At 42.8% G+C, this 144,179-nt stretch overlaps 1 protein-coding gene across 1 annotated transcript; it reads right to left on the bottom strand.

Annotated features, from left to right (window-relative positions):
* Window positions 1-51,633: 51,633 nt before the first annotated feature.
* Window positions 51,634-135,180, bottom strand: CCDC170 (coiled-coil domain containing 170). Its single transcript, XM_077811794.1, is given in 14 exon segments — window positions 51,634-51,834; window positions 67,627-67,863; window positions 71,714-71,956; window positions 72,815-72,988; window positions 80,648-80,848; window positions 98,709-99,026; window positions 105,284-105,469; window positions 107,572-107,716; window positions 114,655-114,911; window positions 117,756-117,884; window positions 123,850-123,877; window positions 131,231-131,307; window positions 134,966-135,147; window positions 135,150-135,180. Coding segments are annotated over 14 exon segments (2,409 nt in total).
* Between the last annotated feature and the right edge of the window lie 8,999 nt (window positions 135,181-144,179).

Genomic DNA, 144,179 nt, shown 5'->3' with positions numbered 1-144,179 from the left:
TAAGTGATTAATATTAATATTAATTAATTAACCCAGAGTAAGTGGGGGAGCAAACAGCTGTGCATATCTATCAGTGTTATAGAGGGCAGACAATTTATGAGTTTACCCTGTATAAGCTTTATACAGAGTAAAACGGATTTATTTGTGGTTTGGATCTCATTGGGAGTGGGTTTCTGGGTGCTGGAGATAGGTGACCTGCTGAGCAGTTTTTGGTTAAAGCCTGCAGTTTTGGGGGTGTGGACCAGACCTGGGTCTGTGTTGCAGCAGGCTAGCATGTGTGGCTCAACAAGACAGGGTTCTGAAATCCCAAGCTGGCAGGGAAAATGGGCTCAGAGGTAATTCCAACACGTCACGTGATAGTTGGGGGTCTCTATGACCGAACCCATCACATTAATAATGGCTCAAAAATAGCCAAGATACTTAATTCCCCTTTAAAAAATGTTTTTCAACAAAATATTGTGGCAAAATGGCTGATGTTGGTATGGTGGATCCCACGCTTTTCTTTGTAGGGGGGCTAGGACGCCACCTCTTGCCCCTAATCTTGGGGCACCAAAGTCCCGCTAGTAGCCCGGGAAGGTGGTAGAGGAGGGAAGCAGGGAAGGGGTCTGGGTTTGCTCCTCACTCTGAGCCCCAGCCCCTCGCAACCCCTGAAGGTTTCTTACCCTCTTCCCCCTTGGGTAGGGTTACCCTCGGTCCTTGACGCTGAGGGAAGGAGTCTCCCTGCCCTGTTGGGGAAGGGTCTCCCATCCTCTGGTTCACTGATCTTTCAATTCTCTGTAATGCACCTCCAAATTCCAGTCCTCTCTCCTTTCTCACACCACCCTGTCCACCTGACGCAGGGGGTTTTATTTGATTGGTAACAGGGCCTTAATTGACTACAGGTGCACCAATTAACCTGTAGTAACCTTCCCTAGTCTACAGTAACCATGCCTTAATTAGCCAAGGGGTTATATATCTCCCCTCTCCCATTGCTCCCTGGCCCTGCTGTATCACAATATATAGAAAGTTGGAACAATTAGAAAGGAAGTCCTTGTGAAAAGTATCTCTGGGAAAAGATAAAGTTTAGGGAATATATGGAAAATTTGGACATCAGCTGAATGAGATAATATGCATCATAACATATTACATCTGTTACACTTACTGAACCATTGTAAATTCTTTTTGAAAAGTTATGAGCATCTGGAGAAGTAACAGAAGAAAGGAGAAAAGCATCCTATAAATTTAATCTCTATTGTTAATAAAATAATGGAAAAACTATTCAGAAATATATCCACTAAAGATCTGGATGGTGACAGATTCAAGAGAATTAGACAGTACTGGATTATTAAGAATAAAAGTCTTGCCAGACATACCTGATTCTTTCCAAAAATGCAATGCAAATGCAAAATTAGTTGAAAAGGTGATGCATTAGAAGCAATATATTTGGAATTTAGTAAAATATTCGATACAGTGTCTGACACAGATCTTATATATCATGTTAGAAATGATACATGTTAACACTTTTGTCACTGAACATGTTAATTAAATGATTTGTAAGAGCACATAAGATATATTAAGGCTCTGTCTACACTACAAATACCTGTTTGTTTTTTTAACAAGTTTGAGACTACTCTCATCCAAGCTGGTTATAACGTACTATGTGCACAGTTGAGTTGTGTCCACCAAGTAGCATTTTTCACATCTGTGCTCATGTCTACATTAGAGAGATTTGGCACACTGATGACCTTTTTGTTCCCCCTACTAGTATACCTATAACACACCTCACAGAAAATTGCTTCAAATAGTGCAAAGACAGCACACTGCCCTTGGATAACAGATGCTTTAACGTTGCTTGCACATCCGCACTTACCACACGCTCCACCTGGGCTTGTAACACTGCATTCTGGGGAAAACTGGGCAGCGTCTATAGTGCCTCAGCAAGGGAATAGGCGAGCAGAGCAACACCAGCAGCACACAGGTCAGTGCACTCCAGGCTGTCCTCGCACACACACAGCTGGGAGGATAAAAGAGCTGGCAAACTGGCTAAACAGGTATGATTAGAGGGGCCAGCATGTATTGCAAAAAAAAAAAAAAAAGTGACACACAAGTTTCAGGAGAACAAATACAGCTTTGTTTTTTTAACCTTGTTGAGACCACTCCCATCTGATAAAACAAACAGTTGAGTTGTGGCCACTGAGAACAGTCATGTGTCAACCTAGACCTCTAAACAGGGTGGAACGCTATTAGATGCCATAATTCATCATGTTGTGTATGGGCATGAACTATGTTTAGGACTAATCTCATCACTAACTAGTTACAGACTCAGTCATTAGCATGGAAGGGCCTTAATTGGGAGGAGTTACCCACACCATTCAGACCCGGGATATAATTCAAACATCTCATCCTCACCTGGGCCCTTCACAATTCTGCCTCTATCTACTGGTCTGCTCTGTCTTGTCGCATTCTTCCAGCCTCCAGCTCCCTCTGCTTCACCAGTTACGCCAGCCCTTCCATTTCTCCCACAGTCATCTTAGAGCAGTTTTCCATGTGTCCCTTCACATTTGGGACACACTCTCTGAACTGGTCTACAAGGCCACTACTATCTCCTATTCATGATGACTCATTTCTACTACTACACATGTAAGAAATAAGCCAAACTATTAATGGCTAGATAGAGAGGCAGTTGGTGGAAAGAAACTTTCATTACATGTTTTATCTCTTTTCTCTACCAATCATCTGTTGCTTGTCTTCTGTAAGATCTTAGGAGATGGGCCTGAGGATTTTTAATACATTTGAACAACATTTCACAATACAAATAAATAATCATAACCAAAAAAGGCATCAGGTCACAGAGCAGAAAAGTGAATGGCCCTCTCTGAATGTCTGTCACACAACTGCACAAATTTTGAGGCACCTTTTTACCAGAAAGATATTGATATGTTGGCGGGAGTTCAGAGAGGAGAAGGAAAAATCAACATGTAGCTGTAGAGTCTGACCTATGAGGAAAGATTAAAAGAACTGCATAAGTATAGCTTGGCTAAGTGATGACTAAGAGTCAACAGTTTAAATATAGAAAGTGTACCAAGGAGGGAAACGAATTATTTTGTGTAGCGTACAGAAGCATAAGTAGGAATAATTGTATGAAATTTAAATAAAGAAAAAAGCTATGATAAAGCCATATCTTGAATGAAAATCTTCCTGACTGTGAGATCTATTAGGTTGGGAATAGTATTCTAGAAGATGTGGTGAAAAGCTTAGGGCTTTTAAAATGACTGGGCAAGACACTAAAAATTGTACTCAAAGGAACAATCCTACACTTGCCTGGAGAGGGACTCAATGGTCTAATAAGTCTATCTATCTTTAACTTCTATGGTGCTGTTCCCTAAAGTACTATTTTAACCCCTGCTGCAGAAATCAGCCTTAATACTAGTGTTATTAGGATCCAAAGTATATTAAAATCCATACTTCATGGATTATTAAAACATAACTTGTATTTCCTCCCCCCTCCCCCCCCCCCCGTTTTTATGAAGCACGAGATTGCTTATACAGTGGACAAATAATTTGAGTTCTATTGTGTATCCTTTACTACTTCCAAAGTTCAGTGGTGTATGCTTGAAAGCTCCCACATCCTCCATCTTGAATTCTGTCTTGAGTCCAGAATTCAAGGATTGTAACCTGCTGCCCAAATTCTGTCCAGATGTTCCACCTGATGAACACTTATTCTTTCATCTTTGCCATGTAAATAGTCCCTTCTGATAATTCTTGATGTCTGATAGGGCAGAAAGAAGCTGTTCCTCTGAATGATTTGAACTCCTCCATCTGTGGTATTGCAGATGGAGGCAACGTATCCCTTTGCAATTGCTTTTTTAAGAATTTCTCTATGTAACTCCTCTCTACCTGCCACCGATCTCAGCTAAAGACAAGCATTTCAAAATGCTGTCTACTTTCCAAGGCCTAACCACAGATGTCACACTGGATGCTTTCAGAGTAACAGCCGTGTTAGTCTGTATTCGCAAAAAGAAAAGGAGTCCTTGTGGCACCTTAGAGACTAACCAATTTATTTGCGCATGAGCTTTCGTGAGCTACAGCTCACTTCATCAGATGCATACCGTGGAAACTGCAGCAGACTTTATATATACACAGAGAAATTCACTCTCCTGCTGGTGATAGCCCATCCAAAGTGACAACTCTTTACACAATGTGCATGATAATGAAGTTAGGCCATTTCCTGCACAAATCCAGGTTCTCTCACTCCCTCACCCCCCTCCTATTGCCCTGACTAGAGTTCTTCCATTGGTATACCACCCATAAATGTACCTGCTAAAGAAGATTTGTTAATGACTGGCTTGAATTCCCCAATCTTATTCAGAAAATTGATCTGAATATTGTCACATTCTTCCAGCATACCAAAATATATTTAAGATACTGTTGATTGTCAAGATACAGAAAATTCTACGTTGTTTATTTTTAAATTAAGGTCGCCTTTCTCTATTCACTTTTGTTTTTTCAGTCTTCTTGATTTAGTAAGAACAGTTTCCTTTACCACCCTCTTGTTCATTGCATCTATCTAATCTAGGGGAATAGACTGGTATACATGCATGTATATAATAGACTGAGCCAGCTGACTCTGGTTTAGAATTTTTGCCCTTTCTTTGAAAAAAAATTGCAGAGTGTACTGGAGCAGGAATTTTTTCTTTCTGGCTTCTTTTTATCTTCTGTATATTTCTCTGATTTCTTATTACTGTTTTTTTAACAACTCAAAATGAACTCTGATTTTTGCACCTGAGCTAAACTTTTCAGCTTCCTGGATCACAGATATGGTTTTCACTAAATCACTGTGACTATGTTCACTGTGTTATATTTCAGTTAATGACTATCCATGATTAGCTGACAACTGTGTGTTCCGGCATATCTGCTTAGAGTGGGTTTAAATAAAATCTGATAATAAAGTAGTCAATTGAAAGGGCACAGGAAGTAAAATACCTGTTTCCCTCACAAATGAAAAAGTAATCTGATTCGGAACCTCCTATGGAATTGCAGTACAGGTAGAGTACTGCCTTGGTATTCGTACCACATAAGATAAAATATGCACTTAGCTCTGGTTTGTAAGGTTTCAGAATTGCCACTCACCATATGCTTCCCTGCTGGGGCATTAGTAAATTAACATTAGTCACACTTTGCAGTTCCATGTTGCCTTTCATTGAGAACTCATCTGAGAGGTAGTTATTAAACTTAGTTGACGTATAGGGAAACTGAAGTAACTAGCCTGAGGACCCCTAGCATAGACGTGGCAGAGCTGGAAATAAAAGCCAGAAGTCATGATTCCTAGTCATGTGCTTTTACCACTAGGAAACACTCCTTTCCTGTGTTCTTTTGCTTGAAAAGCTGGAATTTTGCCTGTTTGTTTCTTTGCTGATTCAGTCTGTTCCTGGAGTACAAAGGGGGAGAATAACCTCTTTCTGCAGCTCCTGTTCTGAATCCAAAATTTCTAAATTGCTAGCTGTGCTAAGTGGAGCTTAGCACATAGCCGACAGAATTTGCTCTCAGGAGTGGGCATCATAATTGCAAATTTGTTTCAATTTTAACAACATTTTCGGTTGCTTTTGGCTTTTTTTCCTTTCTCTATCGTTATAATAAGCATGTGGGAACACCAGCTGCTGAGTGTGCTTTCAAAATAATAACAATTCCCCTTCCTCCCCAAATCATACACTTTCAGTGCTCTCATTTCAGGATTTACATTAATTGTGCAAGCAGGAAAAAATAAACAACAACTGTTGTCTCTTATGGAGGCAAAACCTATGGTAGGGCCTTAACTATGACAGGTGTGGACTACATCTCTGTTGCAAACTGGTGGATTTTATGATGAGTGAGATTATCTTCCTCTTTGTGTCCAAGCTGTAAACCCAAGGTAAAAAGATACTATTTGTTAGAACTTCTCTCCTCTGTGTGGCTCTTTTTGTGCTGGGTGAGCAATGGTAGAAATTTCTAGCCTCAGCTGACACAAACTGTCCATCAAAGATTTACTTTTTGACAAAGCATTTGGCTCCCCAGAGGCGTTTCTTCCTGGCCCTGTCATAGTAAAAACAGCAGTGACACAAAAAATGCTGAAGAAGTGTGGTAGTTTGTGAAATGGAAATGGAAGTTTTCCCATTTGGGACATGTCTACCTCTCATTCTGTGCTCAGGAAATGAGGAGAAGACATTGGTAGAAGCAAACTAGAATGGTTACTCAGCCTCAGTACAGTTCGGTCTCTAGACTAACTGAAAAACTACCCAAATTCACTATCCTTCATCCAGCAGACTCAGCATGGAAAACAAGCCAGATAGCTACCAATACATTATAATTTACATTTGGCGTGAGAGATCAGCCAGGGAGAAAGGAAAACTTTGCGAACCCTGAATAGAAATACCATATTTAAGTATTCATTTTGAAGTAGCGAGAATGGGGAGATCTATCCACTTGCCTTTCTTGAAGTTCCTGTTCAGCTTGTACTTGCATGGATAAAATTTTAAATGTTACAGATTCCACCCACAAGAGTGTATTCAGAGTACTATCTGCATTTTTGTCTCTTCAGTGGTCTTTTTTCTGTTTCCTTGTGTTTGACATGGAAAATGAGCCCTGCTGCTTCCAACTTGTGGTTTGTGCATGTTGCCTAGGGGAGATGCAACTTCACTTTAGAACACTGGAAAAGAAAACTGCGTGGAAATATTGCAGTGGCAAGGTAGTTTCTGATGAAGCAAAGTGAACTCCTGTTAGGGTGGCTTAAATGTGTTTGCCTTTTTCTAGTACCCGCAGCAAAGCTATTTATTGCAATGAAGTATTCAGTCCTCTTTGCCATGGTTGCTGCAACTGTTTGAAACAGCCCCTACTTGGCACCTGGCCAGCGTGCAAACATGAAGCCGAGAGAGTCTTAGGATGTTATAGTGAGCTAGCACTCTTACTGGAGACTACAGAGTGAGGCTCACCATCACCAATCCTGCAGTCCTCCCACTTCATTCTAAATGACAAACCTATGAACAAATGATGTGTGTCAATGTAACTGTATGAATAAGGTTTAGGGTGAGGTACAGTATGTAGAATGTATGAATAAAGATTTAGGTAAATATTTAGAACCAGTTGTTTAGACACCCAGAAATGTTTACTCCCTCAAACAGATGTTAGAAAACAAAATAAAACTGTATACAGACACCCTAATTCTAGGGGGAAAAGTTCTCATTTAAAAGTGCTTTAGTTTAATGCTGATCCTGTGCTTACAATCCAAAGCCTCCCTTCTCTTACTGAAAAGCAGGATAATACATTTTAAAAGGGGTGGTCTATCCCTGCATCTCTGTCATTCTGTCTGGCAGTTACACACTGTATACAACCATACAAAACATACAAAACCATAAAAAAAACACCACAGTCTTCATGGGATCATCTGTTAAGTAACCTCCTTCCCAGAGTTATCCTGCAAATCCAGTAACTCCCACATTTGAAGCTATTTGAATTTTGGCGGCCCAGCAAATAAGTTCCACAACATTCCAAGCTAAAATTTGTGAGCTTGGATGCGTGAAGCTACGGTGATGATCTGTTTGCTGCTGCACAAAATTTTCTAAGTCAACAAACATTTTCTGAAAGACACCTCTCTAAACCTAAAGGCAACTGTATTTACTTTGTAGCTGACAAACATTTACTTGAACTCACATGAATGTACTCAATATGTGCACTGTGAATCCATATACTAGTTACCACAAATTTAATAGGGTACAGGATCCTCTTTAGCTCAAATATTCTCCTTCAAGCCCATGCATAATAAACTGAACTAAGACCTGTGTGATGCCAACAGGTATTCCTACATTGTGGCACTTCATACGCAGGAAGCTGGGTGCAATATATATTGCCTGACGTGCAGAGGACAGGCTGTCATCACTGCTCTGCGAAAAGGACACCCTTTTAACACTACAGCTCAGCTCATTACTGTCCCAGATGTCAGTTTCCACTGCAGCAGGTTTAGTCAGAATCCCTTCGATCGGCTCTCATAAACCCACATTGTAAAATGCACAGCGGATGCATGTACTAACATGGAAGAAGATACACCTAGCCACTGTATATATACACAAACGCGTGGGCTAAAGTTACCATAAATATAAATCAAGACATAAATGACCAAGAAACAAATAAGGTTACCTACTTTCACAGGAGCGTACGACTTGCAATCCGCCTTCTTATTTTAAAGCAAAAATGAAGCGGATGAAATATTACAATTTCATGCCCATTGAATGGCTTCTGTGCATGTGTGCCTGTATTTTCAGCTGTGACAAGATCCGTTTACTGGCAGTAACCAGGAGGCTGATATGACCATGAAATGAGGAAACTCAGTGACTGAAAAATAAAGTACTAGCACCACCATTCGCCTAGGGATGGAAAAACTATCATAAACCTTACAGGCCCCTTTGGATCATGTCTCTACACTGTAAGCATGATTTTAACTTACTTACCATTGCTGTTATTGGAGATGTTTGATGAAGATACATTGTCAGCATTATTAATTTGCCAGGAAAATCTTAATGGAGTCCAGATGATTTTCTCTCCCTGTGCTATAAATCTTGGAGATGTTTTAAACCATTTTGAGCTGGGTTTCTTAGAAACATATTAGTTGGACAAAAAAATAATAAAATATACGGGGGTAAGCATACGTTGGAAAAGAAACATATGCAAAATGCTGGTAAATATGTGCAGAACCGGAACAGGAGATTCATGTGCTCCATTAAGGAACAGGGTTTTTATTGCCCATTCATTGCCCTCCGCCCTTTTACCGCTAAGTAGTTGGGTACTTCTCTGAAGTGGCCCTGGAAGGGATTAGTTTCCCACTGACTCTTAAGCCCTTCACCTCTGTCACATGATCTTTCCATTTCTGCCTGGTGTTTGCTGGAGCAATTTAAGTTTGCCTCTGACTCTGAGGTAGAAAATGAGCTAAAAATATAATTTAAAGGGACATTCTCCAGTTAAAAATCATATTTGTTAAAAAATAAATTTGATATCTGTGTTACAAACTGCAACTTAAGACTTTCAGCATTGAAATACTTTGTTAAAATCTAACTTTTGGCAATCTATGCTGTTTGCTGACTTACTGCATTTCACTCAGCTTGAGGAATGAAAAACAACAAACCAGTCACTTTAACATTTGTTTATAGCCAATTTCAAATCAACTTTGCTTTCTGGTTCTCATGAAATCCAACAGTACTGCAACTGTTAGGCTGCAAAAACTGCAGAGGAATGTTTAAATGCATAAAACTGTCTAAATGATTTTTTTTTAATCCATGAAAGCATTTCTATTGAGCTTATGTCTTGTTCAAAGTTTTTGTTACCAAAACCTAGTATGGGGGCCTAAATTACCTAACAAAATCTATTTCATAGTATTATTAAAAATGAATTTGTAATTTCCTTGCTAGGCCCTGTCCTCCCTGCAAAAAACCCATAATATAGAGGTGTTGAAAACATTCATTACTTTCACCAGATTTTGATTTTGAAAGGGGAAGGCTGAGCTTGGTCCTATGTTGATGGCCACATTAGAAAAGCATAAACAGATAATATACAGTGGATATAAACATGATGAAAAAGAAGAAAAGGAGGGTCCAAATTTTTACAAAGACAGGCACTTTGGGCTGGATGGCCTTTTCCAGCTCCTAACATTTTCTAACCGTTTAGCCAACGTTTATGGTTTCACAGACTCAGAAGTCTTAGAAATGGCACAGAATGCCACTGGCTCATCTAATCTATCTCTCTACTACTGCCAGACTGCTGCCTATTGTATATTTACTAGTGCTTTCTCCACTGCCATTTTAAAAGTTCCTAAAAAACAGAGTTTCCACTATTTGCCTTGGGAGATTATTCCACATTCTAATTGACCTCAATGTCCAGAACTTTGTCCTGAAATTTAGCCTATATTTTCTATTTTTCATCCTATCCTATTACTTCTAGTTCTATGCACTAAACATTGATTCTTCCTCCTTGGGATTTGTGGCTTTCAGAATACACTCAGACCACATTCTTCAGCTATTTACACAAATTCACAACCTTGCCGGCGCTATGCTGACTGAACTATGCATGTGTGAACTCTTAAACTTTCCCTAATCTCTGTAGTCCCTTCATCATTTTTATCAGCATTTCTCTGCCCAAAACTCAGTGCAGTACATTTCAGGTGTGGCCCCATGTCTAGAAAGGATTTATTACCCCCCACTCATACAGCACACATTTGAATTGACCTTTTTGGTGCCATAATGCATTTTTTGCTCATGTTTCTTTTTTTTAATTTTACAAGGCCCCACTGAATCACTTTCCAAATGCTACTTCTTTCCCACTTTGTAGAAGAAAACCAGTCCTAACAGACTGTTATGACTCCATCTACCGCGGAAGGGACAAGGATGAAGAAAGCTAAGAGTCAGAATAAAATGCACAGGACCCCTCTTAAAATACTCTTCACGCCTCAGTCCTCTCATCTTCCTATTCCATCGCCAACCCAGACAGGGATATGAGGATAGAGGAGAACTGAATGGTGAATTATATTAAGTCAGAGGAAGGCAACAAGTTAAATTCTCTGCTCAGAGATGGGGAAGATCTGTGAGTCAGGGGTCTGCACATTATTGCCTTCCCTCTAAGAATCTGGCTTCTGGCTCTGTCCTGAATCAATCCTCTTTAGAACAGGGAGAAACATAGTCCTGCAATGTTGACTTGAAGGGCAGCATGCCTGTCATTTGGACCAAGCAACAGCCCTTCTCTTGCCTAATTTGTATCATGTGGAGTATTGCAATGAGTAAGTGGAGCCAGAATGAGTTGGACCAGCCAGTACCCATGCAGCCTTCATAGGCTGGGTTGTGCTGGGTGCCATGGTGAAAGAGGAGGAGCCATGTAGACCAGCCAGATATGTTTCTCCAGCCTCTGGATGAGCCCTGCAGGAAGCTGCGGTGTGTGAGATGGAGCCTGCACACCAACCTGAAGCCCTTTTCCCTCAGCTGAGAGGGGCAGTGGAAGTTGGAGCCCACAGTCCAGCCCTTTTTGCTCCGCCTGTACAACCCTGATAAGCAGCAGAGCCTCTGGACAAACATGCAGCAAAGAGCCTTCCACTGGGCTCTGTGGAAGGGCATGGTAAGAGGTAGATTCCAATCCCTCCAAAATTCTCCCTCCCTCACCTAGCTGTGTGGTTTAAAGAGAGCTTGTGCTTTAGCTTACTGTTCTCTAGAGAGAGCCTCCAGCTTGCTGGGCCATCCACCCAACTTTGTTGGGGTTTAGAGCTTATCCCAAATTAACATCCCACTCCTCCTGCAGGAGGGCAGCAGGTGAGAAGAGACAGAAGCTGGTGGTGAACAAAGCAGAGGCTTCTGTCTCCAGTGTTGTTAATCTGGCATCTTTCAAAGCACTTTAAATGAAAAAATACATTTTCCTCCAGTAGACTTTAGCTCCATAGATTCTATTCTTTCAGTGCTCCTGTAAAATATCACTGTGCATTAAACATAGAAAAGAACAATATTGTTGGTATGAATCGTGTCTTTGCACCTTTGGCTAGTACTCCACAAACAGTAAAACTATATTCCCAGAATAATTCTCTCTCTTCCTGGCTTCTGCAGGCACAACAGAAACACCCTTCTGATTTATGGATTTTTCATCAGCATTGAAACAGATCATTTCCCAGCTGAGTCCATTTGCCATCCCCACAGTGACTCTTCCCACAGCTTATGTCTCAGCTCCCTCTGCTACTAGCCCTACAGAGTCTGCACCCTGAGCCAACAATTGCCCCTCATTTGATTCCAGTGACCCTTCAGGGGGTTTGGATGGTCCAAATGCTCCTGATTTGCCTAGGTTCTCGGGGTACTACTATTAACTAGTGCCTGTTTTTGAACCTTCTGTAGGATTCCTGGCCTTGGACCTCCCATTTTCTGACCCTCTTTCCCTAGGACTCAGGGCTTCTAATGCTGAATAAGATTGGATGGCTTTTGTCAGACCCATCCGTAAGATCTCAGGTGCTTTCTCCTCTCTTTGGTATCTGGGAAGCAACTAACAGGGATGGCAGTATGCCAGCCGCGGCAAGGAAAGCAATTCTAGCCCCCTGATGGAGCCAATCCGGCCATGATGGGAGAAGCTCCTGCCCTCATACAAATTTCAACCCCGCCTACTGCAGGAAACCCCTCTCTGATTGGCTGCTTTCCCCACTTCCCTACTTCCTGGAGAAGAGCAGCCAGTCAGAACTGCTGTAGGAAGCAGGCAGAGCCCCCTCTCCTCAGGAGCTGGCACCATTCTCCCAGGAGGGGCAGGGGAAGGAGGAATGAGCCCAGCCACTCAGGGCAACTGTAGCTCCTTAACCTCTACACCTTCCCAGTCAGGCAACACCAGGCCTGGGAAGGGAGAGAGTGAGTAAATAATCCCTGGAATGGCAGGAGGAGCAGAGGTGCAGCTCTGAGGCAGGGACAGATCTGGGGCTGGCAGGCAGAATTAATTGCAGGGCTCTGGAGTGGCAGATGTGGAGATGGGATGTGCATAATTAATTAATTATAATTTTGAGGTTTGGGGTCCACACCCTCAAGCAGCCAGCAAGAGTGGCAGGAGTCACATCACCTGACTATAAATGTGGCAAACACATACACACACTGTGGATGGGCAGGGACAGTTCAAAAATCCAAAGACAGCCCAAAAAGCATGATGTAATCTTTAAAATAAAAGAGTTTCCTGATTTTTCAGGGGGGTCTGATCCATGATTTTTGAACTTCTGAGCCTGGCAATACTGGTGTAGGTCGATAGAAAAATTAATGTCCCTACGGTCACCACCTACGATAATTTAGTTTTGTCTGAAACGTAACTGGGTGCATAGCGCTCAACTCTCTCTACCCTAGTGCTCGAGTCCCAGAGTTCATAGGGCACAGCAAGAGCTGCCCACATTAAGGGAAAGAGAAGCCAACATGAACATCCTTCCTTTTGCTGACTTGGACTTTTAGGGAGAAGGTGGGAGATGAGGAAAGAGAGGGCAGGATTATATTAACTCCTGACTCATCCTGCAGGAAGGCAGCAGGGAGCAGAGATAAAAAGCAGGTGGTGACTAAACAAGAGACTTCCAGCGTTGCCAGAGTGGAGCCTTTGAAAGCACTTTAAAGAGAAAAATCTATTTTTCTGCAATGGATGCCAGTTCCAGGCACATTATTCTTCTAGCACCACAGAAAAATATCAGTACACATTAAACACAAAAAGGAAAATACTGTCAGTTTATACCAGCTTGTGTTCCTTTGGGTGACACCCTAGAAACAGTTAAATCTTTTCCTAAAATAATCCTGACAATTGCTGGGGATGCTGCTGCACAAACAAGAACATAAACAAAAAAAATCCATACTCATTTCCAATTTCATAAGTAGCACAGTTAGAAATCGAAACAAACAAAAAGGCAACATTTACCAAGTGAAAAAGAATCTCCATGGTCAAGTTTCTCTAACCGGTACTGTGTCTGTAATTGTACAATTAATAATTATTTACAGCAGGCTTTTTACTTACCATATACTCTTGCTTTAAGTGATTACTGTACCACTGAGTTTCTTTGGACTCTACTTTTTCCATCATATCACTCTAGATTTCTTTCGACTAATATTTCTTTAGTCTATTTCTATAGACTCTCCTGGGTTTCTTAGTCTATTCTACTGTTGATGCACATATGTAATTCCCAATACAGGGAGTAATGTGTATTGACCAGCGGTAGAATAAGCCTCTGAGTTTTATAACCTTACAGAAAACAGAGGGTTTGGGGGAAGAGAAGTAGTTTGCATTCGTTTTAAGGGGAGAATACTCTGTTCCAGTTCCTTTGCTCTGCATAACTTCCATTTATTATAATAGAATTTACGTGCACATACCAAGAAGGAACTAAATGACCCTACATGTGCTTCACAGACCATAACATCATTTCAAGGTGTTTCAGATAAATGTATGTTTCTGTTACCTTGGATGAAATATTTGTAAAGGGAATATGTATATTAAAAGGCAAATCCAATAATAAAGGATTAATATATCATAGAATTATAGAATATCAGGGTTGGAAGGGACCTCAGGAGGTCATCTAGTCCAACCCCCTGCTCAAAGAAGGACCAATCCCCAACTAAATAATCCCAGCCATGGTTTTGTCAAGCCTGACCTTAAAAACTTCAAAGGAAGGAGATTCCACCACCTCCCTAGGTAACACATTCCAGTGCTTCACCATGCTCCCAGTGGAAAAGTTTTTCCTAATATCCAACCGAAACCTCCCCCACTGCAACTTGAGACCATTACTCCTTGTTCTGTCATCTCCTACCACTGAGAACAATCTAGATTCATCCTCTTTGGAACCCCCTTTCAGGTAGTTGAAAGCAGCTATCAAATCCCCCCTCATTCTTCTCTTCCGCAGACTAAACAATCCCAGTACCCTCAGCCTCTCCTCATAAGTCATGTGTTCCAGTCCCCTAATTACTTTTGTTGCCCTCCGCTGGATGCTTTCCAATTTTTTCACATCCTTCTTGTAGTGTGGGGCCCAAAACTGGACACAGTACTCCAGATGAGGCCTCACCAATGTCTAATAGAGGGGAACAATCACATCCCTCAGTCTGCTGGCAATGCCCCTACCTATACATCCCAAAATGCCATTGGCCTTCTTGGCAACAAGGGCACACTGTTGACTCATATCCAGCTTCTCATCCACTGGAGCCCCTAGGTCCTTTTCTGCAGAACTGCTGCCGAGCCATTCAGTCCCTAGTCTGTAGCGGTGCATGGGATTCTTCCGTCCTAAGTGCAGGACTCTGGACTTGTCCTTGTTGAACCTCATCAGATTTCTTTTGGCCCAATCCTCTAATTTGTCTAGGTCCCTCTGTATCCTATCCCTACCTTCCAGTGTATCTACTTCTCCTCCCAGTTTAGTGTCATCTACAAACTTGCTGAGGGTGCAATCCGCGCCATCCTCCAGATCATTAATGAAGATATTGAACAAAACCGGCCACAGGACCGACCCTTGGGGCACTCCGCTTGATACCGGCTGCCAACTAGACATGGAGCCATTGATCACTACCCGCTGAGCCCGACAATCTAGCCAGCTTTCTATCCACCTTAGCGTCCATTCATCCAGCCCATACTTCTTTAACTTGCTGGCAAGAATACTGTGGGAGACCGTGTCAAAAGCTTTGCTAAAGTCAAGGAATAACACGTCCACTGCTTTCCCCTCATCCACAGAGCCAGTTATCTCATCATAGAAGGCAATTAGATTAGTCAGGCATGACTTGCCCTTGGTGAATCCATGCTGACTGTTCCTGATCACTTTCCTCTCCTCTAAGTGCTTCAGAATTGATTCCTTGAGGACCTGCTCCATGATTTTTCCAGGCACTGAGGTGAGGCTGACTGGCCTGTAATTCCCCAGATGCTCCTTCTTCCCTTTTTTAAAGATGAGCACTACATTAGCCTTTTTCCACTCGTCTGGGACCTCCCCCGATCACCATGAGTTTTCAAAGATAATGGCCAATGGCTCTGCAATGACATCCATCAACTCCTTCAGCACTCTCGGATGCAACATATCTGGTCCCATGGACTTGTGCTTGTCCAGCTTTTCTAAATAGTCCCGAACCACTTCTTTCTCCACAGAGGGCTGGTCACCTCCTCCCCATGCTGTGCTGCCCAGTGCAGTAGTCTGGGAGCTGACCTTGTTCGTGAAGACAGAGGCAAAAAAAGCATTGAGTGCATTAGCTTTTTCCACATCCTCTGTCACTAGGTTGCCTCCCTCATTCAGTAAGGGGCCCACACTTTCCTTGACTTTCTTCTTGTTGCTAACATTCCTGAAGAAACCCTTCTTGTTACTCTTAACATCTCTTGCTAGCTGCAACTCCAGGTGTGATTTGGCCTTCCTGATTTCACTCCTGCATGCCTGAGCAATATTTTTGTACTCCTCCCTGGTCATTTGTCCAGTCTTCCACTTGTTGTAAGCTTCTTTTTTGTGGTTAAGGTCAGCAAGGATTTCACTGTTAAGCCAAGCTGATTGCCTGCCATATTTACTATTCTTTCTACACATCGAGATGGTTTGTCCCTGTAACCTCAATAAGGATTCTTTAAAACACAGCCAGCTCTCCTGCACTCCTTTCCCCCCCATGTTATTCTCCCAGGGGATCCTGCCCATCAATTCCCTGAGGGAGTCAAAGTCTGCTTTTCTGAAGTCCAGGGTCCGTATTCTGCTGCTCTCCTTTCTTCTTTTTGTCAGGATCCTGAACTTGACCATCTCATGGTCACTGCCTCCCAGGTTCCCATCCACTTTTGCTTCCCCTACTAATTCTTCCCGGTTTGTGAGCAGCAGGTCAAGAAGAGCTCTGCCCCTAGTTGGTTCCTCCAGCATTTGCACCAGGAAATTGTCCCCTACACTTTCCAAAAACTTCCTGGATTGTCTGTGCTCCCGTGTATTGCTCTCCCAGCAGATATCAGGATGATTGAAGTCTCCCATGAGAACCAGGGCCTGCGATCTAGTAACTTCCATGAGTTGCTGGAAGAAAGCCTTTTCACTTCATCCCCGTAGTCCAGTGGTCTATAGCAGACTCCCACCACGACATCACCCTTGTGCCTCACACTTCTAAACTTAATCCAGAGACACTCAGGTTTTTCTGCAGTTTCATACTGGAGCTCTGAGCAGTCATACTGCTCTCTTACATACAGTGCAACTCCCCCATCTTTTCTGCCCTGTCTGTCCTTCCCAAACAGCTTATATCCATCCATGACAGTACTCTAGTCATGTGAGTTATCCCACCAAGTCTCTGTTATTCCAATCACATCATAAGTCCTTGACTGTGCTAGGACTTCCAGTTCTCCCTGATTGTTTCTCAGGCTTCTTGCATTTTTGTATAGGCACTTGAGATAACTCGTTGATCATCCCTCTTTCTCAGTATGAGGCAGGAGCCCTCCCCTCTCGCGCTCTCCTGCTTGTGCTTCCTCCCGGTTTCCCACTTCCCCGCTTACCTCAAGGCTTTGGTCTCCTTCCCCTGGTGAACCTAGTTTAAAGCCCTCCTCACTAGGTTAGCCAGCCTGCTTGCAAAGATGCTCTTCCCTCTCTTCGTTAGGTGGAGCCCATCCCTGCCTAGCACTCCTCCTTCTTGGAACACCATCCCATGGTCAAAGAATCCAAAGCTGTCTCTCTGACACCACCTGCGTAGCTATTTGTTGACTTCCACGATTCGACGGTCTCTACCCATGTAGTAACATATTCAGCTTGATGTTCACACTGACTTTACTTGGAATTGAGAGTGCTCAGCTATTTGCATCATGGAAGATATTTGTTCACTGCTATGAGATATGCAATAAGAGCCACATAGAAAAAAAAGATGGTGATGTAAACAGTTACCTGACTTCACATAAATAGACAATTATCTGTACCGTGAGATCATCCAAAGTTACAGTAGACAGTGTACATTATTATTGTTATTCATTTTAGAAGGGATATAAACTCTCATGCTTCAGGGTACAAGCCAACCACTAACTGATGGGGGTTAGAAAGAAACTCCCCTTGTGGACAGGTTAATCCATAGTTGTCCACTACAGTTTTTTGTACCTTCCCTCTCAAGTATTCTACATTGTCCACTGCCTGATATAGGATATTGAACTTCAGGCAGTACTGGTCTGATCCAGTATGGCAAATCTTATGTCTAGAGGACTAGACAAATTAGGTAGGGATATGACCTATGTGAGATTCTCAGAAAAACAAGAGCATAGAAGCAAAAGCAAACTGCTGACATATTTCTCATGCATTATACTAAGGTCAAAATTTGGCCAGCACATGTGCAACTCCCACTGACCTTATCATGGCTTTTGAATGTGTATACAAGGGCAGAATTTGACCTGATTAAAAAAGAGAGAGATTAAGCAACTAACAGATTTGAATGATCCTTCATCCAACATATAGCAGGGTTATGTAGTAATTGTTATATCCCCCTTTTCTCTCTTTCCTTTTGATTTTATTTTCTTAAGATTACCCCCATGTTTGGGCGGTCACAAAATCCAAACATATAACATATCCAAAATCTACTCTTTCCTCTCCATTCCCACTGCTAACCCTCATAAAAACAACATATGGACAAAGTACAGCTAATCCCCTTCATCAGTATATTGGTCCTCTCTTGTCTTGACTACTCCCATCAGCAGGGAGTAGGCCCTTTAAACAGCGGAAAGTAGATGTTACTGGTTTTCTGACTTCTGTGGTATTGTGACATAGGAAGAGTTATGTTATGTTTTAGGATATCTCTACACAGAATGTGTATGTGTTAGCCAAGCCCACTTCTGAGCATCCACCCTGCAGAGCCACATGTGCCCAATAGCAATGTACCCACATCCACAATGGCATTGCAGTTACATTTGTTTGGCACTGGGATTTCTAGCATCTTGCCAAATGGAGCTATTCCAGGAATTGGCTTGCAGTGTATTGTGGGAGAACTCATCTGTCCTTCCTAGACCACTGTGTGGAAGTGGTTTTAGCCTGCCAAAGCCTGCCTATACATTTAGCTTAAGCACTTCTGGCTCTACGCTTTCCTCATTTCTGTTCTTTCCATCTGGTACCAAGGCATGGATCCATTGGACGAGCTGCTCCTGCTTGTGGCTCAAGTGTTTATATAGCAAGGTAGACATTCATCCATGAGACTCTGGATGACATTTCAGCAGCAGTGTCTGAACCACGGAAGGAGGTGGCAGGACTACACAAGGGTTTCTTCCATGTCAGACTGGAGAGACCTGATGCTTGCGGTAATCACTGTGGAGTCCCCATCTGTAGAGCAGCACTTCTAGTAGAGGACAACTAGCACAGTGTGGTTGGGTCACATCGTCATGAAGCCCTGGGATGACCAACAACAGCTCCAGAACTTCCACATGAGGAAGGCCACCATTGTGGAGCTATGTAAGAAGCTTGCCCCAATCATCAAGCTCCAGAACACTTGGTTGAGGGAGACCATACCTATCCAGAAGCAAATTGCAATTGGCATCTGGAAGCTGGCTACCCCAGACTGCTGCAGGTTTGATATTTTATTAAAAGCTTTAGATACAACTTCCTGACTCTTTGTTCTTTTCCAGGTTCTCACACACCAACAGGTTGTGCAACCAAATCAATGTATTAACAAAGCCAAAAGTATGAAAAGAAAAAAATATTAATAAAGCCACTGCAGGCACAGCGGCTGCCTGTTCACAAGTAACTATTTACAAATGTGCAAAGTGAAATGAATGCCAATGTGTACAAAACAGTGAAAAACAGTGCAGATCAGTACAATTAACTGATGTCCAAGTTCCATGGACAGTCTCACCAGTAAGGAAGCTGGATCTCAGAAGTGTTCTTTCTGTTTTCCTTCCTCTGGGCCTAGTGCACTGACAGTTGCACAGTTGGCTGTACAGTTGTGTGGGTTGGAATGCAGAGGATACATCTGCCCATTCCATTCCATAGAGTTGCTCATTGTCCAATCCACTCCAGAGTTGAAGTGGACGACCTTTCTTTCCTCATGTTCCTCCTTTGCTTTTTGATACACCCAGTGGTCTCCATCTCACACCTCACATTACTGAACATCTCCTTTCAGACCCTCTTCCTTTTCCCACGCTGGGTCAGGGTCTTGTCCCCACAAGTCCTGGGTGCAAGTGATGGTGCAGCTGAGGTGGAAGTGCCTGCCAAGAGCATAATCTATTTTTTCATTGAAAAAAAAGGAAAGAATCCCTCTACCTTACACAGTGCATCAAGACAAGGGCACAGTCTGAAACTTTTAGCAACCTAGTATGCTTTTATTTCATCTTTCATACACTAGGCTATTCAGAAGCCCCTTCTACCAACATATCCAGACCAAAGACAAAACCAAGATAAGAACTTCAGATTTATGTAATTAATTAATTAAACATACAAACAAATAAAGTTTTAGGATCTGGTTTGGAGCAGGGGGCTAGAGCAATGAGACCAGGGCCTTGTTACCAGTATTGGTTTCAACATTATTTCAGGCCAGAGAAACCTTAAAGGTTATTACTATTTTGGAGATTGTGGACTAGAAGAAGGGACAGATTTTCCAGACTACAGGTGGAATTCCATCTGTCCATGCAAAGGAGATTTTTTATTCCATAGTGACTGAACAGCATATCAAGGAATGGAGAGGGCTAGTTAGTCACAGAGACAGCTGTTGGAAGTTTGCCTTACCCAGGAATCTCAAAAACTATCTTGACTTTCTCCTGTATGAAAAGTTCTCAAGCATCACCAGCCAGGCATGAGGAAAAATTTGAGAGAACATCAATATAAAGCTGGGTGAATTACTATTTGTATAGTGTGCTGGCACTCTGAAAAACAGAAAAAAAAATTGTTTGTGTCAAACAGAATCCGAAAATGTCAAAAAAAGTCAGCAAATCGAAAAAGTAAACAAACATTTTGTTTCCGGTTGAATGAAATTTTTCATTTTGTTTTAGTTTCTGGGCAATTTTTTACATAAAAGCAAAAGAAATGGTGAGCTAGATTCACAGTATGGGTCAACCAAACCTGCTTTTTCTGGTGACTAAACTATTTGTCCAAATAATTTTGCCAAAATATATATTAACAAGATGTTGAAATAGGATGCAGCAGCTTGCTAACAGCTGAGCTTATTCACTCCTCTTCCTCCTCCCCTTCCCCAGACTGGACAGTATGCTGCAAACGGACAGAACCAGAAGGCCAAGCACTGAGATCCAACAGGGACTTTTACCACTTAATACAGACACTGCAATTTATAATCCATACTGTCTGGGCTAATGTTTTAATGCTAGTTATAGTAGAAAGCTATATCATTCCACCAGTGTGACTGAGTTGCAGAAGAGAGCACTATTTGCAGAGATGTGCACTCATTCTTGCTAAGACTGTAAGTCTTAATAAATTTGAATCACACTTTGTGGTGGGAGAATGGGGAAGGGCAACTGCCCTGAGCGAATGCTAGACCTATCTCATTGCATGCAATATCCTCCAGAACAATAATTTTATTGGTCATAATCCAAAATCCCTGCCTCTTATGATATAGTTTTCCCCGTGATAATAAAGATGGCAGGTGCCACTTACCCAGCTGTGGATCCAGTTCCTACTTCTGTGTCACTCCCTCGCCAGACTATTCCCCAGGACCATCCCTGAACTGTCCTCAGAAAATTCATCCAGGACACCTACTAGCCCATCTGGCTGTGTGGGCTGATCCTGGGCTTCCAGTTCTGTAGTCTGTTCCTGCAACTTTGCCCCTTGCTCCACTTGCAGTCTCCTTCGGTGCTGTTCCCATAACCTCTTTCGGCAACCTAAACGTCAGACTGTCTGTGTTCAGAAGTACGTCATGGAGGATGGTGGGCTCTGTGCTTGTGGTGGTGTCAAGCACCCAATCAAACTCACAGAAGATGCATACAGACGGGTGGCTGGACCTGCTGTTGCCATCCTTAGCCTTGCAGTAGAAGGTCTTTAGATGCTTAATGCATGCCCTGCACTGCACACTAGTCCAGCTGATGCCCACCTTCAAAAGTGTCATCTAGATGGGCTCATAAAAGTGGATATTTCAGGTGCTTCTCACAAAATCATGATCCTGGCTATATTCACACCCCATTAACCACAACCCTGGAGTGCTCCTCTGGCCAGCTAGCAGATGGACATCTTACTGTTTAGCATAGCTGGGCAGGAACTGGAGTAGGCCACATGGAAATGAAGGGTTAAACACCAAGCAAGTGTACATAAACCAGCAGGTGGCTTCCATTGTAGAGGCGGCAAGAGGGAAGTGAGCAGTTAGAAAGGCTGGAAGATACAGGGAATTATGGGTATGGAATTGGAGGACAACCTAAACATGAGCACACTCCACACTGCAATGTAGGGACACCACGCAGAGCTCAAAACACTTTGCCCCATATCCCCAGCCTAGCATGCCAGCGTGAGTTCAACGCGCGCTTATATATGCTTTTAAGGATTTTGAGTGTGGGGGGTAGAGGTAGGGGTTGAACAACAACAAGCAGCAAGCCTACAGTGTACATATCTCCTCAAACGGAAACTGACCTTAGTGTATTATACACGATAAATCAAGAAACTGATCTGTTAATAAACATACAAAAGTGCTTTTGGAATAGGACAAATATTGGACACCTTGCATAGAATCAAATATACATTTTCTAGTTGCGTCCCTTTTTTATGTACATTGAAACCAGTTTGAACTCAATGATTAAATTAACCACATATTAAAAAATTATGGAGGAATAAGACACTCAAGGTGTTGAATTACAGTGTGAAACTTAAACACTATGCTACTGAACAAAGACGATTTGAAGAAAAATCATATATCTTCCTCCTTAATCACTTGATTTTTTTAGCTGGTCTTTCCGTCCAATTTTAATCACAGTGTGGGGGTGAGTTAGTCTGGCTAAATGAAAACTGCAAGGAAATGAAAAAGAGTAAAATGTAACATATTTTAACTCTGTTCTTTTTGCTTTCAGTATTCACAATCTCCTTTGAGCTACTAAACCTCAAAAATAAGAAGCATTTAAATATTACATTTATTTCAGAGAATTTTTATTTCTTTATTTAACTATGTTTAAAAATGTACCATGCAAATATAAATACCCCATTTTAAAAAAAGGTACAACTGCCCAAGTCACTCAGGTGCTCAATAGTTGACCTTTATCTGATTGGCTGTCTGACAGTGCTTTGGTGGGTCACTCTGTTAAAGATAAATATGTGTACTTTGCTGCCCAAAGAAAAATGTTTATTAGTTATCACTAGCTCAGTTCTTATCAATGCTCAATATCCACATATATTCATGATGAAATTCCTTTATACATGTTGTTTAGCTAAGTTACCAGATGTGAATGGCCAACTTGACATAAATCAATTTTCATTGATAAGTTTATGGAACAATTTAAATTGGAATTATAAATGGAAGTCAGTTTTATGGACTCTTGACAATGAGGGGTAAAAATGCAAACCACTCTACCAAAATATTAAATTCTCATTAGTGAGCAGAATACCACATTTTCCAGAATTTCCTGATGTAGGGAATGTTTTACGCTGGAGTCTACATCGATATTAACAATACAGCCTGAATCATGAGATCGAAAATATAAAACAAAAGGCAATGAAAAAAGCTACTGATTAATATACATGTACCATAAATAATGTACAAACCCTTAGAGTTGCACGACACTGTAACCAACTGATTCCATTAGAATGGCAGCCTTTTAACATAATAAATGAAAATACCTGAATGTATTTGCAGAACAGAATTATGTAATAACCTCATAAGACTCATACGGTGACCATAAAAGTGTCCGCAGCACTTTGCCATTCAGTTCTGCTGTTCTCATGTGCTAATAGAGTTTATTCAGTATTCCCCAGTCAGTCATCTTGTTTTAAGACCAGTGTAAGCGACAAGCAGCTCCTACTTCCAGAAGGAATAGCTTAGTGTTCAGTGAACTGAACAGACGTTACCGTGCCTCTAACATGATTTGATTGGGATTTCAGATGAGAATTCCCACATCCCATATGTGTCAAAGATATACAGATATATTTGTCTCTTGGGAAACATTATTCGGCATAAAAGAGCCACTGACAACTGTGCTGTAAGCACTGATTTGAATTTCTGACTTTATTTTTCTATATTATCATGATAATAGAATGTATTTCCTTGTATCACAACAGCACTTCATTATACAAGTCTACAGAATCAATACAACATGAGAGACCAACGATAAACTCATATTAATATTTTGTAACAGACTAAAAATAATAAATACAAATATAAAACAATATACTAAGTAAATGGCTTCTTAAAAGCTCAATGATATTGCATCTCACTTTTTTGTAAAGGCTGGATTTCTTAGAAGAATGAAGAGCTCTCAAGCAGTGCAAAAAATATCCTCCTCCAGTAGCCAAAATATTAACTTCTTCCTAGATTATTAACCGGAAAACCTCCATTTTGAATGTATCTTGCTAACTCACCTGGTTTATTGTACAATTGTATATCGCCATCAGGTAAACTTTAAAACAACACAAGCCCCAAAACTTTCTATAAAGAATAAAATGCCTTTAAACAAGAATTCTGTTGCAGCCAATTATTATGCTTAAAAATAACCCACCTACTCCTCCTAATACAAGATACATTTTTACTTTTAACTGTAAAGATAAAGTTAAAAACAAAAATTGGTAATAGCTATTTATTTAGTAGCTATTGATATATTTAGAGATTATTGTAAATATTACCAACCTTAGATGAGTCTACAGTACCATAGAAATAGGCATTTCTGGGTGGAAAGAACCTTAGGCCCACATAATCCAACTTCTAAATTGTGACAGGAACAACCAGCTTCTCTGCAGACATGCACAGGTATGTCCCAATGACTGTCCTGTTTAATCTTAATCTCTTATTACACCAGCAACCACCGCTAGTTCTTGTGACACATTTTTTCCACAAACTAATGACCCTTTTGCTGAAGAAACTCCTCCTTTTCTGGATATTGATTACTGCTCTAACAACATTCTCTTTGCAAACTATTTCCAGGCAGTGATTACAATACTTCATTTCACTTCTCAACTCCTAATCCTGGTTACACACAGCCAGAAGTGCCCACAATTCTTCGCCACTCCTTCCGGTGTATGGCACACTGTGTCTTGGAGTTCCAGTCCTTTTCTCTTCAAACTTCTCTTGACAAAGTCTTTCCATTATATCCTTGGTCTTGCACATCGTTTCTTACTGTCCTCTTCCTCCCACGCTTTCTTTTCTGGTAATTCTTCTCCCATTCTTATCACATATCCAGCCCACCTCAAACCTGTGCTCTCCAGTCTATATGTCAGTGAGAGTCCCAATTTCATCTTCCCCCTAATTTCTTCCATGCACATTCTGTCTATCCTCTGCTTGCCTGCCATTTCCTCAGAATATTATTGATGGGACAGGTCCATCAATGGCTATTAGCTAGGAATGGGTGACAGGGGATGGATCACTTGATGATTACCTGTTTTGTTCATTCCCTCTGGGGCACCTGGCATTGGCCACTGTCAGAACACAGGACACTGGGATAGATGGACCTTTGGTCTGACGCAGTATAGCCGCTTTTATGTTCTTATGTGCACACAGTGGCAAAATGAGGACAGACACATGGATGGATTTTAAGTAGCAGGCCACAACTTTTATTAAACTTTAATATAGAGGAGGGTGCTACTCACTCTTCACACATACTTTCCTATACCAGGCATTTAATTGGTTCTAGTCCAGGGGTTACAGGGATCCTACCATATAATCCATAACTTGGGCTAAGCTCTCATCAGCCTAGCCCTCAGGACTCAGCTTACTCGGAGTCCTACCACCCTCCCAGTGCAAGGGGGACAGAGGGTGCAGCAGGGCAGGGACCTCAGCCCACAAGGTCTGACCTGAGCCCATGAAGGCCACAATATCCCACCCCCTCCCATGAACCCAAGCCCCATCACCAAATCCCAGGTCTCTTACCTCTGGGAACCATTCATTTTATCATTTTAAACACACTGGGTACGGACCACTGCGGATGTCAGTGACTAGCCTGGTTCCCCACCACCACCACCCTCTCACAACCATGCTGCCTGGTATCACAACTCCTGCCCAGTCCATTCCCTCACATTCTGTATCCCAATGTCAGCACCTCCATCTGACAAGTGTACGCCATCATCCCTGAAAATTCAGGCTGACTGTAACAGATGTTCCTATGCGGTATCGTGGAATCCCCTCTATCCAGGGATAGCCTAGTGACCTTCCTATCCACTTTCTTCTCAGCCTTGTTCATGTAGGCTGGATCTGTGGCTCCCTGCCAAACGTGCCTTGCAAGCATTTCTGACCAGAGCAACCTCACCTCTGGCCATGATTGCCTAAGCAAGCTATCATCCCTCTGGATTCTGTCCCTTACTTTGACCCCTGTACAGCCCCTGAGATTGTTCTACCTGAGGTGAATAACCAGGACTGAGGTGATTCCATGTTGTTCATCAGTGGGTGCAGAAGAGGCACAAGCTTCTCCCACTGCATGTATTTTCTGCCGAATCTCTGGATGAGAACAGCTTTGGGCCTGAAGCCCCATAGAAATCTGCTTGCTGTCCTAGTCACTCTCTTGTGGGCCCAATGCACTATAGAATGCCTGCAAATCCAAATACTGAGTATGCTCTGGACACCTTCTGAAACAAAAGGTGCATTGAGTTAGTTCCATTTTACCATTCCCTGTCATCTTTTCCTTGGTGTGGACATAAGTCATGTAACACCTTGATTTCCAGTGCCCCATTGCTTACACCATCCATGGACCAAACCTCCCTGCAGCTGCTGACGTTGCCACCCTGAAAGAATGAGTACTAAATTTACCCAGGACAAGACTGCAGTAACTTATGGTTTTTCTTGGTACAGCAGTGAATTGGTACCTTGTCAGGAAGCTGCCATCGCCCTGTGTGAACAATGCACCCAGCTGCTGACTCTGTATTTTTCGTAAGTATTTTACTGCCTTTATGGAGCATAATCATTTGTCTGCACATTTCTTCAACACCACTTAAGCCCCACTGCTCTTCTAGTTTGTTTTTGAGTACCTTAAGTACAGGAACATTGCTCCTGTAGATAGAGTCCATTAATTTCAATGAATGCTGCAACCTGTCTGCAGCTGCCAAAGGCACCGGCTCACTCCAAAAGCACCGACGAGGGCAACAATGAATGCTGTCCTAAATAAAATGACCTGCAGACCCAGGGTAGAGCCTTTAATAACACTGTCAGGGTTTCCAGTGTTATGGGTAACCTGTCATCCCACAGGTGCCCACCCCTCCTGGGCCACCCTTCTAAGAGCTTCCATACTACAAAATGTCTGTGTGAGTCTGGGAAACCCACCAGCCTACTCCAGTAGGACAGACCCGGTAGCTGGCCAGATATAATGGAGGAAGCCAACCTGCAGCGGGCCAAGGACACCACATATTGCACCACCTGGTGTGTAAGTATGGAGCATCAATGATTAAGCCCTTCTTGTGCCCTAACTTCCATGAACTCTGGAAGGCTAGCCTTATAGACCCCCAGAGTCCGCAGGGCAATGGAGTCCTAGACTAGTCACATAGCGATCATGAGCCAAGGTTGCAGAGTTGCTGGGGCATTGCCTGTGGATCCCTGCAGGGAAGCAGAGTGAGCACCCAGAATCTGTTGTCCTGAAATTGAGATAGAGCAGGGGTGGGCAAACTACGGCCCGGGGGGGGCCGCATCCGGCCCTCCAGATGTTTTAATCTGGCCCTTGAGCTCCTGCCGGAGAGTGGGGTCCAGGGCTTGCCCCGCTCTGGCACTGCAGGTGGGGAGCGGGGTCGTGGGCTTGCCCTGCTCCTTGCGGCTCCTGGAAGCAGCGGCATGTCCCCACTCCAGCTCCTACACATAGGAGCAGCCATCCCCTTGGTCCCATCCCAGAGCACCCTCCTGCACCCCCAACCCCAGCCCAGAGCCTGCACTCCCAGCTGGAGCCCTCACCCCGGCCACACCCCAACCCCCAATTTCATGAGCATTCATGTCCCGCCAGACAATTTCCATACCCAGATGTGACCCTCGGACCAAAACGTTTGCCCACCCCTGAGACAGAGCATCAGCTACACTTACTCTCTCCTGGAACATGCACTGTGTGAAAAAAGGATGTTAAACTACAGGCAGCGTATAACAAAGGCCCTCACCAGCCTCATTACCCGAACAAACTTAGCCGACTGCCTGTTTACAATATGGACCATAGATCTGTCGTTGCACCCGCAACATAATTTTCTGTTCTGAAAGTTCTCTCCTCAAATAGTGCCTGCCACCATTATAAGAAAAGTCAAGGAAGATGACGTCCTTTTGAATTAAACCCCAAAACCTAGGCCTCCTGAGGCATTGGATTACACCTGCAGCTCAGTCCTGATTAATCAGTCTGAATGCCATATTGAAGCATCATTAAACACCTCCAGAAATCTTTCCCACACTTCTAAATAGGTTGATGTCAGATAGGTACAGAAGAGCCACCACCTGGCACACGAAGTTTGGGTGCCCCATGAGCACCTATACTTCCCTCGGTGTGATTTTCTTTGTCCCTTTGAGAGCCCATATCAGTGCCCTGACCAATTCCAACTTATCTGCTGGAAAAACAACCCAAACTCTGCCCAGTTCAATGCCCAGGTACATTAAATTTTGGCAAGGCCTCCTGTTTTCTCTGTGGTGAGGGTTCCCTCGGGGACTTAGCTAGGTTCTGGAATGCCTGAAGCAAGTACTCACAATTTCCTGTCCCTAATCTGCCTGCAAATAAGAAGTCAGGGAGATCATGCACTGTGCACAATCACCCACTCCAACACAGAGCTGAATCTTTCAAAAGCAGCACATGCCACCGAGCACCCCCTGGGCATGGCTTTATCAAAATAGTAGTGGCTTTCAAACTGAAACCCAAGCAAGTTGAAGTCCCTGGGATGCCCTGGGAGCCACTGGAATGCAGACTTGATGTTGCATTTAGCTAATGCCACCCCTAGAGCCACATTCCTTCACAGCATCAAATGAGGAGTATCTCACCGAACACAGCTGAGGGTAGGACAGGCGATAGATAAGCCTGTATTCACTCTTCACCTTCTTTGGTAGCACATCCAGGGGAAGTGTGTGAAATTCCAGCGCTGGAAGACATGGAAAGGGGCCTGCCGCTCGCCCTGCTGCCCCTTCCAAGGTGATCTTAGCCCTCATTATATGTTCAAAGCCTTTAATGGATTTCAAGTTCCCTGCCCAGGAGGGGCACCTCACTCCCACGCTGGGACTTGAAAACCATCTGAAAATCCATTCCAGAAATAAGCTGTGACTTTTTCTGGGGGTAGTCCAATAACAAATTCCATACTACCTGTATCTTAACTGGAGAATGAGCCTTTCCCCTGGTTACTGTCTCCTTCTGTCCTTACTGACTTCCTTTCCTATCACCCTGTTGGAACTGCCATTTAGCAGACCAGTCTGCAATCCAGACCAGTGAGGCATTGTGTCACCGCCTGGCCTGTAACCCTCGGTGCCTTAAATGCTCTGAGGCTGTGGTTCTTCAGTCTGAACACCAGCAGCCAGCAGATTAGCATGCAGGTCATACCCTGAACATCTGTGCGCTGTGCATCCCTGGATCAGAAACTCTGACTCCAGCAGCCTGCCTACACCACAATAGCCCCAGACTGGATTCCATACAATGAGTGTCTGTGTATAATCGCAGCCCTGGTCCAGCAACTTTGACCCCAGCAGCCTGCCAGCAACACACCACTCACAACTCCCTGGTCCCTACCAGCCTTGCAGGGTGACTCCAACATACTCCCAGTGCCTCATTTTTCAAAAATTTGTGCTCTGCAATGTCCAGCCCTCTCCTGAACCATGCAGAGAGATAATAAGGTTCATTTTCTCCTTGAAAGACACATAAGCAGATCACATAATCAGAATTCCAGCATATATCTATAACTTTTAGTATATACCTCATACATACATCACACACGAATATTAATGATTGGTGAGTTATTAGTTTTCTAGTGACATGTTACATGACACCTTTCAGATACAGATTATAACCATGGTGAGTTAGGTGCAGTGAGTATATCAGGTCTGACGAGAACTGCTGACACAAAACAGTGAACCACAAATGGGCCTCTGTGTCACACCCCTAATGACAGGACAGGGCTCTATGCTGACCCCTGCACTGCCATCAACAATGTTTGTACTCGCTTTGGGAGCAAAAACATTTTGATAGTTAAATGCAAAGCACGCATTTCTGCATTTTGAAAAGGAGGTTTTGGCACCGGCGACCCGCTGTCTGTGAATGCCAGCTGGATGGGGCAATAAGTAATCATACACTCCAGCCAAAGTTCCTGGTCTATTTTTTGTCAGCGTAATTCAGGCTGCTCTGCTGCTCTCTCTAAATTCTCTATCATACCTTAACCATGCTACCCAACTACATGTGGCATAAACCCTGCTATTAAATCCTCGTACTTGAACAAATACATTTCTTGGGGCTCCTCGCACAAACGATACTTGCATAAATGCAAAAGGCCGCTGACCACTTCTCAAGTGTTTGAGGCATGTTAGCTCTGTGGGGTTTGTCAGTGTCTTTTTTTTGTCCTTTTTCCACACTTCCTCTGTCTTTCCTAAACAGAAAGTAAATACATCCACAAACTCCCCCTTTTAAATCTCTCCCTTAGCCATTAGACAGATGATTCCTGAGCAGCCAAGTGGATTCTGCATAAAATCCAGAGTCGTTAGCCACCATAGATCCCGTCTCTGTCCCATTAAGAATGCAGCCACCTGGCAATGCGGAGGAGAGGGAACCCTCCCTGATTACTCCCTGTCAGTCCCACCCAAACATGTGACAGGTTTACCCCCTCATCTGAGAGGACCCACTCTTCTCTGGCAGGCTGCCCAGCCTATGGCAACCAATGCCAATGATTTTGCCAGGTCACCCCACATCCTTTGAGGGGAGTGTCAAAAGGAGGAGCTACCTGCCTTTGCCCTGAGGCTCACAATTCCTTCTTCAGTATCTGTGGGCTGCTGGCAAACTCTACTGCCATATCCTGAGGAGGCCTGTAGGATTCTTGGTGAGCGAGGGGCTGTGGACACTCACCCGCTCATCATCCTTGTCCACCTCAATGAGGCTCAGACCCTCGCTATCCTCAATCTCAGACCTCAAATCCCTTCCATGGACCTCCTCTATGAAGGGTTCAGGACCCCCTCTTGGAGAAGTGCACTCCTCTGACACCCCACCTTCTGCAAACTGACTGTCCCAGCTGGGGTTCTGGCTCCTGCTCAGGGGCTCTCCTAATCCCGTGACTCCCCTTCCACATCATTTGCAGGCCATTAGTCCTCACCCAATCTCTGCTCCTGTGAAGGCTGAGCACATTCTTCCCCACAGGGCAGCGATCCCAGGCCCACAACTCCCCTGCAAAGCTGCCCAAATGAACCTTCACCCACCTCCAAGGCCACCTCTCTCAGTTGCTCCCGTAGGGCAGGGCTAGGTTCCGCCGAAGCCTCTGGAAGGGCCTTCTACTACCTACACCCTGACCCCTGCTTCTCTGCCCCAAGGGATGGGGGAAAGAGACCAGATCTTCTGCCTAGTTACCCCAAAGCAGCTTCTGGAGCAGGACCCACAGGGCCAGTGGATGAACCCTTGGCCAAAGCCCCAAGAACCCCTCCCCGCTGAAGCAGGAGGTGCGGGGGGAAGCAGGACAAAAGGAGCAGTGCACTCCCTCGCTGATGGAACTGTCCTGTCTCGCCATCAACCCCATCAAGTCTCTCCACCCTTTGAGGCAAGTGGTGGCACTTTACTACTACCTGCATTTTCTCTTCTTCCGTCAGCATAAAACCCACCATTAAACCATAGAGCAGGCAGGGGCAAACACATGCAGCATATATTTTTCCTTTCCGTTTGTTACTCAATTGCTGATCCCATAGTAATCTTGCCATCTTTTTCACTGCCGTCCATGAACATTGGGTTCTTCTTTTCATTTCTCCAGATCTCTCGCCAACAGCACTGATATACTTCCCAAGCACACATTCTTTCTTCTGCTTTAGCTTCTCTACTGAAACTTCAATCAACAGCTCTTCTTCCACCTTCCCTACTTGCATAGTAACCTCAGTTTTCTTTGTGTTTGCCTTCAAACCATGGTCTTCAAACACAGATGCCCACACCCATGATATTTACCAATACCTCTTTTCTGCCAGCCAAAAGGGCCAGAATGTGAGCATTCATTAGTTTTCTGTGTCTCCACAGGTCTGGTTCTCCTACTAATGAACTCCATAACTAGGATGAAAATAAAGGGACTCAGCAGTGCCTTGTCTAAACCCCACCATCTCAAAGCTCTCCAAAATTCCATGTATTGTTACCATCTTAGCTCTTGACCCTCAGTACAGCTCCTCTGTCATCTCCACTTCTTGAAGTCCTCCTCCATTCCATCTCAATATTCCAAACACCAGCTTCTGCAGAACCAAGTCATAAGCTTTCTCACAATCAATAAATGCTACATAGGAGTAACTATTTCATTTTAAAAATGAAAGCATTGGCTAAACCTAAATGTAGCATAGAAGTGAAAAAATATTTTTCAAGCTGCATAACCTGCTGAAAAAAGATTGATTACATCAAGCTTAATTGCATGTGCCATGGGTTTCAAGAGTAACAAAGCCAATACATAATTCAAATGTAAAATTATTTGACTGGAACTAGACTGGGTAATCAGTATTGTTCCTATAGGTGGAAAACGCCATACTACCCTGTTTGACAAAAACAAAGCATGAATTGAATGGTTGAGAATCATTCCATATTACAACACAAATGATAATTATCACATTCTTTAAAAAGGGGAAGAAATTCAAGCCAATATGTAATGGTGGGTTTATCTTCAAGAACATACAGTGGACATAAAACTACTGCCCTTACTCAGCCTATACTCCCTTTAAAGCTTCTTTTTGGATAATTCACCTGCATAACTGGCCTAATCCAATACCACCTGAGGTCAATAGAAATATTATACCCATTGCCTTCAATGGGTGTTGGGTCAGATTCAATATACACCCTACAAAGCCCCACTGTAAGGGTTTATGTGGTTTGAAGAGCTTTGTGTGAGTCCTGTGCCCTAGGATGAATTTATCTATTTTGTGACCTTCTCTTACTCTCAGTTTTGTACCTTCTTCCATCTCCAACCTGCACTTCAACCAGCCTCCCACCTCCCTTGCGCAATGTTCTATCCCCACCAGCAACAGCCTCCTGGAGAAGTGACAGGAAGCCTGCTTATACTTCCCTCCTCACCATTGAGGAGTCACTTCTTGGCTTGTAAAACTGTTTTTCCACATCCATGTTTAAGTGAGATTGTAACTCTTCATGAGATCCTGGTCTATAACTGGGGCTCCTCGCTGCTGCTAAAATACAAAAAAAAAAAAAAAAAAGATCATAAATAATAATTGCAGGAACTTTGTCTTTTCTTTTTTTATAAGTGCACTTTCAAACTTTTTGAGAGTGTACTAGTGCTGGGCTTGTTTTTCGTGTTATGCAATTTCTTTCAGAGCAGAATTATGCAAACCACAGTCTCGCTCTGGGAAAACAGAAGAAGACAAACTACAGGAAGTTTCTGGCAAAAAAGCAAACTTGTTCTTAAATTGTTCTGAAGATTTGAAATGTTAACATTCCAGTTATTCTGAATTGCAGATATAGAATCATCAAAATTAGAAGGAAAATACTTCACTGGTTACCTAAACTTTTAAATTTTGTGAACCTAAGAATACAATGCAAAAATGTTCCTTGCAATATGTTTGCTAGTACTTTAACCACTCTGCTTTGAGGGGTCCACTACTCCCTTCAGAGACTAGCTTAAGAACTCTCCTTGGCACAAGGTTTCTCCTGATGCTCATCTTAGTTTAAACACTTGCAGGTGATAACCCTGTCACCTCTTAGGGTAGATGTACACTTATGGTAGCGTGTGGAGTACAGGCGCTGCAATGCCTAGCTAGCACGGGTATGAAATAGCAGTTTAGATGGTGAGTCACTGCCTAGACAAGGTAGAGTGACCTACACCCCTGAACCCTAGGGTGTATACCGTACACAGCACTCTACAGGACCAAGCAACGCCCCTCCCCGCATCTCCACTGATATTTTTAGCAGTGTAATGGCTCCACTGCGTCCCTGCTGCTGGAGTCCTTCCCCACTGCGCTCCCCCGCCCCCAACGTCCGCTGGAGCCTTTCACTGCCGCATTTAGCTACACGCTGCCGTGAGTGTGGACACAGCCTGCTTTTAACTGAGGTGTGTAGCTATATGTAACCTCCATGCTGCCACAGGGGTAGGCAAGTGTAGACAACTTCTTAGCTGTGTTATTCAGCTAAACAACAGCTATTAAACTCTTTTAGTCTTTCCCTATGAGCTGATCTTCAATGCCCTGCTCTGTGAAGTAAGGACACTATGCATTCAGCTCAAAAGCCTCTTTCAGATTATTCCCCCAGATGTATAAAGAAAATATTTTTCCAAGTTGGAGCTTATTTTGTTGTTTCCTGCACAAGTTTCTAAATTCCATGGGTCCCTTTTCACAGTCATCAAGGGTGTTTACGACACCTCTCAATTTAGGATTATTTGCAAATTGTCTGAACATGCTGTTCCTGGATTATTAATGCAAATGTTAAATTAGACTAAAACTGACTCTGTAAAACCGCAAACACCTCTTCCTTTAGACATGGTCCTTCAGCCAGTTTTCAATCTACATGACATTCATATCCAGGCCAATTTGAATTGATTTTATGAGGCTTCATCAGACAATGCATCTTGTTTTAGTAAATCCAGATACGTGCGGTCCCTTCAATTACTGTAAATTGGCAATCTGCCTGCGAAGCAGGGTGCAATGCTATTTTCAATTATTTCACTCCAGGATATACAACTGAATTGATACCCCAAAAGCTCTAATTCTAGGTGAACCATCACCAGCAAGAAAGATGTAATAAAATGTTGACTTTGACATATCTCTGAATCATCCATTGGTCCTGCCTCTATGCAGGGGGCTGGATGAGATGACTTCTCAAGGTCACTTCCAGACCTGAATTTCTATGATCATTTCTATGAGCTGGGGCAATCTGTGAGCAGCACAGTGGCTATTTCAGTACCTGCCCATCAAACTTTTAGATACCCTAAAATGTTCTCTTGCATTATTTGTATTTATGAGAGCTTGCTGATTTACGAGAAATATGTAAGGTCCCTTGGCTGAGATGATTTAAATCTAAAGGCCAGGCACAGATAAAATAAGATGCACTTGCACATTGTTTCTCAGCTGACAGATTACCGCCTCAGCCACTCCAGGAGTTCACAAAAGGCAGCCAAAGAGGGTTGCAAGAAATTGAAAAATGTATTATAATCTAAAGCAAATTAAATCTTGTTCCTCTTCTCCAGACACACCTTTACCCTTCCAGGTCAAGTGTTCTCTGTCTACCTCTTGAAACACACAATAATAAATGTTATGGGGTTACCATTTACATTTTACTCTTTTATAGTAAAGGTAAGGGCATTGTGAAAATGTTTCCAATTAGAGGATCATCACCCAGAAAAGGTTAAGGAACTGTCCTAGGAGAACCAAAGGAGGTGTTAGCGTTCTGACTGCTACTACACTTTCAGACAAACATAATGTCATTTAGGGAGATATGTTTAAAAGTTTACTCTGCTCAGAAGTTGATGTAGACCAATGCTGGTCTGGATAACATCCACAATGAGTTCATCTCTCCCTTTGGGCCAGTGACCAAAAGCTGCCTATTCTGGTCTCTCAGTCACTGTGCCCAGGATTGTAGCATCCCAAATGTGTGGAGCAAAGCAAATATCATCCAGGAAATTATCAGTAACCAAAGCTTCACCCTGCCAGTTGGGGGGAAAAAATCAGTCTCCTTAAACATCTCTCCAGTGGTCTTCCACCAGGGTCAGTGCTGGCTCCCCTTTTGTTCAATATATGTACTTAAACCTTCCTGAAGGTTGCAGGCCGAGAATCATGTGTATACTGATGACATCTGTATTAGTTTCAGAGTAACAGCCGTGTTAGTCTGTATTCGCAAAAAGAAAAGGAGTACTTGTGGCACCTTAGAGACTAACGAATTTATTTGAGCATGAGCTTTCGTGAGCTACAGCTCACTTCATCAGATGCATACCGTGGAAACTGCAGCAGACTTTATATATACACAGAGAATATGAAACAATACCTCCTCCCACCCCACTGTCCTGCTGGTAATAGCTTATCTAAAAGCCATTTCCAGCACAAATCCAGGTTTTCTCACCCTCCACCCCCCCACACAAATTCACTCTCCTGCTGGTGATAGCCCATCCAAAGTGACAACTCTTTACACAATGTGCATGATAATGAAGTTAGGCCATTTCCTGCACAAATCCAGGTTCTCTCACTCCCTCACCCCCCTCCAAAAACCCACCCCCATACACACACAAACTCACTCTCCTGCTGGTAATAGCTCATCCAAACTGGCCACTCTCCAAGTTTAAATCCAAGTTAAACCAGAACATCGGGGGGGGGGGGGTAGGAAAAAACAAGAGGAAATAGGCTACCTTGCAGGTAGCCTCTTGTTTTTTCCTACCCCCCCCCCCCCGATGTTCTGGTTTAACTTGGATTTAAACTTGGAGAGTGGCCAGTTTGGATGAGCTATTACCAGCAGGAGAGTGAGTTTGTGTGTGTATGGGGGTGGGTTTTTGGAGGGGGGTGAGGGAGTGAGAGAACCTGGATTTGTGCAGGAAATGGCCTAACTTCATTATCATGCACATTGTGTAAAGAGTTGTCACTTTGGATGGGCTATCACCAGCAGGAGAGTGAATTTGTGTGGGGGGGTGGAGGGTGAGAAAACCTGGATTTGTGCTGGAAATGGCTTTTAGATAAGCTATTACCAGCAGGACAGTGGGGTGGGAGGAGGTATTGTTTCATATTCTCTGTGTATATATAAAGTCTGCTGCAGTTTCCACGGTATGCATCTGATGAAGTGAGCTGTAGCTCACGAAAGCTCATGCTCAAATAAATTCGTTAGTCTCTGAGGTGCCACAAGTACTCCTTTTCTATCTGTATTAGTGACACTGAAAATGGCTTCCGTAGGATTCAAGGGAATCTCAGCCAGGCCATGGATACTTTGACCACTTACTACCAGCAATGGAGACTAATTCTTAGGGTGTATCCGCACAGGGGATTTAATCCACAGCTTTTTGGTGTGTGTCAGGTAACTCACAGGCCGGGAGATGTACTAATAGCACGCCCATGGAATGCGTGTTCTGTTTTCAATTCACATCATGTGACCACCAGGCAGCAGGCTGTTGCAAACTGAAGGCATAATGTTCTAAGGAGGTATCCCATGGTCCTTTGCTTCACCTCTGAGCAGCATGCATATGGGATTGTTTTTGCTGTGAATTGTGGGAAGCCAGGTGGCTCTAAATAAAAAAAAAATCCCATGATTCCACTGTCTTCATCCCATGCTTCCTTCCCGGACTGGCTCACGCCATTTTCAAATTACCGTCAGCCAGCATGGACCCAACAATGCTCCATATCACTATGGTGACAAGCATGAATACATACAATCTGCTTGGGCTGTATGACCCTACTTAGAGCCAGTTGAATCTGGCATTGGACACCAACCGTCACACCACTGAGCAGTTGATGAAGGCACAGGAGACTACTCTATGGGATGCTCTGGATCAGTGGCACTAGGATGAGGTGGAAGAACAGGAGGATACCTAGCTGTTGGAACAAAAGGACCTCCTGGATCACCTACACATAAAGAATCTGACATATCAGAAAAGGGCAGACAAATAAAAAGTGACAAGTTTTTAAAGTGCTTGTACACAAATGCTAGAAGTCTAAATAATAAGATAGGTGAACTAGAGTGCTTTGTGTTAAAGGAGGATATTGATATAATAGGCATCACAGAAACCTGGTGGAGTGAGGACAATCAATGGGACACAATCATTCCGGGGTACAAAATATATCGGAAGGACAGAACAGGTCATGCGTGGGGAGGAGAGTGGCACTATATGTGAAAGAAAATGTAGAATCAAATGAAATAAAAATCTTAAATGAATCCACATGTTCCATAGAATCTCTATGGATAGTAATTCCATGCTCTAATAAAAATATAACAGTAGGGATCTATTATTGACCACCTGACCAGGACTGTGATAGTGATGATGAAATGATAAGGGAGATTAGAGAGGCTATCAAAATAGAATACTCAATAATAGTGGGGGATTTCAATTATCCCCATATTGACTGGGTACATGTCACCTCAGGATGAAATGCAGAGAGAAAATTTCTCGATACTTTAAGTGACTGCTTCTTGGAAAAGCTGATACAGGAACCCTCAAAGAGAGAGGCTACTCTCGATGTAGTCCTGAATGGAGCGCAGGATCTGGTCCAAGAGGTAACTATAAGAGGGCCACTTGGAAATAGTGACCATAATATAATAACATTTAACATTCCTGTGGTGGGAAGAACACCTCAACAGCCCAACACTGTGGCATTTAATTTCAGAAAGGGGAAGTATGCAAAAATGAGGAGGTTAGTTAAACAGAAATTAAAAGGTACAGTGACTAGAGTGAAATCGCTTCTTGGACACTTTTCAAAGACACCATAATAGAGGCTAAACTTAAATGTATACCCCAAATTAAAAAACACAGTAAAAGAACTAAAAAAGAGCCACTGTGGCTTAACAACCATGTAAAAGAAGCAGTGAGGGATAAAAAGGCATCTTTGAAAAAGTGAAAGTCAAATCCTAGTGAGATAAATAGAAAGGAGCATAAACACTGCCAAATTAAATGTAAAAATGTAATAAGAAAAGCCAAAAAGGAGTTTGAAGAACAGCTAGCAAAAAACTCAAAAGGTAATAACAAAATGTTTTTTAAGTACATCAGAAGTAGGAACCCTGCTAAACAACCAGTGAGGCCCCTGGACAATAGAGATACAAAAGGAGCACTTAAAGACAACAAAGTCATCGCAGAGAAACTAAATGAATTCTTTGCTTCAGTCTTCATGGCTGAGGATGTTAGAGAGATTCCCAAACCTGAGCCATCTTTTGTAGGTGACAAATCTGAGGAATTGTCACAGATTGAAGTGTCACTAGAGGAGGTTTTGGAATTAATTGAGAAACTCAACAGTAACAAGTCACCGGGACCAGATGGCATTCACCCAAGAGTTCTGAAAGAACTCAAATGTGAAACTGCGGAACTATTAACTATGGTTTGTAACCTGTCCTTTAAATCAGCTACTGTACCCAATGACTGGAAGATAGCTAATGTAACACCAATATTTAAGAAGGGCTCTAGAAGTGATCCTGGCAATTACAGACCAGTAAGTCTAACGTCAGTACCAGGCAAATTAGTTGAGACAATAGTGAAGAATAAAATTGTCAGACATATAGAAGAACATAAATTGTTGCTCAAAAGTTAACGTGGTTTCTGTAAAGGGAGATCGTGTCTTACTAATCTATTAGAGTTCTTTGAGGGGGTCAACAAACATGTGGACAAAGGGGATCCAATGGACATAGTGTACTTAGATTTCCAGGTTTCAGAGTAACAGCCGTGTTAGTCTGTATTCGCAAAAAGTAAAGGAGTACTTGTGGCACCTTAGAGACTAACCAATTTATTTGAGCATGAGCTTTCGTGAGCCACGGCTCACTTCATCAGATGCATCTGATGAAGTGAGCTGTGGCTCACGAAAGCTCATGCTCAAATAAATTGGTTAGTCTCTAAGGTGCCACAAGTACTCCTTTACTTTTTAGATTTCCAGAAAGCCTTTGACAAGGTCCCTCACCAAAGGCTCTTACGTAAATTAAGTTGTCATGGGATAAGAGGAAAGATCCTTTCATGGATTGAGAACCAATTAAAAGACAGGAAACACAAGGTAGAAATAAATAGTAAATTTTCAGAATGGAGAGGGTCAGTCCTAGGACCAATCCTATTCAACTTATTCATAAATGATCTGGAGAAAGGGGTAAACAGTGAGGTGAGAAAGTTTGCAGATGATACTAAACTGCTCAAGATAGTTAAGACCAAAGCAGACTGTGAAGAACTTCAAAAAGATCTCACAAAACTAAGTGATTGGGCGACAAAATGCCAAATGAAATTTAATGTGGATAAATGTAAAGTAATTCACATTGGAAAAAAAACCCCCAAATATACATACAATATGATGGGGGCTAATTTAGCTACAACTAATCAGGAGAAAGATATTGGCATCATCGTGGATAGTTCTCTGAAGACATCCACACAGTGTGCAGTGGCAGGCAAAAAAGCAAACAGGATGTTAGGAATCATTTAAAAAGGGATAGAGAATAAAATGGAGAATATCTTATTGCCCTTATATAAATCCATGGTACGCCCACATCTTAAATATTGCATACAGATGTGGTCCCCTCATCTCAAAAAAGATATACTGGCATTAGAAAAGGTTCAGAAAAGGGCAACTAAAATGATTAGGGGTTTGGAACAGGTCCCATATGAGGAGAGATTAAAGAGGCTAGGACTTTTCAGGTTGGAAAAACGGAGACTAAGGGGGGATGTGATAGAGGTATATAAAATCATGAGTGGTGTGGAGAAAGTGAATAAGGACAAGTTATTTACTTGTTCCCATAACATAAGAACTAGGGGCCATCAAATGAAATGAATGGGTAGCAGGTTTAAAACAAATAAAAGGAAGTTCTTCTTCACTCCGTGCACAGTCAACCTGTGGAACTCCTTGCCTGAGGAGGTTGTGAAGGCTAGAACTATAACAGGCTTTAAAAGAGAACTGGATAAATTAATGGAGGTTAAGTCCATTAATGGCTATTAGCCAGGACGGGTAAGGAATGGTGTCCTTAGCCTCTGTTTGTCAGAGAGTGGAGATGGAGGGCAGGAGAGAGATCACTAGATCATCAGGTGCTACTGATGGAACTCATGTGCCTCATTCTACCACCACAATCCCTGCCAGATACAGAATTTATAAAGAGAAAAGGGTATATCTTCAGGGTGCTGCAAGGACTGATGGACCACCGCGGCAGGCTTACAGACATAAATGAGGGGTTATCTGGGAAAGTCCACAATGTTAGGATCTTTTGACACTCGGTACTATTTAAATTAATGGAGAAAGGACTGTTGGCTCCCAGGTCTACTGAGGAAATTAATGGTGTGGAGGTTGGTCCAGTTATTCTGGGAGACCCAGCCTATCACCTTATGTCCCGGCTAATGAAGCCATATACAGGCTACTTGAACAGAAGACAGGAACATTTTAGCTATCGCCTTAAGAGTAGCAGAGTGGTCGTCCAGTGGGCATTTAGCCATTAGGAAGACAGATGGCACTGTTTAAGGAATAGATTGGAAGCTTCAGGGAAAAAAATGATCCAACCATTATAACTGCATGTATTGTTTTGCACAACAACTGTGAGAGCAAGGGGGAAAGCCTTACGGCTGGGTGGGAGGCTCAAGTGCTGAGACTTGCTCAGAGGTTCGAGCAGCCAGCAAGGCATCCCATCAAGAACACAAGCAGCCAGGGAAATGCTGTAAGAGATGCCTATTGTTTGTATTTTGAGTCTCATGGCTGAACATGCTAGCCTGTGCGTGTTGTGTTGGGATACAGCTATTGGAAACACTGAGGTATTGCATGTGGATTGCTGAAGTGTAGCATTTCCTATGTGCTTTTATAAAACACCGTGAATTATTTCAGCTTTATTTAAAGGCTTTTTGGTGTTAATTGCAATGATGACCCATAATGAGTGTACTGTGAATGGTTTTTATTATGAAGCAATAAAAATAATAATAAAACTTCAATGGAAAATTATCTTTGTATTTGGAAAGTCATTTAAATGACCTATATACAAAGTAATCCACTATACATAAGAAGACAGTTACTTTTTCATAACTGTTGTTCTTCAAGATGTGTTGCTCATGTCCATTCCATTGTAGGTGTGTGTGCTCACCCCATGCACCGATGCTGGAAGTTTTTCCCTTAGTGGTAAACTTTGGTGCCCTCTAGAGTGGCACGTGTATGCACTGGTATAAGGGGCGCCGCCAGTTCCCCTCACCCTCAGTTCCTTCTTACCTCCAGTGACAGTGCTGGAATGTCTACTTTCCTTGCAAGCTTACTCCTCTCAACTGTGCCTAGTTATGAACTTTCTGTATATAGCTGTTAAGAACTTTGATATTTTTATAGTTCCCTTAGCATAGTTAGTGATAGTTTGTTAGTCCCAAATGCGACTTAGCCTAGGGTCGGGACATGCCCCAATCCCTGGGCTTCAAACCTTGTGACTTGCAAGAAACCCAATAGTTGCTCCAGCTGAATGCTCTGCATTCTTGGGGTACAGCTGCCACACTCATCTCATCAATATAGAGCTGAAGTCATATCATTAGTGGCTGTTTGAATTATATGCCAACCTCCAGTTTGAAACATGTAGCTCTGCCAGACCTTCGATGAGTTGCCATTACTGTTAAGTCTGCTTGGAGAGCTGCGACAGATGAGACCAACCCATTACATCCCTAGTTGACTGATGCTCCACTTTCAAACAGGAAACAACAGGCAGCACCAATATGAAGGTCTGCTCACGTTGAGGGGAGGAATCCCACTCCTCTGACTGGCGTATGACATCACAGCTGATCTCTTGACACCCCTTTCCTCATGCACTCCTGGACAAGAGCGCTGCTGGCCTTTTACCATGCATGGATGATCAGCATGACCAGGGAGCTGAAAACTATGTTCTTATAGAGCGGAAGCAATGGTGGGAAAAAGAGTCTATATACAAAGCCAATTCAGGAATCCATCGCTGCACCTGCCTCCTTCTCCGCTTGAGCGTAGACCCAGGACCGGGCTCACCACTACTCCATGGCTTGCCTAGAGTTGCTGCAACTCTGCGGCAGTTTGGCCTGGTTTCCTCTCCACACTGTGACTGTGGGGTAGCATTGCAGACAATAACTGAAGTGGTGGCAAAGTGCCCAACTTGACACCTGGAAAGCCTATCCTCCCTTGATGCAGAGGCCATCCTCTGCTTACAGAACCTGGACATTGAGCTCTGATGTCTGCATCTAAGAAGCAGCAGCAGAAGGAGTGGATAATTTTATTTCTCCAAAATAGACCATTTTTGCCAACAGCGAGTAAGCATTGTGCTGCAACAGACTTTGCAGTGTAATTCAAACTCCGATTATATTTAATTAAAAATTTCAATCCTTGAGAGTTCTCAAAACAAAAATAAAATTCTAATATATCCTAGAGATAAATGTCTCTGCTATTTTGCTGTCAATGATATGCATACCAAAGGAAATAGCATAGGGCCATATCCTCTAGTGTTTACACAGGAAAAATACCAATTGAAGTCAATGGGAGTTGTATGTGAATATTAACAAACATTAATTATAATACTTAGCACTTTCAACTGTAGATATCAAAGTGCCTTACAAACGTGGGTTGGTATTATCTCCATTTTACAGAGAAAGTGCAATCGTCAAGATTCGAGCCCTGATTCACCAAAGTACTGAAGTATGAATTTAAGCACTGTGCTGAATTTGGGCCTTCGTCCACATTCAGAGTTACATTTTCCTCCAGCATAGGAGGTTGTTTCCTCCTCTGGAAAATAATCGATTGTAAATATATTTGCAAGGTTTCATGATGTGCACTGCATAACCATGTAGCAGAATACAGTGTGTGACAATATGCAAAATTCATGTGAAATATTCTGATAAAATCAGATTCTGTGAAATCTGATAAATTATCATCACAAGTGTTGATTAATGCCATATATTTATTACAAAATATATGACAAATCTACAGAATCTCTTTCCTTAAATTTTCATGGAATTTTCCTTTGTCAGAAGAGCTGTACAAATAGTAACTATTTAATTAATTAGCAATATTATTTATGCTGTATTTAGCTAGTTTAAAGGAATCTGATCAGTTGTGAATAATTAAATCTTGTTTTCAGCTATAAACATCTCTCTTTAAATTCTTTAGTGTATATTGTAGAATAGAGTCTTTGTCAGAGAAACTACACATATATACAGTATACAGATTAAAAATCAAAATAAAATCCCTTACTTCCTTTAGAAATTAGAGACTATATTTCATACTTGGAAGATAAAAAATGCTGCTGGTAGCCAACATTGCAACTCCTCCAATCTTTCAGGTTTAACAAACTACCAAAATACAATCTATTCACCAAATATTTCATTTGGACAAAGTTAATTAGGATCCCTGAGCCAATTTTGGCAAGTCACAGAGATTCATTTACATGCTGACATAACCCTTCTGTCTACAGTAACAAAACACAGAGCATGCTCCTGGTGTTTTGATCCCTTTATATTTTATCTTTTACCTTCTACAGTCTTTGTCTGCAGTTTAAAATTCTTTGGGTCTGGTCTCCGATTCCATCTCAGTTTAGATCTATGAGGTCTTAATTTCAGTTTTGAGCTCACCATCGCTAGCAGGTTCTGCAATTGCTTCACAGGGAGAAAGTGCCTGATCCTGCCCCTTTGAAGTCAATGGGAGCTTTACCATGTATGTACAAGCTCAAATTCAAAATGACCATTCTCTCTTCAATGTTAAGAGAAGCACTGATGATCTCCAGAGGAAGTCACAGTGCAGCACTTCTCAGCAAGGTCAAGCTGTGTGCAACCTTCTTCTAGAGGATGACTGTTAGCTAAGGCTAACTAACATATGATAAATGTTACCAAGAGGAAAGTTACCTCCCTTTTCTGAAATTTGCTGATCAGGTTGAAGAATTACTGTCCAAACAAATAGATTTTGTTAAAATTGTTAAACATATAATGAAAACACAAGCATTAATAATTGGAAAAAGGTGGATGATTTATTGCTTTCCTCCATTTTATAAAACAGAAAAATATTGTGAATACAGCTTGGATAGGACTAAAGTGCTTTAAAGTGTCTTTTTACCCATTTTACACATGTATTTAAATTTGTGTTTGATAGTTACTACATAATATTATAATCAGAAGAGAGCATCATCATGCTTAGTTATATGGGGACAGCAGGATGATTTTGTACCCAGAGATTCTTGTCCAGATTATGTATGAAATTATTTTAACAGCTTCTTTACAAAATTTGTAAATCAAAATGGTCACTGAAACAAGAAACTTAAAAAATCTGACACAAAGTTAGCATTGCAAAAATCAGTAACAACGATAAACTGGAAATATCTTTCCTTTGATTCCCTCAGATCTCAGAAACACTGCTGGATTCCTACTCAAAACAGCAGTCTTCTAGGGCAGTGCTTCTCAAGCTATCTGATGTGGGGAACTGGCAATTTTTTTTTCCAATGTGCACGCAGACCGGCAGCCGATGGCTCGCGGACTGGCACCGGTTCGCGGACCACCACTTTGAGTAGCACTGTTCTAGTGGAAACACAATCCCCACATGAAATAATACTGATGATTCAGTATATGGCACTCTGAATCAATGCTAAGTCTCATGTAACTTGCCAAACACCAACCCAAGTTATTATATTCTGTCTACCTACATTCAGTTTCAATTGGTACACTATTCAATTGAAGTTTCAACTAATAAAGTATGCTTCATTTCCTGTGTACAGGGGAGTTGAGTGATGCTAAATGCCCCATATTACCCAGAGATGGACAGAGTATTTCTTCTTCACTTGTTCATTGATTTCTCTAGTGTTTAGCATTCTAGCAGCTCAGTACTTAGGTTAACTATTTTTAAAACACAGAAATATGTTACCCAAAGTAAACAGTGACATAAAATCTAAACCTACCACTTCCTATGACTATTGGCAGTAAACTTAAACAGCTCCCCCTTGGGTGAGATATAAAACCGTCTAGGGGTTTACATTTGTAAAGCACTTTCAGATCTTTTGAGATGAATTATATTATTCCTCAATGTAATCTGTTAATTATTTCTAATAGTGCATAATAATGAGCAGAACCTTGTTTAATTTAAATAGCACTCACTTACAAACAGATTAATTATTTAAAGAACTCAGAGTACATGTTTGCAGTGTTGTTGTAGCTGTGTCAGTCCCAGGATATTAGAGAGACAAAGTGGGTGAGGTCATATCTTTTATTGAACCAACTTCTGTTCGTGAGAGAGAGAGACAAGGTTTGGTGCTTACACAGAGCTCATCCGCAGTCTACTAAAAGATATTACCTGACTCACCTTCTCTCTCCTTAGAGTACAGTAAGGAAGCTCAGAAAGTTAATCTTCTTACTTTTAGACTGAAATGCAACCTTAACTACTTTCAGTTATTTTTCTTTTCACTCCTGTCCCAAGCATAAGCGATGATACCATGGTAGTTATGGTACCAAACATGACCACAGTTCCAGTGTATATACCTCACATCCATAACACAAAAGTTATCAGCAATCTACCTTCAAACAGAAAGTGATATATGGACAAATTATTTTTCAGGTTTTTTCAATTCTGTACTCTTTAGTAATAGACCAGACTTCTTCTAGAAGTGACTTTGAAAACTGTGGTAACAATACTTAAATGAAATGCACATAGGGTCTGTTTCTATAGTTAGAGATATCGTATGTATTACCGGACAAGAATGTCTGTAGGATGCAGGACCAGATCCTGCAAGTTCTGTGTATGCCAAACTCTGACTGAAGTTAAAGGAGCTCAGTATCGCTCCAGAGACATTCAGCACCTTACAGGCCTAAACAACATTTGGGAACCTGAGAATGTGATTTACTACCATGAAGTTTGCCTAGGTGAGAAAAAGTTCAAGAGCCCAGAGGTTTATTAATATGAATTTTGGGTCTGTGAAAGGTGCCCAGCTGACTTACAGAATGAATCCTATTGGGATCCATTGACTAGGTACAGCATGAGAGACAGCAGTGCAAGCTTAGCTCCACTGCCCTATTACTATGCCTGCTACCTATTGGAGGAATGATAGGGAAGGCTAACAGGATGCTTCAATCTCTTTGCCAATTCACTCCATAATTACTTTATTTAGTCTACCCATAAGGGCACCAATTGTGGGGTCTGTGATATCACAGCTGTCGTGGAGATCATGCTGACAAACGTAATTTTATTACATAAACCACAGAAGCCTATGAACTCCTAGGAAAGAAAAGTATCTTGTTTTCATATAGGATATATTGCCTTCAAGACGAAGAAGAAAAACCTGCAGAAAATATATCATCTGATTTTTTTCATCAATTTATAACAGGAATGTTCATCATTGTTTCCATGAGTCATCAGCTGACCTTTAAAGCTGCCAGAGAAGTCTGACAGTTTTGTCAGGCAAGTTGGGGGTTTTTTTTGTTTTATTATCCTTTCATTTTATGTAATTTCAAGGTTATTGCTGAACAATGTTTATATGTGTGGAACCATCTAAGATCAACCCTCTCCTGCCAAAAAAACTTCAGACAGTTTAATCTATGCAGGATTATCACTTCTTGTGGCAAGAGAACCAAAACAAATTGAAAACTGCTGCTTGAAAATTATGAAGAATGAGCAGCCTTACCAGTCCTTTCTGTTAACCCCCAATTCTTCCATCCCTCCTGTGATGGGCTGTCATCCCTGGGGTGCAGTTTGGCAGCTCTGGGAACCGCTGGACCCCTCTAACCACTCAGTTGGGTTTGCTCTGCTCACACTGCTTGGGGACACAGCCAGCCTAATCCAGACCCTGTTATCACTGAACACGACAGCGGATGGCGCCACACATGGAAAGTGAGCTACCTGCAAGAGCAGCTGCACCCAAGCCACTCAACGACATGCAGCAGACAGCAGCCAGTTTCCTAGCTTTCCAAACTCACACCTCCCACTGAAGTATAACCCAAAATTATACCATCTTGTGCTGCACAGAAAACTGTACAGTGCAAGCTCATAAAATTCGCCCCCTCCTGCAATGTGGAGAGGAATATGCAACAGCCTTTGCCCGAGCTATGATTTCCATACACTTCACTCCAACTCATTGGTTTCAATAAAGAAAAAACAAGCTTATTAACTACAAAAGATAGATTTTAAGTGACTATAAGTGATAGCAAACAGATCAAAGCAGATTACCTAGCAAATAAACAAACAATGCATACCAAGCTTAATATACGAAAAAGATTGGATATGAATTAGTCGATTCTAACCCTAAGAAATGATACAAGCAGGCTACAGATTCTTAAGGGGCAAGCTGCACTTGCTTATAGCTTGGAATCCACAGGTGTGCACTCAGAGGCCAAAAATCCCTTTAGCCTGGGTCCAACACATCCCCCCAGTTCAGTCTTTGTTCCTCAGGTGTTTCCAGGAGTCTTCTTGGGTGGCACGTGAAGAACACCAGATGTCACTCCTTGCCTTATATAGCTTTTGCATATGGCAGGAACACTTTCTTTCAAAGCTTGGTTCCCAGACCAGTCTGTGGAAAAATACTGACATCTCAAGATAGAGTCCAGCATCATGTGGTCTGATCACATGTCCTTGTAGATTCATAGCAGCCATTACGTGGCAACTGTCTGTAGCATTCTCAAGAAGGCTCCCCAGGTGGGACGTAAGCTTCTCAGAAGGCCTATTGTTTTTTCCTAATGGCCCATTGCCCTCAATAGACCCTTTCCCACCCACTATTTAGACTGAAAGCATCTTGTCTAGCGGGTGTTTCCCAGGTTTGTAACTACATTTGAAATACAGATACATAGTCAATATTCATAACTTCCGATACAAAAGTGATACATGCATACAAATAGGATAATCATATTCAGCAAATCATAACTTTTCCAATGACACCTCACATGATGTACCTGGCATAAAATACTTTATAATTCTGTCATAATCATATCATAATAATATTACTGTGAAGAATATGGGGTTCAGGGTCATACCTCCCTCTCCTCCCAAGCCAGTTATCCAGCTTCTAAACCTGTTCTTTCATTTGGTTGTTTGTGTTCCAGTCCTACCAGTACATAATTTTTTTCTCTAACTTCATGATACTTTCTCCTCTTCAAGGAGTCTCTTTCTCTTCCTTTGATAGTCTATTCTACCATTTCTAGCACAGAAAACATTTTACTATCAAAGAGTTTTGGTGAAAAAGGCATTTACAGTAGCTTTGCTCCAGAAATTCTCTATCTTTCTGGAAGTATTCTCAAGATTTTCGTTGTCAACATTTTATAAGCTTTGGGTCCCCTCATTTGTTTTTTCTTCAAAATTATAAAATAACTGACCAGTTCACATGGGTACCACTGGTCCCCCTGGGTTTGAAGAAATGTCAATGGCTCGTGTTCTCAAAGTTAAAAAAAAAAACTCCACCAGGTAGAGCACTTATTCATGGGGATCTCGTCTTCTAGGCTCAAACTCAGTAAAGCATTTCAGCTTGCTTAAGTGCTTAGCTGAAACAAGGCATTATTGCATAATTTCTCTGTTTTCAAAACATAGTAGTGACAAGTTTGTTATGAAGTACAAAAATTAACTCAAAATCACATCCTTTTTTTAAAACAATGCTTTATCAGAATTTTTGTGGCACACATGATACAATATTGTATTTTATCCAGTACAAATACTGTAAGAGACAATTTGTTCAAAGAAAGATAGGCGGAGAGAAAGATTAAAATTCAACAAGTTACGGGCAACTTATTTATTTAATTTCAGTGGTTACCTCGAAAATTGTAAACAAGGGGAGCCAAATTCTGCTCTGTTTACCCTTGCAAATCTGGAGTTACACCACTGCCTTCAGTGGAATTACTCCAGATTTACCACTGTAACTGAGAGCAAAATTTTGGCCTTTAATTGAAAACAAACATTCTATAGCTTTATGCGTATGAGCAAATGCATTTCAATTTTTATATATATTTTGTACCCAATACAATCCTCTACTGTAGTGAAAGGGTAATCCTTATAAAGAAAGATTCTGCAAATGCTTACTCTTTTAATTCTTACTCACAGAAGCAAGCCCAGCGAAAACAATACTCTACTCATATGAATAATGGTTAGCGCATGGTATTCCAAGCCTTTTCAATCTTAAAACATATTTTGGGGAAGGTTTTAATTAATTTGGATTTAGGTTGCTACATCCTGGTTTGAAAATGAAAGATTCAAAGAGAATGTTACCTAAATCAATTTTCCTTGTGAAAAATAATGAGTCTGAAGTTCTCAACATTACATGAAACAAAGCCCAATAGAAGATTACAAGTCAGCTTGGGGTTAATTAAACTGCATGGTTAAAAAATCACTCTGAACTTTGTTCATGTCAAACTACTGCTTTATTTACTTTTTTATTTGCTTTAGCTAAATGAGCAAAGATGCCAGTAACTCTTCCAGAAGAAAAACAAATATTTAGAATAAGGGATGTATTCATTGATGTACTGTTTAAAAATTGTACATGATATGTCTTATTGAGGCAACAAAGTCAGAGACAAAATTAGAACTCAGAAGTTCCTGATTCTGCTAATCTTGGGCTCAAAACACAACAGACTAGACTAAACCTTTCTTTGGATTGAGGTGAAATCCTGCCTCCACTAACGTCATCGGGGTTTTGCTTCTGACTTCAAAGGGGCCAGAATTTCATCCTTGGTCTCTTGGTTTGAGCTCCCAGGAACTTCCATGCTCTAATCTTGACAGACACTGAATCCTTTTGTGGCCTTTAGCAAGTCATCTAATTATTGTGCCTCAGTTTCCCCATCTGTAAAAGAGAACTAAAAATACATATCTCTTAGCGGTGTTTTGAGGGACTAGTTCTGAAAGTTGTCAAGTGCACTCAACTCCTACTGGGAGTACATTCAACACCTAGTATGTTCAGACACTAATTTCTTATTTTAGTTTGTTCAATTTATGGTTTATAAAGCATGTTTCAGTATTTTAAAAGTGTGTATGTAAGAAACAACAGCTGACAGGGCTTTACACTAGCTGGCAAAGACTCTGTCCACCTATGTAATTATGGAACAAACAAAAGCACAAGCTAAAACTACTATCAACCTTATCTGAGTATTAGTATATCTGTACATCCCTCTTCCTACCTACACACCCCCGAGCAGTTCAGTTTGACCGATAAAATGTTAATCTGTAATCTGTTATTTTCAATGAAAGAAGTGCCTATATCTCAAGTTTTATTTTATATTTGTGAATATTAGGGTTTTTCCTTTTTATTTGTGAATATTTGTTAACTTGTATGTGAACAAACCATTTCACAATAGAAAATAAGAAAGGAAATTAGTGTTAATCTAAATAATCATAGGAACATACGATTTACCATACCTGATCATACCACTGGTCTGCAAAGTTTGGTATTCCTCATTCAAAAATAGCCAATAACTGATGTTTCAGAGAAAAGCAAAATATAAAAAAACTACACTGCATGTAGCCAGTTGTGCATTACTTATGTAATCCCTCCTAATCCTGTACTAAGATTTTCTAAAAAAAGATTGTAAAGATTATAATTCATTTTCCTTAAAATATAGATTAATAATTTCAATGACTGGAGTAATGTCTGTTGAGATGCCCCATGCTCCTAACCCCTCTATGGTATGTTAATTATGCAAAAGGGAACTTGTTGCAATTACAATGTGTGTTGCATCACAACTTACACTGCTCTGAGGTGAGAGCATGCTGCTTCCTTACTTCATATCCTCTGCCTTTCCACCACCCAATCAAGCTTCTAAAGCTCAACTACAGTGGGTGCAGAGGGACTAGCAATGATGAGAGCGAAGCATGTGTTGATTAGGGGAGGTAACTGAATAGCTGCCTCTTCTATCTGCCCAACTACCCAACAGAACTTTCACAATCTGGCTGTCCTATGAGCCATGCAGCAGAGGTGGGTCTATACCCCACATACTGTCTATCAAGCACATAGACCTTGATTACGTACAAGCTTTATATTGGGGGTGATACGGCTTGTCTCTTATCAAGATTTGTGAATTTGTACAGATAACTGCCATTAACAGTAGGAGGAATTACATATGTTTGTTCCTGGACAGGGAAACAGACATCTGTTAGCTGTATTAAAAATATTGCTTATTAAAAATACTTCAGTGTCTGGAGTGCAAGAAATTTAAATTTAGGTTGGATCCTTTTCTGTATTTTGTTTCGCTGCCGGTACAGTGGGTGAAATCCTAGCTCCACTGAAGGCAATTGCTAACCTCCTCTTGACTTCAGTGGGGCCATAATTTCACTCCATATATACATTTTGAGAGAGATGGTTATAGGAATATTTGCTCAAATCACCCACAATCAGGACTCATGCTGCTGTTCATTTTCAACACTAAGAGCCAGCTGAGTTCTGTCCGCCTGTCTCTCAAAGAGGCACTGTTCAGTGAAGAAGCTGTAAGTGACTTTGCGAGTGTCCATCTTGCCTCACTGCCACGTCTTTGAGGCAGACACAGGGAACAAAATGGTGCTGATGAGAATGGATCAACCCCTCGAGACGTGTGATGATTTCATAGTCAGGGAGTGCAAGGCTGGTAACACTAAGGCCCAACATATGCGAGACCACCTCACGGAACTCTGCCAGCTGCAAAAGCAAACAAACAAATCAATCATTCAGACAAGAGGAAGGCTGGAAAAACATTTACACACACACACAAGTAGTACTTGTATCAGGGATTCAAAGATTATGTAATTGCTCCTTACAACCTGAAAGTTTGGCATTGTTCTTCTTCCGCATGATTAGAGATTTTGGTGGACTAGATGGCTGGGGTGACTGGACATAGAGTCTTTACCTCTAGGTTTAATCTCAGAAAAAAGTCATACAAAGTCTGTTGGGCAGCCTGTGTTTAAAGGCCGGTGTTTTCGGTCCAGTTCCAAGTGGACAGGTGTCCATATGAAAAGTCACCATCAATATTGTTGGCAGTCACAGCAGGAAAATTAGGACATCAACTGCTATGACACTGCATGCACACAGGTGACACATCTAATGAGTAAAAATGGCCCAGGTCTACATAGTCACTTTTCAGAGTTTAATCACACTTTAATAAAAGCTATGAGGCAACATTCAGACATCTTCTGTCCCTGATTAGATTTTCTAACCAAGATAGTTTAGCACTAAGGGGAAGGAGAAGCATCAGCAGATGTGCCTAAACTTGCAGCTTCTAACTTCCATATTTCCTGTGGCAGGCTGCAGCCCTTGGCCAACCTCTCCCAGCTAGTTCCCTTTAAATTACCTTCATCCAGCTCCAGCTGGCTGGCAGCAAAAGGATTTCAAACAAAGTAGAACTCAAAACAACATCTTTATGAGAAGTAAGGAATGGTGTCCCTAGCCTCTGTTTGTCAGAGGGTGGAGATGGATGGCAGGAGAGAGATCACTTGATCATTACCTGTTAGGTTCACTCCCTCTGGGGCACCTGGCATTGGCCACTGTCTGCAGACAGGATACTGGGCTGGATGGACCTTTGGTCTGATCCAGTATGGCCATTCTTATTGTCCTTTCCACCCAGGCATCTCTGCTTTTACATTCTTCAAATCTTCCTCTACCACTTGCAGGACAGGTCAACCCACCTCCTCACTCCTTTCTCTCCTGTGCCAGAAGAGGCCAGAAAGTAAACAATCCTTCTCCTCTAAGATCTCCACATTATGATGGAACAGCCAGAGTATATATTGCCCTCCTTCCCAGAACTTGTCCTGATTGGCGAGGAGGGAATCCTACTTCCACCCTACACTAATATGTCATGGTCCCAGACCCTTAAGGAAACAATAATCTGGGTTTTTCCCCAGACACCGAATTTTACCCTGAGACCATTTTCTTTCCCCCAGCATCTGCCTCTGCCATTTCCTAGGCCCTCATCTGCTCCAGAACTTCTGGAACCTTAAAGGGGCATGTCAAGGGTCAGGGTTTGGCTGGCCTCACTCCTCACTACTTCTTAAAGGGGACAGAACCTCCTGTTATGTTACCAATATTGGTCTTTGAATAGTGAGCTAGGTGATTTTGCCGTTGGGATACTAGATGAATTTCTGTCATCATGGGCAAATGTGATAACCTACCACAAGACAATTAAAAGAGAGTAAGAGGGAGAAAGCCTTCCCCTCCACAATTTCTAACTGGTTTATTTATTTATATTACCAGCAGTACACAGAGGTCCCAACCAAGATCAAAGCCCCGTTGTGCTAGAAAGGGTACAAACACAGAATAAGCTATACTCAGGCCCTCAAAATCTAAACCCCCTTAACTCACTGACAATTAAGTTGTAAAACAGAGTGGAAACAAAAACAAATACACTCCCAAAATACCCTGGTTACCCCCCGCCTCCGAATGGAATCCAGAACATTAAGGTTATTGTAGCATACCTAAACCAAATTCAAATTAAGAAAAAACAAGTGCAAAGGCCAGATCCTGAAGCCTTTAGTCAGGCAAAGTCTCACTGAAGTCAGCAACAGTTTGTGTGACAACAGACCGAGTGGAAAAGCGAGTACAGACCTTCAGTATTTACAGCTAAGTTCAGAAAAATAAATGAATCAAATCATCATAAAGTACTGAGGGATCTTAAGGATTCAGCCTGGTAATATCTGTCCTAAATTAGGTCCAAAAGCTGTGAAAGAAAGGCTATAACAATAGGCTAAACAATGCAGCACTAGAGGGGCCTCATATTTCAAAGTGCTCTTCCCAGTGACTTCAGAGCCAAGCCTGGAGGCAATAACTCAGAAGCTGTGGCGGAATGCTGGAGCAGCATGGTGGAGCATTAGCTGGATTTTTTTAAAGGGCTCATTCAAGGTTGGCTCCAACAGGCTGGTAAGCTGGCATTTGTCAACCAGGACCTCAAACACATTTAAAAAGAAATCTGGAGCTCCCATGAAGTCCTCCAGCTCTTGGATCCATGAGCCAGTTGGCCAGGGAGCATCCAGCAAGAGTAGCTCTTCATGTTCCTCCTTTCGTTCCCCCATTAACATCCTGAAAGCTCCTGATCAGATTATTTCCTTCCTGTAGAAGAAAACTAGAAGAGGCTCCTCTAGCATCAAGCTTTGGCCAAGAGGATTCACTCAAGAGCCACAGGGGAAACTCTTCTCCCATGGGATAAATACGATGCCGCAACAGCGCTTCCAGTCCCTGCTGACCAACATGCTCAAGACTCAGCTTGGTGCATGTTTGTTGTTCTCTGTATCGTAGCTGAAGTTTTTCATCCTTTTCCTTTATTTTTCAAATCTTGCCTTCATTTTTTGGGAGGCAATTCCACAGTTAGAAGCCAGTTAAGGAACATGTGAGTATGCATGGTTTAGCACTGCTAAATGCCAGAATGAAGGGAAGCCACAAACTCTCAAGGTATGTCTACACTGCCCTGCAAACCACAGAATTGCTGACGCGGGCCAGCCATAAGTATTTTATTGTAGCATGAATATACGCTCAGTCTAATAAACTGCTTGATTTCAGCCAGTGGAAGATGCACATTAAAGGATATATGGAAATCTCACTCTTTTTCTTGTCATGGAGGAAAATTACTGGCATAAATGGCTACATTTGAGGAACGGTAAACATTTTAGGAATTTGGAGTACTCACATACTTCATATCTAATCCACCCATCTGTGCACAGTATATCTATCATTTTCTTGGCCATCCTCTCATTCTTCGCCTGCAAACTTCATACATGCTCAGATCATCTCAGCCTCCTCCTTACAGCTTCTCTGATATCGTACACTTTGGTCTCACTCCTGATGACATCATTCCACATTTATACCCAAAAGGTCACCCCCTCACTGGCCTCAAATATATCATTACAATGGTTTTAAGTCTTCTCAAGTGCCTCTTTTTGGTCACCCATGTCTGTGATCCATACAGAAAAGTTGGACTTACTATGGTTTGTATAGTTGTCCATTAAATAACCTGAGTAACTGTTTATCATAAATCACACACACTTATCTTGCTCCAGACTTCCCCTGCACTCAGCAGCCTTGCGTTCAGTTCTCTGTCAATTTCTCCGTTTGCTACTAACAAATCATGAAGGTACTTAACCAGAAACCTGATCTAGGCACTGGTCCTCATTGTTAATATTCATCTGTCTTGGCTCTGTGCAAGTCAACTACAGGACTTCAGTCTTTGTTTTACTCATTTTGAGGCCATACTTTGCTAGTTCCCTGTTCCAAGCATTGATTGTCTGGATCAAATCCTCCTCACTATCAGCCATTAGTGCAATATCATCAGCACAGATGGTACCTTTGCTCTCCTATGAAGTTTGTCACAATTATGAATACTAACGGACTAAGCACTGATCCCTGGTAGAGCCCAACCTTCACCTTGAAACCCTCCATTACTCAAAGGGTGTCTGCTCTTTTTTATCCTGGTACCATTACACAAACCCATCACCATCTGGACAATATCCTCTGTTATCCCAGAGAATCACAGCAAAAGTCCCAGAAGTCACCTAGGTAGTATGCTGAATGCTTTTTCCAAATCGAGGAACTCCCAAGTGTACTCGTTTCCTTCCAACTTCTTTTCCACCATTTGTTTAGCAATGCATATACATTCCACCTGTTGTTCCTTTTCTAAAGCCAAAATTTAGCCTTTCCTAAAACGGGTTCCACTATTGATTTAGTTGGGGATTGGTCCTGCTTTGAGCAGAGGGTTGGACTAGATGACCTCCTGAGGTCTCTTCCAACCCTGATATTCTGTGATTCTATGATTTGGCAAATGTGGCTATCTATAATTCTCTTAGTTTCATGCAGTGGGACAACATAATTCCTTGGTACTTCGAACAGTTGTGTATCTCACCGTTTGTTTGTATATCAGTACCAGTATGGACGTTCTCCATTCTCTTGGCATTTTCTTCTCTTTCTAAACTAAGTGCAGAACTCATCTGAGCCAGCATACACCAATTTCTCTCAAGTCTTTGATCATCTCTGCCATGACTGTCTGAACTTGTTGCTTTTCTGGATGACATCTTCAGCAGTGCAGCCTTGACGTTTGCCTCTGACAAGTCAATAGATATTCAGTGTAACCATAGTTGTGTCAGTCGCGGGATATTAGACAGGCAAGGTGGATGAGGTAATGTCTTTGACTGGACCAACTTCAAAAGCTTGTCTCTCTCACCTACAGAAGTTGGTCCAATCAAAGATATTACCTCACCCACCTTGTCTAAGGTCAATAGATAAACACTTCAAGAAAATCAGCTTTCCTGCTAATGAATTGTAGCAAGAAAACAGGAAAATGTTTGTTCATGAAAGAGGTGAAAAGAGAACTGATTGTCCTGCAGAGCAAAATACATTATAACAAGCTGACCAAAGAGCAACATTGCTTCCCTTGCAAAAGTGCTGAACAAGAGACATTGATTTTTATTCAGACTATTTTAATAAAGTGACAGGTCAAACAAAAGCAACATAAGGAGGAGTGCAAATATATACTGAAATATTTCCTTAATTCTACAGTATGTCTTGCCTGGAGCAGAACTACACATTTCTGCTCCTAATTTGATACACTGCTGTATGTGTTTCATGAACATTTATTAAAATGTTGTGCTAAAATATTTAGTGACTAGAAAAAACACAATGAAAATTCTGCTTCAACTGTGCAAACAATCATCATCATCATGACAAATCTCCAAAGAACGTGGCCTTGTTGCAAATCAAGCACCACCTGGATTTATCTCTGGCAAGGAGTTTGAGTGGTCTGCCTGTATATTCATCACTGTGTATGTCCATCACTGGCAATCCTGTTGTGTCACCAGAGCTTTTGGTGGCCACTGAACTCTGGCCATATAGCCACATTCCTTGGTACACACTTCAGAATTCATTGGTTTTCCATTCTTATATGTCCATACCAAGAAAGCCGCCAAAACTGAACTGGTGCTGATGGAGGGATTGCTGGATTTGGCTTTGAATATCCTTGTCAAGGGTCCTTCCCCACTCTGAACTCTAGGGTACAGATGTGGGGACCTGCATGAAAACCTCCTAAGCTTACTTTTACCAGCTTAGGTTAAAACTTCCCCAAGGTACAAATTAATTTTACCCTTTGCCCTTGGATTTCCACTGCCACCACCAAACTTTATCTGGGTTCCTGAAAAAACGTAGTTTGGAGACGTCTTTCCCCCCAAAATCCTCCCAACCCTTACACCCCACTTCCTGGGGAAGGTTTGGTAAAAATCCTCACCAATTTGCATAGGTGACCACAGACCCCAAAACCCTTGGATCTTAGAACAATGAAAAAAGCATTCAGTTTTCTTACAAGAAGACTTTTAATAGAAGTAAAGAATCACCTCTAAAATCAGGATGGTAGATACCTTACAGGGTAATTAGATTCAAAACATAGAGAATCCCTCTAGGCAAAACCTTAAGTTACAAAAAAGACACACAGACAGGAATATTCATTCTATTCAGCACAGCTATTTTCTCAGCCATTTAAAGAAATCATAATCTAACACATACCTAGCTAGATTACTTACTAAGTTCTAAAACTCCATTCCTGTTCTGTCTCCGGCAAAAGCATCACACAGACAGACACGGACCCTTTGTTTTTTTCCCTCCTCCCAGCTTTTGAAAGTATCTTGTCTCCTCATTGGTCATTTTGGTCAGGTGCCAGCGAGGTTACCTTTAGCTTCTTAACCCTTTACAGGTGAGAGGACTTTTCCTCTGGCCAGGAGGGATTTTAAAGGGGTTTACCCTTCCCTTTATATTTATGACAATTCTGATTTTGCCCTGCCACTTGATATGGAACAGTTAGTGGAGATCACAAGAATCAAAAACATCAATCTGGTGTTCTTCAGCTTTCTTCAGTGCCCACATATCACTTTTATACAGGAGACTTGGTATAACTGGTTGTGATGGGGTGGACTAGGCCCAAAGGCCCCCTGCTGGAGGCCTCAGGGTTCAGCCACACCCATCCCAGGAAAGAAGCAGTGGAGAGGTCCTCCAAGCAGGCTAGCGTAGCTACAGGGGAAGTACGCAATCAAGGCCCAGGAGGGCCATATAAAAGGAGCTGCAGAACAGAGCAGTAGTTAGTTGCTGCATGAAGCAGGAGAAGAAAGGACAGCAGGCCTGGCTGCCTGGAAGAGCACAGGACTACGGAGAGCTAGGTCAGCTGGTAGGGACTGGGGGAGCAAGAGGCTCCTGACTGGCTGCTAGGGATTGAGTAAGGACTGAGCCTGGGGCTCAGAAAGATAGCATCTCCAGGGAGGAAACCCTGGGGATACAGCCTCACACCAGGCTTGGAACACTTAAAGACTAAAGCCGAAGGAGGGCTAGAGAGAAACACCATCAGAGGGGTACTGAGATAGGCTCTGTGGACTGTATACCCCAGAAGGGGGTTGTGCTGGCTAATGTGCAGACAGTCACTCGGCCGAGTCACTGAAAACCCTCCTGAGAACCACTGAAAGGGGTCTCCAGACCGAAATAATGCAGACACGCCCAATCAGAAGGGGGCACTCGCGAGAGGTGGGTGCCAACCCCTTTACACTGGTTCTACAGATCTGCCACTTTGAAGCAAGTTTGATGTCACTATGCCCTGGATAGGACACTCAAGGACCCAAAACATGGCAGCAGCTGCTGCTATAAGAACATCCGCATCTTTCCGGCATCCTCCTTTGAAAACAATGCAACGGGTAAAATAAAAGCAGGACTGTTCTTCTGAAATATCACAAACTGCGACTAGTATTACACACTGTCTGAACTTTCATGTAAGGCTTTCTTCAAACACAACGAATTCTTTAGACACAATAAACCCTGCATCTTGGCAGGGGTTTAGACTAGATGACCCTTGCGGTCCCTTCTAACCCTATGATTGTATGATTCTATTATTTCAAACTTATCACATATATGCACAATCCTAAATTTCACTTCAGCCAGTAACGATTTTCACTAATAATTAGAGAATAATAATCTCTTTATACTCTATTTCTGCATCAGAAATAAACAAATTCACATTACACTTTCTTTACCCTCAGCCCAAGAAGAAAGTTGAAAAGGGTCTTATTCAGCCATGGAGAAGAGAAAGAGCCACAGGAATCTTACCGCACACAGACCAAAAACTGAACCAAGAACTGTGACATTTACATTCCTATCAAATATTAAATATCGCATTTCAGTGCTTGAGCTGAATCAATGTCAAAATAAAATATATTTGGGATTTTCTTTGTGGTTGATTGTGTATAAAGGCTACGTAGGGATCTCAACAATTGCTTTGAATGCAATTGATCTTATTAAGATAGATTATATTAGATTTAATAAAATGCAAGTATTATTCTTGAATACGTAGCAATGACAGCTAAAATTGATATGTTTTTCTTTTCATAGTGCAAATACAGAGCTTTAAGAGATTACAGGTGCTGGGGGGGGGGGGCGGGCAGCAGCACGTGGCTTGGGACCCCCTCTGGTGCTTGGGGAGGGGGGGTGTTGGTGGGGTTGGCAGGGACGGCCAGAGGGGCTCTGCGTGCTGCTCCCGCCACAAAAGCCAGCTCCGCAGCTCCCAATGGCCAGGAACCGCAGCCAATGGGAGCTGTGGGGGTGGTGCCTGTGGGTGCGCACAGCGCTTGGAGCCCCCTTGGCCCCTCTGCCTAGGAGCTGCATGGTCATGCTGATGGGAGCCAGGGAGCCCCGCACCCTGAGGTAAGTGCCACCCTCCTGCCCTAGCCCCCTCCCCCCCCACACACACACACACAGAGTGCTGCTGCTGCTGGCCCCTGCAGAAGTCATGGAGGTCACAGAGAGTCACAGAATCTGTGACTTCCGTGATAGACACAGCCTTATTATACATAATATTATCTCAGCATGCTCCCACACCCTCAAGCTGTGGCCTCAGTTTTCAAATATACTTTTGCCCTAACTATGCTGCAGCCTCTGTTCCCTCCACACTGGTTCCTAAGCCCAGCCTCCTTGTCCAACCAGTCTCAGTCTCCTCTTTGCCCCTCCCCAACCCTAGCTCCTTGTCCACTCTCAGTGTTCCCTACCCCCAGCCAACTGGCTCCTACTCACCTAGCCATTTCCCTCACTGGATCTAGTCCCAGGCTCCCCTCCCCATAAGCTCCCAGTTTCTTTGTCCAGCCAACATCAGACCCAGTTTCTCTCCTCTCCCTCCAGTCCAACCAGGCTCTTTGTTGCAATCTACTCTTTTTCCCCTCCCCCCACGTCTGATGTTTGTCTCCTCTGTATTCAAATCAGATGGCTTCCTCCTCCACACTGTATGGGTGGCCCAGCAGTAGGAGGAGGGTCACTGGGTGCACAGGAGAGACAGGCTCAAAGTTCCAGTGCCTGGCCCAGAGCAACTGAGAGAAGCGAGTACGGGAAAAGTCCAGTCTGGGCTGGAGCATGCTCAGTCACTCTGTGGGGATGGTGCATGTGCAGCCCAGTCACAGTAGCAGCCGTGAGAGGCTCCAACGTACTCAGTGCGGATGGAATCTTCAGTGATTTTTAGTTGCTAAAAATCTAAGAATTCTCTACTGAGCATGTGTGAACTGAGATTTTTTTCAAACATTTAGCCCTTCACGAAAAACTGCCCAGATTTGGCAGAGACAGCAAAAGGCTTGTTCCTTAACATAAAGGGCAACTCCTTGCTAAATTTCAAGTCCCTGTTTCAAAGCATGGCGGCATTACAGCTTTTCAAAGTTGCCAGAATTCTTTTTTTAAAACATGAGCAAAACAATCATTTTACCTAGCTTTGTTCCTGGAAATGGGTGAACTGTTTTAGCTGAAGTTTTCCCATAAATTTCAGCCCGAATGGTTAAAGTTTGACAATGTAATAGGCAACTCAAAATGGTCTTATAATGGGAAGTGTTGGGAAACCTCAATAATTGACCCACCTGTAATAATCAAACACATGCAATATGTAGTAGCAATAAATGCACATATGTGATTTGCAAAAATGTAGTCAGTGGCTTTAATTTTGCACCTTCCAATGACCTCTGTGCTCTCATTTTGGATTCCAGGATAACAGTATAAAGCATTTATTTATATCTAAACCTTGGAGGTTCATGAAGTATCAGATCTTAATGTCACAAGAGCCTTATATCAGGACTCACGCAGCTGAGTTCCCCCAGGTGAGCCTGGGTCTAGCTGCTTCAGCCTTCAGATGATAGCTTAAATGAACCAAGCAGGGCTGTGGAAGGATTGGCTGATTGGCTGGCTGTATCAATTGGCTGAAAGGAACAAACAGGTCTGCATTCACACTCAGCAGCAGATTGCTGTTTGCTCAACACTTACACCCGCAGTTGTGATCACGCCTGGGCCTGCCTCGTTTCCAGCCTTGTTCCTGTCCTCTCCAGTCTGCCTCAACCCTACTTTTTTGCCTGGCTTCTGACTCTGCCTGTGACTCCTGGCTCTGGTGATGATCTTTGGCTTGATTCCTGGTTCCTAACTCCAGCTTTGGCCTGTGACTCCTGTCTCCAGCTCTAACTACTAGGTCAGACTACCCAGGTCCTGGTCCTGGTCCAGCAACCCCACCCAAACAAGAGAGGGCTTTGTTCAGCTTTTGGGATGGGCCCCCCTAAAGCCAATGCAGTGCTGCAGGCCATTAGTGATTCAGACCCATCGAGAACAAAAGTTTCCAATGCCTGACAAGCTTGATGGTGACCACAGAAAATTCCATCAGTTTTTAAATCAGTGCCACCTCTTGTTCCTGCTATGCCTACAGTTGTTTTCCACCACCTATACCAGGATGGGATTTCTTAGCCTGCTGTCCAGGGAACGGTTGGTCTGAGCTTCCCCACTGCCTGAGAAATCCAGTGCCCTAATTGAGACAGTTCAAGGAGTTTGCCCAAGCCATGACGGTGATCTTCAACCATCTGAATCACAAGCACATAGTAGAATCCAAGTTCCAGATCCTCATGCAGGGATGCTGGCCAGTTGTTAACTATGCTGAAGATGTTCAGTGCCTGGTGACACAGAATGGAACAAGGTGCTACCACTTCTGGCTTGGTCTAAAGGATGAAATCAAGGATGAGCTGGTGTGGCTAGACCCCCAGCTTGTCTGGGCTCATTTATTGACCTGTCCATTGAGATTATCAATCACTTATCAGAATGCCACCAAAAAAGAAGGATGGCCCAACTTAACAGCTCCAGCTAGCCAACATCCAGCACCCACCCTATAGCCTGAACTCATGCAGGTTGACGTGGCCCAGACCCACTCTGAAGCTGAGAAAGCCTGACATTAGGCATCAGGTGCCTGTCTCGACTATGAGGAATCTGGGCACTTCGCCTCGACTTGTCCCACAAAGGCCTGTTCCCCATCTTCATCAGGAAATGCCAAGTCTCAGTCCCCACGTCTGTCCACCATACCTAATCAGAGCCCGACTCAGCTTCTGCTCAGTCCATGGCATTCTGTCACATCTGAAGCCAGCTTGAAAGCACTGATTGATCTGGCATCTCCAGTAGTTTTATGGACTTGGACTTCATTCAAATGCAGTGGATCCCTACTCGTAAGGCCTAAGCTGATCTAAGAGAATCCACTGACAGATCACTCCTCTCATCAGGTCCTATCATGCATGATATTGCGCCCTTAGACCTCACAACCCCTCAGGTTTCTGACTACACAATGGCATCCTCTATGACGGGAAACTTATTTGTGTCCCAGATGGCCAGCCTAGGCTCGAAGTTCTGAAATTATGTCACAATTCAACACTCACTGGCAATGTTCCCTCTAATTTTTTCCATCCGTGTGTGGAATTAATTTTGTTATGCGCACCAGTATCAACTAATGTACAGATGTGCGCCACCAGTAGAAACAAAAAACTCTAGATAATTTTTTTTTAAGTTAGCATAGGGATAATTTCTCCTGCTGGGACAAGTTAGGCATTTTAGAACTCACTACTCAAAGAATTAAATTTAAGCATAAGAGAAATAAAAATTATGAAATGCGTAGACCAGTCAAAAAACTAAAATAACAAACTTTGTAAGAATAAAATTACAGAGGCTGCCGAGGGAAGTGGCCAGCCAAAGGACTGCAGTTTGCCCCTGAGCAAGGGACTGGACTAAAGGGGCTGCAGTTCGCCACTGTGGTGAGAGGCCAGCCGAAGGACTGTTGGTTCACCTGGAATGGGGGAGACAATGGAGTTGGGGCAGGACACCGTGGTCCAGGAGCGACGCAGGTCCCCAGAGACAACAGAGATGGTGGAGAAGCAGTGACAGAGTGAGACACCACAAGAGGAGGGTGCCCTGCTGATGGACAGAGCTAATTCCCATAGCAAACAGCAGGAGGCACCATGAGCGGTGAGCATAAATAGCTACACTGGCCAAGAATCCTTGCTGGAAGTTACTGTCTCCACTGCCCACCCATCTCAGTGCTGATCCATCATGTCCCTGGACTTCACTGGAGATTTACACTGCTCCCACAGTTGTACAGTAGTGTTAGTCACAGTTCTTCACTATGGTGGCACACTTAGTCCATTCGCACACAGTCCCTACCACCCCAGAACTGCCTGCCTCTTTCTACAGCACATCTTCTGGCTCTATGGACCACAGACTGGCACTGTAGAATCATAGAATATCAGGGTTGGAAGGGACCTCAGGAGGTCATATAGTCCAACCCCCTGCTCAAAGCAGGACCAATCCCCAATTAAATCATCCCAGCCAGGGCTTTGTCAAGCCTGACCTTAAAAACTTTTAAGGAAGGAGATTCTACCACCTCCCTAGATAACGCATTCCAGTGTTTCACCACCCTCCTAGTGAAAAAGTTTTTCCTAATATCCAACCTAAACCTCCCCCACTGCAACTTGAGACCATTACTCCTTGTCCTGTCCTCTTCTACCACTGAGAATAGTCTAGAACCATACTCTCTGGAACCACCTCTCAGGTAGTTGAAAGCAGCTGTCAAATCCCCCCTCATTCTTCTCTTCTGCAGACTAAACAATCCCAGTTCCCTCAGCCTCTCCTCATAAGTCATGTGTTCCAGACCCCTAATCATTTTTGTTGCCCTTCGCTGGACTCTCTCCAATTTATCCACATCCTTCTTGTAGTGTGGGGCCCAAAACTGGACACAGTACTCCAGATGAGGCCTCACCAATGTCAAATAGAGGGGGACGATCACGTCCCTCGATCTGCTCACTATGCCCCTACTTATACATCCCAAAATGCCATTGGCCTTCTTGGCAACAAGGGCACACTTTTGATTCATATCCAGCTTCTCGTCCACTGTCACCCTATGTCCTTTTCCGCAGAACTGCTGCCTAGCCATTCGGTCCCTAGTCTGTAGCTGTGCATTGGGTTCTTCTGTCCTAAGTGCAGGACCCTGCACTTATCCTTATTGAACCTCAGATTTCTTTTGGCCCAATCCTCCAATTTGTCTAGGTCCCTCTGTATCCTATCCCTGCCCTCCAGCATATCTACCACTCCTCCCAGTTTAGTATCATCCGCAAATTTGCGGAGAGTGCAATCCACACCATCCTCCAGATCATTTATGAAGATATTGAACAAAACCGGCCCCAGGACCGACCCTTGGGGCACTCCACTTGACACCGGCTGCCAACTAGACATGGAGCCATTGATCACTACCCGTTGAGCCCGACAATCTAGCCAACTTTCTACCCACCTTATAGTGCATTCATCCAGCCCATACTTCTTTAACTTGCTGACAAGAATACTGTGGGAGATGGTGTCAAAAGCTTTGCTGAAGTCAAGAAACAATACATCCACTGCTTTCCCTTCATCCACAGAACCAGTAATCTCATCATAGAAGGCGATTAGATTAGTCAGGCATGACCTTCCCTTGGTGAATCCATGCTGACTGTTCCTGATCACTTTCCTCTCATGTAAGTGCTTCAGGATTGATTCTTTGAGGACCTGCTCCATGATTTTTCCAGGGACTGAGGTGAGGCTGACTGGCCTGTAGTTCCCAGGATCCTCCTTCTTCCCTTTTTTAAAGATGGGCACTACATTAGCCTTTTTCCAGTCATCTGGGACTTCCCCCGTTCGCCACGAGTTTTCAAAGATAATGGCCAATGGCTCTGCAATCACAGCCACCAATTCCTTTAGCACTCTCGGATGCAACTCGTCCGGCCCCATGGACTTGTGCACGTCCAGCTTTTCTAAATAGTCCCTAACCACCTCTTTCTCCACAGAGGGCTGGCCATCTATTCCCCATGTTGTGATGCCCAGTGCAGCAGTCTGGGAGCTGACCTTGTTAGTGAAGACAGAGGCAAAAAAAGCATTGAGCTTTTTCCACATCCTCTGTCACTAGGTTGCCTCCCTTATTCATTAAGGGGCCCACACTTTCCTTGGCTTTCTTCTTGTTGCCAACATACCTGAAGAAACCCTTCTTGTTACTCTTGACATCTCTCGCTAGCTGCAGCTCCAGGTGCGATTTGGCCCTCCTGATTTCATTCCTACATGCCCGAGCAATATTTTTATACTCTTCCCTGGTCATATGTCCAACCTTCCACTTCTTGTAAGCTTCTTTATGTTTAAGATCCGCTAGGATTTCACCGTTAAGCCAAGCTGGTCGCCTGCCATATTTACTATTCTTTTGACACATCGGGATGGTTTGTCCCTGTAACCTCGACAGGGATTCCTTGAAATACAGCCAGCTCTCCTGGACTCCTTTCCCCTTCATGTTAGTCCCCCAGGGGATCCTATCCATCCATTCCCTGAGGGAGTCGAAGTCTGCTTTCTGTGTCAGATCAAGGCCCACAATTTGTCATGTGCTTCTGGCACAAGGTTTTAAATTCCCAGGTGTAGAGCTCCTTACCTCATCAGCATACCACCTACAGATCACACCAATGGACGGACCAAACCAGATCTTAGAGCAGTACCTCTAATGCTTCCTGAATTATGACCAGCATAATAGGGTCTCCCTGCTGCCTTGTGCAGAGCTGGCCTACAACAGTTCGATCCATGCCTCCCCCTGACAGAGACCATTCTATGGCAATTGCAGCTTCCATCCCTGCTTTCACGCAGCATTGACCACAGACTCCCTGGTCACCCATCTGCATCACCTGCAACAAGAACTTATTGAACAACTGGAAGCCACCAAAGTAACCTAGAAGCATTATGACAACAGCAGCTTCCAGGATGCACCACACTTTAGTGTCAGGGACAGGGTCTTTATATCATCTCAGAATCTGAAATTAACCCAACCATCAGCTAAGCTGGCTCACCAATACTTAGGTCCATTCGATATCCTTGAGCAGATCAACCTGGTGACACTCAAGCTTCAATGACCAGAGTCAGTGAAGACCCATCCAGTGTTTCAAGTCTCTCTCCTAAAACCTTACCTACGTAACCCCTTCTTTGGTTAATCCAACCCACCGCTGCTGCCCATAACAGTCCCTGGACAAGAAGAGGACCTTGTCTGACAGATTCTTGACTCCAAGCAAGTTTAATTGCTTGGTGTACTAGGACAACTACGGTCCTGATGACCAGTCATGGCAGCCAGCAGAGAACATTCATGAATCAAGATTGGTATGCGATTTTCATTGGGTCCATCAGAAAGAAGGTGCTCCTGCCAGTGGGCTACTGTCAGGAACCCTAGCATTGAGTTCCCTTGACAGAGCCTAGTGCTAGCCAGCTCAGCATTCAGGAAGGTTAATGAGCCCAGCTGGGCTGCAGCAGAATTGCCTGATTGGCCGGCCCACCTAATTGGCTAAAAGGAGACAAAAAGGTCTGCATTTAAGCTCAGCAGAAGCAGCAGTTTGCTGGCTGTTCAGTGCTTACACCCACAACTGCTATCTCTCCTTTTCCTGCCTTGTTCCCAGCCTTGCTCCTGCCTTGTATCCAGTCTTGGCTCTGGCCTTGCTCTGGTCCTGCTCCAATCTGCTCTTGCCCTGTTCTGATCCTGCCTGGTTTCTGGCTCCGGCTCTGACCTCTGACTCTGATTACTGACTCTTGGCTCTGGCTCTAGTCCTTGGATTGATTCTTGGTTCTGACTTCAGCTTTGGCCCAGGGCTCTGGCTACCAACTCTATCCCTGGCATTAACCACCAAGCATTGCTCAGGTTCTAACCACTAGATCAGACCACCCACGTCTCAGTCCTGACACCTGGTTTGTTAACCAAAAAAGTTACCTTTGATATATTTTAAAAATATTTTTGAATTGTCCATGAATCCATTGCCTATACATGGCAAAATAACTAGGTTTTACTGGCTGATAAATATGAAAAATTGAATCAGTAACAAAGAAGTTGGAGTTCTAAATATTTTTTAATCTAACTTCTCCAAAACGTGGTATGAACTGAACACTTAGTGGCGTACAGTGACACAAAAAGTCTTATTTGGCACTCTTTTGGGATGAGTTGCATAACTCTGATGACTTTGCCACTCTTCAATAATGCAGCCATCTCAAACTCATGTCAGTAAAACCTTAATACTAACACACACGTTTTCAGAATGGCAGTATAATTCGTCCAGATACCAAGTTCTCTCAGTTTCCAAATGGCATCTACCAATTGTCTATCATATTTATACCTACCTGCCTTTCTCTTTTTGATACCTCTGCCAGGATTGTTTTAAGTGCCTTCAGTTCACTGGTAACTGCTTCTAGCATACTCCTGGCCCTTTCTTTATCCTCCTTAGCTTCATGCTCTGTAAACTGTAATTCAGATTTGACACAGATCAGCTGCTTCTCAGCCTTCTCCTTCATCTTTTCCAGCTTGCCTTGAGACTTGTTTAGTTCCTCAATGGTTCTAGTCTGCTCCAGAGTTTTGACCTACAAGATCAACGATTAGAGGACTATTAAGTTCTTCACATTGCCATTTATAAGAACCCAATAGCGAAGATGGCTATTCTAGAATGCTTTTTTTTTCTGCTGAGCTGAAGATAGCTTTTTGCCACTGTAAAGCGACAAACATTTTCACAAGAAATTCAGAACTAGTGAAAAGCTAAAACTGTGTTTCATTTAAGTTCAAAACTTTTTCTCCCAGGTTTGATAGAATAGATTTTCTGAGGACAACTAAAGCAACACACATTGGAATGTGTTCGACTGTAGCCATGTTGGGTATTCCACATTCCATAACATTAACTCCAAGTGTTCTGGACTGTATTTACAGATGCTATGTAGTACATACTTAGAGGTCAATGACAGATTCCAAAATATCACAGATCTCTTGACTTTATTACACTGCTTTCTTTGCCACACAGACAGATTTCAGTAGTTCACCGTTAACATATGTTATTATACTTCATAGTTAGTGTTTCGTGTTTTCAGTTTTTACTGATTTACACCTGTTTATCAATGTACACTCTCTCTCTCTCTCTCTATATATATATATATATATATATATACACACACACACACACAAACATACATACACACACTTTACTTATTTTTGTTAAACACTAACATGTTAGGCGATTGTTGTGTCCTGCAGTTCTGAGACTGAAGCAGTTCTGCAGTGTAAAACACAGAACACACTCACAGTGGCGGTTGGAAAAATTAAACAATGCTAGTATTGTACTATGATTGGCTCACAAGAAGACGCTGCCCACCTATTTCTTTGTGAGCGCTTAGTGCAGCACTGATATTTAAACAGCCAATCCTCCACAGATAAAGATAAGGTAAAAAGGTAAACCTGGGGTGAAAATGCAAATCTATACCTGAACACCAACAAGAAAATCAGTGCTTAGAAATTTTCAAGAAAATCAAAGACAGGAGTGAAGAGGATGTCTTGTGCTGCGAGTACTGCAGAGTTGAGATTAGTGCTCACGCTAACAGAATAAAGGAGTATGTTGAAAACAAATGACATAAGAAGCTTAAAGAAGAAGGCGAGCTGTTGGGTAAACAGTCAATATCAGGAGCTTTCTTTCATTAACACCCTAGTGAGAGGACGCAGTATGATTGTGCCACTGAATTTGTGCGTGCTTTGTTTCACCAGACAGCTGCTGTTAATTGCTAAGGGGCCTATTGGTGACTTTGTGCAACCATACTGTCCAGCAGCAAAAACCATTCCTAATGCAGACAACCTCACTCGTAAATATCTGAAAGAAAATGACAATGCTTTAGAATCTAAACTGATGGAACGAATTGATGGAAATGTGGTGTCTAGGCTGATTTTTGATGAGTCTCCTCATACCTTGGACTGTCCAATTTTTGGCCTTTTGTTTTTGTTTTTTGATTTCAAAGTGAATAAACTTGCATTGTTTAGTGCTAATGTGACATTAGCTGACACCCACTTTGTTGAGGCAGCAATAACTGATATGTTTGAGATGTATCAACTAACTTGGGAAAACGTGGCCACAGCTAACACAGATTCTGATTCCTACATGGCTAAGTTTGCATGGGAAATTAAACTCAACCAGTAACCAGAGATGCTACCTATTACCTGTCCTGCTAACCTGATTAACATTGCGCTGTCAGCAGCTATTGCTATAGAAGAAATTAAAGAGGTGAAATCTTACATCATTGGATTCAGGGTTATTTCAAGCATGCAAACAAGTTGAAGGCTTTGTTTTACACAGTGCAAGATGAATGCAGAGCCAACTGCCAATTACCTACCCATTATGCCATATCAGTGGATGAGCTTGTACTTCACTGCCTGTTATGTAAATAATGTGTGGACTGTGCTAATATGTCTCATAGATCAGACTGAGTTTGTTGGTTCTAAAGCAGAAACTCTGAAGAGACTGGCAAATAACCAAAATTACTGCCAGATTCTGCCCACCAAGGTAATGTTCATTGTTGAAAACTTGGAATCACTGGATGACAAACATTTTTTTCCTCTGACTACTGCCAACGTGATTGCCAATACAGACAATTACCAGATCCTGACAACCAAAATCTCATCTGAATTAAGCATAAAAGTAGCAGGAGAAAAATACAGCGAGAAAACCCAGCTGCTTCTGGAAATCCTTCCAACCCCACAACATGAGAAAACCAAAAAAGCGTTCCAAACCTTCAACACCGTGCTCAGCAACAAATGGGAGATGACCGTGACCCATAATCTGAACCCCAAAGAGTTTGGTGCTGAAGATTCTGTTTGAAATGTCATCCAGGTGTGTACCCCTTCCTCTCAAGGTGTATGACTGTTATGCTAGTGTTTCAGTGATTTGCCACTGTGATAAATAAAGTGGGGGGGGGAGGTAGCTCTCTTTGATGGACACCCAGCCAGCCAGCTAGCTATAAAATCCCTCTTGGTAGCTGTTCTTTACTTGCTTTACCTGTAAAGCGTTAAAAAGTCCCCCAGGTAAAGGAAAAATAAGTGGGCAACTGTCCAAAAGAGCCAATGGGAAGGCTAGAACTTTTTAAAATGGGAAAATAAACTTGCCCTTTGTCTGTGGTTGCTCTCTCTGGGCTACAGGAACCCGGCGCAGCAATGCTATAAGCAAAAATGCTGTGTAAGGTTTGAACCAGATATGAAAAATTATTTTCCATACCTAGCAGGACTCATTGGGATAGGGAATGTTTAGGTAGACATGATCAGGTTATTTCTTTATTTTGGCTTGTGGATCTCCTCTGTGCTAACCCCAGATGCTTTTGTTTGCTTGCAACCTTTAAGCTGAACCCCCAAGAAGCTATTTTGAGTGCTTAAGTTTTGGAATTTTTTAAAATCTAGCAAAAGCCTGAAGTTCCAGGTGTATTTTCTTTCTTTTTGTTAAATTTTAAAATTTACCTTTTTTAAGAACAGGATTGGATTTTTGGTGTCCTAAGAGGTTTGTGCATATGCTGTTTGATTAATTGGGGGCAACAGCTAAATTTTCTGTTTTCTTTCTCAGCACTTCCCCAGAGGTGGGGGTGAAAGGGCTTGAGGGTACCCCACAGGGAAGAATTCACAAGTGCTCCTTCCTGGGTTCAAGGGGTTTTTTTTGCATTTGGGTGGTGGCAGGGTTTACCAAGCCAAGGTCAAAGAAAAGCTGTAACCTTGGGAGTGTAATACAAGCCTGGAGTGGCAAGTATTAATTTTTAGAATCCTTGCGGGCCCCCACCTTCTGCACTCTGAGTGACAGAGTGGGGATTCAGCCTTGACAGCCACTAAAGATAAAATTTCAAATTTCCCTGAAAATTTCCCTGAAAAGGGAATTTACTACCTACATGAACATGCCTAACTCTGACAATGTAAACTGGATTTGCTGGCTTTTTGGAACAGTCATCAAGACACACTTCCCAACTTCAACAAAGTGGCACAGCAAGCCCTGGGGTCTATTAATACAGAGCGCTTACTTTCAAAGTTGGACTACCTCCAAGACAGCAAGAAGCTCAACATGAGTGAGGATACTTCGAAGAAAACTATGTGAGTGTACGTAAACCAGGATTTCTTGAAAAAATATTAGCTCAGAGAGACAAAAGATACCTTTGTACATAAAAAAAGTTTTAATTATACGTAGTAAAATGTGTATGTTACGAACTTTTTTTTTCTTTTTTCCCCGTTTTTTAATTATTTTTAACCCCATTTCATCCTGGTTTTAATGTTTGGAAAACACCAACAAATTCCTGGAATTATTTCTTACCAAAAAAAGCTGAAAAATGTGGAACACTATTCATAATATAAAATGAGCTCCAATTGTATTCAGCCTTTTCCCTCCACTGGTAAACAGAAACGGTAAAATGTAACCAAGTTACCCACTTTCAGTTCATTGGTGTCAGACAGTTTGGCTTTGAGGTCAGTGTTAGAGTCTCTTGCCAGGCCCAGCTCCTTCTGTAACCTCTCCACCTTCTTATGTAACTTTCTGATGGTTAGGTTTGCCTCATCTCTCTCCACAGCCAGGGCTGTGCGCACTTGCTTCTCCTCTTCCAGCTGGGATATTTTCTGCCGCAGAAGGTTCATATGCAGCTCTTTGCTCTCAAGCTTTTCTTTCTGAGCTTTCAACTAGTTTAAAGAAAACAAGGGGATTTCAAAAAACAAACATACACCCAACTTTAGCAGCAATTACATGAATGGATTGTCATTGTAAGTTTGGTCCTTCTGAAGCACATTTCTGTAAGTCTGACCTTCTCATCGTTTCCTGCAGAGCTCCGTACAACTCTGCTCTGGCCTACATAGGCACGTCATCTCTATCTAATCACCCTATATCTCACCTCCTACTACTTCCCTGGGCCACCTCCACCGCTCCTTCTATTTTACTGCTTACATGTTGAACACCGACCTTATCCTATACTTAAGCATCATGCATAACACCTAAGCTTGCTTTTTTACAATTACCAAACATATGTAATCCTGCAGGTTAGCCTAACAGTTGGTGAAGAGCTCAACCACAGCAGGATGGCTGATAGTGTTTGAGTCAAACCAAACACATGTAACAGATTTCAATCAATGACATCATAGCTGTGTCTGGAAGTTTAATACACCAAAAAGATCAAGTATTTACTAAAGTACTAGTTACGTTTTATTAACTTTAGTGAATGTGATTTGCAGACTGTGCCAACGAAAGGATACTTCTACATTTAAATATTTTTGGTATGCTCTAATAGTAGTATTGTTGTTAGGAGGTGTTCAATTGACCTACTTTTTTATTGTTGTTTTACTATGCAGTAATTTGCTCTGGGTTGCAAACATGTTTATTATCTCCTCTTTGGAAGACAGACTGTATCTTTGTATGTGTTAGTACAAAGTGGGGCTTTGATTTTGTTTGGGGTCTCCCTGGCAGCTACTTTAATGAAATATAGTAATAATAATGCTCTTCTTTATAACAGATGGAGATGATGAACTCAGCCCTCCTTTACCTACCTTCCTTTGTAGGTTGTTCGCATTAGTCTTGTTTTCAATCACTGCATCACTTTCCAGTTTGACCAACTGCTCTGCACGGGCCAGAATCACATCCAGACTCATATCGAGCCCAATTTCAGCTGCAATGCTGTCCAGCTTCATTTTATCTGAAAGTTGTTCCAGAAATTTAAGATACTGAAAAAAGAAATGGGTAAGTGGGAAGAGAAAAGGAGTCATTTAGAGCCCTTAAAGAATCCAAACCATTTTCCTCTATGCTGGCAGCCATCGAAGTACAGCCAACCATCACCATTTCAAAAACATGAAGCACACACTTAGTATCCTCTTACAGTTAATACAACTCAGATATTTCTCAAACAGATCTCTTCATAGGTATTTGCTAGAAAAAGAGTTAAACCTATAGTATTTAGTAGTTTAGTGACACCAGGGATCCTAGAAATGTTTGCCACAGAAAATCATGGAATTTGTGTTTTTACAGAGAATCTTTAGTTTTTACATTTTGTGAAAAAATAAAAATATATACAGTGGAACCCCAATTATCCAATCTAATTGGGACCAGGGACAGATTGGATAATCAGGAGAATGGGTGGGGCTTGGGCTCTCAGCTTAAAAATTGTAAATATATCCAATAAAACATTGTGTTCAATCAATACCTATCTATATTGTGGCTAGGGATACTAAAGTTCAGCATTTATTTAAATCGTGGAAAAACACAGATTTTTCTGTTTCTTTTTAATTAGAGAATTTGGGGAGGGGTTATCACAGCAAACTCGGATCCTTGGTGATAACCTACCATGATACATGCCAAGCACAACTGATCTAATAGGTAGACTGCAAGTCAAATTTGTATTATACTGTCACACATGACATTGCTGTGTAATATTTTGTTTAATTGTTCTGGAATGAGAAATGACATTTTAAATACAATTAGATTTTGCCCCTATCTTATACTTTATCTATGATGAGGTTTGAAACAACATGAATACTTCCTGAGATAACTGTACAAAAACAAAACCAGAGACAGCAGATCAGAGGTCAGGTGTTAGGAGAGGGTACACAGAGGATGTGATGGTGGACTGAGGAGCAGCACAAACAGTAGGTGGAAGAGATCTACTGATTCAACTATTGGATCTTTCTTAACCTTCTATCCCCTTCTCTGTGTGACTTCTTCCAGGATCGCCTGCAGTTCAGGTGTAAAGAGACAGAGATGGAGGTCATCCCCAGGTTCAGAGAACTCACTGCATTGAATATTCTCCTCCTAATCAGACTACCCAGGCTGTGACCAATCTGGTATGGACATGGTTGACTTGCTCATCAAATGGTGTGTCTTGGGGAAATTTCTAACCTGGCGAAGGCCATCCCTCTCCAGGCAGCCCACTTTCAGTTGCCTCTTATGACATGCAGGAGAAGCAGTGGGCCTATTCTGTCCCTGAACCCACAGGGGACAGAATAGGAAAAAATATACCTGGCACCTCCTAGGAATCTCTGAAGTCAGATGGAAGAACTTTGGAGAGGCACGAATGGAGGAAGGCCATGTACTCTATTACAGTGGAGAGGACAAACATGTCAACAGTACAGGATTTCTTGTCCATAAGGATATCAAGAATTCAGTATTAGGATGCCACCCAATATACAGCAGGCTTATTTCCATCTGTCTAAACGCAGTACCATTCAATATCACAATGGTACAAGTCTACGCCCCTACAACAGACTATGACGATGAGCAAATTGAAGATTTTTATAATCAGCTCCAAGACATCATTGATAAGGTACACAAGAAAGATATCCTGATTGTAGAAGGAGATTGGAATGCTAAAGTGGGTACTGATGTACAGGCAGATTGGCGAGATTATTGTGGCCCTTTCTGTAATGTGGTAACCAATGATAGAGGCCTGAGACTTTTGGAGTTTGCCAGCTATAACAATCTGGTTCTTGCAAACACATTAGGAGTACTTAAAGCATCCATACAATCAACATGGCATGCACCTGATGGTTTACATCACAGTCAGATCAACTACAACACGGTGCAAAACCAATTTCGTTCTGGGATCAACAGAGCTAAAACAAGGAGCTTCCCATGTGCTGATGTTGGAAGTGATCACAACTTTGTGATGCTAAACTTTTGGCTGTGGCTAAGGAAAATCGTTAGGCCAAAGTTCACCAAAATCAAGTTTGACTTAGAAAGACTTAGAGACCGAAGCATTGCAGAGTCATTCCAAGCAATGATCAGTGAAAAATTTGCTCCGTTGCTTGTTCTAGAGGAAAACGTAGAAACAATGACCAACAATTTCAATGCTGTAATGAATGAGGCAGCAATGGACATTCTTGGGAACCACTGTAAGATAAAACCTTGGGTCACAAATGAAATACTACAAATATGTGACATTAGAAGAGAACTCGAGAGACAAGAACAGCACTGATAAATACAGAGTGATTGGCAGAAAGATCAAGAAAGGAATGAAGGTGGCCAAGAAGATATAGATCAAAAAAACAATGCTCTAAAATTGAAGAGAGTGTATCAATAATAAAAATAGCAAAAGATTTCACGAAGGAAAGATGGACCAAAGCTAACACAATTCAAGAAAAAGAAGGGAACAACCTTCAGAAGAAAAGGACATCATCAATAGGTGGACAAATTACTGCTTTGATCTATACAATCATCAGGCAAATGGAGATGTCGTAGACAGCCCAGATTCAGAGGAGGATGACTTTCCAATACTGCATGAAGAAGTGGAGACAGTTGTGAAATCACTCAAGAACAGAAAGATTACAGGTATTGACAACATCCCAGCTGAACTGATGAAATTTGGAGGAAAAACAGTAACAGATGTACTCACCAAGATCTGCAACAAGATCTGGCAGACCGGTCAGTGACCCTCCACATGGACAGTCACTAATCATCACTCTGCCAAAGACAGGCAACCTGCAATTGTGTCAGAGTTACCGAACTATAAGATTAATTAGCCATCCAAGCAAAGTAATGCTGAAAGTCATATTGAACAGCTTGAAGCAAGAAACAGATATCATCGCTGAAGAACAGGCTGGCTTTCATGCTAGAAGAAGTACCAGAGAACAGATTTTTAATCTTCGCGTTGTGTGAGAAATACTTACACCACCAGCAGGACCTCTACCGCGTCTTTGTTGACTTCAGTAAGGTGTTTGACAGAGTATGGCACGAAGCTCTCTGGACAACCATGAAGAAGTACAGTGTCAGTCATAAGCTTATTCTTACTATTAAATAACTGGTTTCAGAGTAACAGCCGGAGAGTGGGGTGGGAGGAGGTATTTTTTCATGCTTTGTGTGTATATAAAAAGATCTTCTACACTTTCCACAGTATGCATCCGATGAAGTGAGCTGTAGCTCACGAAAGCTTATGCTCAAATAAATTGGTTAGTCTCTAAGGTGCCACAAGTACTCCTTTTCTTTTTATTAAATAACTGTATGCCAAGGCCAGCAGTGCAGTTCTCAATGGCACAATAGGAGAGTGGTTTCGTACCACTGTTGGAGTCCGGCAAGGCTGCCTTTTTTCACCCACACTGTTCGACATCTACTTGGAGTGCAAAATGACTGATGCCCTGGAAGATCACATATGCACAGTCAGCATTGGGGGGGGTGTGAACAATCTCAAATCTTTGGTTCACTGATGACATTGATGGCCTGATAGGCAACAAAGATGAACTTGCCAACCTTCTGAAATGAGTGGATGAAACCTCTGCAAAATACGGTTTGAAAATCAGTGCAGAGAAAACCAAGCTGATGACAAACATGATGGGATCAGCTCAGATATCACTGTCAGTGGACAAGAGCTGGAGACAATGAAACAGTTCAGATATTTGCAGGCAATCATCACTGATGAAGGATCAAAGGCAGAAATTCTGGTAAGAACTGCACAAACAGCAGCAACAGTGGCAAAGTTAAAGCCAATTTGGAGGAATAAGAACATCTCTCTGGAATCCAAACTGAAACTGCTGCACACACTGGTCATCTCCATTTTTCCGTATGCGTGCGATACATGGACCCTTGCAGCAATACTTGAAAGGAAAATGCAGGTAGTAGAGATGAGATGCTTCCTTAAAATCCTGGGCATCTCCTACTTCGACCACATCACTAATGAAGAGGTCCGGAACATCATCACCCCAATGCGCTGGGTCATATGAAGGCCTCCTGAAGACCGTGAAGAAGTGCAAACCGAAGTGGTATGGCCATGTAATAAGATCTGGCCTATCCAAGATCACCCTCCAAGGGACAGTACAGGGGAAGAGAAGAAGAGGTAGACAGAAGAAGAGATGGACTGACAACATAAAAGAGTGGACAGGAATAGACTTTGCGGAGACTCAAGCACTGATACACAATCATCATGGGTGGAGACAATTGGTTGATTGCTTATCAGTGATGGTGCCCCAATGACCAATGTGGTTATGGGAGCGATGATGATGATGAATCAGACTATGGGGAGGCAAGAGGCACAAGGAATCAGTAATCTTGCTCATGTAAGGAGATTAGCTTCTAGACCTACCGCTTGGCTGAGAATCCTGCCAGCCTCTCTCTCCTAGGGCTTGTCTTCACATACAGCACTACAGCGCACTGCTGCGATTTAGTGAAGATGCTACTACGCCAGTGGGAGAGCTTCTCCCATTAGCGTAGTTAATCCACTGCTCCAAAAGGCAGTAGTTAGGTTGGTAGAAGAAGCTCTCCCATCAGCATCGCGTTGTCTACACAGGGAGTTAGGTCAATGTAACTACCCCTGAGTGACATAGTTATATTGATATAGGTCTGTAGTCCTGTCACTAGGGCCCTGAAAAAAAAAATAAGGCTTAGTGCAAGTGACTTAAAAAGAGTATTTTGTTGAACATGTCTGGTGTTAGTAACTTCTCTGTAAGAACTCAGATTGAAAAGAAAAGCATGGTTAGGCAGTGTTAATGGCTACCATCAAGCAGGTCTTTGATCTATAGACAGTCACAGACTTGGTTAATGATGATAGGTGTGCGCAAAGCGCCCTTCTTTCAGGCTAAGTGGAAGGAGCAATTCAACTCTTTGATGTAGTGAGATAGCTGGAGACAACAGAAGCCACCACCTAAGGCAACATGCTGCATGTTGAGTCCTGATCAGAAGCTAAGCCATATGGTTTGAGGGATTTCCTTGGGACAGGCTGCAAATGCAGTGGCTAGGGGGTGTTTGGCATGGGGTGTGTGTGTGTTTGTGCATGTCTGCTTACTTTAAAAAAGCCAGTGGACAGGGAGAGAAACAGTGGTGACCCTGAGAGGGGGCAGAAAGATCAAGTTCCTTGGGCACAGAACTGACCGGAGGGGTAGACTTGGAAATCGTGAGCAAGAAAACTACCTGTTTGTTTCTACTGTGTTCAGGGAAACAGGACATTGTTTACATGTTTGGAAATAAACTAGATTGCACCAGAGACTATACCTGACTCATTCATTTCTCCTCCCAGTGGAAACAACCCTGCAATGCCCCTACTATTGGCTAATTGCTCTAGCCAAAGCAGGCAATGATATGCCAACATCTTTGTATAAATATTGGATCCAATCCTAAGCACTGTTAAGAGCTTTTAGCTTCTTGCAGCATTGGGTCCAGTATGTTATCCTGCATGAACTGTCTCTCCAAATTACTGGTCCCTGCTCTTATTGCTGAATACATTTTGTGGGACCCCTAAAAGTTCTATTCAAAGTTAGGCTAATGAATACTTAAGAAATGGAAATCTGAAACCTCAGTTCTTTCTGACTGCTTAAATTATTTATCCAACACATTGGAAAAATTAACATTGGCCAGGAAAGATAACTTGAAACAATACTATTTGATTTGGTGCCATAGGAAAGAACTACATGATATCTCTTCACAGTTTGCATTAGTTATTAACAACCCAGCGTATATTAGCTTGCCATGGAGGTACAAGTAGGGGAAGCCTCGCTGGGTGTAGCAAAAGAAGGGTAGAAACATTTTTAAGGGATGATTTTTCAAATAAACCAGGAATCTGGGAACAACTAGAAGGTTTTCTGTGCATTCGGGTGAATTTTAGTTGTTTTTTTTCCTATTATTTTCCCTTACCCTTTTCAGAAGGCAATGACATAAAACTCTTTGCAGACAAAGAGCACTAGCCCCTCTGCTGCTACTCATATTTTTGCAAAACAGCAACAGAAGTAAATTAAAAAGATCTTGTTCAATTTCATGGCTGCCCTTGGCATCCAGGAGTGTGAAACTGTCAAGAATCTTTTCTGATTAATGCTGCTGCTAGTTGGGAATATGGAGCATACGAATGTCAGCAGAGGCAGGAACTGGAGCTATTCATTGAGGAGCAGAACCCAAAATATAGAGACTGCTGATGGGTGGCAGAGTAGCGAAGAAAGACCTCTTCCTCACACCACCTCCTTGCAGCAGACATCTGGAGACAAGTAAAAAAATGAAAAGCCTCTTCCCTTATGGGAGAAGTGGGAGGATTAAACAGAAAGCTCCATCTCCCTTCCTGTAGCTAGAGGTGGAGGTTAAAATTTACCAAAATTTGCTGTATTAGCAAGACACTGATACAAAAGGTGGAGGACCAGTGTCCAGAAACAGCTGTCTGGTAGACAACTCAAAACAGTCACCGGCTTCGCACCAAAGCATTGGTCCTGGACAGATGACCTGGACACCTACCTTTATCTTTCTTCTCTACCTCTCTGGCTATTTAGTTTAGTCCTTTAGGTATCAGTTAACATTTCAAGTCCTTATTTAAAAGTTTTATATGCCCCAAAGCACCAGCATGTGAACTCACAGTTTGAGTACTCACTAAAACAGGGATTCTTAAACTTTTTCTCTCTGAGGCCCCTCTTGACAGGCTATAAAGACTCCAGAGCGCAGCAGGGGAGGGGGGCTTCAGGGCAGGGGCCTTGGGCATAGGCATAATTTGACTTCTATTTGGGGGGGGCAGGAGCCAGTGGGGCTCAAGCCACCTCCACATGGCAGGGTCCAGGGAGGAAGTGCCACCTCCATCCCCTGACTCACCTTAGCTGGCCACCCAGACTGTCTGGGTGGGGGTGGGGGGGCATGCAACCAAAAATTATAACTTAATTATAGCTTAGCTCAAAAAGTTTGAAAATAGCTTAGGGTACAGAGAGGGGATGGCTAGGGGCTGTGTGCAGGCAGTGGGGTAGCTCAGGGTATAGGGAAAGGGGTATTAGGGGCTGTGTGCTGGGAGGGTTCCCCTGCAGTCCCTGTTCCTGGAGGGGTCTGCCAGCCACGGAGCCAGGTTGCCTAACCAGCTGCCTCTGTGGGAGCAAAGGGGGCTGGGAGCTGAGGAACAGCTTCAACATGGGGCACCAGCAGGAGACAAGGCAATGCTGCCACTGCCTGCTCCATGACACCAGCCAGAGCAGCAGCTAGCCCACGCTGCCTGGCTCCAGCTTCCTACCTCCAGCCTGGCCAGGGGATGGGGAGAGGAAATGGGGTGGGGGGTATGGAGCTGCCTCCCCGGGACTGTCGTGATCTTTCGCTGCAATTGGCGGAAAGGGGCAATGCCCTCCATATCCCCAACTCTGCCCACGGGCTCAGGGCTTCTGCCCCACAGGAAGCACCAGAGCTCAGGGATTCAGCCCCACACCTCCTGGCTTCAGCCCCTGTGGGGGGCACTAGGGATCAGGGCTTCCGCCCTATACCTCCCAGCTTCAGTTCCTCGGGGAGTGTTAGGGGGCGGGGATGGGAGCTTCAGTCACAAGGCTGCATAGCCCCCTTGAAAGGCTGCGGACCCCTGATTGAGAACCGCTGCACTAAAATACAATAAAGACGCCCAGCTATATCTCTGGCTTGTGAAAAACATTCCCACAAATGGAAATAACCTATGTTGTTACTTTTTGTTTCTCAAGCTTCAAATCATCTCGCATCACGTCTCCAGACACCAACTCCCCATCCAGACGCATCAGTTGCTCCTGGAGTGTCTCAAATTGTTTTTCTGCTTTCCTGGCCTTTTGCAGAGCCTCCTGGTGCAATCTCGTCTGATTCTCTAGCTGCTCAGTCAGATTAGCGATTTGGGCTTCAAGCTGGGACACCATCTGGGAAACAAGAAAACCAACAAGACAGAGACTGAGTTAACTTGACATATACATGGTAGAGGCACAAGAAAGATGCATCCCCAAGCTACCAAACAGTGGAAGATTTCCCACTTATAAATAAACAATTTTTTTAAAAGAAAGGAAACAAAACACAATATAAACCAAAAATCAGAAAAAATGTTGTATGCAGTGTTCTTGTAGCTATGTTGGTCCCAGAAAATTAGAGAGACAAGGGGGGTGAAGTAATAACTTTTACTGGACCAACTTCTCTTGGTGAGAGAGAGAGACAAGCTTTCGAGCTTACCGAGCTCTTCTTCAGAAAAAATGATAGAAACTGCTGGGGAAAAAATGCTGCAGTGAGCTACTGAATCAGAAATGGAGAACACCACAAAGACCTGATTATCTATGCCTACGCTGCCAAATAATTTGAAGTAGCTAAGTCTTTTGTAAATGGTTTCAGAGTGGTAGCCGTGTTAGTCTGTTCCCCCCAAAACAATGAGGAGTCACAGGTGCCACAAGGACTCCTCGTTCTTTTGTAAAAGTTAATCCAGACACTCCGTGATCATTCCAGAACACCCATTCACAATTTACCCTAAATTTCATCCTAGGGTATAAAAAAAAACTTTTCTGTCCTGAAATGTGGAGTGTTTAGATTAACATTTACAAAGATGTTAGCTAACTTGAGTTAATTGGTAATCAATTTCAATTAAAATAGGGCCACAAATTCCAGTCTACATATAATCTGGAAAAACGGAACATTTTAGAAAGATTGACTAATACATTTTAATTAAGTGCGTTTTACAAACATGTTACCCCCTAGTGTAGACAGTGTTAAAAAAAAATTAAAATGTGTTTGCTTGTCCTGGTCAACATTAGAGAACCTAGGGTTCACTAGGGACAACTGAAATTTCTTTTAAAGATGTCTCCACTCAGTGTTACTGTGCTGTTAAGCACCACTTGATTAAAATGAGTTTGCTGAACACATTTTGTTCTAAAGCGGATAAGAACTAAAACTCAATATAAACCAAAAATCATTTAGCTGTTCTCTATTAACTTGACAACACTTATGTGATTCGCTAACCAATAAACTCAATGGAATGGAATTAAAAAATGAATTGTTTAATAACAGGAAATAGCAACAAGATGTCTAATTACAATGCTGCCAAATGTTAAATTACTTGGCCATATTCAAAAGATTGGTTTTTTTTCCCCTCTCATTTTATTTTCCTGTAGCTATTTGGTTTGCATTGCATGTTCATTTTTAATTCCACCCTCAGATATTCATCCAACAGTCCCTTCATTTCTAGCATCTGTTGGCCTCATATTTACAAACTGGCCTGGTTCCTGATTTACACACATAAAACTGCCATTAATTTCAGTGACACTTATCAAAATGTAAGGGCTGTAGCCTTGGGTTAGTGTTAAATAAAATGGCACAATTGAACCAGGACCAAAAAGGCTTTAGGGAAATATTGATTGCACACTGAGAGGAATGACCCAACAACAACAAAATACAACCTAAAGAGAAAAAAAAACAACCAATAAACACATTATTTTCTATTGTATGTCACTAAGGGGAACTCTAGCCCTCATTAGATTGGAGGAGAAACTGGTAGCAGGGGAGGAGGAGTCCTCCATCAGGCTGCAGAAACTGCAGCTGCTTTACCTGGTTCATCTTTGAAAGAGGACAGAAGAAAGGCACCCAGCCCCATCCTCTTTTTCTCCTGTACAATGACATTCAGGAGGCTGCTTGCACACAGCAGAGTTCTGCAACACACTCCCATGCACAATAAAGCTACACTAATTCTGCAGAACAGAGATCTTTTGGGGTGGCAGAGTAAGAGGTGTGGATTCACCTTATCTACCCTGGAAACGCTTCAGCGGCACTGCTGTAATGCTTCAGTGTAGACACTACCTACACTGATGGGAAGGGTTCTCCCGTTGGTGTAGGTAATCCACTTCTCCCTTTGACCTAGTCTACACAGAGGGTTAGCTCGGCTTCACGACATCACTCATGGGTGTGGATTTTACACACCCCTGAGCAATGTGGCTAGGTTGACCTAACTTTTTAGTGTAGACCAGGCCTCAGTGAGTAAAATATGCATCTCGTGATGCTGCCACTCAAATGTTGCCATTTATTTCAATGGGAAAAGCATTAGGGCTTGATTCAAAACCCATTAAATCAGACATTCCCCGGCTTCAATGGGCTTTGGATCAGGTCAGTCCCATAATTGCGAAAGTATGTACTGTGTTTGAAGAGGACAACCCATTTATTCTTAGGGCCTGTCTACACTATGGCTGCTATAGTAGCACAGCTACAGCATTGCTGCTGGGCCACTCTAGGGCCCTGGGGAGATGCTTCCTACCTAGATGGAAGGGGTTTTTCCACCAATGCAGTTAATCCCCCTCTCCGAGGAGTGGTAGCTAGGCTGATGAAAGAATTCTTCACATCCCTGAGCTACACAGCTAGGTGGATCTAATTTTTAAATGTAGACCAGCATTAGATTCTTCAGTCATTACACTGGGGAAAGAACTGTGGAGTTTAATAGTACTTTTGCCTGTAATATGACTATAGGTGTGGTCCAGATTAAGTAAAAATATCTGAACCCTGCTGACACTTAGAGTGCTCAAGACCTGATCTAGTAGCTTTAAAATGATTGTGATTTTAAATTTTAACTGCTGTAGGACAATAATTAATAGCAACATCTCTTTCCCACAACAGACTTTATAATACTGGGCACTTGTCATTTTATGTGTTGATTTCTTTTTAAAAGGACATACCTCTGGGCTTTCTACAGATTAAATTACACTTGTAACAGATTCAATTACTGCCAGGCATTTGTCCATTTCACCGGGTTAAATACCCAATTGCAGAAAGGTTTGTAGCAATTTTTAGCCAGACACATTCATTATCTATTATAAGCTGACTGGAATACTGAGAAGTCATCCAGGTAATAGGATAGGCTAATGTGTAGGCAATTAAAGCTCTAAAAATGGCCTCTTTTCTGTCACCTCATTGAAGACATTTAATCCCTTCACTGACCATCCGGGTGCAAAGTATATACACTCCATCTTAAACTTTGATTCAAATCCTAGAAAGGGACTGGTTGGTACAGAGTTCCAGTGGGACCCTGCCCAGGCTAAAAGGTTAGCGCAGGCATATAACTTTGTAGGACTGGAGCCTTACATTAAGATTTGAAAAACAATTACACTTTCTACATTCATGAGTGTGTTGCTGGCACCCAGTGCCGAGAGGCAAAACAGCAGGGGTTTGTTACCCGGTGTGCTTTACTTAATAATTACAACGGGGTGGAGAAGCAGAAAAGTTTATCTGCAGCTGCAAACAAGATACAGGGAGAATAGAATTTTAAATTCTGCACACCAGAGCAGGTTATTACACACACTTTTATATTTTTTAATGCTACTGCACTACACATTAGCCAACTAAAACTTTGCACAAATACTTTGTTTATTTTTTGCAACCTTTAACAAGCAGTTTTAGCAACTTAAACAACCAGCACATTTTGTCTGGCCTTGTAGCTGTTTATTATTTTTAACTTGGCGTTAGCAAACCTTACACTATAAGGCATTATTTGCGGCTGCAACATTGTTTTAAGAGCAAAAGAGCTTACTTAAACCAGCCAGGCCTGAATTTTATTAAGGGGGGGGTTAAGAAGAAACCCTTATGTCTTTAGCAGGGAGACTTTCTTGACTCTTATGGCCTTCCATTCCCTTGACTTAAGTAGTGGCCATGCCCTGGGGTCTCCAACAAGTGCGTGCAAGAGAAGCTAGACTAAAAACACAGAACAGCCTACACTCTCTTGGGAATGGTTCCTTTCAGAGCATGCTCAAGTCCTTTCTCACATAGTTATTTCAAGGTCTGACCTTCATAAAGAAACTCTCCTGAGAGAAGCAGTCCATACTTCTTTATTAGAGTGCTTCACTTTGGGACAAGGCAGATAAATTAACTCCTTGTCCCCCATACCTGTGACAGATAGTTGCCAAATTATAAAGTTTCTTCAGCTTGCATGTTCGACTTTTTTTTTGGTATCTTTGTATTTACTGAGTTCAGTGGTAATTGATATATAGCTAAAAATCCTCTCCACGTTTTTTTTATTTAGAAAATGATGAAAAAAAAGTAACAAATTTACAGGGGCGGAAGGCAAAGAAAGGAAAAGGGAAGATTTGCTCTTCTCTCCCCTTTATTATTTTAAAGATGAAATAAAAATACTATGGAGGCACAGGCTGTAGCTCCATAGTTAAGGCCAACATGAGTTTTGCATTTAAAGCAGGGGTGCCCAGTCGTGGCACCCAAACAACCTTCATTCTGCCCTGTAGTGACACTAAGAGTATGTCTACACTGAGAGGTGACACATGGGGCGGTCAAACACCCTCCCTCCTGAACCTTTAAATTGTGCCCACCTACAATATCAACATTTGCATGTTGCCTCTATAACAAGGTGTGGTGTTAATTCAGATTAGCTAACCCTGCTGGAGGAATTTGGGTTGAAACAGCATGGCAACACAGCTTTTAACTTGGTTCAGCAGCTCAAGTACAACCCTGAGCTGCCCTAGAGGCTTCAACTTGAGCAGCTAACCCAGGTAAAAAACCAAGGTGCTGCGTCTTCACTGTTATTTGAACCCAAGTTAGCTAATGTAGGTTAGCTAATCCAAGTTAAAACACATCTTTTCATGTAGTGTGTAATGTAGGCGTGAGGATTTAAAACAATCTAATGTGTCTTTAGAAAACAATTTAATTTAACATGCAACTTCAACAACTATTATGCATTATTACAATTGTCTAGTTACAACATGATGATACTATAGGGCAGAGTTAAGTTTGGTTAAGGAAAAGTGCATCTCCATACCTTCATGTTTGGATTTCTTACATTCAACTTTCACTCTGAATTTCCTGGGTTTATACCACTTATTTTGGGGACAATTATGCCCCTATAATGGTTTTACCCTAAACATCTCATATGTACTTCCAAAATTAACTTCATTTAAACACAGATTTTCTGTTGGAAAATATACACACACGTACATGTGATACTACAGTTCTTACCTTTAAAACATCTTAAATGATTTTGCCTTCTCTGGTACCTTTGAAAAACCAATATACTGCAATGGAGAAACCATTCTCTTTTGCCATGGCTATCAAAATAAAGCAACTGTTAAGCAACCATAGTGGTAGTTTATTTTGAAAACTACTCTTCCTTAAAAAGAGTCCTCCAATAAGCTTTACCTGCAGCTTTGGACAGTCTAACTGTGGGTCACTTTTTCAGTGTGTAGAGCCATAGTTTTCCATCATGAACCTCAAATACCTCTGTATGTATACCCTTCAGGCCGTTTGGTTCTCCCAATACCCATACTGGCCAAGCCTGCCTCCTTGCAGCAATGTTTACTTCGTACTTGGGCTGTCTCATCCTTAAGATTCTGGTTTTCAATGTCAGAATTAGTTGCTCTTCTAGGTAGCCACAAGTGATTGTCCCAAACTAACAGTATCCAAGGCCCAGTTCAGGTTACTTTGAATTTAAGTTGATATTATTGTCACATCAGAAAATGGAAAGATCATCATAAAATAAAACTTATGTGGAAATAAACTCATTGAATGAAACACTACAAAAAGCAATGCTTAGTGAGAACAAAGCTCAGTGTACAAAGTACTGAAATATTATCTATATAGCACAGCAGAAAAACTTCTTGCTCTCCCTCAACCTACAGCTGTCCATTTCAGCTGTCTAGAAGAAAGCTCACTCACATGTTCAGCCAGGTAGGGGCAGGGGTGGAGGTGGGTGTGTACCTTCATTTTATGGCCTTTTGCTTAGGTCATTAGCATGCACCATTTCCTCACCTTGAACAGTAATTAACTTTTGACTTGTTTTCCAATAAAATTAAATATATTCATTTTCAGATGCCAGCTTATGCTAAACAAACAATGCCACTTTATGTTTCCCAATACATATGAACATTTAAGCAATACTGGGTCTGATTCTGACTTCACTTAAACTGATATAAAACAGATGTACTGTAATGTCCAAGTCACCTGAGTTATGTGGGTACAAAGAAGATCAGAGGCAGACTCAGTATCTTTAAGTACCTACACCTCCTCTGTCATACAGAGTTTTTTGTTTAACTTGCTAACAATCCAAACAGAAGGAATGTTTTGGGAAAGTTCCTATCTGGTCAGGGCTGCAAAGTCACACAGCAGAAATAAGATTAATTCAGATAAGAGACACCGGACACATTTTGGTGTCAGACAGACTCATGTAACAATATTAAATGAAAAAACCTTACCCTTAAGGTTCAATTAAAACTGAACTCTCAAATCCTCAAAAGAAATTCCACACATTGATCTTTTAACAACAAGTCAGGGAAGCAAATTCATTATGGTATGTGAACTATCCATGCGGCCATAAAGGGAGAGTGCCTAAATAGAGTATGGAGGAACTTCTACACCAGTGTCCAGTCAGGGATCCGTGAGTTTGTTCTGCAGCTTCCTGTGGATCTCTGGTCCACATCTACACAGACAATGCAAACACTGCTCTCTGCATTTTTTGTGCTATGTCAAGCTTCTCGGAGAGGAGCTGACATAGCACACATAGGACCCAGGTCATGGATTTCTGAAGGAAAGTTTTCCTTCTTCTCTATGGAAGCTTTTTCATCAAAGGGATTTAGCCTCACATGAAATAATTTTCTACTGGAAGATTATGTTATCTTTTGTTAGATTTGAAGTTACTCCCATTTGATGCACAATCTGATTATACAAGCAAGTCAGTAAAAGCAAGCATTTGAACAATAACTGCTCTGTTACAACCATCAGCTGTTCAAACCAGAAAGCACAATACATATTTTACTGGTATGGGTGTGGTTAAATGTATGTGTCATAAATATAAGGGGAAGGGTAAACCCCTTTGAAATTCCTCCTGGCCAGGGGAAAGCTCCTCTCACCTGTAAAGGGTTAAGAAGCTAAAGGTAACCTCGCTGGCACCTGACCAAAATGACCAATGAGGAGACAAGATACTTTCAAAAGCTGGGAGGAGGGAGAGAAACAAAGGGTCTGGGTCTGTCTGTGTGCTGCTTTTGCCAGGGACAGAACAGGAATGGAGTCTTAGAACTTTTAGTAAGTAATCTAGCTAGGTATGTGTTAGATTATGATTTCTTTAAATGGCTGAGAAAAGAATTGTGCTGAATAGAATAACTATTTCTGTCTGTGTATCTTTTTTGTAACTTAAGGTTTTGCCTAGAGGGGTTCTCTATGTTTTCTAATCTAATTACCCTGTAAGATATCTACCATCCTGATTTTACAGGGGGGATTTCTTCATTTCTATTTACTTCTATTTTCTATTAAAAGTCTTCTTGTAAAAGACTGAATGCTTTTTCATTGTTCTCAGATCCAAGGGTTTGGGTCTGTGGTCACCTATGCAAATTGGTGAGGCTTTTTATCCAACATTTCCCAGGAAAGCGGGGGTGCAAGTGTTGGGAGGATTGTTCATTGTTCTTAAGATCCAAGGGTCTGGGTCTGTAGTCACCTAGGCAAATTGGTGAGGCTTTTTACCAAACCTTGTCCAGGAAGTGGGGTGCAGGGTTTTGGGAAGTATTTTGGGGGGAAAGACGCGTCCAAACAGCTCTTCCCCAGTAACCAGTATTAGTTTGGTGGTGGTAGCGGCCATTCCAAGGACCACGGGTGGAATACTTTGTACCTTGGGGAAGTTTTGACTTAAGCTGGTAAAGATAAGCTTAGGAGGTTTTTCATGCAGGTCCCCACATCTGTACCCTAGAGTTCAGAGTGGGGGAGGAACCTTGACATGGTGGCATAGTGGTGGGATTAACCTGAAATCATTTTGAGATCCAGTTGAGATTTTTTGAACTAGAAATACAGATTTTAAAAAGGAATTTTTTTTTCCTGTGGCTTTGAAGCAGCTTTGAAACTGAAAGCATCTTGGGTTTTCCCTGCTTTGTGGCCAAGCAGAGACAAAAGGGGATTAATTCAGAATTGTGAATTGCAGGTTTTCTTTGCCTGGAGGCAGGGTACTTAACTCCTGCAGGGAAATTCACAGTCTTCCAACCCAGAGGTTTTTTTTTTTTCTTTTCTTCCTAAAAGTAAATAGGGGGTGTGTGTTCTACCCATTTGCTTTTTCTTTGGGCTGGGTAAGCAGGTTTCCAAGTAGTTTGGAGGTTTTTTGCTTTAAGTTGGGCCCAGAACAGAGACAAGGGAATTGTCTTTTTCTGTAGGCTGACAATCACTATCAGAGAATAGGTATTCTATTCCAGCACAGCAAAATTTTACAGCCAAGTTTTGTTTGTTTATTTCTAAACCTCGGGTGTAAAGTTAGTTAAAAACAGAGAGGTTAGAATGACCAAATCCTCAGCTCGACTACAGCTGGAATTAGCCAAATTTCAGGCTGAGGAAAGACAAAGGGAACATGAAAGACAGATAGAACTCATGCGGCTGAAGAAGGAACAAGAAAGGGAGGCAGAACAACACCAAGCGGCTGCTCACAGGAGAGCTATGGAAGCGAGGGACAAAGAACTGGAGGAGAAGGAAAAAGAGAGGAAGTATGTGGAGGAGATGGAGAAGATAAAGGCTCAGCAGAATATCCCAACAAACCCTAGTAATCCTTCTCCAAGTACCACTTCCCATCCCAGAAAGTTCCCCACCTACAAGGCAGGCGATGATACTGAGGCCTTCCTAGAAAACTTCGAAAGGGCCTGCCTTGGATACAACCTCTCTACTGACCAGTACATGGTAGAGCTGAGGCCGCAGCTCAGTGGACCCTTAGCTGAGGTGGCAGCTGAAATGCCTAAAGAACACATGAACAAGTATGAACTGTTTAAATCCAAGGCGAGAGTCAGAATGGGGATAACACCCGAGCAGTCTCGTCGGAGGTTCAGAGCCCTAAGGTGGAAACCAGACATGTCATTTACCCGACATGCCTACCACATTGTGAAACATTGGGATGCCTGGATATCAGGAGCAAGTGTTGAATCTCCAGTAAATTTGCCCTTCCTAATGCAAATGGAACAGTTCTTAGAGGGTGTTCCTGAGGAAATAGAAAGATACATCCTAGATGGGAAACCCAAAACTGTAATCGAGGCAGGAGAGATTGGAGCCAGATGGGTGGAGGTGGCAGAGAAGAAGAAAACTGGTCGCAGTTGGAGCGGAGACCAGAAGGGACCACCCCAGACCACACCCTATTACCGGGGGCCGCCCAAGGCCCCACCTACCTCCCAAAGAACCCTCCAGACCCCTTATCGTCCTGCCACCCCGTTCTCCAGCAACCCTCCTCGCCCCAGTGACCCGTCAGCTGGACGATGTTTTAAATGTAACGAGCTGGGGCATGTAAAGGCCAACTGCCCCAAGAACCCCAACAGATTACAGTTCATTGCACCGGAATCACACCAGAGGTCCACAGGCCCAGATACTTCCCAGATACCCTTAGAGCGGAGGGAAACTGTGAGTGTGGGCGGGAAGAAGGTCACCGCGTGGAGGGACACCGGAGCACAAGTGTCAGCTATCCATGCTTCCTTAGTGGACCCCAATTTAATCAACCCAGAGATCCAAGTGACGATTCAACCCTTCAAGTCCAACTCTTTCAATTTGCCTACAGCCAAGTTGCCTGTCCAGTACAAGGGCTGGTCAGGAATGTGGACTTTTGCAGTCTATGATGATTATCCCATCCCCATGCTGTTGGGGGAAGACTTGGCCAATCATGTGAAGCAGGCCAAGAGGGTGGGAACGGTCACCCGCAGCCAGGCTAAACAAGCCGTGAGGCCTAGCTCTGTTCCGGAAACTGCTATCAGGACCCAGTCAGAGGTGATGGACCTGGACCTTAGGCCAATGTCTGCAACAGCAGTAGTGGATCCAGTCCCAGAGACCCAGACGGAACCAGTCCCAGAACCGGAACCAGCCGAACAACCAACACCAGACCCTGTGTCAGCACTGAATCCAGTACTTGCAACCTCAACACCAGAGGGCCCCACTGAACCTGAACTGGCAGCAGCCGATAACCCTACACAAGAGGCTCAGCCGGAGCCTGAATCCCAACATAGTGCACCAGCGGAGAGCGGTTCACAGTCAACAGAAACAGCTCCATCCCCTATATTGCTTCCAGAGGGACCAAGCCTAGGTCCACAATCCAATGAGGGACTGATGTCTCCAGCATCAAGGGAACAGTTCCAGACCGAACAGGAAGCAGATGAAAGCCTCCAGAGAGCTTGGACAGCGGCACGGAGCAACCCACCGCCTCTCAGCTCTTCTAATCGATCCAGGTTTGTTGTAGAAAGAGGACTTTTATACAAGGAAACTCTTTCTGGTGGACACCAGGAAGACTGGCATCCTCAGAGACAGTTGGTAGTTCCAACTAAATACCGGGCCAAGCTCTTGAGCTTAGCCCACGATCACCCTAGTGGCCATGCTGGGGTGAACAGGACCAAAGACCGTTTGGGGGGGTCATTCCACTGGGAGGGAATGGGCAAGGATGTTTCTACCTATGTCCAGTCTTGTGAGGTGTGCCAAAGAGTGGGAAAACCCCAAGACCAGGTCAAAGCCCCTCTACAACCACTCCCCATCATTGAAGTTCCATTTCAGCGAGTAGCTGTGGATATTCTGGGTCCTTTTCCGAAAAAGACAGCCAGAGGAAAGCAGTACATACTGACTTTCATGGATTTTGCCACCCGATGGCCGGAAGCAGTAGCTCTAAGCAACACCAGGGCTAAAAGTGTATGCCAGGCACTAGCAGACATTTTTGCCAGGGTAGGTTGGCCCTCCGACATCCTCACAGATGCAGGGACTAATTTCCTGGCAGGAACTATGAAAAACCTTTGGGAAGCTCATGGGGTAAATCACTTGGTTGCCACTCCTTACCACCATCAAACAAATGGCATGGTGGAGAAGTTTAATGGAACTTTGGGGGCCATGATACGTAAATTCGTAAATGAGCACTCCAATGATTGGGACCTAGTGTTGCAGCAGTTGCTCTTTGCCTACAGAGCTGTACCACATCCCAGTTTAGGGTTTTCCCCATTTGAACTTGTATATGGCCGTGAGGTTAAGGGGCCATTGCAGTTGGTGAAGCAGCAATGGGAGGGATTTACACCTTCTCCAGGAACTAACATTCTGGACTTTGTAACCAACCTACAAAACACCCTCCGAACCTCTTTAGCCCTTGCTAAAGAAAACTTACAGGATGCTCAAAAAGAGCAAAAAGCCTGGTATGATAAACATGCCAGAGAGCGTTCCTTCAAAGTAGGAGACCAGGTCATGGTCTTAAGGGCGCTCCAGGCCCATAAAATGGAAGCATCGTGGGAAGGGCCATTCACGGTCCAGGAGCGCCTGGGAGCTGTTAATTATCTCATAGCATTCCCCACCTCCAACCGAAAGCCTAAGGTGTACCATATTAATTCTCTAAAGCCCTTTTATTCCAGAGAATTAAAGGTTTGTCAGTTTACAGCCCAGGGAGAAGATGATGCTGAGTGGCCTGAAGGTGTCTACTACGAAGGGAAATGTGCTGGTGGTGTGGAAGAGGTGAACCTCTCCATGACCCTTGGGCGTATGCAGCGACAGCAGATCCAGGAGCTGTGCACTAGCTACGCGCCAACGTTCTCAGCCACCCCAGGACTGACTGAACGGGCATACCACTCCATTGACACAGGTAATGCTCACCCAATTAGGGTCCAACCTTACCGGGTGTCTCCTCAAGCTAAAACTGCTATAGAACGGGAGATCCAGGATATGTTACAGATGGGTGTAATCCGCCCCTCTGAAAGTGCATGGGCATCTCCAGTGGTTCTAGTTCCCAAACCAGATGGGGAAATACGTTTTTGCGTGGACTACCGTAAGCTAAATGCTGTAACTCGCCCAGACAACTATCCAATGCCACGCACAGATGAACTGTTAGAGAAACTGGGACGGGCCCAGTTCATCTCTACCTTGGACTTAACAAAGGGGTACTGGCAGGTACCGCTAGATGAATCTGCCAAGGAAAGGTCAGCCTTCATCACACATCTCGGGCTGTATGAATTTAATGTACTCCCTTTCGGGCTGCGAAATGCACCCGCCACTTTCCAAAGACTTGTAGATGGTCTCCTAGCGGGATTAGGAGAATATGCAGTCGCCTACCTTGATGATGTGGCCATATTTTCGGATTCCTGGGCAGACCACCTGGAACATCTACAAAAAGTCCTTGAGCGCATAAGGGAGGCAGGACTAACTGTTAAGGCTAAGAAGTGTCAAATAGGCCTAAACAGAGTGACTTACCTTGGACACCAGGTGGGTCAAGGAACTATCAGCCCCCTACAGGCCAAAGTGGATGCTATCCAAAAGTGGCCTGTCCCAAAGTCAAAGAAACAGGTTCAATCCTTCTTAGGCTTGGCTGGTTATTACAGACGATTTGTACCGCACTACAGCCAAATCGCTGCCCCACTGACAGACCTAACCAAAAAGAAACAGCCAAATGCTGTTCAGTGGACCGGAAAGTGTCAGAAGGCCTTTAACAAGCTTAAAGCGACACTCATGTCTGACCCTGTACTAAGGGCCCCAGACTTTGACAAACCGTTCCTAGTAACCACAGATGCATCCGAGCGTGGTGTGGGAGCAGTTTTAATGCAGAAAGGACCTGATCAAGAATTCCACCCTGTAGTGTTTCTCAGCAAAAAACTGTCTGAGAGGGAAAGCAACTGGTCAGTCACTGAAAAAGAATGTTATGCCATTGTCTACGCTCTGGAAAAGCTACGCCCATATGTTTGGGGACGGCGTTTCCACCTGCAAACCGACCATGCTGCACTGAAGTGGCTTCACACCGTCAAAGAAACTAACAAAAAACTTCTTCGGTGGAGTTTAGCTCTCCAAGATTTTGATTTCGACATCCAACACATCTCAGGAGCTTCTAACAAAGTGGCTGATGCACTCTCCCGTGAAAGTTTCCCAGAATCAACTGGTTAAAATCGTCCTTAAGATGTGGAAAATATTGTTAGTCTTTATGTACTTGGTAGTATATTTAGAGATGCATGTGTCTTATTAACTCTGTTTTTCCTAGAGCTCCAGGAAGAAATCCCAGCCAGTGTTTCACCCTAGCTGAGATTTGGGGGGCGTGTCATAAATATAAGGGGAAGGGTAAACCCCTTTGAAATTCCTCCTGGCCAGGGGAAAGCTCCTCTCACCTGTAAAGGGTTAAGAAGCTAAAGGTAACCTCGCTGGCACCTGACCAAAATGACCAATGAGGAGACAAGATACTTTCAAAAGCTGGGAGGAGGGAGAGAAACAAAGGGTCTGGGTCTGTCTGTGTGCTGCTTTTGCCAGGGACAGAACAGGAATGGAGTCTTAGAACTTTTAGTAAGTAATCTAGCTAGGTATGTGTTAGATTATGATTTCTTTAAATGGCTGAGAAAAGAATTGTGCTGAATAGAATAACTATTTCTGTCTGTGTATCTTTTTTGTAACTTAAGGTTTTGCCTAGAGGGGTTCTCTATGTTTTCTAATCTAATTACCCTGTAAGATATCTACCATCCTGATTTTACAGGGGGGATTTCTTCATTTCTATTTACTTCTATTTTCTATTAAAAGTCTTCTTGTAAAAGACTGAATGCTTTTTCATTGTTCTCAGATCCAAGGGTTTGGGTCTGTGGTCACCTATGCAAATTGGTGAGGCTTTTTATCCAACATTTCCCAGGAAAGCGGGGGTGCAAGTGTTGGGAGGATTGTTCATTGTTCTTAAGATCCAAGGGTCTGGGTCTGTAGTCACCTAGGCAAATTGGTGAGGCTTTTTACCAAACCTTGTCCAGGAAGTGGGGTGCAGGGTTTTGGGAAGTATTTTGGGGGGAAAGACGCGTCCAAACAGCTCTTCCCCAGTAACCAGTATTAGTTTGGTGGTGGTAGCGGCCATTCCAAGGACCACGGGTGGAATACTTTGTACCTTGGGGAAGTTTTGACTTAAGCTGGTAAAGATAAGCTTAGGAGGTTTTTCATGCAGGTCCCCACATCTGTACCCTAGAGTTCAGAGTGGGGGAGGAACCTTGACAGTATGCTAGCAAGATTAAATATACAGACAAGATTTTTTAATATCAGAGCATAAATTAAGGCTCCTGGATCTAAATAAATGGCCTAATAAGAGGCCTAATTTTTAGAGGTATGAGCACCCAAGAATTCCTATTAAACTCTGGTCTGATTTTCAATGTGAGTGCTCAGCACTTCTGAAGAGCAAGAACCTTTACCTTAAGGTGCCGATTTCTGAACACAGAATCCTAGAAATGTAGGGCTAGAAGGGGCCTCAAGAAGTCATCAAGTCCAGCCCCCTGCGCTGAGGCAGAACTAAGTAAACCTAGACCATCCCTGACAGGGGTTTGTCCAACTTGGTCTTTAAAATCTCCAATCATGGGCATCGAGCCTATTCCAGAGTGTGACGGGACACACCCTCATTCTGGTACAGAGGAGACTAAACAAACTCTTCCTGGCCTCTTTAGCACTAACAAGGCACACTTGCAAGGTTTGTTCAGCCTGGAAGGGGAAGAGCTTAAAAGAAGAAAACTTACAGCAGGAAGGGACAGTGAATAGGAAGAAGGCTGCTCTGTCTTACTGCTGGTAAGAGAGGTGGTCCAGCCAAGGAGGGGACAGCCATAGGATGTACTGCTTACGAAGCTGGCCTGACTGCAGCAAAGCAGTATGCCCCAGGAGGAGAGGCAAAAGGTAAACCCTACAAAGGGGCAATCGACTCTGACAGACAAGGCCCATAGGGTTAAATCCCAAGAGACTGCCTGAGAGACTGGCCATCTTTTCAGCCAGATCCTCTTCTCTTGCGAGGAGAGGAGGATGAGACAATCCTTTGCCCGTGTCTGTTTCCCTCAGAGAGCTCCCCCAACTGCTGCCAACTGGGGGAAGACAGAGAGTAAATGAGAGAGTGGGACCTGGTAGGGGGAGGTGGGATTCAGGGAGCCCCTGTGCCCCACACAGACCTTAGCAACCCTTACAGTTAGAAAGTTTCTTAATAACTAACCTAACTCTTCCTTGCTGCAGATTAAGCCCATTACTTCTTGTCCTAGCTTAATGGACATGGAGAACAATTGATCACAATCCTCTTTACAACAGCCCTTCACATGTTGAAGGCTTATCAGGTCCCCCCTCAGTCTTTTCTCACTAATTAAACCATGCCCAATTTTTTAACCCTTCCTCACAGGTCAGCTTTTCTAAATCTTTTTATCATTGCACACATACAAAATGGGAAATGACTGCCTACGAAGGAGGACTGCGGAAAGGGATCTGGGGGTCATAGTTGATCATAAGCTAAATACGAGTCAATGTAACGCTGTTGCAAAAAAGGCAAACATCATTCTGGGATGTCTTAGCAAGAGTATTGTAAGCAACACACAGGAAGTAATTCTTCCTCTCTACTCCGCGCTGATTAGGCCTCAACTGGAGTATTGTGTCCAGTTCTGGGCGCCACATTTCAAGAAAGATGTGGACATACTGCATACTGAAACAGGTCTCGGCCAAGCTAATTCTCATTGCTCCAGTGTGGCACCAGTCTCTGCTGAGAGATGGTTGTGGCACAACGCCCACATCAATGGATTAATAATTTCCATGGAATAGATGCATATCCACAGATCAGGTGGAATATATGTCTTAGAAAATTGAGTGGGATTTCAGTTTTAAATATATAGATGCTTTGTGGCATATGGTGTTACATAGGGCTCAAATAATAAAGGTGCAAATGGAAGAGAAGACAGGATTCTGAAGAAGGCTAGAGCCTCTTCCAAATGATAGATTATGATGCATAAGTAAGAACAAAAAGGTTGCTGTCTCATTCCTTGCACATATTGTGCAGTCCCCAATGTTCTACTAGAATACAGCAAATATTTTCATTAATGATCTGGAGGATGGTGTGGATTGCACCCTCAGCAAGTTTGCAGATGACATTAAACTGGGAGGTGTGGTAGATATGCTGGAGGGTAGGGATAGGATACAGAGGGACCTAAACAAATTAGAGGATTGGGCCAAAAGAAATCTGATGAGGTTCAACAAAGACAAGTGCAGAGTCCTGCACTTAGGATGGAAGAATCCCATGCACTGCTACAGAGTATGGACTGAATGGCTAGGCAGAAGTTCTGCAGAAAAGGACCTAGGGGTTACAGTGGACAAGAAGCTGGATATGAATCAATAGTGCGCTCTTGTTGCCAAGAAGGCTAATGGCATTTTGGGCTGTATAAGTAGAGGCATTGCCAGCAGATCGAGGGATGTGATCGTTCCCCTCTATTCAAACACTTGTGAGGCCTCATCTGGAGTACTGTGTCCAGTTTTGGGCCCCACACTACAAGAAGGATGTGAAAAAATTGGAAAGCGTCCAGCGGAGGGCAACAAAAATGATTAGGGGACAGGAGCACATGACTTATGAGGAGAGACTGAGGGAACTGGGATTGTTTAGTCTGCGGAAAAGAAGAATGAGAGGGGATTTGATAGGTGCTTTCAACTACCGGAAAGGGGGTTCCAAAGAGGATGGATCTAGACTGTTCTCAGTGGTAGCAGATGAAAGAACAAGGAGTAATGGTCTCAAGTTGCAGTGGGGGAGGTTTAGGTTGGATATTAGGAAAAACCTTTTCAATAGCAGGGTGGTGAAGCACTGGTGGTGAATGCATTACCTAGGGAGGTGGTGGAATCTCCTTCCTTTGAGGTTTTTAAGGTCAGGCTTGACAAAGCCCTGGCTGGGATGATTTAGTTGGGGATTGGTCCTGCTTCGAGCAGGGGGTTGGACTAGATGACCTCCTGAGGTCCCTTCCAACCCTGATATTCTATGATGGAATTCATTTCCATCAGTTCCTTCTTCCTTTTTTTGAAAAAAGCTAGGAAGTTCTATACAAAACAGCTGCATTAAATGAATATTAAGGCTACAAAGTAAAGCAATCAAATGTTAGGAAATGCCAAAATTAGGGCTGTCTATTATTAGGGCTAGATTTTGTACTGCACCTCTCAGGAGCATCCCTGGAGGAGGAGCTCTAAAGCTACCTTGCTGCCTCCTCAATTCTGTCTGCTCCAGGAGCTGGTGCCGACATTAAGACTGCTCTTACTACAGCCTCCCCATAGCTCCCAATGAAGTGTTTCTTGGTTCAAAACAGCTGTAGTGATGAACATAACAGCCACCCCCTCACCAGGGTGTTGCAAGGGCTGTCAGAGTGGTGTACAGGTGTCACAAGGGGGCTATGATCTGGCCTTCAATCTTTACTTATGTGATCACTTCTTATTTTTTCCTCTCACAGAACCCATGACTTATTCACTGTGCACGATGGACTGATCAGTGAAGGAGGCAGATTTTTTTTTCTTCATTGTTTAATGTATGGTCCTGTGCCTCATACACCGCACAACATCAAAACTCAGCTCAGAGAGGAATTTTTCCTTCATTCATGGACTTTCCTATGATGCCACGCACAGGCACATCTGATCACCTAATGTTACTGAATTTACTTTCAGAATAACCCTGTGAGCACTCCATTTTACAGATGGGGGAACTGAGGAACAGACTGATCAAGTAATTTACCCAAAGTCACACCAAAGTGAGAACCAGTTCAGTGTCTTAAAGACAAGAGCATCCTTTCCCCTCCCTGAGGATGCCTGTCTTACTTCCTGACTACATCAGCTTCATAACAAACTCTACGTCTTCGGTGAATGATCCAAAGTTGCTCTAGGCTCAGGCCTGCCCAATGTGCATACTGAATTAGGCAGAAGTCCTGTGGAAAAAATATTATAGGACCACATTATTTAATATTCTATCATAAATGCAACACATACATGCAGAGTACGGAATTATAGCTAATATGGAAAAGGAGCCATACAAAAATCAAGCAGACTGAACAGGTACAGAAGCAATCCACTTACTATCTTTTTGCTCTCTTCCCTGTGGCCCAGTTCTCGAATTCTCTCCATGATGGCCTCCTCAGAGGATTTAACTGTTACAGAACTGTTGCTGAGAAGGGTAGCAACTTGCTCTTTAAAAGCACTCAGCAGGCTCTGAGCAGTCCTGGCATCCTCAATGCTGCTTTTCAGACTCCCATCCATCTCATTGGAACATCTCTTCAGGTGGTGCAGTTCCTGCTTTGAGGCTTCCCAAGCCCTCTGGCTAGCAGCAAGCCTATCTTGGAGGCTTCTGATCTCCTTCTCTAGACTCTGTTTGGCTGTTAAAGCACTGTCCAGATCCTAAAATACAAAAAACATAAAACAAGGCTTAATGCAGGTCAAAAATAAGGAATGGGGACTAAATGGCTAATTTTCAGCATGGAGAGGTGACTAGCAGAGAGGTGCAGGAACGAGTAGCATTAGGACCAAAGTTGTTCATTATGGGCCCAATCTTGCAAGTCCTTCACAGACAGAATCCCTATTGAGGTAAACAGGACTCCCACATGCATTTAGTATTGTCAAGGTTCCTCCCCCACTCTGAACTCTAGGGTACAGATGTGGGGACCTGCATGAAAAACCTCCTAAGCTTATCTTTACCAGCTTAGGTCAAAACTTCCCCAAGGTACAAAATATTCCACCCGTTGTCCTTGGACTGGCCGCTACCACCACCAAACTAATACTGGTTACTGGGGAAGAGCTGTTTGGATGCGTCCTTCCCCCCAAAATACTTCCCAAAACCTTGCACCCCACTTCCTGGACAAGGTTTGGTAAAAAGCCTCACCAATTTGCCTAGGTGACTACAGACCCAGACCCTTGGATCTTAAGAACAATGAACAATCCTCCCAACACTTGCACCCCCCCTTTCCTGGGAAATGTTGGACAAAAAGCCTCACCAATTTGCATAGGTGACCACAGACCCAAACCCTTGGATCTGAGAACAATGAAAAAGCATTCAGTTTCTTACAAGAAGACTTTTAATAAAAATAGAAGTAAATAGAAATGAAGAAATCCCCCCTGTAAAATCAGGATGGTAGATATCTTACAGGGTAATTAGATTCAAAAACATAGAGAACCCCTCTAGGCAAAACCTTAAGTTACAAAAAAGATACACAGACAGAAATAGTTATTCTATTCAGCACAATTCTTTTCTCAGCCATTTAAAGAAATCATAATCTAACACATACCTAGCTAGATTATTTACTAAAAGTTCTAAGACTCCATTCCTGGTCTATCCCCGACAAAGACCAGCATATAGACAGACCCAGACCCTTTGTTTTTCTCCCTCCTCCCAGCTTTTGAAAGTATCTTGTCTCCTCATTGGTCATTTTGGTCAGGTGCCAGCGAGGTTACCTTTAGCTTCTTAACCCTTTACAGGTGAGAGGAGCTTTCCCCTGGCCAGGAGGGATTTCAAAGGGGTTTACCCTTCCCTTTATATTTATGGCAAGTATCAATTATCTTCAAGGTATAGTGAATGGGGAAGTAAGATTTGAAGATGACACAAAATTACTTAGATCTACAAATACATTGCTAGATTGTGATGACTTTCATTAAGAAAAAACAGTGACTGGGAAACTCAGTGGTGGATGAAATTTAACATAGACAAGTGCTGGTAATGCACACTAGAAGAAATGGTGTAAAAATTTAAAAACTACTTGCATATACTGATGGGGTCTAAATTAGTGACACAGGAAAAGATCAAGGCAACATCTCAGCACACTCCATGAAGACATCTGAATAATAGACCCACGGGGGTTTAAAAAAAAAGTGACAAATGTACCAGGATTATTTCCACACAAAACAGGGGAGTGCCTAAATGAGAAAAAGTTATAATAGTATATAAGGAAAGTGCAAATATTCAAATGCTGATTGGCTGCCTCATCTCAAAGAAAGCATAGATGAGAGAGGGAGGTGGAGAGATGAAGACTAAATCACATTAGAAGCATGATGGGGAGACTTTCAAAGAAGGAGAAATTTAAAAACTGGGACTATGTAGGGCCACATCATGCCCTGGTGAAAGTAGCAAAATTCCTACTACTATGGGGCCAAAGTTGTCAAAAGGAGGTGAGGAATGTCAATATCAAACTAGCCACCTGTCCCCTTGAGCCTACAGCTGCCTCAGTGTGTGAATATTGCTCAGTCTGGGAAAGGACACAGCACCTGTGATCAAGTTCTGACCTTGACCACCTTTATCAAAAATGGTTTTCAACAAAATCTAAAGACAGGAGCCATCTTCTTGGATTTGACCGCCGCCTATGACACAATTTGGCACAGAGACCTTTTGTTTAAACTCTCTCAAGTTGCCTGCACTGGGTGTTCGAAGTAATAGAGCTCCCTTTCTCCGACACAGGAAGTGTCAAATCAATGACCTCCCTCCAGGCTCAGTTCTTTCACCAGTACTGTTCAATGTGTACATCAATGACCTGCCAGCTATGCTCTCGCGCAAGTTCATCTATGCCGACATAATCTGCTGTAGCCACCAACCTATCCTTCTCAGAAATTGACAAGGTCTTGAATGAAGATGTGAAGCTCATGGCAGAGTATTGTAGTCAATGGCACCCACTGCCGAGCTTTTCTAAGACTGTTTCTAGTGTATTCCATTTGAATAATGCAAATGCAAGCCACGAGTTATACATTTTCCTCAATGGCCAATGCCTGCAGCATGATCTAAAACCAGTTTGGCAAAATCAGTGTGACATTGGATAGATCATTAACATACCACAACCATTGAGGAAGATGGCAGACAAAGTCAACAGTCAGAACAACCTGCTCAGAAAATTGTCTGGTTCGACCTGGAATGCAAGTGCCCAGAAGCGCAGATCATCAGCCCTTTCCCTCTGCTATTCAACAGCAGATTACTGTGCTCCTGTCTGGTGTCGCTCATTTCACAAAAGGTTGATCGATGTAGAGCTTAACAAAGCTATACATACTGTTAGCAGGATTCTGTTGCCATGACTACCGATACTTAACATAGCACCACCCCATATTTGCCATGAAAAGGTCTCTGTCACGCTGCTGGCTAAGATCCATGTGAATAGCGATCTGCCATTGTACTCAGACCTCTTCAACCACCCACCAGCTCACCTGTCTTCTAGATGCCTGCAATGGGGTCAGCACCCACCTTTCATGAGCACCCACCATAGTCAACAGTTTCTTCTGCAAGTCTTCAGTCATTCAACCCTCCAGCCGAATCTCACATACTGTCTGTAGGTAGACCAGAACAAACCCCCTCTGATATACACAGTCTTTACCTTCTCCCAGGCCTGGCATGGGGCCATACCTCCAGGGCTTCCTCCCTTAAGACACTGTCTTCCTGAAGCCCTCCCTGGGCTGAGTTCTTGCTCAGTCCCCTCAGCCAGCCAGGAGCTCTTTCTTAGCTCCCCAGGTCCCTGGCTACACTGAGATTTCCATGGTCCCGCTGCTCTTTCAGCCAGCCAGGAACACAGTCCTCTCTCTTCCAGCTCCAGGCAGCAACTGACCAACAACTGTCTCTGCTGCTCCTTTTTATATGGCCCTCCTGGCCCCTGATTGGCTGGTCCTGCAGTCCCTCTGATTGGCCGCTTCCCCTGCAGACACTCTAGGCCACTTGAAGGACTTCTCTTCTGTTCCTCTCTGGGACGGGATGTGGAAGGATTCTGAGGCCTCCAACTGGGGTCCTGTAGGCCTAGTCCAGCCCGTCACAATGCTCTTTATGCTCATTTATGCCACCACAGGACAGGACAGTGGAATCTGCTTGGCGCAATGAGTGGTCAATGATGACAGTCATTAATAACTCTCTCATCAGTTTTGATCTGCCAAGGTGCCTGTGTTCATCTCTGACCTGGTTTCGAACAGGACAGGGCACTGTGCGGCCAATCTCTTTAAATGTGTTTTTTCCAGCGATGCAGTTATGTTCAACTTCAGACTATGTCACATATTGCCGAGTGCCCACTGACTTATTTCGACAACAGGCTACCGGCTCTCCACCTGGCTGATAAGGACACCATTAAATGGCTGGGCATACTGCACATATGCCGATGAGTCTGGACTCTGCAAGTTTAGGGGACATGGCAGGGTAGGTGAGGCAGGACAGCAGCCCTATCTTGCATCCCTATAGAAACATCTTTAGAAATTCCTGAGGAAGTTAATTCTTGAATAGTCCTTCTATGTCCCTTAAAAGGAGGGTACACAGCAGGAATACACAGAAAATGATAGCAAAGGTCCCAAAGGGGCTATGTTGCCATGAGATACTGGAACTTGGCGAATAATGCATAGGGGCTGCTACTCTGTGAATACCCCAAGATCCTGGGAATATTCTCATGCATCTCATTGGATCTCACTGTTGTAGAGCCATGACCCTTGCCTCCTCTTGTGTAAACTCAGAGTACTTGCCAAGTAAATTTCCTCTTCTCTGTGATGATCCAGTCATCAGTTTGAGAAAGAGATAGAGGCAGTAGATATGTCAGGGGTATATAAAATAATGAATGGAAAGTGCTGCATATCCTGTGCTGTGAAATAAGAACAAGAAGCCATTCAATGGAAGAGAAAATATTTTAAAACAGACAAAACCAAAAACATGGTTCTGCTTCATTTAATCAGCCTGTGAAACTCTTTGCCCCAGGATACTAATGAGACAAACAGTTTAATAAGATTTTTAAAAGGATTAGAGATTTATGTGAATAAGAATAAACTCTGCAGTCAAACTAGCTGGGATTACAATGTAGCAAGGAATTTAATCCTTCACACTTCAGGGCACTGTTTGATTAACAACTAAGAATGGGAAGGAATTTTCCTTCCCACAAGGTACAACTTTACACGACCAGGTTGGTACATTTACAGGGTGTCATTTGCCTTCTCCAGAAGCATCAGGTTTCAAATGCTATGGGAGGCAGGATACCAGACTTAATTGATCAGATTTGTTGCAATGTGATAATCCCTGTGTTAAATACAATTTGGAATAAACAAAGAAACAAAACCATATTAATTACGTTAAATACTGTCATTACTGGTTACTAAACTGATTTTAGAACTAACTGCCAACCAAATCTTGGCATGGTTCCATTTTATTTCCCTCTTCAACTCTAAAGAGGTCCTCTTAACAGAGAAATTATGCCAATGCCAAGAATCAAATTATGGCTATTATAGCAAAGAATGAAGGGAGGTCTATTCCAATTATATTACTTCATCAGTCTGTAGATTTCCTTTCACAGGTGCAGCACAATAGCAGCTAGTCAACATAAGGTTGAGCAATAACCAGTTATGATCTCAGTTTATTTTTTTAAAATTTGCAAACAAATAAAATTGCTTCAAAAGGCCATGGTACTGAAATGACAAATTGGATAAAATGATTCAAAAGGAACACAATTATTGTGCCTCTTTCTCATTTTAAGTGTCATGGGTTATAGCAAACCATTTTTTTAAAAAAAAACTTTCTTTTTAAGAATCATATTTACAAGTCAGCTGATGCATAAATCTTAAAAAATAAACAAATGCAAGTTGAAAAGTTTAGTAAAATTCTATGTTAAAATTAAATGCTGAGCAGCTTCATAGATATAGTTTATCAGGTCAATATATGTATTTAACACATTTTTAATTATAATTTTTAGGATGGTCTTGCCAATCATAGCAAATGTTGGAACTGCAGATAAGAAAATGCCAATATCTCAGATATTCTGTGTATTCATAAAACATTGTGCATATTACAAGCTGGATCCAAAGCCCACTGAATTCAATGAAAAACTCCAACTGACTTCAGTGGATTTTGAATCATGGATTGTGGAGTCATGCTGCTAGCCAGGATTTCTCGGTGTGCAAGTCAAATGACTATTTATGAAGTATGAGTTTATTATACCATACAAATAATCTGGTGTCTGACAGACAAGATACTTCACTACCAGTTCTGTAAATGGAATCTTTAGGACAACATTTTGCTAAATACTATTCAATGAATTTCTCTCTATTTCTGAAGAATAAATTTTACAGCAGTTTTTTAAAAAAAATCTGGCTCCAATTGCATCTCCAGCTACTCCTGATTCTCTATGGAAGAATACTTGTAAAACTCCCTCAAGCTTACTTCAAGGAATAAAATATGGATTTCTTAGCATACATTTCAACTCATCTATCAGTCTCCTACCTCGGAGTAAAATCAATAGTTCTGTACCTTCATGCTGACTTACACAATTTCCGCCCACCTACCACTTTGAGAAGGCTATAACCAGGGATACAGTTGTTGAACGAGAGTGAAAACATCACTCTATCGGCATATAGGAAACATCAACACTAAAGCAGAGCTCTCTAACAAAAGCATTTTAATCTCCTAATATTCTTGAGACTTCATGAACTTGAAGGTGATAACAGAAAAAATACTTTTTTAAAAACTAAGCATAAAAAAAAAATCTCCAACCAACACCCTAGCCTGATAAGAGTTTTCCAAACTAACTTTTGTTGGTAATAGCATGTGTTGAAATCTTACCATCATTTACTTTCATTTCACACCATGTTCTTCCACTGAAAAATGCATTTTTCATTCCTAGAAATAGATCTCTAAACCACACAGACATGCACACTATAAAATAATTTACCTTGCTAAGCTTGTCCATGTCTTGGGAGTAGACTATGGCCCTTTTCTGCTCTTTGCTGACTTCTGAAACAAGCCTCATGATGGTTTCTCTGCTAGCTTTTGACTCTATCTCATGAACATTGATAGCCTCTGCAAGAGTGGGAATCTGCCCTTTTAGCATTGTATTTTCTTTATGCATCTGATTGACCTAGACAAACATACAATTCAAATAGTACATATTAGTAAAATTCTTACACTGTTTCCTGTTAACAATTGTCTTCACTCATTTAAATGCATTTTCTGTTCCCCATCATCATAAAAAATGTTGTTTGTAAAACCTTCAGGGTCAGATCTATGACTAAGTTCTGCTATTCATTTCCAATGTTTCCCTATAAACAAAGTAGAAAAAGAAGAGAAACTGGAGCCATAATATGCCATGAGAAAAGTATGCCTTAGCATAGCAAATGTTAATTTAGTTTAGTTATCCACATACAAATTCTCAGCACTAGATCAAACATTATCATCTGGAGGGCTGTTGTCATTTCTGCATGTCCACAATGGTGATAAGGCAGGGCAGAAAATAAAAATAGATTATACAACTATCTTCATGTGGGAAGCAGGCAGCTTTTCCATAAGATTTATGGCTAGCAAGCCTTTGGAATGGGAAACCAGCACAGGACATTGAGAAGTGATTTTACATTTGAAGTATTCTGAGTCATAGGGAGCCATGTGATTTGGCAACAGACTCCTCTTGACCTTATGAGAGGGAAAGGCTATCTCCTAAAAAAAGAATTTGGGGAGCTCTTTTGAGCAGCAGCCAGAATTCAGGGGAAGACAAGCCCCAAGCACGATCTTGATCTGTTGAGGTAATGCTGCAGCAACTCCAAGGAGTGTAAAGCTCCACAGGTCTAGAACCCAAGCCTGCAAAACTACCAGGTTACAGCAGCAGCTATAACCAACTTGAACTCCATTTCCCATGACCCACTGTGGACACAGACCATGGGAAGTTCCACCTCAAGAGTCTGACAGACAGCAGCCCCTTAGCTCCTGATTGGCTCACTGCCTTATATAAGCCCAAGGAGCATTCCAGGAAGCATCCAGGCAACTGGCTCCTCTGTAGCTGACATGACCTTTCCTGCTTGATCTCAGCTTGATTTGAACTTCGCCACCTGACTTGAACCTCAAAACCTGACTTAGACTCTGACCCTTGCTATGGACACTGGCCTGGACCAGACTACAAACTCCTCTGCTACTCCCAGCCTCGGGTTTGCCACTGCTCTGTCCCTTGGCCCTGACTACCCTTGTTGGGATCCTACAAATCTGGGGTGAGGAATATCTCATGACGCTTCAAAATAAGCAGAAAAATACAGGATTATATGTCCCCTTGAATCCTACTTGAATGATGACTAAAGGTGAAGGTGCTCCTATTCTGTCTTTAACTCTAGTCATTGCTGAGAGAAAAGAGACATAGATAAGGGAGGGGAGGGGGGGAAATCCAGAACAAATACTCTGTTCTAATAAACACTGTTTTCAGTGTGCCCCTTAGAAGAGAAGTAGAGGTGAAAGACTAGCCAGAGAGTGCAAAAGATGTATTAAAGGTGGGTAGGGGGTGCCGTTGATTTCATTTTCCTGAATGAGAGCTCAGCTTTCAACATTTGGGAAATCGTGGAGGAGAAAGGTATTAAAGATTTTGTGTAGCATTCTCTCAGAACTGTGCGTAATGAATGAATAAGATTCAATTGAACCTTGTAGTAATTGTATGTGTTTTGGTACAGGTTCAGTATTAAGGTTGTTTTAGTGTGTGTCACTGAGAATGTTTCTGTTTAATGGCATGACTGCATTAAATGAGTGTTAAGAGTGGTGCCAGAACGGTCATATTGGAATTTTATTGTTTTTAATATTTTTAGACAAGCATTCAATTGTATGTATTTTCTTGAGTTGTACTTTGCAATCATAATTGTAAGTTATTATAGGAACATACGTAAGGCCTCTCTGAGTTCAATGAGAGCTGTGGGAAATCAGCACCTCTGAAAATCAGGCCTATATTTATGAACACTATTTTACATGGCAATATGCTTGGTATATCCTTATTTGACAACAAAATTCTGATCTTTAACATTTAAGTTGTTTAAACAGGTATTCTCTTTTTCTATTATAAAAGAAAATTGCTGTATTAAATTTTCTACATCAAACCAAATATTTCAAAGACAGTGCACCCTTCTATATTAATATCCATTAGAGCAATACAATGCAGTTAAATATTTAACAAGTCTCTTCAGTATGTAGGAAAAAATAACTGCACATAAACACCTTTGAAATTAAATGTTTGTGTGGTTCCTCTTTTCCTCTGATGTTGACATCCAGGAATCCAGAAAGCTGTGCTAAGAATTCACCATGCTTCCAGCTGATCTTAGAAGCTTGATTCTTGCTTTCTTCACATTCATTCAAATATTTGCTAATCAGCCAAAACAAACACACATCAGGAGGAATATTTAGAAACAGTATTTTTTCAAGCAAAAGGCAAAATTATCCCAAGCTCATTGCTTGGGCATACCTATTCTAGCACAACCTTCACCCAAGTTAAATGTGATTTAATGCATATACTATGGGCCACCAGAGGCAGGGAGTGTTGTTAGATGGAGTACATTCTGCCCCTAAGAAAGCAAGCGCCTCACAGCCTTATCAAATGATGCCCCTCTGATGACTGGCTCTGAAGATCTCTCTCTTCAGTCCACGCAAGCAAGATGAAACTATGATGTGGTTTGTTTGGTAGTTGTCCTATTGAGGAGTAAAGCACAGGCTGGAAAGGAAGGAAACTCCAGAAGCATTCCCCAATATACACCCTTGGAAAAATACCATATATTAAAATCATGTTCAGTATTTTAATAAATAGCATACATTTTGAAATTAATAAAACAATTACTATATTTTTAAACACACTGGATGAACTACTGGTTCCACATCACCAATTATGCATATTTAAGAGGACACTTAACTCTTTAGTTGATTTTTTTTTTTTTTTTTTTTAATTTTTGATGGACAACCTTTACTCAAAGCCCCAAGAGAACAGAAAATTCACATAAAGCCAGAGACTTTCGCCTTGAATTCTGCACAGAAGGGGAAGTTACTTTTCAGGTACAGAAACTGGACTTCTTCAAGATGTGTGGTCCATAAACACATTCCACTGATGGTGCACATATAACTCATGAACCTGAGAGTGGAGTCTTTTGGGTCAGCAGTACTCGTACAACACGCATGTACCCTGCAGCCTTCATGCTCCTGAGCCCTCATGCACCAGCTACCATTTGGTTCCTTCTCACTGCAGAACCCCCAAATAGGGACTTCACGGTAGAGGGGATGGAATGGTGGGAATGTGCATATGGACAACGCATCTCAAAGAACTTCCCATTCTCCTTCAGGTGATTGTCCATATCCATATACCACTGCCGGTAACTCCCAAGCAGTGACTGTGTTAAGGAGGTGGGAACTACGTGTAATTATTTAAACAGAGTGAAGAACTGCTTTACTCTTTGGGCCTGGAGGCCTCAGTCAGGATGTAGTGTCTTGGGAATATGCACGTTGATGCCCAAGTGGCTGCTTTACAAATGCAGTAGAACTAGGGTGACCAGATATCCTGATTTGATAGGGACAGTCCCAATATTCTGAACTTTGTCTTATATAGGTGCCTATTACCCCCCACCCCATCCCAATTTTTCACACTTACTATCTGGTCACCCTAAGTAGAACCTCAGAGTTACGAACATCTCGGGAATGGAGGTTGTTCATAACTCTGAAAAACACATTATGGTTGTTCTTTCGAGTTTACAGCTGAACATTGACTTAATATAGCTTTGAAACTTTACTATGCAGAAGAAAAACGCTACCTTTAACCATCTTAATTCAAATGAAAACAAGAACAGAAACAGGTTCCTTACCTTGTCAAGTTTTTTTTTTAAAACCCCCCTCCCCTTTTTTTAAGCAGTTTACATTTAACACAGCACTGTACTGTATTTGCTTTTTTAATTTGTGGCGGCTGCTGCTGCTGCCTGCATACTTCCGGTTCCAAATGAGGGGCGTGGTTGACTAGTCAGTCCATAACTCTGATGCTCATAACACTGAGGTTCTACTGTGTTTGATAACGGTAGACTTCACAGTGAGGCTGCTGCTACGACTTGCACTCTAAGGGAGTGACCCCTGATATCTGGTGGATCTACCATGGCCACTTCGTGGCATGTTTGAATACCATCAGAAATTCAGTTTTATAGTATCTGGGATGAACTTGCAGAACCTTTTGACATCTCTGTGATGGAGATTAACATGAAGTCTTAGTGATTTTCTAAGTACTTCTGTTCTGTTTAAATAGTAGGCCAGCTCTCTCCTGACATGTAGAACAGGGTTTTTCAACCCATGGGTTGTGACCCAAAACTAGGGTGCCAGAATGTGGCACAGGTTCACAGAGGAAACCTGGAGAGGAGAGTGTCAGGTCCTGCCCCCAGGGGGATGGAAAGCCATGGACGGGGGGGTTGCAAAGCCCACCCTGCATTCACACTGCTGTGGTCCTGCGAGGCTGGCTGAGCTCAACTCCCTGCTCCAGGAGTTGCTACCTGGTGCACAGCGTTGGCCCAGCTGCTCCTCCAGGCCAAATATGAGTGAGTGGTGCTGTGACCTTCTGCACAAAGTCACTACATCACTCTCCCAAATTTGGCCCAGCAAGCCCACAAGCTAAATCCTCAAAGGTCACACTGCCTGGAGTGAGGAGCCAAGCTCGCCCAGTCCCATGGGATAGGAGCCACACGAGTTGCCATTATGGAATGGAGGGTGTAATTATTTAGTATTTACTGCATTAATATGTATATTGTATTTCTTACCCACAATATATTTAGTAAGCCAGTTTTGTTTTGTTTTTTGCACTAAAGCTATTTACTGGTCACAACAAGCCATCAAAGTTTACAAATGGGGACTGAACCCAAAAAGGCTAAGAACCGCTGGTCTAGAGTGTGCAACATCACCCCAGATTTAAATGCATGAGGTTTTGGGAAAAATACCAGTAAGTGTATTTTTTGCTTCTGGTGGAAGTCTGTCAATACTCTAGAAAGAAATTTAAGGTGTATGCTCTACCTTGTCTGGGTGGAGCACTATATAGGGTGGGTCAGCCATCAGTACCTGAATTTCCTGTACTGATCTGGCAGAAGTTATAGTGATTAAAAATGTAATTTGCATAGAAAGGTGTAGAAGGGAAGAAGAGGCCATAGATCTGAAGAGTAAATCCCTGAAGGCTGAGAGTATCACTTTTAAGTTCCATGAGGATCCAGGTTCCTTGACTGGTGGGAATACCTTAATCAGGGCCTTCAGGAACCTAATTACTAACAGTATGGTCCTCCACTGGTGGAAGATGAGCTGAGATGGCCAGTAGGTGATGGCTGACTGAACTGAGGAACAGGTTCTTACATTTTAGTTTGGGTAAATAGTTGAGGATTGGTGGAATCAAGGAATGATGTGGTACCACAGATTTTTGGTGGCACCAGTGAAAAGCACCATCCATTTTGGCAGGTAGGTTTTTCTTGTTGATTCTTTTCTGCTGCTTATTAGAACTTCTCTAACTAGAGTGGAGCAGGCCTGCTCTATTGACAACAGCCACGCTTGCTGTGAGCTGTGAGGATGAAAGATTCAAGTGTTGGGTCTATCACTTGTTCTGAGACAGCAGGTCTGGGAGCAGAAGAAAGGCTCAGTAGGTCTGTGAACTAGAATTGTCAGGGCCACACTGAAGCTAAGAGAATTAGCTTGGCCGAGACCTGTTTCAGTTTGCAAAGTACTCTGGCAATAAGAGGGGCCAGGGGAAAGTAAATATCAGGTCTCCTGTTCCCAGTAACACAAAGGCATCTGCGATGGATTCCAGTCTCATTCTACCCCTTGAGCAGAATCTCAGGCACTTGTTCTATTGAGTGGCAAACAGGTCCATTTTGGGATTGCCCCAGTCCATGAAGATGTCCACCAGAATCTCCCATTCACCATCTGGGAGGAAGTATCTGATGAGATTGTCCACAAGCATGTTCTGCAGTCCAAGTAAATGTACTTCACCAGCAATAACTGTATGTTTGATGCACCAGTTCCAGAGCGTGATGGCTTCCTGGGAGAGCAGGGAAGGCCTGTCTCTACCTTGTTGATATAAAACATGGTGGTCATGTTGTTGGTCCTGATTTATTTGTACTGCCCTTCTATTAGGTGGAGAAAGGACTCACAGACCTCCTGTATGGTTTTGAGTTTTAGGAGATTGATGTACATTCTCTTGTCCCTTGGGGACCATAAACCCTGTGTCTTTAATGCGTCCATGTGGGCACCCTATTGTAACAAGGATGTGTCTGTGACTATGGTCTTCAATGGCAGGATTATCCAGAAGGAGACCCCTCTGCACGCACTCTTTTTTTTTCCCCACCATTTCAGTGAAGACAGGACCATGGGTGAGTTAATGAGATGCATCCAGGCAATGTTTGGAGAGTGTGTAAAACAGCTTCTACTAATCCTGCAAGTAGTGGAGGTGAAGCCTGGCATGCAGAGTCACAAAGGTGCAAGAGGCCATCTGATCTAGAAGGACAAGGCACAACCTTCCCTTGGTACATGGATTTCCCTCCAACTGAGAGTTAGAATGGACAGGTTCTCAAATCTGTCTTGAGGCATGTAGGCCCTGGATGTGGAGGAATCTAAGATCAGACCAATGACTTCAATCCTCTGATCTGGGATTACTGTCTATTTCCATTTATTGAGTTTCAGGCCTGATCTCAGAAAGAGGTTGAGTGCATTTTGGATGGCTTCAGAGACCTGTTGAGGAGCGCTCCCCCATATAAGCCAATCATCCAGTTAAGGTTATTTATTGATGTTGCATCTTCTCAAGTAAGCTGCCACTACTGAGAGCACCTCGCTAAATCTCTTCAATGCTGTGGAGAGTTCAAAAGGCAGGATTCAATATTGATAGTGGTCCTGGCCAACCGTAAATCTTAGGTACTTCTTGTAGGCAAAATGATGGAGATGTGGAAGTACGCATCCTGTAGCACAAGAGATCTGAACTAGTCTCCAGACTCTAGATTTGGGATTATCAATGTGAGGGGTACCATCCTGAACTTTCAACTTGTGAATGAATGTGAGGTTCCGCAAGTCCAGAATGGGTTGCCAGCCTCCCTTTTTCTTCAGGATAGGAAAATAGCTGCTCTAAAAACCCTTTCCCCTGTACTGAGGCAGGACCTCTTCCATCACAATGAGAGAAAGGAGCACAAGGACCTCTTGATATAATAGATCCTTGTGAGAAGAATCCTGGGAAAGGGGGGTTGAGTGTAGGCATTGCTGAAAACCAGATGGAGTATCCATGTGTTATTGCGTCTATGGCTCGTTGGTGAAATAGCCAAGGGAACCTCATGGGAAGGAATGCCATCACATCTTCAACGTTAACTATTTCAGAGACTTCTCTAAAAACACATGGCCAAAATGACTGGTTACGTGACATACCATCAAATTTATCCTGTCTTGTTCACCAATTTTTCCCCCCAATAGAACAGTGAGTTAGCCCCATGTACTGCATGTGTGTACAGTATGTTCTCTAGGACTACTGTCTCAGATGAAGACACACCAACCAGAATTATCTTGAAAGTATAAATTTCTTTAAGTTACAGCAAAAGCACATAGCATTAACCTACTTTTTTTTTTTTAAGTACATTTGATCACGTGGATTTCTGCAGAAATACTTGCACCTCTGATGTGTCTGAAGCCACAAGACTGGCCCAGCAAAACTAACCTGTGTGTGTATTCTGATCTAACAGTGAATACACTTTTGTTTGGCATGCACACGGTCCTGAAGATTGTTAAATTGATAAAGTCAGCACAGGACATTGCATCTTTTACAATGTAAAGTTGTATATGGCAAAAGCCATCGCCCAGTGAACAGTAGGAGGGAAAAAAATCAATGGATTGAAATATCTAACAAAAGGCACATCAGACCTGCATATGCTGGTAGATACTGTATTTAAGCTTTCTTCCTAACCTAACAGCTATCACCAGTAATGGTTCTCTTCCTCTTTCTTGGCATAACTATACCTACAAACATACCACAGTATCTGAGCACCTTGATATTGCATTATCCAGAGTGGCACACGCAATACAGAAAAATACAAAAGGTTATATTAATGTGACATTACTAGTTACAAATATGAAAGCCCAAATACATGGAAAGGAAAAATTTAAAAATGTTCATAGTAAGTTGAGCCACGTTGTACAAATTGCATATTTTCTAGTATATTCTTAACATAAAAAGTAATATATTCATGTATGTATTTAAAAACAAATACACAAATTGAAATTACAATGCATGTATAGCATAACTGAATTTTCCATATTATGAAAACCTTACTTTTCTGGTTTCATGACTATTGAGCATTTAAATATGTAATCTCAATCTTAAGCACAAATTTTTGTATTTTCACTTCCCTGCTTTTTCTTTCAGGGAAAATCAAAGCTATTAAGCTGGAAGAGCTCACAAACTCCCCTGGGCAAGCTAACGGATCTTCTTAACCCTTAGAAATTCAGACTGGGGAGATTACAGACTCAATAACCACTGGCGAAATTTACAGAAAAGTCCTACAGATTTGCAGCTGCAAGTGACTAAATGCTTCACTCGAGTAAACAATCCCTCCTGCAGAGTTTATTTATAACCTCTGTAAAAACATATTGTTTTTCTGACAGGTGCTCCTGGCTGGCATCAGACAAGTCTTTGGTTCCAACAATCACAGACCCAGTTACAGTCAATAGGTGCATCAAGCATTCTTTCAGACTCAATGGAATAAATAATTTAGCCTCTTTATTTAAAACAAACAGCTATAAAAAATGGAGGATGGCCCAGACTACAGGGCAGGTCAGGGATTTCCCTGATTGAAAACACAGGGGCGAAGAGATTGGTTTTTCAGCCTGTGTGTGGTAGAAGCAGAGAAAGCCTGTAGAAAGCATGGTGAATGTGACCCTAAGAGGAAGCAGAAAAAGACATTGTCAGGCACAGAGCTCGCTGGAGTGGTACACTTGCGGGTATATGAGCTAAGAAATTGTGCCTGCTATTTGTTTCTACTATGTTCAGGGAAACTGGGCTTTGTGTACATTATTTGTAAGTAAACAAGATTACACCAAAAAATATACCTGACTCATATCAAGTTCTCTTCCTAAAGGGCACAACTCTGCAAGGCCCTGAATATTGGCTAACTGCCCAGGCCAAAGGGGCAATACTATATAGCTCAATACAAAGCTGTAAATCTGTTTCTGAACTGAAATTTTCCTACAAAGGTAGTTTTTTATGTTGGCAACTATAGTATAGTGACATCTCAACCCAAAATTATGCCACAGCTTGATTGAATCTCTTACTTCAGTTTGGCTTCTTGGTCATGGATCTTCTCCTTCAGCTCCCAATTCTCCTGGAGCAAAACCTGTGCTGTTAGGTCTGTCTGTTTTTTGGAAGTGACAAGCACACCTGATTCCTCCTCCATCTCCTGAACTCGATTTTGCAAAGAGAGGAGTAGAGAGGATTGTCTAGCATTGTTTTCCTTGTAGCTTTCCACTTCAGCCTTCAGCTCTTGCAATGAGACTTCTTTAGAGACCATTTTGGATCTGAGATCTAGAAGCTATAGAGAGAGGAGAGGAAGAGAGAAAAAACAAATAACTGTAAGAAGAATTCAATATAGACTACGTATTTGAACTGTCAAATTATTATTTAATTTATTATTAAATTGTTTATTTTTTTAAAATCTGGCAGGAAATACCTTTTGGAATCAAAGTATCTTATTCTTCTACTCTATTACCAATGGATTCAGTGAAAAAAAACAAGTGACAATAGCTACCATTTTTTCAGTACTCACAGAAAGCAGTAAGTAAACTCCAGCTTCAGTATGAAGTAAACAAAAATAGCCACATTGCTTTCAGTGCCATTCGAAACAATAGCAAAAATATGCATTAGCCGAATAAAATGGGCAAAGTTAGTAAGAAGAAAAATGTTATTTTTAAATATCTATAAAGGTATTTAAAAAAACAGAGCGGAAACAAAAACAACCACTGTTTTTTAAATTAATTTAAATGGAGTTTTATATTAGGTTGAAACAACATTAAGGTTGTAAAAATCACACATACAAAAGTTAGGAAATGCCAGAATTAGGGTTTCCTGTGAAACCTTAATGATACAGTCTTTAATTATATGATCACATACTATTTTTTCACAAGATCTCTGCCTCCCTGCTCTCACTTCTGGTGTCTGGTGTCACAGTGGCCTCTCGCTAATGGAAAGAGTAATTGCAAGAAAAGTCTTGCTCAGTCCTGGCCTGGAGCGTACTCAGTAAGCTCTATGGCAGGGGTAATCAACAGGCAGACCGCAGGCCAAATCCGGACTGCCATATGCTTTTGAACAGACCCCAACATCTTTTTATTTACTTATTATCATACTTTTTAAAAAAAATTATTTCCTCCAGAGTCTGGACCTTGACAAAAAATAATTGACTACCCCTGCTCTGTGGGAATGAAGCTTGCTCACTGTGGCTGGTACAGAGCTCTAAAGAGCTGCAGAATGTTCAGTGAAGATAGAATGGTTGGAGAATTTTGCTAACAAACCTCTACAGAGCATGTGCAAACAGTGATTTTCAGAGGCTTATAATACAGTCAAGTAGATTAGGTAGATTTCCATAGGAACAGCAAAAGGCACCTCCCCTGGTGGCATCCCTTGCCTAATTTCAAGTCCCTGTTCCAAAATATGAAAGTGCTAGAGCTTCTCAACAAACAGTTGAGAACTTATTTTTTTTAAAACACTGGCAAAATAATGTATTTTCCCTAGCCTCTTTCTCACAAACAGTTGATCCATTTTTGCTGAAAATTTCCCGGAAACATTCAGCCTGAGGCAGACCTGGCATGTAAAATTTCAGCCTAAATGGTCAAAGTTATAAACAACTAAAAACAGGGATTTACAATAGAAAGTTCTAAGCAACACTTAGGTGTTGCTTCCAGCTCCATTATAATGAAAAATATGCAATATGTGGCAGTTAGCTCTTACCACATGAAAACTAAAACTAAGGTAAACAAGGTATATGAGTGCTCTTTTAATGCAAGAAGGATGCACTTGTGATTAAGGCACTTGACTGGAACTCAGGAGATCAGAGTTTAATTCCTAGCTCTGCCAAAGATATCCTGTGTGACCACAGGCAAGCTACCTAATCTCTCTGTGCTTTAATTCCCCATGTAGAAATGGAACAACACTTCCTTTTTCTCTCTTGTCAATTTAGACTGTATGTCATTCAGTGTCTCTTATTATGACTCTGTACAGCACCAAGCACTAGGGGCCTCTGAATTCAGTTGAGACATGTAGATGTTACAAACAACAACATGAATTTAACAAGAATTTGAGTATTTTCGATGAAAGTGATGGTGGCTTTCTTTACTCCCTTTCTGCCTTTTCCAAAAACAGCAGTAAAAAAAATTCTATAAAGTGGTCTGTCATCACAACAGTAAGTAAGTATTTACTCCCTTCATTTAAGAGTTGGAGTCAAGTAAAGGATCAACAAGAATCTCATCTTCTTTAATTCTTTCTGATGAAATGTAAAGCCAAGCTACTGACCACATACATTAATTAAAGATCAGTAGGCACTTTTTGTTAACTGGCCAAAGTCCAGCTCAGATAATTACATTCTACTGATCTACATTCACCCCTGTTTCACTTGGATATAGAATTTATAATTTATTGTTCTAAACCATTGCTTATCATTGCTGTGAACTGTTTAAAAGTTGTTTGATTTTACAACAAATTTAGCTATATTTCATTCATGGGCATAGTGAATTTTGATTTTGATGCATCATACAGGTGGATCCTAAGCATTTTACACAGAGAGAAGGGGAGAAAGAGAACATGCTCTTGAAACATTTATTAAATGCTTTAGATGCCACCTGGATGAAGAGTGCTATCAGTATAGGATGCTATCATTCAATTCTATCGGCACAGAAAAACCACCTGTACTGCACGACTGGATCAACTAAGTGTTATTCAGTAATGGAAATAAAAAATGAGCATGTTAACAAGTGGGAAAATATGGGAGTCCTGGAATCAACAAATGTTATAATCACTGAGATAACCACGGTGTTAAAATATTAACTTTGGTTAGAATTGTGAAATACTGTATTTTACGTCCAAACAAACACAATATGAAAATCATCCTGATGCCAACTTCAATTAACGAGCAAGATAATGGTGCAAAGACTGGCAACTGATATAAGCAGGAAAAAAAACTCATGGCAAATCAGAACAAATGTAATCTGAAAACAAAAACAAAATCCCACAATTAATAAAACAAAGATACATTTTACATTCCCCATAAGGAGATTTATTGGATCTACTGTCTCTGCAATGTGTGCACAGCTCATATTAACAGGAAAAGAACATTTAGGGGGTTCTTTTGGGGGGAAGGGAGGAAGGGTGATTCTTTAAGACTTACCTCTGACTGGGCACATTCATACTTTACCAGAAGTGCTGCAAGTTCACTACGGGCAGTTTCAGCCACAGCCCAATGATTTGTCTGTTCTCGAGTGACAGGTATATCCAAAAGAATGTGATCATAAGCTCCCTGGGAAGACATCACAGTCAAGGCAAAATAAGAACCATCAGACACCATGTTTCTGAACAACGTTTCTTCAGATTTGTCCTGTCATTCAGTAGCTCAAAGAAAACACACTAAAAATGCTGTGCACTAACATTGGGTATGCCATACCCACCAAAGGTGTAAACAGACATAATTGTACTCAAATCAGTGGAGTCCCTCTACTCACACTGGTGGTGAATTTGGCCCTCGGTGTGTTAAATTGTTAAAATTCTAGAGTACAGCAGCAAAGTTACTTATGTAGTTATTAAACATTAAAGACAAAGAAAGCTTTACAGACTGTCCTTGGCCAGAGGTTGAGTGTCCCTACTATTTCAGTATTTAAATTCTGTTCCTGCACTGCACACTGATTTACAGTTTTGCAGAAAATAAAATATCAATATGGGGTAGGGGGGAGTAGTATGAGGGATTAAAAAACATCAAAACACAATACCTAGTCATGTAACTATTCACCTCCCCCCAGCCTTCTTTTGGCTGCTGTTCCTCTTGGCTTTTAGACTTTTCCCATTCCGCGGCAGACCAGATCTCACATTTTGACAATGTATACACGCGTTCAGCTTTTGGATGCTCTGAATCCTGAGTTTTGTTTTCATTCTCTGAGTCCAAGAGCACCTTGCAGCATGTATCAAAGGAATCGCAATTAGCTTAAGTAAAACAAGTCCATTTAATTTAGAAAAGAGAGAAATCAAAGCCATGCCTTCCAATTTATGTCTAATCCAGGGTCTGGGCAACAGCCCCATTAGATAGGACATATTTTGTAGTTATTGTAGATTGAAACAATATTAAATCTGACATTCTTAGAGCAGAACTGTGTTTAGTACATGCAGGGAATGCAAAGGAGTAGGGAGAGGGCATACAAAAAACCCCTCTCTCTACCTCCACCAACTCCCATGCAAAAATGAAACACAACTGTGGTCCTTGCACTACTACAAAAGAAAGACAGACTCCCATCCAGCAATGCTGTTACAGCTAGACACCCCAGAGGGGGCAGAGATAGGACACTATCCACACTGCACACTGGCCTGCAGAGCTGGTCTCACTCTGGAAAGGGCACACTCCCTCCTCTTCAAGGGTGTCTCAGGGCTTGTCTACCCACAGAGTCATTCCTGATTAACTCAACATGTGGACACACTTATTCCAGAATAAGCATGTCCATGCATATTGTTCTTCAAGAATAGTTATTCCAGAATAACTATGTCTGAAGAACTCCACCTGCAGACAAGTCCTCGTGTCTATAACTCTAGGAGCTCCCATTGAGGCAGTGCACCACACCAAACCCACTGCATGCCAAACTGCACCCTTGAATTTTGTGTCCATATGTCTCTCTCCTAACTTGAAAGAGTGATGAGTAAATGAAAAAGGGAGTTCACAATAGAAGCACATAGGCAACCTTATAGCTGGCACTGGCAATTCAGCTATAATAGAGAAAACACATGCAGTGGTGTATTTTCTGAGCCTGAGTTTAGGATTATGCACATCAGTCACAAGTGGTGAAGATATTAAATTTATACAGGACATCCTAAGCAACTGTTTTGAGATATTTAAATTTTCTTTTGATATGATTTTTGTATCCCTCTGCTTGTAAAGTCAGACTCACTTATCATTTAAATCCAAATGTACAAGCCCAAGAGGGAAAGGAAAATGATAACGAATATATTTTAAAAAATCTCTAAAAACTACTATAAAGGTTTTCTATAGGTAATAATATTGCAAATAATAGGTCACTATTTAAACCAAGGCAAGAAACAAGCGCTATGTATCTCACTAGAAAGAGGGAATGCAGAGCTTTTCAATTATATAAAGCTCTTATTTCCTCAATGGGTCACAAGAGATTAGTGAAATCTGTCACTGGTGCAAGACTGAATATTATCCCTCCTACTTCTGAGGAGGGACATTATTTTGGGGGTAACAGTGAATTTCTTATTTAAGGGGGAAAGGTCAAAACATTTCTGTGGCAGCTTGTTTTAAGAAAACTTTGGAGTTGATGAGAGTTGAGGAATGTTAGCAGCCCTAGGGGTGACAGAGTAGTGGGTAGAATGCAGGCAAACGTATTTAGGTACACATGAGGCAGCCAAAAGTTAAAGATAAATGTGATTTATTACATGGCTCTGGAATTTGTCATGACTGTCATCACCACATGGATGCACACACGTTCTTCTCCAATGCATATTTTAATTAGTAGTTTAGAAAAACATCAGCCTGCTAAGGATTAGTATCTTGGGAAAAGTCACAAAATAAATTATCTAGATGAAATAATGCCACATTTGTTCGTCAGTCAAATGTCAGTCTTTTAACACACAAAGGGCTTGTTCTTGTCACTCAACTGCCTGGCACAGTTTTGGGGAAACTATAAAAAGCACAAGACTGATAACAACACTGTATCTTTCCAACGACAACGTAAAGAGCTTTCATTGCTTTGATGTTGTAGTGAATACAAAGAATCAAAACACCCTGCTAATGTACTTAGTAACTAGTTTTGTTTGATGATCAAAGCACGTACACAAGTGAAAACTACATACTCTGGTGTTGAAAGAGTAAATACTGACATTATAGCTTATAATCAGGACTTCTGTGTTGGCTGGTTTTTTTGGTTTATTAATTTCATATTTTGGGGTTTACTTTTTGCAATTTTTGTTTGATGTAATGTCCAAAAATTGGGTGTTTTCAGGGCTTGCTCTCTCTGTATATACTAGAATGAGTAATGTATATTATTTTACATTACTCATTACAGTCGTTCTGTAATGAGTAATCTCTTTGTAATGTTCCCTAATGCCCTTTAACGTACTAGTTCAAAGAGCACTAAGTTAAAGTACAAGAGGGAACCTTTAGTGCATGCCAGCAGGCCTACCCAGCAACACATTAGTGTGCTTTAGAAATTACACCTCCATAGGGCAGTGGTTTTCGCAGAATCCTGTACTTACTACCATACTATGCCTGCTACTTATTATAATCACTTATCTGCTACCATCCTCTCTCCTGTTTTACTCCACGAGTTGTCTAACACCATGTGTTCAGATTTTTAGGACAGGGATAGGATAATTTTTAATAGGATAATTTTAGGATAATTTTTTTTCCATATGCATACAACAGTCAGTATAACAGAGCCCTAGTCCATGCTTTGGGCTTCTAGGCACTACCACAATACCAACAAATGAAATAGTAATATCACCATCTCTTCGGCTTGAATTCATATTACTGTGAATTTCTCTCCTCTCCTCTAAAGAAACATAAAATGAATAAATTTAATCACCATCTCTTATTCTCTGACATCATTACATAGGTGTCTCATCAAGCTGATTAATACAGCACAAAATAAGAGAGTATTGTTCTAGAGGAAGATCCCTGATCCTCAGCAATACAAAAACACCTTACTGCCTCAGGATCTAAAACCTGCACTGTTCATTTAGGGACAGATTGACAAACGTATTTAGGTGGCTAAGATGCAGACAGACACCCGAGGGATTTACAACAGTCCCTCAGTAGGTTCGGCACCTAACTCAGATTAAAGTTAATGGAAGATAGCTCCTAACTCAAGCACTTTGGAAAATCCCTCTAAGGGCATGGCTACACTTGCAGACGTAGAGCGCTTTGAGTTAAACCAGCCTTCGGAGAGCGCAGTAGGGAAAGCACAGCAGTCTGCCCACACTGACGGCTTCAAGCGCACTGGCGTGGCCACATTTGCAGCACTTGCAGCAGCATTGGGAGCAGTGCATTATGGGCAGCTATGCCAGCATGCAAGTGGCTGCAACGTGCTTTTCAAATGGGGGTGGATGGGGTGGAGTGTGACAGGGAGTGTGTAGTGTGTATGTGGGGGGAGACAGAGTGTGTTTTTGGGGGAGCTGAGAGCATGTCAGCATGCTGTCTTGTAAGTTCAGACAGCAGCAGACCCTCCTCCCCCACACCTCTCTCTCTCACACACAGCATTCCACACTAATGGTTGCTTTGTCTCGGAGCTGATAAGCAGCTGACTGTCAGAAACGGAGCTGTCAAAGGGCATTTCCGCATTCCTACAGCCAATTCTAAACAATGACAAGAGTGGCCACCTGACTTAAGGGGATTATGGGACATTTCCAGAGGCTGATCAGAGGGCAGTAAAGCAACACCTCAATCACACTGGCACCGTGGCGCTCCAGCGAGGGCGCAGCAAACGTTATCCCACTCGCCGAGGTGAAGTACCAGCAGCGCTGTAGCCGCGGAGACAGAGCGCTCTATGTGCCTTGCCAGTGTGGATGGGTAGTGAGCTAGTGCGCCCAGGGCTCCTTTATTGCGCTGTAACTCACAAGTGTTGCAAAGTCCTAAGTATCTATCTGCATCTTTAGCCACCTAAATACTTTTCTCAATCTGCTCCTAATGATCATTGTGGCACCAGAGATTGGAAAAGTTGGAACTACTATATTAATGTCCAGGTGGATTTTCTATATATATTCATATGCGTTTTGGGGGGTGAATATGTATATTTGTGTACACATTAAGTAAACACATTAATTTCTACATTTTGCTACTCAGTATGCACAAACCTGACTGGTGATCCATACCACTGCCAAGCAGTTAGCTAATCATGAGTGACTGAGAGATTTTAAAAGTATATTAAGCAGATCTGGCACTCCCTCAAACAAGAACAGAAAAGCTCACTTGCATAATGCCTTATCTCTACCATTCATTCTGTTCTCCACAGGCTGATGCAAACAAAATGAAATAACATTTTTAAATAATAACTACAAGCGAGTTTTATAAACAGGTCACTCATCCAAGATTTGCATGGTATATTCAGTTCAGACGAAGTGTCTCCAACGCAGATCAATAAAATTCAAGTCATTAAAGCTCAATGAAAACAATCCAATCCATACAAAACACATGTAACAGATGCCTCTCCTGTCCCTTCCACATCGGAAACAGCAGCAGCAATTTCAAGTGGACTATGGAAATCCCAAGACCAGCTACAGGCAAAGGGGTAAGGGGTAAAGTCAGCGCCTTCCAACCTCCCCCCGCCCACCAGTTCCAGGGGAACAAGCCCATTATACTGGACCCAGAAACCTCTCCTACAACTCCTTTACATGGGCAGCAGCTGCCAGGAGAAGCCTTCACATATCATCATTCGCTCAACTCTGTAACTTGAACTCTTGATGTATATTTATTTCATTTGCTATAATACCTTTCACTGCTGTCCCCCTTCATCCCAAGTGCAAGCAGGTGGACACCCCCACACAACACATCACGCCCGGAACAGAATCTACAAACTCTTTTTAATCTAAACATACCTCTTTTCCTGGGAGTTTTGGCTTTACTGGCCGATCACACAACAAAAACGTAAACCTCAGCCTACGGTGTTCCTATGGTTTCCCTGTAGAGACCTATCTGACCTAGGCCCCAGTTTCCTGTTGCGAAGAGCCACTCTCACCTTCCTTATATAAAGGGTTGAGTCGGCAAGCTGCACCTGCCACAGTGAGTCAGCAGAACTTCAGTAGTTTTATGCAGGACTCCACCACCTCCTGAAGAAGGTGGATCACCAGAAGAACCATACCACCTTGTTACACTCCCCTCCCCTTTGATATCACTGCAATACTTTAGCTGCCCACCATCAGTCTCTTCCCATTATGTTTTTGCCATCTTTCTTTCTTTAATTCACACAACCCCTTCCGCACCATTCTTCACTCTCACTTCAACCCCAACTACGGCCCTCCCAAAAATCCCTAATATTAGTGAAACAAATATATAAAGAAATATACATCAAAACAATAAAAAAAACCTCCATAAGCCAAGTGTCACCCATCATCCTAATTGACCAGTGGGTACATTGTATCCCTTTCCCCAACACTTTGTCTGTTTCGACCGCATGCTATTCAGAACAGGGATGGCATCTTCCTCTGTATTTGAAAAGCAAATAGCACACTTCAATTGCTAGTACAACAGAAATAAAAAATGACTCACTAACCTTTCGTGCCTCTGTTCTTCCTTTGTTTCTAATAAAACAAATGTGAGAAAAAGAATTGAAAAAAAAATGCTTGATATCAAAATATAGCATATCTGAGAATTCTCATAAATCTGTTCTACTGACCTATTTCCTGTTCTTCCATCAACAAAATAAGGGCATAATAGCAAAAGACAGCAGGTGTAGGGAGAGCTTCCGTAGCAGCCCATCAAAGGCTCCAGCCACCAGAAGCCCTCCAATAGCAGTCAGAGCAGCCTTCAGATCCTTGTCTACCAACTGTCATGATAGTCCTCTTCACATGGCCAATGATCTCTGCTCCAGTTACATGACCACTTTTGTCCAGTCACCTCCTTTCCTCTCTCCCCTCCGATCTTTACTCTTTCGTTCCTCTTCTCAGCCCATCAATTTCACCCTTCTTCTTTTTACCCAATTTCCCACTTAAACCCTCCGGCACAAATAAAATCAAAACAAAAAATAAAATCCATGCAATAAACATGACATGGGTCAACCTTAACCATAAGCTGTAATATGTATGTTGCATCCCTTTCCACCACCATTTTTCAGTTTTTATGCTTTTTAGATTGCAAGTTCTTGGGGCAGGGACTGGTTCTGCCTATGTATTTGTACAATGCCTAGTACACTGGGTCTCAAGACTGATTGGAACCACTGGATCTTACCACAATTAAATAAACAAATAAAAAGAAAGGGGAAAAGCTGACTAGAATTGCTAAACCCAAAGGTTCACCTTCTATGTCATACCAGATTCATATTTAACAAAATAAAGAAGAGTTATGCAGACAGTGTTTCTATTTTTAATTACATTCATATTCATGGACACACATGTGAATTAAAAAGGGGCTCATTCTGAAAAGTTAGGGCAATAGGATGGGTAAGATTCTGGGCTGCACCTCTGATGATATGTCTACACTGCAAAAAAAAAGTGTGTTCTTAATTTGGCTATCTACCCTGCATTAGCTAACACTGATTAAAACAGCAGCCAAGATATGGCAATTTGGCTTTTAACTTGAGTTAGCCTGTAGAACAGCTAGGGGTTGAACTTGAGCTCTTAACTCAAGTTAAAAGCTAAATTGCCACGTCTTCACTGATATTTTAACCAGAGCTGGTTAATGTTGATTAGCTAACCTGAGTTAAGAACACATCTTTTTTGCAGTGCAGACAGAGAAAGTGGAGGTTAATGTGGCTTTAAGCCTTCTTGCAGAGTCCTGATTCTAGACTGCTTTGGGAAAAGGGTCTGTCGAAATCATGGCAGCCTGTCCCTGACAGCCTATGAGTGACAGTGCTTCCCCCCGCCCCCCCCCCTCCCCCCCCCAGATACACATGCACACTAGGTCTTGCAAGGGTACCCCAGAGGACAGCCTATGGCTGTCTTCCCTAATTGCACTAGCTGTCTTCCTCAGTGCCTGTGCCAGAATTCTCCCAGAGCCAAATCCATACCTTTTAGGGCCCTTTCATACAACTTTGGTCATTTTACCTGGAGTAAAGGGCCCAGAAATGTTGGATATTAAAGCAAAATAATAATATTACACCTAGACCAACAGTTCTCAAACTTTAAAATCTAGCATATGAGATCTAAAACTCAAAAGTACTTAGTGTAACACCCTTATAATATTAGTCAGTGTAGTTATAATGGATTCTACTCTGATAAACCAATCCATGTATCACATGACTGCAGCAGTCATCTGTGGTTGCATATACTGCCTTTTGAGAAATCCTGGCCCTGACAATTTCTGCACTGCTGAATGCACCTCTTTTGTTAAGGTGGAGGAAGAAGGAATTCTAAGGTGGCTGAGGCAATATCTTTCATGCTTGTCTCTCTCACCACAACAGTCGGTCAAATAAAAGATTATTACCTCACTCACTTTGTCTTTCTAATATCCTGGGACCCACACAGCTACAACAACTCCTCTTACAGAGTCAATTACAGAAACTTATTACAGACTTGACAACCCCAGGCATCCAAAAATCACGAGCCTCAAAAAATTATAAAATATTTTCCCAAAAATCTCATGATTTTAAACCAACAAATTTGGGGTTATTTTGCCTTCTGATTTCTGAGCCTTTCGGGTGTAGGGAGAGGTTCACATTTTGAAACTTTTCTCTGCAACCGTCAAGTCGAGAAACTTAACTTATAAAAATAAAGCTGAGATTTTCATATAACCACTTGACTTCACAAGTTAGGGTTCTATGAAAAAAAAGACAAATATTGTAAGACAAGTGATAAAACTGCAGGAGTTGGCAATATGCCATATGCCATGTACATAAATATTTTCTGTTTATTTTGTAATTACTACATTTCAGTTTTATCCTCTTTATTTTCATATTATGGAAAAGGGTGAAAACAATGTCTGATTGCGGCAAACAGCAGAGAGGCTAACAGAGGGAGTTTGCCTGGGATCTGTTGAGAGGAGGTACGCTAAGGGCTGCATTAGGGAGGCCGTGTTGGTGAGTATCTGAGTGTCTGTTGTGGGGACAGTTTGACTGTGTGCTTGACTGGCTGTTTGAAAAGTGTGATTTGGGAGTGCTTTGTTCCAGGTGAGCCTTGAGTGGGCCTGACTGTTATAAAAAGCCAGTCAACTGCGAACAAGCTGAGTGGTGAACGGCAGAGAGGCTAACAGAGGGAGTTTTCTGAGAGCCCACTGAGGCTTACATCTTGCCGGCTTCTCTGAGTAGTTACTACAACTCCTGAGGAAGCTTGTAGAAGGAAGGTAATATAGACGGGGAGTGTTCAGCTGTTGTGACCTGCACTGGATGTGCCATGTTTGTCTTTCTTCCACAGGACAGAAGCGACTTTGTCTGCACAAAGTACAAGCTGGTTTCCATATTGGAAGAGAAGGTTCAAGGTCTGGAAAAACAAGTATCGACCCTGCTTTGCATAAGAGAAACTGAAGATTTCCTGGACAGATGTCAGGATATCCTTCTACGGGCACAACGTTCTGAAGATTCAGAGCAGGCTGCGCAGCAGGGACAGGAGGACGGTGAAGAAATTTGGCAGCATGTGACCTCCAGAAGAAGAAAGGGGAACATCCATGTACCAGCAGCGCAGATACAGGTAAGCAACCATTTTCATGTTCTCTCCACTGGTACTAATGCAGAGAGCGGACTAGATGATACATCTGAGGGAAGGGAACAGAAGGAGACTCCGCCGATTGGAAGGCATGAGATGCACTGACCTAGGGATCAGAGTAGCAGCCGTGTTAGTCTGTATTCGCAAAAAGAAAAGGAGTACTTGTGGCACCTTAGAGACTAACCAATTTATTTGAGCATAAGCTTTCGTGAGCTACGGCTCACTTCATCGGATGCATTCAGTGGAAAATACAGTGAGGAGATTTGTGTATATAAACCTCCTCACTGTATTTTCCACTGAATGCATCCGATGAAGTGAGCCGTAGCTCACGAAAGCTTATGCTCAAATAAATTGGTTAGTCTCTAAGGTGCCACAAGTACTCCTTTTCTTTTTGTCCTAGGGATGGCGGTTCCACGACCACCGCTCCGAAGAGAAGGAGGCGGGTGGTGGTGGTGGTGATCGGGGACTCTCTCCTCAGGGGGACTGAGTCATCTATTTGCCGCTCTGACTGGGAAAACCGAGAAGTATGCTGCTTGCCAGGATTCACAATGTGACGGAGAGACTGCCGAGACTCATCAAGCCCTCAGATCGCTACCCCTTCCTGCTTCTCCACGTGAGTACCAATGATACTGCCAAGAATGACCTTGAGCGGATCACTGCGGACTACGTGGTTCTGGGAAGAAGGATAAAGGAGTTTGAGGCACAAGTGGTGTTTTCATCCATCCTCCCCATAGAAGGAAAAGGCCTGGGTAGAGACCGTCAAATCGTGGAAGTCAACGAATGGCTACGCAGGTGGTGTCAGAGAGAAGGCTTTGGATTCTTTGACCATGGGATGGTGTTCCAAGAAGGAGTGCTAGGCAGAGACGGGCTCCACCTAATGAAGAGAGGGAAGAGCATCTTCGCAAGCAGACTGGCTGAACTAGTGAGAAGGGCTTTAAACTAGGTTCACCGGAGGAAGGAGACCAAAGCCCTGAGGTAAGTGGGGAAATGGGATACTGGGAGGAAGCACGAGCAGGAGAACGTGAAAGGGGAGAGCTCCTGCCTCATACTAAGAAAGCAGGACAAACAGCAAGTTATCTCAAGTGCCTATACACAAATGCAAGAAGCCTGGGAAACAAGCAGGGAGAACTGAAAGTCCTGGCACAGTCAAGGAATTATGATGTGATTGAAATAACAGAGACTTAGTGGGATAACTCACATGACTGGAGTACTGTCATGGATGAATATAAACTGTTCAGGAAGGACAGGCAGGGCAGAAAAGGTGGGGGAGTTGCACTATATGTAAGGGAGCAGTGTGACTGCTCAGAGCTCCGGTATGAAACTGTAGAAAAACCTGAGTGTCTCTAGATTAAGTTTAGAAGCGTGAGCAACAAGGGTGATGTCGTGGTGGGAGTCTGCTATAGACCACTGGACTAGGGGGATGAGGTGAACAAGACTTTCTTCCAGCAACTCACGGAAGTTACTAGATCGCAGGCCCTGTTTCTCATGGGAGACTTCAATCACCCTGATACCTGCTGGGAGAGCAATACAGCAGTGCACAGACAATCCAGGAAATTTTTGGAGAGTGCAGGGGACAATTTTCTAGTCCAAGTGCTGGAGGAACCAACTAGGGGCAGAGCTCTTCTTGACCTGCTGCTCACAAACCGGGAAGAATTAGTAGGGGAAGAAAAAGTGGATGGGAACCTGGGAGGCAGTGACCATGAGATGATTGAGTTCAGGATCCTGACACAGGTAAGAAAGGAGAGCAGCAGAATATGGACCCTGGACTTCAGAAAAGCAGATTTTGACAACCTCAGGGAACTGATGGGCAGGATCCCTTGGGAGAATAACATGGGGGAAAAGGAGTCCAGGAGAGCTGGCTGTATTTTAAAGAATCCTTATTGAGGTTACAGGGACAAATCATCCCGATGTGTAGAAAGAATAGTAAATATGACAGGCGATCAGCTTGGCTTAACAGTGCTGATCTTAAACACAAAAAAGAAGCTTATAAGAAGTGGAAGATTGGACAAATGACCAGGGAAGAGTATAAAAATATTGCTCGGGCATGCAGGAGTGAAATCAGGAAGGTCAAATCACACTTGGAGTTGCAGCTAGCAAGAGATGTTAAGAGTAACAAGAAGGGTTTCTTCAGGAATGTTAGCAACAAGAAGAAAGTCAAGGAAAGTGGGGGCCCCTTACTGAATGAGGGAGGCAACCTAGTGACAGTGGATGTGGAAAAAGCTAACGTACTCAATGCTTTTTTTGCTACTGTCTTCACGAACAAGGTCAGCTCCCAGCCTGCTGCACTGGGCAGCACGGCATGGGGAGGAGGTGACCAGCCCTCTGTGGAGAAAGAAGTGGTTCAGGACTATTTAGAAAAGCTGGACAAGCACAAGTCCATGGGGCCGGATGCGCTGCATCCGAGACTGCTAAAGGAGTTGGCGGATGTGACTGCAGAGCCATTGGCCATTATCTTTGAAAACTCATGGCGATCAGGGGAGGTCGCGGACGACTGGAAAAAGGCGAATGTAGTGCCCATCTTTAAAAAAGGGAAGGAGGAGGATCCTGGGAACTACAGGACAGTCAGCCTCACCTCGGTCCCTGGAAAAATCATGGAGCAGGTCTTCAAGGAATCAATTCTGAAGCACTTAGAGGAGAGGAAAGTGATCAGGAACAGTCAGCATGGATTCACCAAGGGCAAGTCATGCTTGACTAATCTAATTGCCTTCTATGACGAGACAATTGGCTCTGTGGATGAGGGGAAAGCAGTGGACGTGTTGTTCCTTGACTTTAGCAAAGCTTTTGACACGGTCTCCCACAGTATTCTTGCCAGCAAGTCAAAAAAGTATGGGCTGGATGAATGGACGCTAGGGTGGATAGAAAGCTGGCTAGATTGTCGAGCTCAAAGGGTAGTGATCAATGGCTCCATGTCTAGTTGGCAGCCGGTATCAAGCAGAGTGCCCCAAGGGTCGGTCCTGGGGCCGGTTTTGTTCAATATCTTCATTAATGATCTGGAGGATGGCGTGGATTGCACCCTCAGCAAATTTGCAGATTACCCTAAACTGGGAGGAGAGGTAGATATGCTGGAGGGTAGGGATAGGATAGAGAGGGACCTAGACAAATTAGACGATTGGGCCAAAAGAAATCTGATGAGGTTCAACAAGGACAAGTTCAGAGTCCTGCATTTAGGACGGAAGAATCCCATGCACCGCTACAGACGAGGGACTAAATGGCGAGGCAGCAGTTCTGCAGAAAAGGACCTAGGGGTTGCAGTGGACAAGAAGCTGGTTATGAATCAACAGCATGCCCTTGTTGCCAAGAAGGCCAATGGCATTTTGGGATGTATAAGTAGGGGCATAGCGAGCAGATCGAGGGATGTGATCGTTCCCCTCTATTCGACATTGGTGAGGCCTTATCCGGAGTACTGTGTCCAGTTTTGGGCCCCACACTACAAGAAGGATGTGGAAAAATTGGAAAACGTCCAGCGGAGGACAACAAAAATTATTAGGGGACTGGAACACATGACTTATGAGGAGAGGCTGAGGGAACTGGGATTGTTTAGTCTGCGGAAGAGAAGAATGAGGGAGGATTTGATAGCTGCTTTCAACTACCTGAAAGGGGGTTCCAAAGAGGATGAATCTAGACTGTTCTCAGTGGTACCAGATAACAGAATGAGGAGTAATGATTTCAAGTTGCAGTGGGGGAGGTTTAGGTTGGATATTAGGAAAAACATTTTCACTAGGAGAGTGGTGAAACACTGGAATGCATTACCTAGGGAGGTGGTGGAATCTCCTTCCTTAGAAGTTTTTAAGGTCAGGCTTGACAAAGCCCTGGCTGGGATGATTTAGTTGGGGATTGGTCCTGCTTCGAGCAGGGGGTTGGACTAGATGACCTCCTGAAGTCCCTTCCAACCCTGATGTTCTATGATTCTATGATCACTTTTCACTATATCCTTCATCGTCACAATCAAGTCCACCTACCCAGTTAGTCTTTTCCTTTCCAAACAGACCTAACTTTTAGCCTGTAATTCCTGCCAATCCTCTGATTATTTTTGATGTGCTTCTCTGGACTTTTTCTAACATTATTGTGTCTTTTCTGAAACAAGCATAACCTAAAAACAATAGTCCAGGTGAATAAAATCAATTACTTCTGGCATTTTCAGTGTTTCTCTTCTGACGATAAGTCCTGCCCAGTCTGCTGTTGTCATTATAAGATGTTGTTGGACATCATTCTCCACTGTTTATTTAATAACAAGCCTACTTCAAAGTTGTTTAATATGCTCAAAAGAAAGTCACACAGCAATCAAAATGTTATTTTTACCTTCCAGCACTGCAGATAGCATTTAAATTCACTCTCTCTTCCACTTGTCTCTTCATTATGGTGAGTTGATCTTGAACCTAAATGTGATAAATAACTGTTTACCATGGTTAAGAACAGCAGTTATCTCAAGACAATTATGAAAATACTGGTATTTCAGGTTTTATAACAACTTCTTACATCTTCTTGTAAAGACTTGATTAATTAAGGGATGAAGTAAAAAGAAAAAAATTGGTGAAATGGGTCCCCCTGCTGCTTTGTTTCAACAGTTTTGTGAAATAAATGCTGTGGAAAAGCTGAAAAATTTATTATTTGTAATTACTTTGAGATCAACATGTTTTATATGCTTTAAAAAACAAATATGGAAATAGAGTTCAGATCTTGCTGCCAGCAGACAAAGGGTCAGAGGAATGAAATGCAGCAAAAGCAAGTTACTGTGCAGAAAATCACCGCTTGCTCACATGCAGTTTCACTTGTTTTCTTTGTTTTATCTATTGGTTGGTGGACAACAGTATAAGGCTTTGTAGAATAAATTAGTATTAATGAGAGATTTGTAAATGGAGGAGAGACCGCAAAGGTGATGGACACTCTAACAATGCCAATATTCTATTCTAATATCCTCTTTGTTTCATGCCTTCTATGTCTTGCATTACACTGAACAGATATATACTTATGAATATATAGTTGGCTTATGCACAGTATAAATTTTAAGAGTCCAGTCCCACATCTCTCTCTACTCCACCAGCTCTGATCAGTCACAATTATTACATATACTTTTGCAATACGTGTAAAAGTAATTTTAAGTATGTTCTTCATTTAGAAGTCACCTAGTTACAGATCATTTTTATATTTATTTTTTTGCTATCAATTCTAAAATATTAAAAATTCATGCTACTGAAAACAGTTTTCTAACAGGTTGAAAGCTGTATTTACTAAAATGGCAACAGACTTCAGAATGTTGAAAAACAAAAATTCTAAGCAGAGCAACAAAACAATTTAGTGCAATACAAAAATCACATCCCACTGTTAACAAAAGTCAGTGAATAGCTGAGTATCACCTATTAATGGCTGTTTTTCCTACTGAATAAAGTATTGTTAAAATGATGGACTTTTATATTAACTACACTTTTTGCTATTGCTTTAGCAGGCAATTGGTTTCATTTCCAAGCAATATCCTTGAGCCTCACCTTTAACTTCACATCAAAGCCATCATACCACAGTTTCAAAGGAATGAGTTGAAAGAATGATAAAGAAACGCAATGAAGAAAAGCCTTGGATAACACAAGTAAATTCCTAGCACACTGAAGATACTCCCTTTTGCAACATTTAATAAGAAAAATTTTTGTCCTTGAATTTGTAAAGATAAGTTTTAATGATCAGTCAGACTTTATTTAAATCGTTGAACCAAATATCTCTACTGCTTTGTAGTATATGAAGTAATGCAGCTGTTAAAATTGACAAAATGATGAGGTGAAACTAAAAACTGAAACAAAAAGGGAACTTGTAGTTGCATTTTGAAGTATTAAAATTAATGTCACTAATCCTCCACAGAAACAAGCAATTAAATAAAAAGCTATCTTTTTTTCTCCTCTGAAATGTCTGAAAACTGGCTAACAGATCAATAGGACAGCTTTGAGGCAGTTAGAAATTAGCCATTCTGTCTTGGAAACATCAGGATGAAGGCACTAGACTAGAATTTCTTGAACTTGAAGAAACTATGCCCAAACTTTTCCAAAATTCATGCCCCATCTCAAACACATTAATTGCAATTAAAACTGCACAGACCCTCCTCCCTTCTAATTTTGCTGGTTTTAAAATCAAGGATTAGCTTTTTTCCCAAGTTTGTAAATCCTCTGTCACTGACTTCAAGAGCATCTTCATTGGAGATTTATTTATTTATTTATTTATTTATTCCTGATGTATGTATCAATCTGGAGGCTTCCAGTGGGGAAAAAAATGAAATAATTCTCCAAAAGTATATTTTAAAACTGGAGATAAAAGTGAACTGAGTCTAGAAATGCTGGTTTAGCAGTATCTAGAAGCAGGGATGGATTCGAAAAGAGGCAAAGAAATTCTACACACAAAAATATGAACCTTGGAACTGCCAAGGATCTGTAGAAAGTCTTTGCAGATCCTCTTATGCGATGGAACACAGTCTGAGAACCACTACATCAGGGAGTCACTAGAACAGGTAAGGTTTCTATCAGCTCTTAGGTGAGCTGGATTGCATGTTCTTGTCTAAGGCTTTGTCTACATTGCTAAACAAGGGTGTGTTTTGCCACATGATAATTAATACGCATTAGCAACCCCACTGTAAAATCCCAGAGGAGAGAGGACATTGTAGTTTTACCATGAGATAAACTAGGCAAGGTCAATCATCTGCAAGGAGTATAGTGTTAGTAGTGTGTACAGAAGATCTTCAGTCTATCTCACCTCCTTTCTGTAGGAAATCATCTACATGGATGCATTTGCTGTTATACCTCTTAAACCCACAGATCTTCCAGAGACTAAAAAAAGCCACTCCTTGAAATATGTGGCATAGGTGGGAGCACACATCATAAGAGTCAGGATGGAGAATGGTTTTCAGAAATGGCACAGGCAATAAAGGGGTAACAGGTCTTCAACTGAGAGTGAGTATACTCATCCTGACTAGAGTAAGGGTTAAAACCTAGGTGTCACAGCTGCATACAGCAAATATAGAAACGTATTTGAAAGGAACATAAAATTACAACGAACTGCAGGTTGACGCCTTTTTTAATTTTGGGAGGGTTGTGGGGTTATTTAAATATTTTAAGTAAATATCATGTGACAAAAGGTGCTGGATTAGTAAAGGATTAGTTAAAATGGGGATGAGGAGGTTGGGATGCTCATTGGGACCCTACAGTGAGGCTGAGGACCTGCATGCAGCAGAGGCCAGAGTCAGCCAGGAGTTCTGCTGCTCAGCTCTGGCCTTTGGTTCTGCTCCCCAGCCCAATTTGTGCCTCCCTCCAAGGAGAAGCAGCTGCTTGCTCTGGTGCATCACCTGTGACTCAGACTACATTTACACTATGGAGACTCTACGGGCATAGCTATGGGCACAGTCCTGTGGCGGAGGCACAGCTTTTCCATCACTGTAGGTAGGAACGCACCACCTAACACCTGTTGGGGGGGGGGGGAGACACAACAATTGGGAGCAAGCCTGGGGTGCTAGAGTGCACTGATCAGCAGCCGGGCACTTGGCTACCTCCAGGTCCCCAGGCCCCTGCAGTCAAAGCCCAGCTCCCTAGCCCCAGCAATGGCTCCCTAAAGCCCTTTCCCACCTCTTGTTCTCTGCACTCCTGGTGCTCTTTAGGAAGGTTTCTTCTGACTCACAGTATGACTCCGCAACTGTGCATAAACTCCTCGTTCTGGCACAGGGAGGGGGACACCCTGGAACTAGGCGGCCAAGCTCCCAGGAGGGGTGCCTGCCAACGCGGCTCTGCAGTGGGCTAGGGCCAGGGAACTAGACTGGAGACCGGCTGCTCAGTCCATCCCCACCCCCCCACACATGCAGCCTGCCTAGGAAGCGTCCCCCTGGCCAGCCTTAGGACCCCACGGAGCAGTGAGATCTCGGAGACAGGGGACGCTGAGCGCAGAGAAGAGCAAGGTGCTGGCCCCAGGCAGCGCAGCTTGATAGGAACAGGAGGCGGCGGGACGCTGCGTCCAAGCCCGGCTCTGCCCCGCAGCCAGTGCAAAGCGGGCAGGGACGCGGCTCCGTACCTCCGCGGCGGGGGGGGCGGGCAGCAGCGCCGCGTTGCTGGTCACGTCAATGAGCCGGGAGCAGGCGGCCCCTGCGCGCGACCTGCTGTCGCTGCTGCTGCTGCTCATGGTCCCCGGGGATCTGCTCCGGCCCGTTCCATTCGAACCCGCCCCGCCGCTCTGTCCTCGCGCCCCCAGCCAGCAGCGCCGAACCTTACCCACGCCGCGGTCGCCATGGCGACGCGTACACTGAGGAGGCCGAGCTTCCGCCGCTGTCGCGAGAAGTGTCCAAATCGCGCTGCCCTGTCGGCGTGGCCGAGGCGGGGCTCCCCGCGGGCCGCGCGGCCTCAGGCGCGTGCTAGCCGCGCTCTGGGTCCCGCGGCGGGCAGCGGAGCCGCTGCAGTTCCCCCAGCAGGCGCTCCCCAGCTGCTCTGCGCACTGCAGCCGCCCGAGGGGGCGCCGCCGCTGCCGTAGTGCAGAGCCGGCCTCAGCCGCGCCCCCCCCTCCCCCCCTGCCAGTGGCCGGTCCAGGCGCGGGGACGACTGGCCGGAGATGTGAAGCGGGGCAGGCTGGAGCAGGGGTTCTCGCAACAAATGTTTTGGTGGCCACGTGACAAATTTCCCTAAAAGACGTAATTAACTTTAGGAAAAACAAATTAATGTGCAGGTATACATGTCAGATCATTGTAATGTGTTTCCGTAGGGGTCTTAGAGTAGCAGCCGTGTGAGTCTGTATTCGCAAAAAGAAAAGGAGGACTTGTGGCACCTTAGAGACTAACCAATTTATCTGAGCATGAGCTTTCGTGAGCTACAGCTCACTTCACACTCAGTAATAAAAGTAATGTACTCTAGTCTTTAGGGGCCTAAGCAGAATAGAAACAGAAGGCGCTTTGTATGTTCTTGTCTTTTTTTCTTATTGTTTCTTTTGCTTTGTTTGGGTTTATTTATTTAAGACTTGCTAACTAGTAAGTCTACTGTGAAAAGCGATATTAACAAACATACAAATATTACTTTTCATGGCAGACTTGCTCCGTCCCGGCAAGACCTGGGAAAAATTAAGCCCTGGATGGGAAAGTGTTACAGAAGCAGTGGGGCATTAGGGGAGGCAGCAGGGGCCAGGGGCAATTGGGGAGGGTGAGCTCAAAGCCACAGCCCACCACCTAACAGCCAGGGAATGGAGCCCAAAGCCCTGTGGGTGTAGCCTGCCGCACAGCACCCCAGGGTTGAAGTCCAATCCCACCATCCCTGGGAAGGTGGGGAACAGACGGTGGCTGGCTGCTCCTCCAGCTTTTCTGTCACCCAACCACTGCTTGGCCCCTTCCCCCCATCACCTCTGTGGCCCCAAGAAAACGCCCCTCGTGGCCACATTTGAGAAACATGGAACTAGACAATCTGATGGTTGCTTTTTTGGCCTGAGGTGCCATTGATCCGTAAACATGGCTTTCATGGAATATCAGGGTTGGAAGGGATGTCAGGACGTCACCTAGTCCAACCCCCTGCTCAAAGCAGGGCCAATCCCCAATTTTTGCCCCAGATCCCTAAATGGCCCTCTCAAGGATTGAACTGACAACTTTGGGTTTAGTAGGCCAATGCTCAAACCACTGAGCTATCCCTCTTGTCTCAGGTCATACAAGACAACTGTGTTGCCAACTCCTCTGTATCGGGAGCTGTGCAATGGTGGTGATTCACAAGGCCCAGCTTTAGGTTCATGGCCTAAAGAAGAGCTCTGTGTAAGTAAGAGAGCTCGTCTCTCTTACCAACAGAAGTTGGCCCAATGAAAGATATTACCTCACCCATCTTGTCTCTCATGAAAATCCCAGCTTTCATTTAAATACATGAAAAAGGATGTTTGTAGCTCAGGGAAGAGAAGACAGACATACCCAGATGCAAGCATTAAACCCCACTCTGATCAGTGATTCAAACTGAGCGCTATCAACCACCACCATCTCTGGTTTCTTGACATTATCCAAATGATACACTCCTTTGTTTGGGTGTCTTTTGGGTCCCAAGTGGAAAAAGTGGCTTATAGTATGGTTGTATAGTTCATCTCTGTCTACACTGGAACAGGGAAAATTAGGTTATACTGTGGCAAGAACTGCTTTTTATCATGGTTTTGGCTGGCTACAGAACTGACATCAGAGTGCTATAGAGCCAGCAATAGCAAAGCTCTATTTTTACCAGGGACCCTGACAGCTCCTGAGGTTAGCAAGTTAAAACAATGTGTGTGTAGGAGATGATTCATAATAAAAATAGCAATTTATATTCTTATTGAGAAGCCACTCAAATTATATTTATACTTTAGGCCTATATAATCTGAACATTCAATCAACATGGAAACAGTAAACAGTAGTGTTTTGCTAGCAGTATCTACGTTGACTGGATGTAGACTACAAGTCCTTTTGCTGCACAAGTAAATTAGACCACTGTAATGTGCTTTATGGTTCCACGTCTCTTGTTTAGGGACCAGATCAACTCCCATTTAGATGAAAGAAAAGACAATCATTTACTTTAGCAGGAATTGGATTCAGATTTCAGAGATTTGCCCTGTGGAATTTAACATTTAGCATACTGTGATAAATGCAGACAAGGTTTCCCAATCCTAAGTAAAATTTTGGGTTGTTTAAAGTTAAGTTAGACTTGCAGGACATATGACACAAAATTAGGGCTGCACAGAAAATTCAGGATAGATGCCAGCAGTTAAGGTAAAATTTAAAAAAGATTATGCTCCTCTACAGACATACTTTCTTCCCTATTGGCAAGTGCATTGTGAAATTTATGGTCCCCGTCATTTATCACTTTTATATTGCAGCTGTGACTCCTACAACATGAAAAAAGTTGCCATGCAAGAGTGCCATCCTAGCCTTTTCTTAAAATTAACCCATGAGTTTGGGAGAGCAGTGCTTCAATTATTGTTCAGCTAACAGGGCTCCTCAGTGAAGTCACCACAAGCTAGTGTCCTGTAGTAGGGCACTGTGGAAGTAATGTCAGGATGGAGAAAAGGTGGTTATTCACCTATAGCAGGGGTGGGCAAACTACGTTTTAATCCGGCCCTCGAGTTCCTGCCAGGGAGTAGGGTCTGGGGCTTGCGCCGCTCTGCTCTGTGTGGCTCCTGGAAGCAACGGCATGTCCCCCCTCTGGCTCCTACGCTCAGAGGCAGTCAAGGGGCTCCGCACGCTGCCCCCATCCCAGGCGCCACCCCTGCAGCTCCTATTGGCTGGGAACCATGACCAATGGGAGCTGCAGGGGCAGCACCTGCAGACGGGGTAGGGCACAGAGCTGTCTGGCCGCGCCTCTGCGTAGGAGCCAGATTGGGGACATGCCACTGCTTCCAAGAGCTCCTTGAGGTAAGCACCACCAGGAGCCTGCACCGCTGACCCCTTTCCATGCACCAATGCCCTGCCCCAGCCCTGATCCCCCTCCCACCCTCTGAACCTGTCGGTCCCAGCCCAGAGCACCCTCTTGAACCTCCAACCCCTTATCCTCACCCCTCGCCCCCTGCACTCCAACCTCCAATTTTGTGAGCATTCATGGCCCGGCATATAATTTCCATACCCAGATGTGGCCCTCAGGCCAAAAAGTTTGCCCATCCCTGACCTATAGTAATTCCTGTTCTCCAGCTACATTGCCCCCTATGCAACTGATTCTCCACATTGGAGTCCAGCTGGAAACAGAGTTCCGAAGGTAAAAAAAAATCGCGGGACTGTTAGTGGGTGTGGGATTGACTATGCTCTCCATCTCAATAACGTTGGAATTGAGGAATCTATTTCATCTTTAAAATGGTTTTTGGTTGTGTATCAAGGAACAGGACTCCTACAGCATGTCTCTGTGCGGTCAATACAGTTGGAAACAAGAGTTACTGTAGGTATCTCTTCTTCTGGATAACATGATTCCAACACTCCTGTAGGTAAGTCCTAAGTAACATCACTCAACTGCAACCAGGAATACCAAAGCTTTCTCCTCTTTTAACCACAAGCCCTGACAGATCCTGGGCTTAAAAAGTAAAAGAAAAATGAAAGGCCCTTAATAAAACCAACAGTGGTTTTATAGCAAAGTGGTGTCCCTACGGCATGCCCCCTCATGCTGGATGTGGCATTGTTGCAGCTGTGTCAGTTTCCCTCTTGTGTTCTTCAGCTATTTCAGCTGTAGTCAACCCTGCAGTCAAGACAATTCAAGAGTCTGCCCCTTTCTGGGTCACAGAGTCCCTTAATACATCCAACATAAATATAAAGACAACTAAGTCTTCAGCCCCAGCAAAGTCCAGTTGGTCACCCCTCTCCTTCATAGGTGAGCCTCAGTTAGGATGCAATATCCTCACATAGGTACTCAGGCTCTAGGGTTGCCAGCCCTCCAGGATTGTCCTTGAGTCTCCAGGAATTAATCTTTAATTGAAGATTGTCATGTGATGAAATCTCCAGGAATACGTCCAACAAAAATTGGCAACCCTATCAGGCTCCTCTATCTCACTCCATCCCATGGTCTAGGGCTAGCACAGTTCTCCACCTTCGCAGGGTTTCAGAAAGGCCATTGTTCCCCAGGTTTCAGGCACTCCTCTGGAGCAGACTGCCAGCTTCTCTACCCTTCCAGCCTTCTTAGGGTGTGTCTACATTTCAGATGGGATGTGTGATTCCCAGCTTTCATAGACGTACCCATGCTAGCTATGCTCAAGCTTGTGCCTAAAAATAGCAGGAGTCCACAGACGCACAGCCGGCTCCTCAGTCTATCTGCCTGAGTACAATCTCACCTGATGCCCTTGGTATTTATGCCACGGTAAGGAACATAGCGGCGAACACCCTCTGTGACGTGACAAAGAAGCGGATCGGCAGAGCCCCCTGCAACCAAGACATTGCCACCTTCCTGAGCAGCTCCCTGGATGGCGAATTCGGACAGGACAGGAGCGACATCGCTTTACTGTGGTCCCACACTCACAGTGCCACGCGTCGCCTGGGGAAGCGCATGGGCTGCCACTGGGAGTGGTGCGAGGAGAGCCAGGAGCTGGGAGTCCTGGTTCCGCAAATCAGGTCCAACGACAACACCATCATCACCCTGAGCACCAGGGGCATGCTGGAGCAGACCCTGAAGGCAGCCATCCATTCACTGTACGTGGGAACCCTGAAGCGTAAACTGGACCAGGGTAAAGCTTTTGAGCTGACCAGCAAGTGGGATGCCAGCAACCACTTCCTCGCAGGGGGTGGGTTCACCCGTTTCACCAACTAGCGGTTCATCCACTGTGCCGGGCTCAACTGTTTCCCGCTCAACGGAGCCGTCTGCCACAGGAACCGAGACAAGCATTGTAGGAAGTGTGGCTACTCCAGCAAGACCTTGCCCCATGTGCTGTGCAGCTGCAAGCCCCACTCTAGAGCCTGGCAGCTGCACCACAACACCATCCAGAAGTGCCTGGTAAAAGCCATAGCACTGCACCTGGGGGAGGTCGCCATGAACTGCACCATCCCTGGTACCAACAGCCAGCTTCGACCTGACATGGTCATCACTGAGAAGGCCCAGAAAAAGATCAACCTCGTCAATGTCACGGTCTCCTTTGAGAACAGGACCCCGGCCTTTCCCAAAGCCCAAGCTCATAAGCTGGAAAAGTACACACCCCTGGCCGACACCCTGAGAGCAAAGAGCTACGAGGTGCAGATGGACGCCCTGATCGTCGGAGAACTGGGCGCCTGGGGCCCCTGCAACAACCATGTGCTGCGGACCTGTGGGATCAGTCAACACTACGCACGGCTCATGCGGTGCCTCATGGTCTCAGGCACCATCCGATGGTCCAGGGACATCTACGTCGAACACATCACTGGCCACTGACAGTACCAGGAGGCGTGAGCTGGAACAACATCATGCATCAACTACAAGAAAGGGCTTGAGAGACTTTTTCCATTGGACCATATGAACTGGAACCATAAACTCACTGAACAAACCCCCAACCTGAAGCAAATACTCACCAGCAACCACACACCACACAACAAAAACACTAACCCAGGAACCTATCCTTGCAACAAAGCCCGTTGCCAATTGTGTCCACATATCTATTCAGGGACACCATCATAGGGCCTTATCACATCAGCCACACCATCAGAAGCTCATTCACCTGCACATCTACCAATGTGATATATGCCATCATGTGCCAGCAATGCCCCTCTGCCATGTACATTGGCCAAACCGGACAGTCTCTACATAAAAGAATAGATGGACACAAATCAGACATCAAGAATTATAACATTCAAAAACCAGTCAGAGAACACTTCAATCTCTCTGGTCACTCGATTACAGACCTAAAAGTCACAATTCTTCAACAAAAAAACTTCAAAAACAGATACCAACAAGAGACTGCTGAATTGGAATTAATTTGCGAACTGGACACCATTAAATTAGGCTTGAATAAAGACTGGGAGTGGATGTGTCATTACACAAAGTAAAACTATTTCCCCATGTCTATTTTCCGCCCCGTACTGTTCCTCACATGTTCTTGTCAACTGCTGGAAATGGCCCACCTTGATTATCACTACAAAAGGTTTTTTTTGTTTTTTTGTTGTTGTTTTTTTCTCTCCTGCTAGTAATAACTCACCTTACCTGATCACTCTCATTACAGTGTGTATGGTAACACCCATTGTTTCATGTTCTCTGTGTATATAAAATCTCCCCATTGTATTTTCCACTGCATGCATCCGATGAAGTGAGCTGTAGCTCACAAAAGCTTATGCTCAAATTAATTTGTTAGTCTCTAAGGTACCACAAGTACTCCTTTTCTTTTGCGGATACAGACTAACACGGCTGCTACTCTGAAACCTGTCGCTGAACATTAAATCTCACTAAATGAGGGTAAATCCATCCTCATCATCATATCCACTCATTATACTCCACACCTGAACATAGCCATTATATGAACAACATACCCTCATGTCTCAATGTCTGTACTTTGACCTGTTAACCTTTTAACCCCAATTGGGGATATTGCAGATTAAGTATTCCTTACGCCATCCAATCCTAAACCAAACTTCGCACCCCTTGATAATCTGTACATTATTCCCTGATAACCAGAAACTTCTACGCTTAAACTCTGTACCGTTTGCTTTTTATTTTAACATCATTTTAATAAAATTCTTAAATCTGAACTCAGTCCCTCCTTCCCCGACAGCAGTAGAGCGGTACCTCTGGAAACAAAACTCATTTAATAGGTGTGACACTGATAGCTAGGGGGCCCAGCTCACAACCTCAAAGAACTGTTAAGAGTATCAACTCACTTGTGCAGATGGGAAGCAAAAGAATGCCAAGAGGCATTATAGTGGGGTCAAGCCACATCTGCTGGAATAGTTCAAAGTAATGTTACCACTATTGTCTTCATGTATCTGTAACTTGTTGATTTGCATTGTGTATATATACCCCTATGCTTAATTAGCCCTAGATCAGTGATATATGTTAGCATTAAGATAAGAATTTGCTTGATATGTGAACTTCCTGAAAACGAAATGAATGTTAACTGTATTGCTTTAAATTATCTATTTCTATTGTAATGAGTAGTTGGCAATTGTATTATATCATTGTAACCAAATTACTTGTGTATGTATAGGAAATAGAATGTTAATTTCAAAGCAAGTAGTCCTTGATGTGGTGACCCAAGGCCAAAGACTCAGTATGCTAACTTCAAAGCAACAATGCAAGCCCTGTCTGCATTGGCTACCCATCAGAGCCTATGCTGGGATGAAGGTGCCTGTCAGCTTGCCTTCCTGTGAACAAGATCTATAAAATACTGGAGCCTTTGAGCAATTTTTATCTGATTCATCTCAGTGCTATCAGCAGGTGTTCCAGATAACAGACAGAGGTTCCCCAAAGCCATTTTTAGGAACCCGTGGGGAACTTATGAAGAGACTCTAAGAGACTGGCAGACTACTACACCTCTGTTATCATTCGGACAATAAACCCTGATCCAACTGTAATGTATTTTATCTGCTTTAGCCTCTCGATAACTCTCATTTCTTTTCTTAGCTAATAAATCTTTAGTTTTAGTTTACTAAAGGAATTAGATACAGCATTGTTTTTGGTAAGGTCCTGAGTGACTTGGGGTAAATGATCGATCCTTCAGAGTTGGAAGAACCTAATGTATGTGATTTTGGTTTTAATAACCTTTTATATCGCAAAGTCCAGTTTATCTGGATGGTAAAGAGAAGCTAGAGAGCATAAGTGGATTGTTTGTGACTCCATGGGAAAACTAATATAGTGATCCAGGAGTACACTATCGTTACACGCTTGGTGAAATCTAATGATAGAATATACCACCAGTCTGGGGTGTCTGCTCTGGTTTCTAACAGTCTGATCTGCATTTGGCACACTCTGCTGTGAGACACTTCAGGCACCGTGACAATAGGATTACACTAATTTTTGAACTCTATTACAAAAGATCAAAATATGAAATATTATCCAAAGGAAAATAGACTTTGGAGGGTGAAGATGGGGGAAAAGATAAAACTAGTTACAGGATATCAGAAATTTAAAATATTAAAAACCAAAATCTCATGCATGGGGATGTGAAGATAGCTGCATCTGTCTTCAAAACCTGTTTATATTTGTACTTTCTAAAATAAGAGACTACATAAATGATCACAGACATATCAGAGTTTCTCCAACAATTCCAGTGAGACTGTATGGTTCAGTGGACAGAGCCCTGGCCTGGGAGTCAGAAGACTTGAGTTCTAGCCTGGCTCAGTGTGACAGTCTGTGCCACTATGTTCACTACTTTTACAAGACTATGAAAAATTTTGTGCAAAGAGTGCCCTGTGAGATATCATTTGAAAACTCATAATCTACTGAACATTATTGTCCTGGTAAAATATGTGTTATCAACATAATAGGTAAAGTTATAAGATTCTTCTGTATCACATTGTTGTTACATGATTCAAGTTTAAGAAAAGATGGCCCAAACTAATTTATCAGAAACAAAGGACAGACCAACACCCAGCCTGGTGTTAAAAGACTATCATCCATTTAAGCAGCCACTCTCCAGCAGGGGAAGGCATAAATAAGAAATTTACATTTCATCACAGGGACAGTTCAAACCTTACATTCACAAGAAACTACTTGTCACCTGCACTCCAGCTGGGGGTAATCCTCAAATTGGGGAGAGGGGTATAAGAATGAGAATGAGTGGCCTCCAAATCACCTCTCTCTCTCCTTCACCCCCCCCCCCCCCGTCTCTACTCATGGCAGCTACAATTCTCAAAAGACAAAGAAAGCACCAT

The sequence above is a fragment of the Eretmochelys imbricata genome, chromosome 3, assembly GCF_965152235.1.
Source record: "Eretmochelys imbricata isolate rEreImb1 chromosome 3, rEreImb1.hap1, whole genome shotgun sequence".
Classification (NCBI taxonomy): domain Eukaryota; kingdom Metazoa; phylum Chordata; order Testudines; family Cheloniidae; genus Eretmochelys; species Eretmochelys imbricata.
The sequence above is the reverse complement of the archived record's forward strand: the minus strand, read 5'-3'. Positions and strand labels throughout refer to the sequence as shown.